The sequence below is a fragment of the Mytilus galloprovincialis genome, chromosome 10 (genome assembly GCF_965363235.1).
Source record: "Mytilus galloprovincialis chromosome 10, xbMytGall1.hap1.1, whole genome shotgun sequence".
Taxonomy (NCBI): Eukaryota; Metazoa; Mollusca; class Bivalvia; order Mytilida; family Mytilidae; genus Mytilus; species Mytilus galloprovincialis.
The window spans coordinates 77,112,606-77,233,721 of record NC_134847.1 but is presented as its reverse complement, the minus strand read 5'-3'; the positions used below and the strand labels follow the sequence as shown (position 1 = coordinate 77,233,721).

General features: G+C 31.3%; 3 protein-coding genes and 1 long non-coding RNA gene across 5 annotated transcripts; 3 read left to right on the top strand and 1 right to left on the bottom strand.

Annotated features, from left to right (window-relative positions):
- Positions 1–44,131: 44,131 nt before the first annotated feature.
- Positions 44,132–66,122, bottom strand: LOC143048434 (translocation protein SEC63 homolog). Its single transcript, XM_076222112.1, has 19 exons — positions 65,908–66,122; positions 59,979–60,084; positions 59,018–59,132; positions 58,227–58,342; positions 57,719–57,780; positions 57,166–57,224; positions 56,716–56,766; positions 56,144–56,252; positions 54,760–54,854; positions 54,102–54,237; positions 53,188–53,277; positions 50,395–50,543; positions 49,197–49,344; positions 47,349–47,506; positions 46,889–47,098; positions 46,036–46,317; positions 45,710–45,808; positions 45,167–45,271; positions 44,132–44,559 (listed from the first exon to the last, which is right to left on the bottom strand). Exons 1-19 carry the CDS (start codon positions 66,026–66,028, stop codon positions 44,434–44,436), a joined length of 2,337 nt encoding a protein of 778 aa, XP_076078227.1. The 5' UTR covers positions 66,029–66,122; the 3' UTR covers positions 44,132–44,433.
- A 4,398-nt stretch (positions 66,123–70,520) lies between these two features.
- On the top strand, positions 70,521–88,652 carry LOC143048428 (uncharacterized). Of its 2 annotated transcripts, XM_076222109.1 has the most exons (6): positions 70,521–70,664; positions 80,941–81,132; positions 81,533–81,692; positions 82,331–82,401; positions 82,824–82,954; positions 86,797–88,652. In XM_076222109.1, the coding sequence occupies exons 1-6, from the start codon at positions 70,599–70,601 to the stop codon at positions 87,029–87,031; spliced, it is 855 nt and encodes a 284-aa protein (XP_076078224.1). In that variant the 5' UTR covers positions 70,521–70,598; the 3' UTR covers positions 87,032–88,652. The 2 variants fall into 2 exon arrangements, with proteins under 2 accessions (XP_076078224.1, XP_076078225.1); XM_076222110.1 differs by lacking the exon at positions 70,521–70,664.
- Positions 88,653–91,375: 2,723 nt separating this feature from the next.
- LOC143049355 (uncharacterized) lies at positions 91,376–99,820 on the top strand. Its single transcript, XM_076223025.1, has 5 exons — positions 91,376–91,470; positions 95,615–95,900; positions 96,296–96,525; positions 96,714–97,029; positions 98,764–99,820. The coding sequence occupies exons 2-5, from the start codon at positions 95,684–95,686 to the stop codon at positions 99,705–99,707; spliced, it is 1,707 nt and encodes a 568-aa protein (XP_076079140.1). The 5' UTR covers positions 91,376–91,470; positions 95,615–95,683; the 3' UTR covers positions 99,708–99,820.
- Positions 99,821–112,869: 13,049 nt separating this feature from the next.
- Positions 112,870–120,796, top strand: LOC143048427 (uncharacterized). Its single transcript, XR_012969825.1, has 3 exons — positions 112,870–113,081; positions 115,195–115,510; positions 116,943–120,796. It is a non-coding gene; the product is annotated as an uncharacterized LOC143048427 (long non-coding RNA).
- The last annotated feature ends 320 nt before the right edge of the window (positions 120,797–121,116 follow it).

Below are 121,116 nucleotides of genomic sequence, written 5' to 3'. Positions count from 1 at the left end.
TAAACTTATTACTCGTTTAATAGAATTTTGTGAATTCTATTCTTAGGCTAAATTGTTTTCGTAGTCTATTCTAACGAAACACATCTATATTTTCTCAATATTTTTGTGCAAGGCAAGGCGCTTACAAGTACAAATGTCGATCAGGAGAAACTATCGAAGTAAATAGAGGCAACAGTTATATACCGCTGTTCAATAATCATTAAATCTATAAAAGGAAAAAAGATCCTGGTCACAAACCAAAACATGTACCTGGGGCTTTGATTATCTATCAAAACGATATTTCCGATGCTTTTCAAGTAATACAATGAAAAAAAGGCATGATAACTAATATGACTATTTACCGGGTTTGTAATAACATGAGCAACACAACAGGTGTGACATGTGGAGCAGGATTTGTTCACCTTGCGGATTACCTGCGATCACCGACAGTTTTTGGTGGGGTTCATGTTGCTTAGCTTTAGTTTTCTATGATGTGTGTTGTGAATTATTATTTGTCTGTGTATCTTTTTCTTTTTTAACCATGGCGTTGTTTATTATATATCTTTCGCCTCTCTTTAACAAAAGATACAATATTTTGCCTTTTTCTAAAACAAAAAGAACACCAACAGCACTATATGGACCTAGCAAAGAGTTAATTTAATGTAAAAAATATTCTGACGTTAAAAGAGTTTACTACACTCCCGACGTACAAGAAGCTTTCTTTTGTACATCCCAATTGACTAATCTGTGCGCGATCAGTGCTCTGTTATACATTGGATTACGTCATATTGTCGATTATCTTACCTTCTATACATTTCATGGAATATGATTGGTTAAAAGCATCCGCGTGGAGGCCGTGTATGTTCCATATTAGGTCATTAGGTGGTACTTATTTCAATACACGATTAGAAGTGGTGTTACGTCTCTTTATCAAAATAACACGATGCTAAGGTAAAACTTGAAGGTTTCAACAGACGATGCAACTGATGATGAAAGATTGAAATAAATTCATAAAATACTTAAAGTAAACAAGTTGGTATGTTTCCATTTGTTTTTGTATAGACCAATGGTATTGGATCCTTAATAGTAACGGTATTGAAGAGTTGGTCACTTCCTTTAATGACAGCAGCACTATAATATCATAAAGACAACAGCAGAAGATGTTCATTACTTGGAAAAGGCGCATTAACATGTGACGGGTCAGCACTCTAAAATATCTCCTCAAAGTATCGATCAATTATATATTTTCCTATGAATATGTTTTGCTTAGTCATATGGACATACTAATTACACAATTTGGATCAATATAGGACAAATAAAGTGACTATAGAAAGAAACTATGACCCAAATCAGAAAAAAATCACACCTTGAAATGTATACACTCACTAACGAATACAAAAATAAATGCCAAGAAGCTTTTACTTTTGGCATTCTGCTGTACATATACTTCAAACAATAAGGGTGAAGTAGGTCATGGTCAGTGTATTTATGAATATAAGTATACTGTCAAAACAAATCATAACTGACAACAGACAATTTGCCAAATAACCAATATGTATGAGCAGTTTTACAATTAAATTTTACTTGTTAAAAATTTAGAATCAAGACGAAATTGAGATTCTGACGAGCTCTATTTTCCTGTTCCATGAAGACATTAAATTAAGGCTCCATAGAGCGTATATGATATAACTTCAAATTGCTATTATTTTAAACAAACGTTTTTTCCCTCATTTATCGCTAGAACGATTTTGATGAAGCAGAAGGCAGTGCAAAATCATTGTATTCTTAAATAGGTAGAGAATAACAGAAGACGACAGTGCAAAGTCGTCGTATTACTAAATGATAAGATAATAAAAATCAAAATTACAAAAATACCGAAATTGGAGGAAAATTCAAAAATTAGAGTACCTAATTAAATAGGAAAATTAAAAACTCAAACACATCAAATAAATGGATAACAACAGTTACATTCCTCACTTGATACAGGCATTTTCTTATGTAGAAAATGGTCGATTACAGCTGGTTTTAAAGCTAGCTCAACCTCTCACTTGTGTAACAGTTGTATCAAATAGGTAATCTGCCATTGGATCATATTTCATTGTGCCTAGCATGTAGTACTAGGACGAAATGGTTTGCTGATCTTACTTTTGATCTCGAGCGCACGTGTAGCGCATTGAAACTGTTTTCGTACGTATATTTTTCTAATTCATATATAAAGGGCAAAATAAGTTTAAAGTTTTCCATGGAAGGAGAATGAAGTACAACATTATATGCCTCATTTATGGGCATTATATTTTCTGGTCTGTGCGTCCGTCAATCCGTTCGTTCGTCCGTCCGTTTGTCCGTCTGTCCCGCTTCAGATTAAAGTTTTTGGTCGAGGTAGGTTAAAGAGTTTGGTCGAGGTAGGTTACAGTTTTTGGTCAAGGTAGTTTTTGATGAAGTTGAAGTCTATTCAATTGATATGATTTTTCTAATTTTAATGCCAAATTAGACATTTTACCCCATTTTCACGGTACACTGAACATAGGAAATGATAGTGCAGATGGGGCACGGTGTACGTAGGACACATTCTTGTTTTTATCTAATTCTGCACAAATTGTTTTATTTTGTTGATGTACAGGGATACGTTTTTTTTCAAAATGAAATTCTGTAATGATTAAAAGATTGATTTATACAATTCATATCTATGTTCTTTGAAGAAATAATCGTGCATGCCTATATTTTCATATGAAAATATTTATAAAAAGTACAAAGAGAGTTTTTACATGCATAAATGAAATATGATCTATATAGAATTGTATGCACTACAAACAGTCAATTAATGTTCATTGATTATAAAAAAAAAACACGTTTATTCATATCTTATCGCTTCAATCTGTACATGGACAGTATAAGAACGCTTTATTAAAATTTAAACCTCTAATTAAGTGTTGATATGGTCTATAGCCATACATAATTGAACGAAACACGATAAATTTGATTTGAAAATTTTCGAACTAAGTCAATTTAGATATAGCGCTAACTAAGACAATGTGTATACACTAAACCAATTGAACTCAGGTTTGAGCTCAGGTCATTGCGGTTTTTTTTTTATCATAAGAAAAAACATGTCTTGTTATTTACACAATTAACGCTCCACAAGAATTCTGTCAGTTTAATTTTTACGTCGTGCTATTTAATTTGTAAACATAGGGGTAAAAGTCCCATTAAAAGAGAAACTTCCGGGTATGCAACAAGAAATAAGTACTGGTAATATTCTGTATTCGTAAAATAAAATAGGATTGTTCAATAAGTGAAGCCATCAATACATGCGATACGTTAAACACATAGACTACGTTTTCGTTCAGTTGCGTATGTCCCATCTAAGAGAATAGGTAGGGACATTGTGTCGGTTTAATCGTCCGTCCGAATGTTTGTCACGTACCGTCAAATAATGTTCAAATAAAATTGAAACCTAGTACACAGGTGATTATGATGTGAACGTTAGATAATATATGCGAACTAAGGATTCTGTTCTAATCTTCATTTCGCTTTTTATTAAAATTGAAATGTGTTTGAGTGAACTCTGTTCATTCTGGGGTTAAATAATTATTTTTGGTTGAAGAAAAAATAATTACTATGAAGAAATGGTTTCTTTTATTTTAGTGTTACTTTAAACTATGTTTTCAGTTATAACTATATTCCTTATGAAAATGTTAGTCAGATGCAATATTATTTTTCATTTCAATTTTAGTTGGACTATCTATTTTCTGAATGTACATTGAGTACGGGTTTAATGCCGTCCAAAACATAAAAAAGTCATTTATGAGCTGGAATTCTATGTATTACCTTGTTGGGATATTCTGTCGAAATACACCTTAGCATGATGATTGGAAACTAATCTTTTAAAAAAAATCTATATTTAAGGGGTGTGTGAATAATACAAAGGTATAATATACGTTTTAAATGCCCATTTATATATGAATGTATGTAATACATGTATCCTAAAATTATATATATAGTAAAGATATAACAGCCAAAACTTTTCGTATCCACATACGATATTTGTTTCACATGCGTAGATGTAATGTGATCTAAATCATTCAATCAGACCGTTATATTACATTGAAATTAAGAAAAAAAACTTTTATTCATTTCTAATCGCTTGAATCTGTCCAGGGACAGCATATGAAAAGTTTTATAAAAATCTTTTAAAACCTCCGTCCTTAATTACGTGTTACAGTAAAAAAAAACGATTAATTTTATTTGAAAATTTTCCTACTACGAAGAGATAAATATAGAGCTAGTTAATACAACAAGTATACAATAAACTAACTGAACGCATGTCATTATGTTTTATTTTTATTCAAATGCTACTGGTGAAGCAATTGGCGTTAAAAAATACAGCGTTACAGGGCCCTTGATAAGGGTTTGTGGTTCTACTCCTTTGTATCCTTGAATCGTTTTTTCTTGATCTTCACCATAGCCGATCAAAGCGAAAACGTAACATATAAATACACGTTTTGATTTAGATAAAGTCAAAACAATTAACATGCAACTTCGACTGAAATTCCTGAAATATGTTCTGCTTGTAATTAGTTACAAGTTGAGAGGAAAACATTATGTAGCCAGTTTTTTTCTGTCTCTCAAGCAATTATTAAAGAGCAAGACATATAATTCTATCAAAAATTCATTCTTTATATGTTTTAGGACGTCGTCTGTCGGTTGACTACTCGAATATTTCTATTTGACGTATTTGATCTAAGACTTTGCACCAAGACTTAGAGCAAATGCATTCATGAGCATATGATACATGCCATATTTTGCTGTTTACTAACATTGTAATGTGATTGCGTGAAATCTGTTTATTCTCGGGAAAAAAATATTTAGGTTTAGTCTAAGAAAATTGATTACCGTGACGTGATGGCCATATTCTTAGTTGTGCGTCATTTTATTTCATTTCACACGTAATAATTATAATCCTTAAAGTATGCCAGACGCAATATTATACAGTGATGACTGTTTCAGTCCCATATTATATTTCCTGAGATTGCATTCACTATGGGTTTATTGTCATCCTAACATAAAAAAGGTACTAGTTGGAACGGATAGTCTTTTTATCACATTGTTGAGATATTTTTAAAAAGTAAAATCACAAAAATACTGAGCAAAACACTAAGAGAAAAAATTAAAAAAAGAAAGTTCGTAATCAAATGGCAAAATCAAAAGTTCAAACACATCAAACGAATGGATAACAACTGTCATATTCTAACATACACCTTAGTCTGATGTTTGTAAAATACACTTTTATGAAACAGATACACCTTAATTTTAGGAGGGAGTGGACTGAAAATATAATATACAAAACACTTACGTTTCATATGACATTTTGAAAATTTAAATTTAAATTTATCAAACTATATACCCTTATATGCATGTCTATAAAAGCAGGTGTCATATAATTATACATACTAGTATAATAAAGACATAAAAAAGGTAAAAAATGTTTGTATCCAGCTGTGCGCGATAATGGTTTGGCTTGTTGATAAACTGAAAAAAGTTTAGTGTCCAGGAAAAGTACAGGAAATTTGTATTAACATCTAAACCTCAAATCTAATAAGTGTTGTTGGCTTGTAGCCATACATACATTAACAAAATAATTAATTTCATATGAAAAGTTTCTAACTACGAAGGGATAAATATAGAGCTAACTAATACAATGATTATACAATGAACTAATTCAACGCATGTTTTGGTTTGTTATTATTTAAAAGTTCTTGATTTTCTAGTACACGTCAGGCAATGATTTTGAGTAGTAGGATAAGTGGAAATTCCGTACTTGGGGAAACTTCCGTGTATGTAACAGCAGAATAAGGACTGGTCATATTCCATATTCGCCAACTGGCTTTATTTTAAAAACCATAATGTACTTTTTCCTATTTCAAGCTGTTGTATTAAAAAATATGAAATATATATACAATTTGTCTTTAAAACAAAGTTATCAAAAAAATACAATTAGCAATGCATACACATTCTTATAAAAATGTCAGACGCAATATTATACAGCGAAGACCGGCATGAAATTCCCTTGCTACAGTTCATGAGAGTGCATACATGGGTTCATTGTCATCCAAACATATAAAAAAGTATTTGTTAGTACGGAAAGTCCATTTACTACATTGTTGAGACATTCTGTAAACAAACATCTTAGCTAGCTGTTTGTAAAATGATCTTTTAGAAAAACAGATACATCTGTTTTGAAGGGGGAGTGGATCAAATAATACAAAGGTAAAATACACGTTTCAGATGACATTTTTCAAAATAATTTTGAAAGAAACTAAAAACTAATGTATGCATATCTTTAAAATGTCATGAAATTAGGACTAAGATTGATCGTAAGTCTTCTATAGGTCTTTCTTTATTTGTGTCGTGTTCTTAAATTTCTATTTCTTTGTCCTATATCATATTTATTTTGATCAATTTCAGCAAAATATTTTTTTTCTCTATAAAATTATAAGTTTGATATTCCACTATGGTCTATTACTTTTTATTTCTTTTTGTCTAACGCTAAATAGATGAGTTTCGCGCATAATCCTACAAATCAGTTCGAGAACAATTCATATACAATACACAGATTACGCAAGACTAATCGACAAGGTTTGAGGTAGGGAATGCTGAGCCACAATCTACCTAGGAACTTACAAAAAGTTGCTGCACTTTGTTATTACTGACAGAGCGTGGAACTCACTTCTCACAGACTCCGGATTCAACATCTCATTTCCTACCTGAGTTTGATGCGTATTTGAACAGTCTGCACAGTCTAACATGTGCCCACCAGAGCAAAGATGGTATTGCAAAAAATATATACACAGCGGTAACTTAATTTGTATTAAAATATTATGTGGACCGTGTTTGTAATTTCAATTTGTTGTGTTTTCTTTATCCACTCGATTTGTAATTGCTCTTGAATCTTTTATCGTTTTATTTCAGGTGACCACGGCCACTAAGGTGCTTAATTGTAAATTCAAAAGGCGTCTTAAAGTTATCACTTGTCATAGTCGAGCTCCTATCATACCATTTCGCCAAAATTATGTTACTTAATTTTTTTGTAAACATAACATAATCGAGCTATTGATTTAATTTGTACTTCGGCTGTTGATTAATTTTCATCAATGAACAATTATAATTTGATGTAACTGATTTAATTTCACACACTTTTTCCATTTTACCAGTAAGCGCAAAATCAAGAGCTACTATGAAGGAATTTACATATTTATAGATTTAATGTTGTATAATTTTTCCCCGTGAATATTTATGACAAATCAAACCTAAAATTAGTCATAAAAATGTATCAGACTTCATAAAAAGTTGGGTAGTCTGGGTCATTTCCTTTTACATTTTACTTTTTAATTCATGGGTTTTCCATTATATCGGTTAAGATAACACAAATGCGTGCTGAAGTTGGGATTTTAGATAGAAATCAAATTTGTTACATGAGAAAAAGGGCAAATAGTTAGATTAAGCAGTTGAAGATCATTGAATAAGGTAAACACAAAACATCTCCATGAAAAATAAAATAAAACAGATATTATCAAACAACAATTATAGCTTGCATAATATCTGAATAAAACTGAATACAAATAAGCAATTAAAACAATCTTATGGTCCAAATTTATACATATATTACACAGTTTTACAGTTAAAATATAAAAGACTAGATAACATTTAACAAAACTTATGACTTTTGTACCCTTTATGTCTGTTTGTTTTCTTCACGCATCGTTGTCAATATAATTGAATTTGATGCAACTGTCTTACAAGTGAGAGGTTTAGCGCTATAAAACCAGGTACAATACACCATTTCTACAAGAAAATTCCTGTACAAAGTGAGGAATATGACAGTTGTTATCCGTTCGTTCGATGTGTTTGAGCTTTTGATTTGGCAATTTGATTAGGGACTTTCCGTTTTGAATTTTCCTCTGAGTTCAGCATTTTTGTGATTTTACTATTTATGTCGAAAGCACAAAAACAGTTCAGGAACATCAGAATAAGCCTAATCTTAAAAACAACTAATGATGAAGATAATGACTTTGGAACACAGTCTGGAACAAATCTATCCCATCAGCTCATTCAAATGAATGCGTCTCTAGCTATACTTGTTTCGGAAACCAGATATAGCAGTCTTATTATACATTTACTTTTAGTATTTTGATTTTGTAACCGATAAGTATTATTTTTTTTGTCATTTAAAACTTGTATTATACCTTTGCATTATTCGTTTCTTTTAAATTTAATACAAATGACAGCAAGGCAACAATCAGAACTTGTTGCCACAAACGATGCACTCATTTTGATTCTTCAAAATTTCTTGCTGCAATTTAAAAGCAGGTAAAGCCAGTGAAACCAATTACCAATGTTCAAGACGGTAATGCCACAGAAATCAGTCGAGGAAAGAAATTATGAGACAAAAAATGGTTTACTTGGCTGACTTCAACAATTTACAATGTTGTCGGCTCTATGGTCGGGTTATTGTCTCAATTTTAGCTCTTTTAAAATTGCCACTAGTCACATAAAGATGTTAATAGAATTAACGGTGGAAATTTAAGATTTGCCTTCAACTTAAAAATTTCCGAATAACAAAAACACAAAAGGTATGACATCAACAAACGATGTTCCTGCTTTTGAACCTGCACAAACGGTATTGGAACTGTTCTTGTATTTAAATATTTTCTAATAGTGTATTGAACCTTTTAGATTGTTTAGTGAGTTGTATAAAGTAACGTATATGTTAAGCTGTTGGTATTACCATATTTTTGTATAAGGGGCACTTCCATCAGAGAAATGTGGTAATCAATATCTATAGAAATAATAATAATGTGATATGAGTGCAAATGAGACAACTCTCCATCCAAGTCACAATGTTTAAAACATTAAATGATATAGATTACAGAAGGAGTCTTACAACCAATTGCAAGCTATAAAGCTTGACTTAGGCCAGATTTAAAACGAATGTATCAGTTTAAAGCATTTGAACAGGCGGCACACTTCACAATAACCTGAACCAGAAGTGTACAATTAACATGTCTTACATTCAATCAATGCAGACAAGTACATCTACTACTTACATATGTTTGTTGTAAGAAAACCAGATGACCTTCATTTGGTAGTTTTGGTAAATGGTTTCCTAACTAGTCATTTTTGCATTATTTGGTTTTATCAAAAACATACATCTATCGTATCATGGCAAGCTGTTTTAAATATATTCAAAAATATATAAAAGATGCACGGATTTTAAGACATATCTATATTGGTTAACATCCAATTTAAATGCATGTAATTTTTTAATATTGTGATTATGTCTTTTGTTTATTGTATTTGTTTAATCAAATATCTAATTAGATAAGACCCACGCAAGTTCATTGAGGCCATGCATAACATATATTGACCAATATGCACTAAGTACTAAAGGTATAGATAAACAAGATCGATTTCCATGAAATGAATTTTTAGATACCGTGGTGCACATTTTTATTCATGCAGTGCTTTGACTTATGTGACAAGGGCGGGGGTGCAATTTTTAATTTCGTTTGCAAAGTCATTAAAAGTTATTAACATTTGTAATGCCATTGATTGATGATAAGAGAAGGACTTAAAACAAACGAATGGATTATAACTGTTATTTCCTGAATTGATACAGAATACAAGACAGTGTTTCGAAAAAATTAACATTTTATCAATAGTAGTTTTACGGAAAATAAACTATCAATGATTATGCATTTTTAATACAAAAGCGTTTAATCCGTAGCAGAAGATACCCCCCTGAGACTAAATTAAATGCGTTGATATTTTTTTTTATATAATTGTTAGTTTCGTTTTGAATAACATCTAATTATATTGTATGAAAAGTGAAAATGTTCGGTTCATGGTAAACATATTCTTCCACGAAAAATTACCCTTATAATTTGATTTCAAATTTAAATAGATTTTAAATGGTCATATATATGTTAACATTGAAATGATCAAAGTCGAATTGTAAAATTATATTTAAAGGACAAGGGACCCCTCGATCGAAACCATAATCTAAACAAATTACAAAAAACTAAGTATAACTTCTTACATATAACCCGGATAAATATGAAAATGAAAGAGGAAGAGGAAGTCCGAAAACGGGGTTTGTGCCATAAACAGTATTGCATCAAAATATATTTGGATAAGCCGGGACACATCATGTTAGGCTTCATAGCACATAAGTTATTTTAAAATAATTCAAAATGTATTTTTTAATTTAACAATTGTATCGTTTTATTTATTGATTTATGTAAACAAAAAGTTATAAGTTTAAAGAAAATTATCACAGTTACCAAAAGCTTACAGAGAACTCACATATGCATTGTAATTAATACGGTCGGGCTTAAAATTTTCTAAATCTTACTTTGTAGAAATGAGGTCACATGTAATTATAAACCATAATATCAAACTGAAGAAGGTTGACTTGACATAATTATAATCTACCAATAGTAAAATCATTAAGAATTTTAAGAATTTAGCTTGTTTAACAACGATAACACAGCAAGAAATGTTCCATCCATCATATCACATGAAACAAAAATAACTTGTTCAATCTAAACAACAAATAGATATGTCTAAAGAAATAAATAGGCATTATTAAAGTAAAGACAAAAAAAAATACGCAATTGGTACGGTTGGTGAAATGTATCAGAAAATCAAATACAAATTATTTATGTATCCTTTTTAATTTTCAGAGATACAACAATAAATGATAGATCTAATTGGTATAATATTTTATAGTATGAGTGTGAAACTAGCGAAAAATATGCTATTTTACTTTAAAAAAAAAATTAAAACAACATATTGAAAAATGCCTTGCGTCCTTCGCACTTTTGCTGCTTTACTTTCTTCAAGAACGCCTAAAACCAAATATTGGAAGCCAATGATGTATAATAACCGAAACATTTTAAGAGCCATATAACCAAAAACAAGATACTAAAATAATTGTCAAATCCATCCAGCTTGATGAGGGGGTTGAAACTATACATTGTTTGATAATTTATAAATTTATAAAAGCACAATTAAGGAAAGGTTTTTTTATGAATCATGTCAATACTGATATATTGTTTCCTGAGCTGGTGATGCAATTAGGAACTGATAATCTGCAAGCATTTGTATTGACCAAGTTCTGTTTGAAATGAAAACAAAACTTTATCAAATATTAGTCTTACATGCATGATTTTTTATTAGTTGTTAGTGGCTTTGAACTAGCTGTCAGATAACTGCGAGTTCATGCGTCTTTTTGTATCGGGATGTATAAGTACCCGGCCACGTCCACTTGTATTTTTGTCCATCTGATGAGTTAAGTCTTTTTCGACTGATTTTCATTGTTCGTTCTTATGTTAAAATTGAGAAATGAAATGGGGAATGTGCCAAAGAGACAACAACCCGACCATAAAAAAAAGCAACAGCAGAAGGTCACCAACAGGTCTTCAAAATAGCGAGAAATTCCCGCACCCGGAGGCGTCCTTCAGCTGGCCCCTTAACAAATATATACTAGTTCAGTGATAATGAACGCCATACTAATTTCCAAATTGTACACAAGAAACTAAAATTAAAATAATACAAGACTAACAAAGGCCAGAGGCTCCTGACTTGGGACAGTCGCAAAAATGCGGCGGGGTTAAACATGTTTGTGAGATCTCAACCCTCCCCCTATACCTCTAGCTAATGTAGAAAAGTAAAAGTACTGTTATACTACTGTCCCAGGTTAGGAGGAGGGTTGGGATCCCGCTAACATGTTTAACCCCGCCACATTATTTATGTATGTGCCTGTCCCAAGTCAGGAGCCTGTAATTCAGTGGTTGTCGTTTGTTTATGTGTTACATATTTGTTTTTCGTTCATTTTTTTGCATAAATAAGGCCGTTAGTTTTCTCGTTTGAATCGTTTTACATTGTCTTATCGGGGCCTATTATAGCTGACTATGCGGTATGGGCTTTGCTCATTGTTGAAGGCCGTACGGTGACCTATAGTTGTTAATGTCTGTGTCATTTTGGTCTCTTGTGGACAGTTGTCGCATTGGCAATCATACCACATCTTCTTTTTTATATTTATAAATGTCATGCGTCCTAAACGCTTTTCTGGATTACTCTTCGCCAGAAACGCCAAGAGCCGGATAGTGGAAATCTAATAATGTACAAGACTGAAACAGTTGAAGATATAAAACACTAAAAGGCATGCAAGTAATAGCCTTTTCCATCTAAGGTCAACTTCACCTGAGAGAGTTGAAACATTAGATGTTTAATCATTCCTACATCTATTGATGGACAGTTTAAGAATGATTTGCATATGATCTCTTGAAAATCAAACAACAGATATTTGTTTCAAAAAAACATTTGTTTTCTATCAACATTTCTATTTTAACACATTCGATTTCTTTTCGTGAAATAACTATTATGCAGCATGACACAGCTTCTGTCGTGTACACCCCTTTAAAATCTACATACGAAAAACACAATGAACTCCTAACATCGATATCATTTTGACAAAGTAATGTTTAGCTGAGTTGGATTATTCATTTAATGTCCAACATGGTCTGCTCAGGTTTTCAGTATCTAAGAATATAAGATGTGATATGATATCTACAAAGAGACAACTATATAATGTATACGAAATGAAGCTCACATAATTAATAATAAGTAATAATTTATAAATATATATAAAAATTCAAACACAATAGACACAAACCATAGAAAACATCCCAAACATCGGCCCTAAAAACAAATATAATGCATATGCATAAAACTCTTAATTAGATTAAAAAAAAAATGTCAATCAATAAATAAATTTACTAATGGAAATGGAGAATCTATAAGAAAGACAACAACTCGGCAAAAGAGTAGATAACAGCCCAAGGCCACAAATGGGTCGTTAACACAGTGAACAAGTCTGCACCCGGACGTTTTCTTACAAATGTTTTTATAAACTTCATCATGTAAATGGATTTGTACTTTACGTCGTTTAATGTAAAAATCGAATTACAATATTTCCATAACTTGAAAGTCTAAATAGACATTGAAGTTTGTATAAAAATATCACATGGCGTACATTAAGCTTGTACACAATTATTGTTTATTTTAAGATTTATATCTTGACTTTTAAAACATTTGTTACATCACTCCAATTTTTATTGTGATATAGTTCATTATATTCATCAGAAAGGTTTCAAATAAGAGGACGAATCGTATTAACAAACTCTTTAATAGACTAAGACGGTCGTATTGTCAATATTTAGATTAAATCAAAATAAAATGATTCTATCTTGTTGACTTACGATGTAATAAGACTTGTTTCTTAAATTAAAGCATACACTATTAACTTCTGACAATAAAGTACTTCATCAACAGTATTCATACTTTTGGGTTATCGAAAGGACACAAACACTCCATAAATAATATTCAGGAAGGATCTATGAGTTTCAATGACTGCGAAGAGTTAATATAAGCACTTATTAACAGTTTAACTTACAAACATGCAAACATTATGAATTAATTTTGTATCCAGGATATAAAGTAAACTATGCATACTGTAAACTGTGAATTTATGCTGAGTCATCATATTTAAGGCCCAGGATTCTATTGATCTTCATTAAATATTCATAAAACTTCTTATTTGAGTTCATTTCTTTAAAATTTGTGAAATAAAGCAAATTTGGTTAAATTCTGAATGTTCCACTTTTTCGCCCTTTATAATGTTAATAAACGTTTTCAATATATAACAATGAGTTATTGATAATTGAATCATTCAATCGAATGATTAACCTTTGTTTTATTTTCAATGTTGACATTCTTTTCCTTTTAATAACTACATGTATTCACACTAATTTATGGGTAATCAATCTCTAGTTAAATTGAAGGTAACAGATTCAGTGAGGTCGAACTATTCACTTACTTATTTCGAAAAATTTGAGCCATACTGGCTGCTTAAAGCGAATTAGTATTTTACTTTTGCACTTTTATTAATAACTGAAAATAAATTATATCTTAATTCTTTTTTTTATATATCTCGTAATAAATACCTCTTTAACAAAGTTAGACAAGTAATACGTTTTCTTTAGTATGGCGTTTGTCAATATTTCCTATGTTTGTTCTTTTCATTAATGACATACACGGTGCCAATTTAAATGCACTGTCTATTTGTAAGATGTTGTGTTATTATGATATTTTCAGTCACTCTTTGAATTGAATGGTTGGTTCATTGGCACTGATACCACATCTTCTTATTTATGTGTAAAATTTAATAATGAAAAAGTAATACAAAAAACATTTAAACAATGCATTTGATGTTTTCACTTTTCACTTTTTTTATATGCAGCCATTGTCCGTGCATACTGATTAGATGTGATGTAATATGATGTGTAAAGAAGCCTTACGAGACTATGGTATATGAATATGGCTTTGCAAAGTGAGGATGATTTTTTTACGGGTTGCTTTTCATAAAAAATAAAATAAATTATATGATTTTTTATAATGAATTAAGTTTAACGAAAACGTAAATACTAGCTATTTTTATCAATGACAACTGACCTATATTAGTGAAACTTTTCATCATTTTTTATGTGTCAGGGAATCACCTATCCTTTTAGAATGATATCCTAGGTCATGTGTCACTTTTATGAATTTAATAGGATGTATTTAAAGTTTAATAGCAGAACTTATTCATTTACAATTACGCCTAAATAAGTTCAAGTGTTCTCTTTTTTCTAATGTGTATTTGGTAATTATTTTTTGTGGTTAATATTCATTACAGAAAGTACCGTGTTTTTTTTCAGTTAAACTAGAAATTAAATGTCAATGTTACATTAATATTAAAGACACGATAATAAAACGTTTTAGAGAAGAATTGTGCATTCTGTTGATATTGTAGAAAAGCTTTCTAAAATCATTAAATCTAGAAACGGCAATATATTGACACTGGTTATTAGAATTCCGACTGACTATCTGTTGAAAAAAAGTCCACCAAACGTATGAAAAATAGTGTCAATTTAGAAATAAAGCATTTGTAGTATTAGACTAACAGGTGGATTTTTGAAGACATAAAGTAATTGCATTAATTAAAAACTACAATACGATTGTTGTGACATTCCTTAAATTGAGATTTTTCTCGCGTAAAGCAGATAAGTTAAATGTGTTAATACCATGACTATTGTATGTTGAAAAGGACCTTGAAATAAAATAAAATTTTGTAAAAAAAATATTAAAATCTACATTATCTTCAAGCTGGGTAGTTTCACAGATACATTTTGCTCAAGGAATTGTTACAAGCTATGATGACTTTTTCCGAGCAACACGCAAACTCAAAATTACAATACTGTTTCAATGATTAGATGTCATTGAAATAATTCGATTTATTTATGGTTAGGAAAGATTAAGCTTCATTCATAAGATGACCTAAGATCATATTTTAAAAAGATATAAAGTTTACTTTGAGTTTTAAGATAATATTTTTGGTTGGTGTATCCATTTTTGAAATGGATTATTAATTATCATCAGGTTGTAAATATATGAAATGTGATTTTTATAGAAAGTTAATATTGATGGGGACCTTAACCACAGGGACAGGAAATAGTAAGTATAGTTTTCCACAGAATTCATTAGAACTTTTACCTCATAAGTAAATGGTTATTCCCAAATGTATTATAAGCAGATACGCTAGTAAATGTAGACAGGCGTATGATATATATGAATGAATAGTTTGTAACAGTGTACTGAATGCTGAAATCAGGCTTTCTGAATATTATGCGCACAGATTTTCATAAAGATCGTTTTCGCACAAGCTTAATTATTTATTTACGCATACGTTTTACAAAAATATCTGCAAAAGATAACAATTATACTCAAAGAAATTAACTGATAGTGCACATTTTGGTATCCTTGTCATGTATAATATCTTACTCTACGGGAATTTCGTATGGTGTCAGTAAGAAATTGACCTTTGAAGAAATTTGAACAATGCAATAAAACTAAGAAAATTCATACATCAAAACGACAAACAAATTGAGATAAGATCAAACAGACAAAAATTTATTCAGTTATCTCATCTAGCAAACATCCCAGCACGCTATTTCCTGCTATTTATTACTACCTGTTTCAGTTATTTGTAGAAAAAGTTACATTAATAAGCGAATTTCGGTTCTAGTTAACTTATATGAGTTCAAATATAATATGACGACCAAACGCTCAAAACTTTATTGACACATCATGGTGTCTATTTAAGCAAATGGCACACAAAAAGCAAAATAAAATCATTCCTTTGTCACACAAGTCACATTTTGCATGACATCAATTGATACCAGTGTCCAAAAACACAATGTGCCAGGACAGGCAGCTGAATGAGAAAGAGTGAATCTTGAACTAGCTACTTATCAAACATAATGTTACTAGTGATCTTTCCTTGAAAACCCACTAAAACTTAATAATGAATTATGTTTAATATATTACAGATGTTTTAACTTGTAAATCAATTAGAATATATGAAGAAACAATCTTGACTGAATCGAATGAGATGCAAAAAGGATCAAGATCAGATTAGCCAAATAAGGTTAAGCATGACATGCTATCCATATTTCACCCAGAAATAATCTAGTCACACCCGATTCAGGGAGAAATGAGATTTACAAACCTAAAAGTCGGTTCTCATGAGCCTCTGCAGACAGTCATGTGGCATATATGGAATAATCAAAATATCTTTCTTTCGTTATTCCTATTCACAGTCTTTTTAAAATCTTAAATATAGTAAATACACAAGCCTTCTTCTTTTTAAATAACAGAATACATCAGTAAATATTTCGTTGTGACATGCCTTAGCTTCAATCATTTATACAAAAAGATAAATACTATGTATTCATTTATTGTTTGCAACTCCATATTGTCATTATATAAAAAAAAATCTAATTTCTAGTACACATACTGACGGCAATTCACAAAGTATAGGTAGACTAGCATCTGAAATAATAACTGTCAAACTTATTTCATTCATAGTTGCATGTATTTCCATAGTCATATAAAAACATGAAGCATTACCACTGAGGGAAACGTTTCGGTTGTTGCTGGATTACTTTTCGTTGCACGATTTATTTTTTTATATCTAAATATATTGTTTCGACTAATTTGGTTTCAACCTCATTTGCCATTTGTGTTTTTAAAATAAAAGTGAAAGTTTCCAAATAATGCATACTAGTTGGTTGACCAATATGTTTTGTTTAAATGACAATGTATTAATCAGTTTATTGTTTAAGTAGTATTTGGCGGCTTTAGAGGCCAACCGCAACTGATGAATCATAGAATGACTATATTTACAATCAGAATGTATTGTTAAACTTACGCGTTCGCAAAGCTCCTGGGCACAAAAACAATTGGTAATGGGATGAAAGTGTTCATTAGCTAAAATGAAAGGGCATATTTGTAAAAAAGAAAAAGAAAAGGAAAATCACAAAAATGCTGAACCCCGGGATAATATTGATAATCTGCCAGCAGCGATATTGACCAAGTTCTGTTTAAAATGAAAACAAAAATTAAGAAATGTCATGCGTCCTAAACGCTTTTCTTGATAAGACTTAGCCAGACATGCAAAATGCCGGACAACTGTAAGCCAATAATGTGCACGACGGAAGAAGATGGAGAGATACACAACATGAAATTAATAGCCTTTGCCATCTGAAGTCAACTTCGCCTGGGGGAGTTAAAACATTAGATTCTTAATATTTTCTATATCTATTAATGAACAGTTGAAGAAAGATTTGGGTCGGTTGAAAACAAAACTTTACGACAGAAGAGATAATTTCAGCTTTCCAATTGTGAAATTTCCATATTTATTAAGCAACATTCCAGCAGCAACTGTATAAGGGGTATATATCTCCCAATTGATACGATATTCTCGTGCTTGTATTTCCTATCATGATTTTCTTGACAAAAGGATGCTGCTCACAATATAAAAAAGAAGATGTGGTATGATTGCCAATGTGACAGCTGTCCATAAGAGATCAAAATGACTCAGACAATAACAAGGAAGCTATTAAACCGAGAGTTCCAAATGGTGAAGCTGAAATCATCCCTTCGTAAATTTTAAGGACGCGATCACGAGTTGGTTGACCGTTATGAAATAACCGTTTCACATATGATATCGGATATGTTCCTTACGTCGTAACTACAATCCTCTTCCCTTTTATGAATGTGGCATACCACATTAGACTATTTACCGGATTTGTTATAGCATGAGCAACACGACGGGTGCCACATGTGGAGCAGGATCTGCTTACCCCTCCGGAGCACATGAGATCACCCCAAGATTTTGGTGTGGTTCGTGTTGCTTATTCTTCAGTTTTCTGAGTTGTGTCATGTGTACTATTGTTTGTCTGTCAGTCTTTTTTCATTTTTAGCCAAGGGCGTTGTCAGTTTATTTCGATTTATGAGTTTGAACGCTCTCTGGTATATTTGCCCCCTTTGCATATGATCTCTTGAAAAACCGACAACAGATGTTTGTTTCTATCAACATTTCTGTTTTAACACTTCCGATTTCTTTGTCTTGTGTCTTAAAAGCATGAGTGAATAATATAAACAAACTATTATGCAGCATGACACAGCTTATATCGTGTACATCCCTCTTAAATCTACATACGAAAACACAATGACCTACTAACATCGATATCATTCTGAAATTAGGACTAAGATTGATCGTAAGTCTTCTATAGGTCTTTCTTTATTTGTGTCGTGTTCTTAAATTTCTATTTCTTTGTCCTATATCATATTTATTTTGATCAATTTCAGCAAAATATTTTTTTTATATACAATTTGTCTTTAAAACAAAGTTATCAAAAAAATACAATTAGCAATGCATACACATTCTTATAAAAATGTCAGACGCAATATTATACAGCGAAGACCGGCATGAAATTCCCTTGCTACAGTTCATGAGAGTGCATACATGGGTTCATTGTCATCCAAACATATAAAAAAGTATTTGTTAGTACGGAAAGTCCATTTACTACATTGTTGAGACATTCTGTAAACAAACATCTTAGCTAGCTGTTTGTAAAATGATCTTTTAGAAAAACAGATACATCTGTTTTGAAGGGGGAGTGGATCAAATAATACAAAGGTAAAATACACGTTTCAGATGACATTTTTCAAAATAATTTTGAAAGAAACTAAAAACTAATGTATGCATATCTTTAAAATGTCATGAAATTAGGACTAAGATTGATCGTAAGTCTTCTATAGGTCTTTCTTTATTTGTGTCGTGTTCTTAAATTTCTATTTCTTTGTCCTATATCATATTTATTTTGATCAATTTCAGCAAAATATTTTTTTTCTCTATAAAATTATAAGTTTGATATTCCACTATGGTCTATTACTTTTTATTTCTTTTTGTCTAACGCTAAATAGATGAGTTTCGCGCATAATCCTACAAATCAGTTCGAGAACAATTCATATACAATACACAGATTACGCAAGACTAATCGACAAGGTTTGAGGTAGGGAATGCTGAGCCACAATCTACCTAGGAACTTACAAAAAGTTGCTGCACTTTGTTATTACTGACAGAGCGTGGAACTCACTTCTCACAGACTCCGGATTCAACATCTCATTTCCTACCTGAGTTTGATGCGTATTTGAACAGTCTGCACAGTCTAACATGTGCCCACCAGAGCAAAGATGGTATTGCAAAAAATATATACACAGCGGTAACTTAATTTGTATTAAAATATTATGTGGACCGTGTTTGTAATTTCAATTTGTTGTGTTTTCTTTATCCACTCGATTTGTAATTGCTCTTGAATCTTTTATCGTTTTATTTCAGGTGACCACGGCCACTAAGGTGCTTAATTGTAAATTCAAAAGGCGTCTTAAAGTTATCACTTGTCATAGTCGAGCTCCTATCATACCATTTCGCCAAAATTATGTTACTTAATTTTTTTGTAAACATAACATAATCGAGCTATTGATTTAATTTGTACTTCGGCTGTTGATTAATTTTCATCAATGAACAATTATAATTTGATGTAACTGATTTAATTTCACACACTTTTTCCATTTTACCAGTAAGCGCAAAATCAAGAGCTACTATGAAGGAATTTACATATTTATAGATTTAATGTTGTATAATTTTTCCCCGTGAATATTTATGACAAATCAAACCTAAAATTAGTCATAAAAATGTATCAGACTTCATAAAAAGTTGGGTAGTCTGGGTCATTTCCTTTTACATTTTACTTTTTAATTCATGGGTTTTCCATTATATCGGTTAAGATAACACAAATGCGTGCTGAAGTTGGGATTTTAGATAGAAATCAAATTTGTTACATGAGAAAAAGGGCAAATAGTTAGATTAAGCAGTTGAAGATCATTGAAGAAGGTAAACACAAAACATCTCCATGAAAAATAAAATAAAACAGATATTATCAAACAACAATTATAGCTTGCATAATATCTGAATAAAACTGAATACAAATAAGCAATTAAAACAATCTTATGGTCCAAATTTATACATATATTACACAGTTTTACAGTTAAAATATAAAAGACTAGATAACATTTAACAAAACTTATGACTTTTGTACCCTTTATGTCTGTTTGTTTTCTTCACGCATCGTTGTCAATATAATTGAATTTGATGCAACTGTCTTACAAGTGAGAGGTTTAGCGCTATAAAACCAGGTACAATACACCATTTCTACAAGAAAATGCCTGTACAAAGTGAGGAATATGACAGTTGTTATCCGTTCGTTCGATGTGTTTGAGCTTTTGATTTGGCAATTTGATTAGGGACTTTCCGTTTTGAATTTTCCTCTGAGTTCAGCATTTTTGTGATTTTACTATTTATGTCGAAAGCACAGAAACAGTTCAGGAACATCAGAATAAGCCTAATCTTAAAAACAACTAATGATGAAGATAATGACTTTGGAACACAGTCTGGAACAAATCTATCCCATCAGCTCATTCAAATGAATGCGTCTCTAGCTATACTTGTTTCGGAAACCAGATATAGCAGTCTTATTATACATTTACTTTTAGTATTTTGATTTTGTAACCGATAAGTATTATTTTTTTTGTCATTTAAAACTTGTATTATACCTTTGCATTATTCGTTTCTTTTAAATTTAATACAAATGACAGCAAGGCAACAATCAGAACTTGTTGCCACAAACGATGCACTCATTTTGATTCTTCAAAATTTCTTGCTGCAATTTAAAAGCAGGTAAAGCCAGTGAAACCAATTACCAATGTTCAAGACGGTAATGCCACAGAAATCAGTCGAGGAAAGAAATTATGAGACAAAAAATGGTTTACTTGGCTGACTTCAACAATTTACAATGTTGTCGGCTCTATGGTCGGGTTATTGTCTCAATTTTAGCTCTTTTAAAATTGCCACTAGTCACATAAAGATGTTAATAGAATTAACGGTGGAAATTTAAGATTTGCCTTCAACTTAAAAATTTCCGAATAACAAAAACACAAAAGGTATGACATCAACAAACGATGTTCCTGCTTTTGAACCTGCACAAACGGTATTGGAACTGTTCTTGTATTTAAATATTTTCTAATAGTGTATTGAACCTTTTAGATTGTTTAGTGAGTTGTATAAAGTAACGTATATGTTAAGCTGTTGGTATTACCATATTTTTGTATAAGGGGCACTTCCATCAGAGAAATGTGGTAATCAATATCTATAGAAATAATAATAATGTGATATGAGTGCAAATGAGACAACTCTCCATCCAAGTCACAATGTTTAAAACATTAAATGATATAGATTACAGAAGGAGTCTTACAACCAATTGCAAGCTATAAAGCTTGACTTAGGCCAGATTTAAAACGAATGTATCAGTTTAAAGCATTTGAACAGGCGGCACACTTCACAATAACCTGAACCAGAAGTGTACAATTAACATGTCTTACATTCAATCAATGCAGACAAGTACATCTACTACCCACATATGTTTGTTGTAAGAAAACCAGATGACCTTCATTTGGTAGTTTTGGTAAATGGTTTCCTAACTAGTCATTTTTGCATTATTTGGTTTTATCAAAAACATACATCTATCGTATCATGACAAGCTGTTTTAAATATATTCAAAAATATATAAAAGATGCACGGATTTTAAGACATATCTATATTGGTTAACATCCAATTTAAATGCATGTAATTTTTTAATATTGTGATTATGTCTTTTGTTTATTGTATTTGTTTAATCAAATATCTAATTAGATAAGACCCACGCAAGTTCATTGAGGCCATGCATAACATATATTGACCAATATGCACTAAGTACTAAAGTTATAGATAAACAAGATCGATTTCCACGAAATGAATTTTTAGATACCGTGGTGCACATTTTTATTCATGCAGTGCTTTGACTTATGTGACAAGGGCGGGGGTGCAATTTTTAATTTCGTTTGCAAAGTCATTAAAAGTTATTAACATTTGTAATGCCATTGATTGATGATAAGAGAAGGACTTAAAACAAACGAATGGATTATAACTGTTATTTCCTGAATTGATACAGAATACAAGACAGTGTTTCGAAAAAATTAACATTTTATCAATAGTAGTTTTACGGAAAATAAACTATCAATGATTATGCATTTTTAATACAAAAGCGTTTAATCCGTAGCAGAAGATACCCCCCTGAGACTAAATTAAATGCGTTGATATTTTTTTTTTATATAATTGTTAGTTTCGTTTTGAATAACATCTAATTATATTGTATGAAAAGTGAAAATGTTCGGTTCATGGTAAACATATTCTTCCACGAAAAATTACCCTTATAATTTGATTTCAAATTTAAATAGATTTTAAATGGTCATATATATGTTAACATTGAAATGATCAAAGTCGAATTGTAAAATTATATTTAAAGGACAAGGGACCCCTCGATCGAAACCATAATCTAAACAAATTACAAAAAACTAAGTATAACTTCTTACATATAACCCGGATAAATATGAAAATGAAAGAGGAAGAGGAAGTCCGAAAACGGGGTTTGTGCCATAAACAGTATTGCATCAAAATATATTTGGATAAGCCGGGACACATCATGTTAGGCTTCATAGCACATAAGTTATTTTAAAATAATTCAAAATGTATTTTTTAATTTAACAATTGTATCGTTTTATTTATTGATTTATGTAAACAAAAAGTTATAAGTTTAAAGAAAATTATCACAGTTACCAAAAGCTTACAGAGAACTCACATATGCATTGTAATTAATACGGTCGGGCTTAAAATTTTCTAAATCTTACTTTGTAGAAATGAGGTCACATGTAATTATAAACCATAATATCAAACTGAAGAAGGTTGACTTGACATAATTATAATCTACCAATAGTAAAATCATTAAGAATTTTAAGAATTTAGCTTGTTTAACAACGATAACACAGCAAGAAATGTTCCATCCATCATATCACATGAAACAAAAATAACTTGTTCAATCTAAACAACAAATAGATATGTCTAAAGAAATAAATAGGCATTATTAAAGTAAAGACAAAAAAAAATACGCAATTGGTACGGTTGGTGAAATGTATCAGAAAATCAAATACAAATTATTTATGTATCCTTTTTAATTTTCAGAGATACAACAATAAATGATAGATCTAATTGGTATAATATTTTATAGTATGAGTGTGAAACTAGCGAAAAATATGCTATTTTACTTTAAAAAAAAAATTAAAACAACATATTGAAAAATGCCTTGCGTCCTTCGCACTTTTGCTGCTTTACTTTCTTCAAGAACGCCTAAAACCAAATATTGGAAGCCAATGATGTATAATAACCGAAACATTTTAAGAGCCATATAACCAAAAACAAGATACTAAAATAATTGTCAAATCCATCCAGCTTGATGAGGGGGTTGAAACTATACATTGTTTGATAATTTATAAATTTATAAAAGCACAATTAAGGAAAGGTTTTTTTATGAATCATGTCAATACTGATATATTGTTTCCTGAGCTGGTGATGCAATTAGGAACTGATAATCTGCAAGCATTTGTATTGACCAAGTTCTGTTTGAAATGAAAACAAAACTTTATCAAATATTAGTCTTACATGCATGATTTTTTATTAGTTGTTAGTGGCTTTGAACTAGCTGTCAGATAACTGCGAGTTCATGCGTCTTTTTGTATCGGGATGTATAAGTACCCGGCCACGTCCACTTGTATTTTTGTCCATCTGATGAGTTAAGTCTTTTTCGACTGATTTTCATTGTTCGTTCTTATGTTAAAATTGAGAAATGAAATGGGGAATGTGCCAAAGAGACAACAACCCGACCATAAAAAAAAGCAACAGCAGAAGGTCACCAACAGGTCTTCAATATAGCGAGAAATTCCCGCACCCGGAGGCGTCCTTCAGCTGGCCCCTTAACAAATATATACTAGTTCAGTGATAATGAACGCCATACTAATTTCCAAATTGTACACAAGAAACTAAAATTAAAATAATACAAGACTAACAAAGGCCAGAGGCTCCTGACTTGGGACAGTCGCAAAAATGCGGCGGGGTTAAACATGTTTGTGAGATCTCAACCCTCCCCCTATACCTCTAGCTAATGTAGAAAAGTAAAAGTACTGTTATACTACTGTCCCAGGTTAGGAGGAGGGTTGGGATCCCGCTAACATGTTTAACCCCGCCACATTATTTATGTATGTGCCTGTCCCAAGTCAGGAGCCTGTAATTCAGTGGTTGTCGTTTGTTTATGTGTTACATATTTGTTTTTCGTTCATTTTTTGCATAAATAAGGCCGTTAGTTTTCTCGTTTGAATCGTTTTACATTGTCTTATCGGGGCCTATTATAGCTGACTATGCGGTATGGGCTTTGCTCATTGTTGAAGGCCGTACGGTGACCTATAGTTGTTAATGTCTGTGTCATTTTGGTCTCTTGTGGACAGTTGTCGCATTGGCAATCATACCACATCTTCTTTTTTATATTTATAAATGTCATGCGTCCTAAACGCTTTTCTGGATTACTCTTCGCCAGAAACGCCAAGAGCCGGATAGTGGAAATCTAATAATGTACAAGACTGAAACAGTTGAAGATATAAAACACTAAAAGGCATGCAAGTAATAGCCTTTTCCATCTAAGGTCAACTTCACCTGAGAGAGTTGAAACATTAGATGTTTAATCATTCCTACATCTATTGATGGACAGTTTAAGAATGATTTGCATATGATCTCTTGAAAATCAAACAACAGATATTTGTTTCAAAAAAACATTTGTTTTCTATCAACATTTCTATTTTAACACATTCGATTTCTTTTCGTGAAATAACTATTATGCAGCATGACACAGCTTCTGTCGTGTACACCCCTTTAAAATCTACATACGAAAAACACAATGAACTCCTAACATCGATATCATTTTGACAAAGTAATGTTTAGCTGAGTTGGATTATTCATTTAATGTCCAACATGGTCTGCTCAGGTTTTCAGTATCTAAGAATATAAGATGTGATATGATATCTACAAAGAGACAACTATATAATGTATACGAAATGAAGCTCACATAATTAATAATAAGTAATAATTTATAAATATATATAAAAATTCAAACACAATAGACACAAACCATAGAAAACATCCCAAACATCGGCCCTAAAAACAAATATAATGCATATGCATAAAACTCTTAATTAGATTAAAAAAAAAATGTCAATCAATAAATAAATTTACTAATGGAAATGGAGAATCTATAAGAAAGACAACAACTCGGCAAAAGAGTAGATAACAGCCCAAGGCCACAAATGGGTCGTTAACACAGTGAACAAGTCTGCACCCGGACGTTTTCTTACAAATGTTTTTATAAACTTCATCATGTAAATGGATTTGTACTTTACGTCGTTTAATGTAAAAATCGAATTACAATATTTCCATAACTTGAAAGTCTAAATAGACATTGAAGTTTGTATAAAAATATCACATGGCGTACATTAAGCTTGTACACAATTATTGTTTATTTTAAGATTTATATCTTGACTTTTAAAACATTTGTTACATCACTCCAATTTTTATTGTGATATAGTTCATTATATTCATCAGAAAGGTTTCAAATAAGAGGACGAATCGTATTAACAAACTCTTTAATAGACTAAGACGGTCGTATTGTCAATATTTAGATTAAATCAAAATAAAATGATTCTATCTTGTTGACTTACGATGTAATAAAACTTGTTTCTTAAATTAAAGCATACACTATTAACTTCTGACAATAAAGTACTTCATCAACAGTATTCATACTTTTGGGTTATCGAAAGGACACAAACACTCCATAAATAATATTCAGGAAGGATCTATGAGTTTCAATGACTGCGAAGAGTTAATATAAGCACTTATTAACAGTTTAACTTACAAACATGCAAACATTATGAATTAATTTTGTATCCAGGATATAAAGTAAACTATGCATACTGTAAACTGTGAATTTATGCTGAGTCATCATATTTAAGGCCCAGGATTCTATTGATCTTCATTAAATATTCATAAAACTTCTTATTTGAGTTCATTTCTTTAAAATTTGTGAAATAAAGCAAATTTGGTTAAATTCTGAATGTTCCACTTTTTCGCCCTTTATAATGTTAATAAACGTTTTCAATATATAACAATGAGTTATTGATAATTGAATCATTCAATCGAATGATTAACCTTTGTTTTATTTTCAATGTTGACATTCTTTTCCTTTTAATAACTACATGTATTCACACTAATTTATGGGTAATCAATCTCTAGTTAAATTGAAGGTAACAGATTCAGTGAGGTCGAACTATTCACTTACTTATTTCGAAAAATTTGAGCCATACTGGCTGCTTAAAGCGAATTAGTATTTTACTTTTGCACTTTTATTAATAACTGAAAATAAATTATATCTTAATTCTTTTTTTTATATATCTCGTAATAAATACCTCTTTAACAAAGTTAGACAAGTAATACGTTTTCTTTAGTATGGCGTTTGTCAATATTTCCTATGTTTGTTCTTTTCATTAATGACATACACGGTGCCAATTTAAATGCACTGTCTATTTGTAAGATGTTGTGTTATTATGATATTTTCAGTCACTCTTTGAATTGAATGGTTGGTTCATTGGCACTGATACCACATCTTCTTATTTATGTGTAAAATTTAATAATGAAAAAGTAATACAAAAAACATTTAAACAATGCATTTGATGTTTTCACTTTTCACTTTTTTTATATGCAGCCATTGTCCGTGCATACTGATTAGATGTGATGTAATATGATGTGTAAAGAAGCCTTACGAGACTATGGTATATGAATATGGCTTTGCAAAGTGAGGATGATTTTTTTACGGGTTGCTTTTCATAAAAAATAAAATAAATTATATGATTTTTTATAATGAATTAAGTTTAACGAAAACGTAAATACTAGCTATTTTTATCAATGACAACTGACCTATATTAGTGAAACTTTTCATCATTTTTTATGTGTCAGGGAATCACCTATCCTTTTAGAATGATATCCTAGGTCATGTGTCACTTTTATGAATTTAATAGGATGTATTTAAAGTTTAATAGCAGAACTTATTCATTTACAATTACGCCTAAATAAGTTCAAGTGTTCTCTTTTTTCTAATGTGTATTTGGTAATTATTTTTTGTGGTTAATATTCATTACAGAAAGTACCGTGTTTTTTTTCAGTTAAACTAGAAATTAAATGTCAATGTTACATTAATATTAAAGACACGATAATAAAACGTTTTAGAGAAGAATTGTGCATTCTGTTGATATTGTAGAAAAGCTTTCTAAAATCATTAAATCTAGAAACGGCAATATATTGACACTGGTTATTAGAATTCCGACTGACTATCTGTTGAAAAAAAGTCCACCAAACGTATGAAAAATAGTGTCAATTTAGAAATAAAGCATTTGTAGTATTAGACTAACAGGTGGATTTTTGAAGACATAAAGTAATTGCATTAATTAAAAACTACAATACGATTGTTGTGACATTCCTTAAATTGAGATTTTTCTCGCGTAAAGCAGATAAGTTAAATGTGTTAATACCATGACTATTGTATGTTGAAAAGGACCTTGAAATAAAATAAAATTTTGTAAAAAAAATATTAAAATCTACATTATCTTCAAGCTGGGTAGTTTCACAGATACATTTTGCTCAAGGAATTGTTACAAGCTATGATGACTTTTTCCGAGCAACACGCAAACTCAAAATTACAATACTGTTTCAATGATTAGATGTCATTGAAATAATTCGATTTATTTATGGTTAGGAAAGATTAAGCTTCATTCATAAGATGACCTAAGATCATATTTTAAAAAGATATAAAGTTTACTTTGATTTTTAAGATAATATTTTTGGTTGGTGTATCCATTTTTGAAATGGATTATTAATTATCATCAGGTTGTAAATATATGAAATGTGATTTTTATAGAAAGTTAATATTGATGGGGACCTTAACCACAGGGACAGGAAATAGTAAGTATAGTTTTCCACAGAATTCATTAGAACTTTTACCTCATAAGTAAATGGTTATTCCCAAATGTATTATAAGCAGATACGCTAGTAAATGTAGACAGGCGTATGATATATATGAATGAATAGTTTGTAACAGTGTACTGAATGCTGAAATCAGGCTTTCTGAATATTATGCGCACAGATTTTCATAAAGATCGTTTTCGCACAAGCTTAATTATTTATTTACGCATACGTTTTACAAAAATATCTGCAAAAGATAACAATTATACTCAAAGAAATTAACTGATAGTGCACATTTTGGTATCCTTGTCATGTATAATATCTTACTCTACGGGAATTTCGTATGGTGTCAGTAAGAAATTGACCTTTGAAGAAATTTGAACAATGCAATAAAACTAAGAAAATTCATACATCAAAACGACAAACAAATTGAGATAAGATCAAACAGACAAAAATTTATTCAGTTATCTCATCTAGCAAACATCCCAGCACGCTATTTCCTGCTATTTATTACTACCTGTTTCAGTTATTTGTAGAAAAAGTTACATTAATAAGCGAATTTCGGTTCTAGTTAACTTATATGAGTTCAAATATAATATGACGACCAAACGCTCAAAACTTTATTGACACATCATGGTGTCTATTTAAGCAAATGGCACACAAAAAGCAAAATAAAATCATTCCTTTGTCACACAAGTCACATTTTGCATGACATCAATTGATACCAGTGTCCAAAAACACAATGTGCCATGACAGGCAGCTGAATGAGAAAGAGTGAATCTTGAACTAGCTACTTATCAAACATAATGTTACTAGTGATCTTTCCTTGAAAACCCACTAAAACTTAATAATGAATTATGTTTAATATATTACAGATGTTTTAACTTGTAAATCAATTAGAATATATGAAGAAACAATCTTGACTGAATCGAATGAGATGCAAAAAGGATCAAGATCAGATTAGCCAAATAAGGTTAAGCATGACATGCTATCCATATTTCACCCAGAAATAATCTAGTCACACCCGATTCAGGGAGAAATGAGATTTACAAACCTAAAAGTCGGTTCTCATGAGCCTCTGCAGACAGTCATGTGGCATATATGGAATAATCAAAATATCTTTCTTTCGTTATTCCTATTCACAGTCTTTTTAAAATCTTAAATATAGTAAATACACAAGCCTTCTTCTTTTTAAATAACAGAATACATCAGTAAATATTTCTTTGTGACATGCCTTAGCTTCAATCATTTATACAAAAAGATAAATACTATGTATTCATTTATTGTTTGCAACTCCATATTGTCATTATATAAAAAAAAATCTAATTTCTAGTACACATACTGACGGCAATTCACAAAGTATAGGTAGACTAGCATCTGAAATAATAACTGTCAAACTTATTTCATTCATAGTTGCATGTATTTCCATAGTCATATAAAAACATGAAGCATTACCACTGAGGGAAACGTTTCGGTTGTTGCTGGATTACTTTTCGTTGCACGATTTATTTTTTTATATCTAAATATATTGTTTCGACTAATTTGGTTTCAACCTCATTTGCCATGCACTTATTTGTGTTTTTAAAATAAAAGTGAAAGTTTCCAAATAATGCATACTAGTTGGTTGACCAATATGTTTTGTTTAAATGACAATGTATTAATCAGTTTATTGTTTAAGTAGTATTTGGCGGCTTTAGAGGCCAACCGCAACTGATGAATCATAGAATGACTATATTTACAATCAGAATGTATTGTTAAACTTACGCGTTCGCAAAGCTCCTGGGCACAAAAACAATTGGTAATGGGATGAAAGTGTTCATTAGCTAAAATGAAAGGGCATATTTGTAAAAAAGAAAAAGAAAAGGAAAATCACAAAAATGCTGAACCCCGGGATAATATTGATAATCTGCCAGCAGCGATATTGACCAAGTTCTGTTTAAAATGAAAACAAAAATTAAGAAATATCATGCGTCCTAAACGCTTTTCTTGATTAGACTTAGCCAGACATGCAAAATGCCGGACAACTGTAAGCCAATAATGTGCACGACGGAAGAAGATGGAGAGATACACAACATGAAATTAATAGCCTTTGCCATCTGAAGTCAACTTCGCCTGGGGGAGTTAAAACATTAGATTCTTAATATTTTCTATATCTATTAATGAACAGTTGAAGAAAGATTTGGGTCGGTTGAAAACAAAACTTTACGACAGAAGAGATAATTTCAGCTTTCCAATTGTGAAATTTCCATATTTAATAAGCAACATTCCAGCAGCAACTGTATAAGGGGTATATATCTCCCAATTGATACGATATTCTCGTGCTTGTATTTCCTATCATGATTTTCTTGACAAAAGGATGCTGCTCACAATATAAAAAAGAAGATGTGGTATGATTGCCAATGTGACAGCTGTCCATAAGAGATCAAAATGACTCAGACAATAACAAGGAAGCTATTAAACCGAGAGTTCCAAATGGTGAAGCTGAAATCATCCCTTCGTAAATTTTAAGGACGCGATCACGAGTTGGTTGACCGTTATGAAATAACCGTTTCACATATGATATCGGATATGTTCCTTACGTCGTAACTACAATCCTCTTCCCTTTTATGAATGTGGCATACCACATTAGACTATTTACCGGATTTGTTATAGCATGAGCAACACGACGGGTGCCACATGTGGAGCAGGATCTGCTTACCCCTCCGGAGCACATGAGATCACCCCAAGATTTTGGTGTGGTTCGTGTTGCTTATTCTTCAGTTTTCTGAGTTGTGTCATGTGTACTATTGTTTGTCTGTCAGTCTTTTTTCATTTTTAGCCAAGGGCGTTGTCAGTTTATTTCGATTTATGAGTTTGAACGCTCTCTGGTATATTTGCCCCCTTTGCATATGATCTCTTGAAAAACCGACAACAGATGTTTGTTTCTATCAACATTTCTGTTTTAACACTTCCGATTTCTTTGTCTTGTTTCTTAAAAGCATGAGTGAATAATATAAACAAACTATTATGCAGCATGACACAGCTTATATCGTGTACATCCCTCTTAAATCTACATACGAAAACACAATGACCTACTAACATCGATATCATTCTGACAAAAGTTAGGTTTAGCTGAATTGGATTATTCACTGTAAGGTCCACCTTGGTCTTATGTCTGCTCAGGTTTTCAATATCTAACAAAATAAGATAAGATATGATGCCAACGAGACAAATATCATCCGTATACGAAATGAAGCTCACATATATAATTAATCATAAGTAATAATTTATAAATATATATAAAAATTTAAACACAATAGACACCAACCATGGACAACATTCCAAACATCGGCCCTAAAAACCAATATCATGCATATGCATACAATTCCTAATTAGATTAAACACAAAATGTCAATCAATAAATAAATTTACGAATTGAAATGGAGACTCTATCAAAAAGACAACAACTCGGCAAAAGAGTAGAAAACAGCCAAAGGCCACAAATGGGTCTTTAACACAGTGAACAAGTCTGCACCCGGACGTTTTCTTACAAATGTTTTATAAAGTTCATTATGTAAATGATATTGTACTTTACGTCTTTTAATCGAATTACAATATTTCCATAACTTGAAAGTCTAAATAGTCATTGAAATTTTTATAAGAATATCGCATGGCGTACATAAAGCTTGTACACAATTATTGTTTATTTTAAGATTTAGGTCTTGACATTGAAAAAGTTAAAACAGTTGTTACATCACTCCAATTTTTATTGTGATATTGTTCATTATATTCATCAGAAATATTTCAAATAAGAGGACGAATGTTACTAACAAACTCTTTAATAGACTAAGTCGGTCACATTGTCAATTTTTAAATTAAATCAAAATAAAATGGTTTAATCTTGTTTACTTACGATGCAATAAGACTTGTTTTTTTTCACTATTGACTTCTGACACTGAAGTACTTCATCAATATTCATATGTAATTACCAGAACCAACCATGAAACAAATTATATAATATATATTACTCAAAAACATCATTTATATACGAATGCCATTCAGGATATGAAAATAAGAATAGGAAAGACGTTATATTAGATATATTGAGTCAATAATTGATAAAGTTTACGTCAATATCTAATGTGACCACCATTTTGTCATTGACCCTGAATTATTTCCAAGATACAGATTGGAATTGGCCTTTGATGAGCGCGTCTACCTAGTTCATCCAAAGATTTTTAAATATTATATGATGGAATTTGATGCGGCTGGCCTATATGTGACAGATTTAGCTAGAAATAAAACCAGGTTTAATCCACCGTTCTCTGCGTATGAAAATGCCTGTATCAAGTCAAGAATATAACAGTTGTTATCCATTTGTTTGATGTGTTTGAGCTTTTGATATTGCCATTTCATTAGGGACTTTTCATTTTGAATTTCCTGCGGATGTGGGTGATTAGGGGATTTTAATTTTTTTTAACAAAGTTCAGATCCTTTTTATTTCAGGGCCATAGCATTACAATAATGTTTGTTTGAGTAAAGATATCCATAGTAGTCATTTGTTGTATAGAGTACTAAATAGTTCCTTTAGTCTGTTAATAATACTGAGAATAAGTTTCTGTTAAATATCATCTCTATAACGTGTATCCTTTTAGTAGCCTTAAACATGTACAAGGATTGTGATGCGTTGATAGGATCTCACATCATCATTCTTCAAACACCAAATATGTGAACCTGCTGTCTACAGAAAATGATAGAGTGCAATTGACGTCAACAAACACGTTCATATGGGTCAAAATTAATCCAACATAAGGTCTTTTTGATAAAAACAGTACTGGAGTAGCACGTCTTAATCGTCTAATGATAATTTGAGCTGATTCAGTTTGATTTAATGTCATATTATAGGTCAAACATATAATGTTAATAAACGTTTTCAATTGGATAAGAATGAGTTTTTGATAATTATATCATTCAATCGAATAATTTATCTTTGTTTCACTTTCAATGTTGACATTCTTTTCCTTTTAATAGCTACATGTATACACACTAATTCATGAGTAACCAATCTCTAGTTGAATTGAAACTAACATGAATACAGATTCAGCGAGGTCGAATTATTCACTTACTTATTTTGACAAAATTGAACCATACTGGCTGCTAAAGGGAATTATCATTTACCTATTGCACTTCTATTAATGATTCAAAAAAAAAATCATATTTTGATTTTTTTTTTCATATATCTCGGAACTAGCGTCCCTTTAAGTTTGACAACTTGTATTTTTTTTCGCGTAACTTTGACATGGCGTTTGTTAATATTTCCTATGTTTGTTCTTTTCATTACTAAAATACACGGTGCCAATTTCAATTCACTGTCCATTTGTAAGATTTTGTGTTATCATAATATTTTCAGTCTTTGAATTGAAGAGATGGATCATTGGCACTCATACCACATCTTATTGTTTATGTCCGAAACTTAATAATGAAAAAGCAGTACAAACATTATTTAAACACGGCATTTGATGTTGTAATTTTTCAAATTTTGATATGCAGTCATTGTCCGCGCATACTAATAAGATGTGATGTATTATGCGATGTATCGATGTGTAAAGAAGCCTTAAGGGACTATGATATATGACTATGGCTTTGTAAGGTTTTTTAAGGTGTGCTTTTCGTTAAAAGTAAGATAAATTATATGATTTATTCAATGATTTGAGTTTTACGAAAACGTAAATAGTAGTTATTTTTATCAATGACAACTGACCTATATTAGTGAAAATTTTCACCTGTTTTTATATGTCAGGGAATCACCTATCCTTTTAAATTGATAGAGTCAACGATGGGTAGCCAACCGTCCTAGGTCATGTGCCACTTTAATGACCTTTCTAATAGGATGTGTTTAAAGTTAACAGTACTTATTCATTTACAATTACGTCTGAAAAAGTTCAAGAGTTCCCTTTTGTGTAATGTGTATTTGGTAATTATTTTTTGTTAATATGACAATAACAATCAAAACCAAGGAGTAAACAAAGACTCACAAAACCAAAGGACATTTACATCAACAGTTATAAATAAGAATTAAGAAAAAACACGAACTCCACTAAAAACCGGGAGTGAAATTTATTACAAAAAGTATCGTATTTTGTTTTGTTAAACTAGAAATTAAACGTCATTTGTAACAGTTATATTTCAGACACGATAATAAATCTTTGTACATTCGATTGATAAAAATGTACAAAGACAATCTAAAATCATTCATTTAATAAACACCAAATACAGAATGACTATCTGTTGCAAAAACGTCCACTAACTAAATCAAACATAAAATGGGGGAAAATTATAAATAATGTAGTATGAGAGGTACAGAAAGATGTTTGAACGAAACAAAGTAATTGCATTAAATAATTGCAAACTACAATACTAGTGGTGTGACATTTCTCAGATTGAAACATTATTGCGTAAAGAGCAGATAAGTCAAATGTGTTAATATCATGGCTATTGTATGTTCAAAAGGACCTTGAAATAAAATAAAATTTTGTAAAAAAATATATTTAAATCTACATTATCTTTAAGCTATGTAGTTTCACAGATGCACACGAGCTTAAATTTGCTCAATGCTCAAAGAATTATTACAAGAAGCTATGGTGGTTTTTTTTGGAGCAACTCACAAACTTAAAAATACAATATTGCTTCAATTATTAAAGTTACTGATATAATCCGATTACTTTTGAGTTAGAAAAGATTAAGTTTTTTTTTATCCATAAGATGAAATTCTTAAAAGACATAAATAAAATTGAGAATGGAAATGGGGAATGTGTCAAAGAGACAACAAACCGACCATAGAGAAGACAACAGCAGAAGGTCAGCAACAGGTCACCAACAGGTCTTCAATGCAGCGAGAAAATCCCGCACCCGGAGGCATCCTTCGGCTGGACCCCAAACAAATATATGTACTAGTTTACTTTGATTTTCAAGATATTATATTTGTTGGTGTATTCATTTTATAAATGGATTGTTTATTATCATCAGGTTGTAAATATATGAAATGTGATTTTTATAGAAAATTAATATTGATGGGGACCTTAACCACAGGGACAGAAAATAGTATAGTTTCCCACAGAATTCATTAGAACTTTACATTATCTCATAAGTGGAACTAAATGGTTATTGCCAAATGTATTATAAGGAGATACGCTAGTAAATGTAGACAGGCGTGTCATATATATGAATGAATAGTTTATATGAGTTTGACTGTCCCTTTGGTATCTTTCGTCCCTCTTTTGTAACAGTGTACTGAATCAGGCTTTCTGAATATTAAGCGCACAGATTTGCATAAAGATCGTTTTCACGCAAACTTAATTATTTATTTACATAAACATTTTACAAAACTATCTGCAAAAGATAACATGTATACTCAAAGAAATTAACTGATAGTGCACATTTGGTATCCTTGTCATGTCATGTATATAATCTTACTCTACGGGAATTTCGTATGGTGTCAGTAGGAAATTCACCTTTGAATAAATTTGAACAATGCAATAAAACTAAGTAAATTCATACATCAAAACGACAAACAAATTGACACAAGATCAAACTGACAAAAATTTATTCAGTTATCTCATCTAGCAAACATCCCAGCACGCTATTTTCTGCTATTTATTACTACCTGTAACCTGTTTCAGTTATTTGTAGAAACAGTTACATTAATAAGCGAATTTCGGTTCTAGCTAACTTATATGAGTTCAAATATAATATGACGACCAAACGCTCAAAACTTTAGTGACACATCATGGTGTCTATTTAAAAAAAATGGCACACAAAAAGCAAAATAAAATCATTCCTTTGTCACATAAGTCACATTTTGCATGACATCAATTGATACCAGTGTCCAAAAACACAATGTGCCAGGACAGGCAGCTGAATGAGAAAGAGTGAATCTTGAACTAGCTACTTATCAAACATTATGTTACTAGTGATCTTTCCTTGAAAACCCACCAAAACTTAATAATGAATTATGTTTAATGTATTACAGATGTTTTAACTTGTAAATCAATTAGAATATATGAAGAAACAATCTTGACTGAATCGAATGAGATGCAAAAAGGATCAAGATCAGATTAGCCAAATTAGGTTAAGCATGACATGCTATCCATATTTCACCCAGAAATAATCTAGTCACACCCGATTCAGGGAGAAATGAGATTTACAAACCTAAAAGTCGGTTCTCATGAGCCTCTGCAGACAGTCATGTGGCATATATGGAATAATCAAAATATCTTTCTTTCGTTATTCCTATTCACAGTCTTTTTAAAATCTTATATATAGTAAATACACAAGCCTTCTTCTTTTTAAATAACAGAATACATCAGTAAATCTTTCTTTGTGCCTTAGCTTCAATCATTTATACAAAAGATAAATACTATGGATTCATTTATTGTTTGAAATTCCATATTGTCCTTTATATATCATTATATAAAAAAAAATCTAATTTCTAGTACACATACTGACGGCAATTTACAAAGTATAGGTAGACTAGCATCTGAAATAATAACTGTCAAACTTATTTCATTCATAGTTGAATGTATTTCCAGAAAAGTCGTAGGTCCACATCAAGACAATTGTAACAAAGAAATGAGGAAAAATGTATTTCTTTTAATAACATGAAGCATTACCACTGAGGGAAACGCTTCGGTTGTTGCTGGATTACTTTACGTTGCACGATTTATTTTTTTTATATCTAAATATATTGTTTCGACTAATTTCTTTTCAACCTCATTTGCCATGGCAGTTATTCGTGTTTTTAAAATAAAAGTGAAAGTTTCCAAATAATGCATACTAGTTAGTTGATCAATATGTTTTGTTTAAATGACAATGTTTTAATCAGTTTATTGTTTAAGTAGTATTTGGCGGTTTTAGAGGCCAACCGCAACTGATGTATTATAAAATACAATAGTTCATGAATCATAGAATGACTATATTTACAATCAGAATGTATTGTTAAAATTCAAAACAGAAAGTCCCTAATCAAATGGCAAAATCAAAAGCTCAAACGCATCAAACGAGTGGATAACAACTGTTAATTATTTTATTGTATGCAAGGTAATGCAAGTATGACAATACTATTTCGTACAAAATTGTAAGAATGGTATACGTGTTGAGAATATGGTCTTGTTTATCTTAACAAATAATTTATAAGCATGTCAATATAAATAGGTTATCTCATTCAACGAAATGACATAAGAAAAGATTGCTTCAACAAAAATATCAACCTATCGCCTATCTATAACTTCACAAATAAAGGATGACTTAATATGGTGTTCCTCCGTATTATAACTGTATAGAATTTCGTGACAAAATATTTAAACAATTATTGATCATTTTCGTGGAAAACTATCTTGTGTTATCCTATATCTAACATTAAGTATATGTTATTAACAGATTGAATACAATGACATAATTTACTTGCAGGGTACGTTTGTATTCAGTTGTATTAATTAGCCGAATACATTAAATAAAAATCCAATATCGGAGTTTCCAAAGGTTCTTTACATCCAAACAATGACACATGTTATAATGTTTTAAACAGATTGTCACGTTTTTACAGATGCACGTATTTTCTTATATATTAAATGAACTTATTGTCTAAAGTTTGAATAATGTGCCAAAGATTATTTCATTGTTTGGAAAATATTACAAAGATATGTGTTTATGTATTGACATACTTTGAAGATCACCTTTCGTAGATAAAAAGTTGTTCCGATTTATATATTCAATAACTAATATCCTATAATAGTGAATGTTTAATCGTTTTATACATAAGCAACATTTTGTACAAAACTTTTATTGACAAAAAGATTTAGAGCTGTACATATTCTATAGACAATATGACTGTTGAATTGCTGAAGTCATCCCCGATTGTAGGAGTTGGTCTTTTTAGAAATTGACTGAAATGTTCTGTCCATCTTTTACCTTGTTCACTATATGATATTTTACATACCCCTTAACTTATCGTTTATCAGAGCATTAAATGGTACTCAGGTTTTGCTACAGACACGTTTTATGATTGTATTGCTCTTTTGTCGGTGCATACCATTTATTGAAGGCATACCTTTATTCAAATTTCAGTGTATTTGGTAGTATTCGTTTTGGTCTAAACATGCGTAAGACATTGTGATTTTGCATTATTTAATTTTTTGATGCTTTTTCTTATAATAATAATATTTTCCCAGATTTAAATGGTTAATCCAATTTGTATGTGTCTTTTTTGTTTCATTTCAATACTTTCTTCTTGGAATATTTCTGAGATTTCTTAACCCCATTTATACTTTTTGTTCTTCCTCATTCAAGTTTACCAACAGACGTTATCTATTTCAAATCGAGGTTGTGTATCTTAAATGTTTTTGTCAAACTGTTTCAACGATACATACTATTAGTAGTAGTGTGTTCTTACCATTAGGTTTACGTTCGAGATTAATGTCAGCTGTAACCAAATGATGATCACTTCCATCATCAGCTCATCTCTTGACTTACATCCAGAAGGGATCGTCTCCATATTCCGTTATTATGATTTGATTGATTTGATTCTTGTCCTTTGGGTAGGAGAGCACCATGTAAATTTACGAATGTTACGTTGTTGAAAAATGGTCCCTGCTTTATGTTTTTGTTATGATAAATAATTCTGCTATTCTTATACCACCATTTTCATTCAAACGTCTGTATCCACGATTTCAATATAGTCAGGGACCAGCTTTGCAAGCATCATGACGTGTCCATATACCACGCATCTGTGTGCCTATGCTATAGTCAAGTCTAAGACCGTGTGATACTCAGTGTACATCTGACATCTAGAGAAGGATTCCATATTTGGTCACATAGGTCTTACTGCATGAGAGGCTATTGCTGGAGGCAAAGGCTTCAACTAAGAACTTTCTTTTCATAGGAATGTAATATCCAGTGGTGAAGCATAAAGCGAGTTGGTCAACCAAAACAAACTTGATTGGTAACTTCCTATTTAGTACCCTGGTAAAATAAGTAAGAAAGGCCATATCTTTAATCATATCTGAATGTTTAAAATACTATTCTTTCAGAAACCTGTTTTAGAGTTACCTCCAGCACACACGGTAACCACATTTTACAATATTTATATATATACCATTTACCACAAATATCACCGTTCATTCCGATGATATCGGTGTCTGTTTTATAATTATTTGTTTTAAATTGGCAGTTTTTCCATGCTAAGCGACCTATTCTTGATTGTGACATTTTACAAGTGTGGTTTTGCATGGCGGTTGATGATTACATTGCTAGAGAACCACCAACCCTGTCGATACGCTTAGATTGGAACATTTAATTGATGAGATAGATTCACTCCGGTTTTGTTTAGTAACCTTGTTAATCGATTTTTTTTTTTAGATTTGAACATCGTTAAAAAACTGTTGCTCAAATTTAAAGGAGGGATATATACCGTATATAATGAACTTTTTAATAACACATGTATATCATATTGATTTGATATGCTTAATAACTGTTTACACAGAGAATTGTTTGTATGTAATTTGTATATCACTTTTTGGTGTAAGGGGAATAATTCTACTTTATATCACACTATTTACCATTGACAGACAACTCCTGATTGCTAAGCTTTCCTCGATTCAGTACTTGTTGTTTTATTATTGAGGTCATTTAGAATGGATTTTAAACTGTAATGAAGGCCGTAAAGTGACCTATAGTTGTTAATTTCTGTTTCATTTTGGTCTTTTGTGGATAGTTGTCTCATTGGCAATCATACCACATCTTCTTTTTTATATATTATAAAATGGAAAGAGTGAGGTTTAAAGTCAATGATAGTGTATTATTAATGTTCATCTTGTTGTCACAAATTTACTCGACATTCTTTAGTTCTTTTCATTTTTTATGCACATAGTAACCTGCTTAATCAGTTTGGAAAATATATACGAAACAAGAATGTGTCCTAAGTACAAGGATGACCCATCCGCACTATCATTTTCTATGTTCAGTGGACCGTAAAAATGGGGTAAAATCTCTTATTTGGCATTAAAATTAGAAAGATCATATCATTAGGAACATGTGTACTAAGTATCAAGTTGATTGGACTTCAACTTCATCAACAACTACCTCAACCAAAAAATTTAACCTACCTCGACCAAGAACTTTAACCTGAAGTGGGACCAATGGACAGATGGACCAATAAACGAACAAACAGACAGACAGACGCACAAACCAGAAAAAATAATGCCCATAAATGGGACATAAAAATGATAGCTTCTTTAAATTATTCCTGTGTGCAGTCATGTGTGCCAGTTATATTCTTCGTGACAATTAACATATAAACTATACAAAATTTTCAGTAAATGGACCAGGACTGCAGAGGCATGGTCAAAACATTTCCATAGCAATGAGATGTGCTACTGCATATCAAATACCAAAAGTTCTTTTCTTCAAACTGGTCAAATGACAAGTAAAAAGTTTCACAAATTCAATTTACTATTTTAAAATTAGAAACAAGGTCCTAAAAATCTCAAAGGAAAGAAGATATGTCAGTGCAACAATACTGGCATACAAATATCATGGACTTACCATATGTTGATTTCCATAAACTGATTTAGACACAAATTTTGTAGATTGAAGAAGACACCAACAAAACCTTGCCTGAAAAAACACACTTTAGAGTCATGACAGGGGAGACAAGAATCAGTTATTTGTAAATTAATACAATTCGTATTATGTTTGATAATGCCAATGTCAAATGTTCCCTACATTTGAATAAAACACAAATAACAACATATTTACATTCATTTTTATTATTTTAAAAGTTTTATACCAAAATCTTTATCAACTACATTTTTCAAATAACTGGCAGACTTGAGAATTGTGAATGGTATTATTCCACATAAACATGATAAGCACAAAATATTCATTCAGCATAATTTTCACTAAAAAATCATTCTTATATTGAAACATTAATCATCAGAAACTATTTATGCCATTTTTGTTGTAGCTTTATAATGTATAACATGTTCTGATGTTCAAACTAACATTTATTTGTATAGTTTCACTCCTTATAGTTCAACTTTAATGTAAAGTTCCTGGTTTTTACTTTCTATTTTTTGATATTGAACCTCTGGAAAAATATTGAATATTTACTACAAAAGTTCAGAAAAATATGGCTTTTTATAATTACAAATTGAAAGTTACAATGGATGAATACTTGTTGCATATCAATATATTTTCAAATTTGAAAACGAGAGAATTTTGTTATTGCATATTTAATATAAAACAACTTTTTTTTACATCCAGTCTTTTTTTCACTATCATTACTCATCATTCTCAACATTTTTTCAATCTCATCACTCCATTTAAAAAAATAAATTATGTTCATAGTACTAAACCAATAAATAATTTATTGTCAACGATGACCAATAAATTACTAGGAATTAAATTATATATACAATCAATATGATTTTATATAACTTCTATATACAAATATGACAAAACAAAAAAGTATTGCAATTAAAATGAACCTCATGGTGGGGCAGAGGAATAGACAATGACAATACCTCCTTCATCTATGAAAATAGCTAACATAAACATAACTAAAAAGATCTGATTATAATAAAATTTTATAGCAGCATAGAAATTTATTAAACAAATTTATTTTATTAATTGGCCCCTTATATTCTGCATTTTGTTTATATGCACAGTAATACATCTCTTAAGAATTTAACATTAGATGAGACTGACAATTTTCAAATGATGCAAACTATGAACAAAGGTTTGACTTGATGATATTCATGGTAAGCATGGTCTTATAGTTTGGAATCCAAACTATTAATATTCCAAACTATTAATTAGTACATTCTGTGGTTAACTTTAGTATCAATAACAATTAGAACTCCTTGATAAAAGTCAAGTGTAAAATTCATATAATACTACGATACGGTACTATTGCCAAGGAGACAACTTTCAAACAGAGACTCAATGATGTGGATGTTAGCAACTATAGGTTACTGTACAGCGTTTAGTGATATGATTAAATAGGAATCATTTCAAATGAGAACAACAACATACACAATCTGGTGCATCTTTAAGATCTAGATAATGCCCATAACATCATTTGATATGTTTTCTTATAATATGGTTTCTTATAATATTCCTTGGCTTGTTGTGTCCTAACTTATAGTTTGAATATCCATGACTGAAACATTATTTTATTCTAACTAGCCTAATCAAGTCATATACATTGTCTGTTAACAGTGACATTACATAGTTCAAGTCTTAAGAACCAAATTCTGGTTTCCTGCTGTAACTACTTTCAATATGTTTAAAATGACAGATGATTTTTAATAAGTTTGATGTTGATATTTAGTATACAATAATCTCAACACAATTCACTTAGATCATTTAAACAAAAGATTTATTTTCATGCAAGAACAATTTAATAATGTACATATGTGTATTGATGGTAGTGGAAGTTTGCTTAAAAATCTAACAAATGATTAAATTTCTACTTAGAAAAGAATAAAGCAAATGAAGGTTGATGGAATAGACAAAATGAAGCATACTTTTGATAAATAACCACCAGCACACCATTATTCTTAACAATTTATCTGTATTCTATACAAATGCCTGTCAGGTCAGACTCATTTATAAATAAACACACATTTAAACTGCAATATTATACTCTATACAACAAAGCACCAATATTTATATACACTTTAGAGAACATGTTATACATATTCAAAATATGATTAATGTGTAACACACTGATATGAATAAAATCTATGTTAATGAATCTATGATTTCAATGTTTCCCTAAACTACCAAAACGTGAGCAGAGTACAAAAATTCATTTACTTCAATATTGCTACAGCTATAGCAAAGACATGGTTTGTTGTTATAAACTTCAAAGATAACCATGACTTAAAGATGAGACAAGAGGTATACAATGACTTAAGAATTTCTGGATACTGGTTTGTGACATGTTGGCGGATTTGCAAATAAAAAGTGTAGATAAATGAACAGACAAAAATGACCAATATATCTTCCCATTTTTTTAATTTGCACTAATATGAAAATTAATAAATGCTTTGCTATAATTTAATCTAAATGCCATGAAAATGTCATAAAAAAATAATTGATTTAATCAATATTTATAATAAATTGGCAGCTATTTTTAAATAATTCCCATTTTCTTTGACTAGAGAGGCAAAAGATTTCCTTTATAAATAACATCATACTATGATATAACTTTCTTCCCCTTATTGTCTATATCTAAACCTAATGATAAATTACATTTCTTTATTGTACCTCTGTTATACCACATACAAACAAAAAGGTAACTTATGCCTCGTTCACATGTACATTTAATTCAAATTGAATTTGAATCGAATCTGAATCGAAATCCGCTAATCATGTTAACACCTTCTTCTTTTTTAATTTGAATTGATTCCAATTACCTAATTCTAATTATTCAATTCGCATTAGAAATACGCTTTTGTTAATTCATATTGAAAGTCAACGTCGTTTGGACAGTTTAGCGAATTTGACGCACATTGCAATTTGAATTAGAATTGACATTAGGACGTAAAACGTTTCGAATGGGAATTAAACTAATTCGAATTAGTTAATGCGAATCGAATTCGAATTACGTGTGAACTCAGCATTATAAATTTATATAAGCACAAACTTTTCATTTTCTGTATTTTCAATCTTTCAATATTTAATGTTACTGAAATTTTAAATTTCCCATGGCTTTGTAAATTTTTAAAATGCCCTTACATCATAATGCTCTTTAGTAACATTTTCCCCGACACAATGTACAAGTTGGTTTATGATGATAAAAACAATGTCCAATAAACCAAGCGGCATCATAACTGTGCCACTTGGATCATCATGATAAGGTCCACATCCTGTGAAATTATCTGATTCAATCCGAGTCATCCCCTTCCGTTGAGTAGTATGAATCAATCCGAGTCATCCCCTTCCGTTGAGTAATCTGAATCACTATCGTCATCTTTGTCTGCATCTTCATCTTCAGATATATCCCATTGTGGATGATCTTCTATAATCTTAGCATCCTTAACATCAAGCTAAAAAAGAAAATAATTATACTATTACCGTATATGTCAGGAATGTGTAATTATCAATGTGAAAATGATTCCACTAGAACCCATGTTATCTACCAGTAGTATATAAAGGTATAAATAGTGTAAACATTGCTTAATTTTCATTAAATCCTGTATATAGTGTCAGTCAGGTGTAAACATTTATAGAATAATTAATTGAAGAATTCATATATAAAAAAATATTCAATGAGTCACATAAACAATACATTAATTCTCAAATGTGCATAGCCCATGAGACATTTATCTGTATTGTCACATGTTGAATATTTTTCTATATTTTAATTCTTTAATTAGTTTTTCTATTTATTACATTGACCACAGGCTATTTTATAAAATCAAAATAAGAAAATTTAAAGAATAATATGTTTTTCTACACATTCACAATTTGCTTGAATTGACCATACTTATTATTGTGTGACGTCAAAGGAGGGAAATAACCAAGTTTATTTCACATGTGAAATTGTTAGTTTATATTTCACAGGAAAATCATGATCAATTCAAAACAATGTAATAATATTGTAAGTTTTGGACCTTATGTACTGCAGCTATTAATTACAAATATCAAACTTACCTTTATATTTTGTGCCTGGTCAAAATCAAAGAAGGAATCCGATTTCAGGTTGACTGTATATGTATAAGCACCTGGTTTCGCTGGGGCTAAAAATTTCAGTGTAATCTGAAAAAGTTGAAGAAAATAAATAAAAAATAAGAAATGAAGTTCAAATTGCTGAAAATAGTAATGGACGACAGAGTGAACATATATAAATTGGTGAGAGTAACAGATCATAAGAATAAATATTCTGTGAATTCAGAAATTATTGCAAAAAATGTGACAGGGTTATAATCGCAATAATTGAAGCTCACATTTTCATTTTTTTTATATGAATTAAACAGGACTTTCTTAATATCACATTAAAGTCGCATTTTAATCTAAAATAACAAAATCGCATAATAAATGCAATAATTTCTGAATTTACAGTAGACAAGAGTGTAAGCCAATTGATAACATCTTCAATCTTGTTTGGTGGCTTAGTAATATCAACACATGCAGTTTTATGTTGGATTGTTTCCCCTTTCATTCAAGTTTCAAAATGATAAAGATAATAATAATTACCTCTTCTTTTTCTTTCAGTGTTAATATCTGTACAGGTGCTGTAATTAACATATGTTGTTTCTTATCAGAAACATATAACCACCATCCTTCTTGTTTAGCCTAGAAATAAAACAAATATTACATATTATATAGACAAAAGATGTAAACAATATGCTGTAATCAAACTAAGTAGGATTTTTTTTTAAACACAGAAAAATTAATATATGATTATTATCTGGCAAATACTGTAGTTTAAATGAAAAATTGCTTGAAAAAAGATAGATTTTTTTTTTAAATCTTAAGAACTATCATACTTATTCTGCCTACATCTTAGTTTGTGACCTTACCTCTGGGAAATATGGACAATGTACAGCAGGACTTTCCTTTGCTTTAGTTTCTATTGAGAATTCTTTTTTAGCTTCTTCTTGATATATTTTCCATTGTTCTTCATCATCTAAGGCGTGTTCATCATCTTTATCTTTGTCTTTTTTCGTTTCAAATCCTGACCCAGAGGATCGTCTTTTTGACAGAGCTGAGCTACTTGCAGAGTTTTCTGCCTCAGAATCATGTTCCTCTTGTTCAGATTCTACTTCAGATTCATCATTATCGGGATTTGTAGCTACAACTGCCTGTAAAACGACAGGATAACATATTTTTCATGTTGTTATAAATGTAGACTTACATTAAGATACAAAACAATTCTAAAATACACCAATAACATTTAATTTTCAGTGACCATTTTAAAATTTATCAAAATATTACAAAGTGAAGGAAAAAAGGGCGTTTTGATATGCATATTGCATTTTTTTAATCAAATACTGTGGACTAATAATTTGCAATTCATAGGATTGTCATTTTCATACATTTTTTTGGTCGGGAATAGCCAGGAATTCAAACGATCAACAAATTCATTTTTTTGTATAGGCTTGTATGCATACTCTGGTCAAACAAAAAAAACAAAACAATATCCATCAAAATTCAATTTTTTCTCATCCATAAAAAAATTGATATCCCAGAAATAAATGAATCTACAATAATCTTGCCATTCAAAAACACATAAATGACCCATTTTTCCAATCATCATAATTCCTGGATATTCTTTACCCTTTCAATAAATATATTTATTCTTGTGTGTGAATATCTTTATATTCATGTCTTTTTATTCCTCACAAAATTATATCTTATAAAATTTCTTCTTACCTTTCCTTCGTCGTCAGTATCCCCTTTTTCCTCCTTCTCCTCAGATTTTTCTTCTGTTTTGTCACTTGCAGCACCAGCGGCAGATGTTGATGCTGCTTTCCAGTTAAATGCTTGTTTTGCTTTCTTTTTTGGCTTGGCTGGCTTTTTCTTTCCTTTCTTTGGTTTTTCCCAAGCTTTCTGTGCTACTTTCTTTTGTGTATTGTCATCCTTCTGTGTGCAAAAATGAAAATTGCAAAAACATTACAGTAAATCTATTCTGAACTCCTCTGTTTGACAAATTGACAAAATTTATATTTTTCATCTTTGATTTTATTTCCTTATAACAGTATTTGAGGAGAAAAAAAAAGTAACACAAGCAAAATTTTAAATTTTGAAAATTGAAGTTAGAAATTTTCCTGAAACACTGGTATAATTTACAAGTACAATGCCAGTCTCTATATATTCTGATAAGTAAACATACATTAGCTTCAGTTTCTTCTGTTTCTTCCACATTCTCAATTTCCGGAGCATTGTCTTCTTGTTCTTGTTCAAACAAAACTTCTAAATCTTGTCTAGTAAGAGTGACAGTGACGGTCACTATGGAACCAGCTGTTATAGTGGAATCTTCATCATCCAGAACTGAAAATAAGATATTTACTTAAATAATACCATAAAAATTTGAGCATAGACAGGTTAAGATTGTTTTAGCTTGCAATTGTGAACTGTATGACATTAAAAAATGGAACAATATTAGAATTCCTTTCTACATTATTGAAGTTATTGACTGATTTATTGTTAGTGCTGAAAGGGAACTCAGTGGCCAAGTGGTCTTAGTAATCGACCTTTTATATCACTAGCCAGACAACACTGGAACTCAGTGGCCAAGTGGTCTTTGTAATCAACCTATTATATCACTAGCCAGACAACACTGGAACTCAGTGGGTGAGTGGTCTTAGTAATCGACATTTTATATCACTAGCCAGACAACACTGGAACTCAGTGGCCAATTGGTCTTAGTAATCGACCTTTTATATCACTAGCCAGACAATACTGGAACTCAGTGGGCGAGTGGTCTTTGTAATCGACCTATTATATCACTAGTGAGATAACACTGGAACTCAGTGGGTGAGCGGTCTTAGTAATCGACATTTTATATCACTAGCCAGACAACACTGGAACTCAGTGGGCGAGTGGTCTTTGTAATCGACCTATTATATCACTAGTCAGATAACACTGGCGTTGTGAGTTTTCAAAACCAATAAATGGTAGATGCAATGGACTCCAATCTTAATTGATTAGAATTGTCAGTTTGTGTACCTACGGTTGTGGTTCTCCAGGGACTCTGGCTTTTACACCAATATATACTGACTGCCACCAATCTTAATTGATTAGAATTGTCAGTTTGTGTACCTACAGTTGTGGTTCTCCAGGGACTCTGGCTTTTACACCAATATATACTGACTGCCACCAATCTTAATTGATTAGAATTGTCAGTTTGTGTACCTACGGTTGTGGTTCTCCAGGGACTCTGGCTTTTACACCAATATATACTGACTGCCACCAATCTTAATTGATTAGAATTGTCAGTTTGTGTACCTACGGTTGTGGTTCTCCAGGGACTCTGGCTTTTACACCAATATATACTGACTGCCACCAATCTTAATTGATTAGAATTGTCAGTTTGTGTACCTACGGTTGTGGTTCTCCAGGGACTCTGGCTTTTACACCAATATATACTGACTGCCACCAATCTTAATTGATTAGAATTGTCAGTTTGTGTACCTACGGTTGTGGTTCTCCAGGGACTCTGGCTTTTACACCAATATATACTGACTGCCACCAATCTTAATTGATTAGAATTGTCAGTTTGTGTACCTACGGTTGTGGTTCTCCAGGGACTCTGGCTTTTACACCAATATATACACTGACTGCCACCAAATAGCACTATAGTTTGAAAACAGCATAAAACTTAACATTCAATATTTTAGCTCAATAAAAATACCAATCAAAATAAGATTTGCTGCAAATGTTTGCACCTGTCCTAAGTCAGGAATCTGATGTTCAGGGTTGTTGTCCTTTTATGTGGTTCCTTAGTGTTTCTCATTTCTTGTTTTTTATAAAGACTAGACAGTTAGGTTTCCTGTTTGAATGGTTTTACACAAGTAATTTTTGGGGCCCTTTATAGCTGGCTGTTCTGTGTGAGCCTGGGGTCCGTGTTGAAGACCGTACTTTGACCTATAATGGTTTACTTTTGTCATTGTTACTTAGATGGAGAGTTGTCTCAATGGCATTTACTTATACAGCATCTTCCTATATCTACTAAACCTACCTTCAGACCTTATTGTCATAATGACATATGGCATGGTGGCACAAACACTCATCACATCACGATATTCATCAGGTGACAATTGTCTACACAAAGATTTCCGCTCACTATCCTTCATTCCTATAAAATCTTTAATTCTTGTGATGTGTCTCTGCAAACAATAAAAAACATATGAATTTACTTTTATGTTCATTGTAAAATTAAATAAAATAGAATAACTAATCGAAGAATTCAAATAGAGAAAATTATTCATTAGTTCACGAATGCATGTAGCTCACATGTAGTTAATTATCAGAGTTTAACTGTCACAAGTTGAATATTTGTCTAATTGGCAAATGGCTTTTTATATGAAATGAATGTAGAAAATGTAAGGAACTATATTTTTTATTACGCATTCATATCTTGTTTTGATCTGATGTATTGGCAACATCTACAGTGGAGTGAAATAACCAGGTTTATTTCACATGTGAAATTAATTGTTTTTATTTCACTGGGAAATCAATGTAATTCATTGCAATCAATGTTATAATGAAGCATATTTATACAAAAACCTGTGTTTTGCTTATTTCTCTGAAAATTTCTAACAAAACTACTATAGTTATAGTATAATGTATTTACTTTTAACTTTTATTTCTTAACATGTATACAATCAATTGCAGTCAGATGAGAAGTACCAAAATCTGTTTATATCTGGCATTAAGAAACAAGTGAAGTTGCTACATAAAGTTGCTGTAGCAACTGGCAAGACATTTCAAGTTTATATTACATGTCAAATTTGTGTTACTTAGATATCTTTACATTTTATTTTGATACTATATATTGAGCACAATCATGTACTAGAACTATGACTATATCAAATGAACTTTTCTTTTATTGCAGGTCATATGGTTTCCTACTTTCTTAAATCCACTTCATTTTAATTCCAGTAGATATTAGTCCCATTAGCCATCAAACAATATCTCTTTATTTTTAAATATGCTTTACACTGTTGGTGTTCCTATTTGAATTGTTTTACACTACTTTTTAGGGGCCCTTTATCACTTGCTGTTCAGTGTGAGCCGAGGCTCCCTATTAAAGGCTGTACTTTATAACGGTTTATTTTTTATACATTGTGACTTGGAGGGAGATTAGTCTCATATGCAGTGATATCACATCTTTTATATATGATATGTAATCTGTTTTCCAAACGTATATTTCTAACCTTTTTGGTACTGAAATGTTTTAACATTTCTGGTTTGATGTGTGGTAGCTGTAACAGTGGACTAGATTTCTGGTCCAGGCCCTGTATAATCATCTGTGATACCTTCATACAATTCTCAACAGTCTCCAGTCTTGGCATATATTGTACAGCTAAAAGTAGAAAATAATTAAATCAAAACTTAAGTTCTTGTTGTTGCTGTCAATAATATAATAACCCTTTGGTGTATCTTTATCTTTATGTTCCATTGTTATAATTGCTACATGTCAATTGATCAACCATTAATTACTGTGTCCCCTCCCCTTAAAACAAACCTTAACTCATCTAGTTTAATTTGGTTTCCCCAATGTTGTTAACTTTAGGATAGCTATATTTAATAGTTATTTAACATATTTCATATTTCAGTTCTGTTCTTCAAATTTTTTATGTAGTTTTAGCCAAACATAACCATGACATGAATCAGTTTTATAAAATGTCCAAGATTGTATCTATACCATGAAATTATTTTTGAAACACTGCAAACAATGATTTTTTTTATGATTAAGTATATTTCATGTGAATTTATGATGTTAACTCAAAGATGTTAAATGACACTGTGCTATAAGTATAACCTAAACCACAAACTTATGTACTCTTTGAGTCCTTCCATAGCATTAGTGCTACTGTGTACAAAGTTAACCTCAAAATCAATGAGATAATAATATGATGTGATTCAAGTTATTCATTTTGTTAAACATAATATTAAGCCTCACTTGCTATAACATTAGAGTGATCTCAAAACTGCCCCAAATCTATAACTATGATATAACCAAGCCAAAATCAAATGTTAAAATCAGTATACATTCTTACGAAATACTTTTTCTTTCGAAAGTGCTACATTGTAAGAAATATATTTTATTAAAAACTAGAGGCTCTAAAGAGCCTGTGTCGCTCACCTTGGTCTATGTGAATATTAAACAAAGGACACAGATGGATTCATGACAAAATTGTGTTTTGGTGATGGTGATGTGTTTGTAAATCTTACTTTACTGAACATTCTTGCTGCTTACAATTATCTCTATCTATAATGAACTTGGCCCAGTAGTTTCAGAGGAGAAGATTTTTGTAAAAGATTACTAAGATTTACGAAAAATGGTTAAAAATTGACTATAAAGAGCAATAACTCCTAAAGGGTTCAACTGGCAATTTCAGTCATGTTCACTTATTTGTAAATCTTACTTTGCTGAACATTATTGCTGTTTACAGTTTATCTCTATCTATAATAATATTCAAGATAAATAACCAAAAACATCAAAATTTCCTTAAAATTACCAATTCAGGGGCAGCAACCCAACAACAAGTTGTCCGATTCATCTGTAAATTTCAGGGCAGATAGATCTTGACCTGATAATCAAGTTAACTTAAGTCAGATTTGCTCTAAATGCTTTGGTTCTTGAGTTATAAGCCAAAAACTGAATTTTACCCCTATGTTCTATTTTTAGCTGTGGCGGCCATCTTGGTTGGTTGGCCGGGTCACGCCACACATTTTTTAAACCAGGTACCCCAATTGTGATTGTGGCCAAGTTTGGTTTAATTTGGCCCAGTAGTTTCAGAGGAGAAGATTTTTGTAAAAGATAACTAAGATTTACGAAAAATGGTTAAAAATTGACTATAAAAGGCAATAACTCCTAAAGGGGTCAACTGACCATTTCGGTCATGTTGACTTATTTGTAAATCTTACTTTGCTGAACATTATTGCTGTTTACAGTTTATCTCTATCTATAATAATATTCAAGATAATAACCAAAAACAGCAAAATTTCCTTAAAATTACCAATTCAAGGGCAGCAACCCAACAAAGGGTTGTCCGATTCATCTGAAAATTGCAGGGCAAATAGATCTTGACCTGATAAACAATTTTACCCCCATGTCAGATTTGCTCTAAATGCTTTGGTTTTTGAGTTATAAGCCAAAAACTGCATTTTACCCCTATGTTCTATTTTTAGCCATGGCGGCCATCTTGGTTGGTTGGCCGGGTCACGCCACACATTTTTTAAACTAGATACCCCAATGATGATTGTGGCCAAGTGTGGTTTAATTTGGCCCAGTAGTTTCAGAGGAGAAGATTTTTGTAAAAGTTAACGACGACGGACGACGACGACGACGGACGACGACGACGACGGACGACGGACGCCAAGTGATGGGAAAGGCTCACTTGGCCCTTCGGGCCAGGTGAGCTAACAAATAAGACAAATAATTATTTACTGGTAATTTTGACAAAAAAGATTTAATGTTATAATAATTTGATAAAGAAAGGTAATATATGATATGTTCTTTGAAATCTTCCAGTTGATTAATAATTGACATTTCTACTGATGCAGGTTGGGATGAACAACATCATTAACAATACTAAATTCATTGTTTTTATAGAATTTTGTTTAGATATAATGTTACTTATTATATATCATTAAACCGACATCAATCAATCAATCAAACATTGTCGCCTCTGGGTGCGAGAATTTCTCGTTGCATTTGAAGACCTGTTGGTGACCTTCTGCTGTTGTCTGCTCTATGGTCGGGTTGTAGTCTCTTTGACACATTCCCCATTTCCATTCTCAATTTTATTACTATGTTCGTAAATTTCATTTGTAATTGTGTAATGCAAAGGTTTTTTTTTTTAATAGTTTATTCTTAATAAAACTTGTAATTAAGCCTATTCATTAAGATGAGATTGCTGATTGTAATGGTATTAAGTCTATTGACTATTGTATAAAGACTTAGATTGCACATATGTGGACTGTATAGTAAGTGTACATACCATTTCTAGCAGCTCCTGACACTAACTGTGCTACAATGGTCACCATCTCATTGACCAGGAATGGAGTCTTCTTCAGGACATACATCTTATCTAAATATTAATATTGATTTATATGAGAGTATTCAAATTAAATGATATATCTAGTTAACTGTTATAGAATTGTAAATGGAGGGCTAAGTTCTTTTGATGGAAGATCAAAGTTTTCACATGTTAAAAATCCTTGGAACAAATTAATGATATACATGTACCTGTAACACACCTGTTTCTTTGAATATTTTCTTAATCTTAACCGAAAGATCCATTATTTTTCCAAAAGCTTAAGGCAGCTAACATTTGCTGCCCTTTATCTTGTTGACCCATGCCCAATCTAATTAAAATCCGATCTCTCATCGCTCCCGTTTTCTAATATGTCGCGTGGGAGATCTAACGAAACCTGCTTTGAGGTCACATGTGAGTGAACTAAAAGTAATGAATTTATAATGATATGCAAATGAGTTGACGACCTATTAATAAGCCAATCAAAAAAGTTTATGAATTATTTTGACTGACGATTTCGTCGTAAATAAAATGAGTTACATCCCTTTACCTTACGTTAAACTTTCAAGATCGTGGAAGACTTAATTTCATTGGTCGAAAAAGACACACCTACGAGGTCACTCACATGTGACCTCAAAGCGGGTTTCGTTAGATCTCCCACGCGACATATCAGAAACAGGAGCGATGAGAGATTGGATTTTAATTAGATTGACCCATGCCATATCACAGACAACTAAACTGTTTATTTGTTCTGAATATACATGACATTTTTTACACCAAACTTTAGTAAAACAGTAAAGGGTATTTTCATTCAACATTTTGCATTCTTCCATGCAGATACCCCCCCCCCCCTTTACGCCCCTCTTCAAGGAACTTACCTATTTCTAGTGTATTCTGTGATAACTCTAATCTGTTGAAGTGTGCATGAAGTAAAGCTCTGGCTTTTACACTGTATGGGTAACACAATGGCTTCTCTTTATGTTTCTCCTCCAAATTTGGCAACATTTTTATCAGCTGTAAAAATATCATATACATTATTAGTAATAGGATAAAATTTATATTTTTCTTTATATATTTATAATCTTGGTACAATTTCTATATTTCATGTTTTTTTGTAATTCATTTCAAATTGATTTAAATATCTAAGATAAACTGTTTACATGGTATATGACCCATAAAAAGCCTTGTTTGCAGTTGCCCATTTTCTCAAAATAGATTGAAAATGCAATACTGAAAACATTTCATTTTCATATATATTGTATTAAGAAAATTTCAGTCAGGTTAATTCTTTTCAATGTCATAGATCTGAAATACTGTAAAATTACTTCTATTTCTTATTTTCCATGATTGTGAAATATGTTTTGTTTATGAGTTATTGAATTACCAATTATTTCAATGAAATTTCACCACAAAGAATGATGCATTTTGTGGTAACAAAATGTATGAATAAATCTGTTTTGTATTGACAAAATAACCAATTAATTTTTCAAGTTACAATACATTCAGAGAAATACAATGATGATTTGTATATGTCACCTGTGGAACTTCTTCATTGTCACTAGGTCTCTCAACTATCTCTTGGTTGTGAAATTTGTCAAACTCAAAGGATCCAGCTAGAACCATTACAACTTCTGCAATACATAAAAATGAACAAATATGTAAGAATTTCTATAACAAAAGCAAATCTATTTAATTTATAATAAGAGTCAAGTATAACATCCAAATAAAAGAATACATAGCTCTTTCCATCTTATAATATTTTTTCCTAAATCAACCTCTAATTCTCTGTATCATATTTCCACTTTTTTGGTGTACTTTGTCAACAGGGTATATATGCTAGACTTAAACAGTCAGGGGACTTACTTAAACAAGTGATTTTCTAAATCACTGATTCAAGTAACATTATTTCCATAAAGGTTGGAAGTTAGAGTTGTCTTTCTTTAATAATCACCTATTTAAGTAGTACAAATTAATCACTAAAAGAAGTGATTTAATATTAGTGTAGCTTTAAATATAGAATACTAATGATCCAGGGACTAATTATGTTTCTAAACTTATCAGAACCAACATCTGTGTTGTCTAGGATGACCAGGTCATTTCAGGTGATGACCTTGTACTGAATCTAGGATAATGACATAAAAATCACTTGTTTAAGTATCAGACCTCAATTTCCTTCCCAAAAATCACTTCTTTAAGTATCATTCTTTTAATAACCCCAACTAATTTCAACACCCCCGAACAGTGAAATTTTTATCGCGAACAGTAGAATTTTATTACATAATCTGAAAGATGAAACCTTGAACTTCACAGGAAAAATACTCCCACTGCTGTGAAAAATCTTTTAAGAAAGTATCAGTTCATTATTTAAAGCCATTATTATAGCATTTTTTCAACTAAAATAGAATTTTCAGGTAAATGATAGCATCAAAGTCATAAACCTTGCTACTTAAAAGAAGAAAAAAGTTCATATTTTTTTTAATTTACTAATTAAAAGATGTTATTTAAACCTATGTGTTTAAAATTTTGAAAAAACTACAAAATCCCAATTTGTGACAAAACCTCGAATTTGCTACTTAAATAAGTGATTTAAAAATCACTTATTTCAGTAAGTCACTTGACTGTTAAATCAGGATTATGTTGTAAGAAATGAATCCAACTTCTTAATAAATCACTTTAAGAACACCACGTTATGTAATAGAAGTATAAATGTGTAGTGCAATGCAAAAGAACCACCTGATTCACAAAATACCACATCAGCAAAAATTTGATGCTGGCTTAATTGCTGTAAAACTCATCCTTTATTATGCCATTAAACAAACTGTACAAAGGGGAATAACTCTAAATAATTTAGAATCTTCAGGTTTTACATCTGATTGTTATTCAGTTTAAACCTGTAGTATTCATAATGGCTGATACTTACTTTTTAACATCATGTTAGGAATTTTCTGGAAGAAGTAGTAATATAATCGTGTTGTGTCAAGTAGAACCTGATCTTTACTAAACTTAATAGATCTGTACCACCATGCTCCCTGAGAAAAGAATTATCATATTATCAAGAAAACTATGCAGGTATTGACAAACCAAAATTGAAGAACACATTAATACATGTTTTGTTCATTTTTTCATACTATGAGCAAATAACCAAACCACAATTTCAATTTCTTTAAAAGCACATTATCTTATGCAATGAACAGCTGCCACTGATAAATTATAGCTTTTCACAATTTAATTCTGATCTCCCTTGGCATTCATTTTTGAAACAGCTGTTATGCCATTTCATCACAATGAAGTTGAATTAATAAAGGTTTATTTATTCACAACATTCCTCTATTGTTGAAATGCTAATGAAGTCTGTAAATATTGTTATTACAATCCTTGGTTTCATATACTGTTTTATTTTCAAGAAAAGGGTCATGAAGGAAGGACAGATTTTTATTCTACATAGAAATATACAAGAGAAATAAGTAAAACTGCATCTTTAAGTAATCTTACCACAACAACTGGTAGAAGTACCATGAACAATAATCCATACACTGCCAGTACCTGAAGAATATCATAATTATTGTCAAATGATTTTACATGAAATAGCAAATTCTTACATGCTTGAATAAAAGGTCATAGGAATTCAATTTAAAACTCTAGTCCACATCTGAATTTTTACTGGTAAAAAGTTTAACTATTGACTGAATAGTAAAACAACTATTTTTACTGAAAATTCTAGTAATAATCTGTTTCAAAAATGAAATTCAGAAATCATCTTGACTAAATCAGAGATGTAAAAGAAGTAGGAGTTTAACGTTACTTAAATTTCTATATTGTCTTTTCATGCTGTATCATTGTTTCATTTGATTCTGTCTGTAAATTTTACATATTCTTATAAAGTGCTACTTTTGGATATAGACAGTTCTAGGAAATAGGTACATATTTGGTTATCTAACTTACCCATATTGAATTCTCCTTTTCTATAATCCATTTTGGTAAAGCAATGCCAAACTTTGTAACTGTAAAAGTGAAAAAAGATAAACAATTATTAGCTAAAGTTATGAAGATCAAATCTAAATAAATATTTTCAATTTGGAGAATTTTATATGTTTATCATACAAGAAATCTAATCAGTGAATGAACTGAAAAAACATACATGTATCACCACTTATAATGCATTATTCATACAAATTATGTATAATAAGTCTGTTATATATTGTTTCTTGTTAAAGACACTACAATGTTAATGTCTTCCTTATTGAAGGCTATATGTTGACTGGAATGTGTTTTATATGTTCTATTTTTAGATATTTGTATCCCCCTTGCTAAAGTCACATCTTCTCAACATATGTGATCTGAACACAAAATACTTTTTAAACTTGTCTCATTGCTGTATATATTCTAATATCTATGATAAGTTTCCCTCAGCATTCCATATGTAATATGGCTCTGGATTTCCTAAAGAACAACATGATAGAACTTAACATTGATTTATCAGTAGTTCTATACCAACCTCCTGGTCCATCAGGATTTCCATATTCTTCCCAATTCTTCATTGTTTCCTCATCTGTCAGTCTGTAAAAATAAAGGAAAAAGTAAAACATCATTCTTGGCTTGTAGAGACTAATCATGAATTCCAAAGTGATTTGAATTTATTTTAATTCATCAACCACAAATTGCATTGGTAATTGGGAAACTTGTCATTTTAGTAAGTTAAAGAGTTGTCTACCCTTTTTACTGGAAACTCTTGAAATCCATGACTGCACTGCTGAACGTGTAAGTTAAGGAATAAATACCAGTACACAGTTATTACTGTAAAAATGCCTGTTCCTATAACTTGATTTAATGGGAGCTAATTACACAGCAACATTCTCACCAATTTGTGTACATTTTCTGTTTTATGATTTTGAAAACCTGCATTTCTTTTATGGTAGTTCGGGTTTAATGAAAATAATAAGGTTTGAAACTAAATCATCACTTTTTTAGCATGTTGAGTTTTTAATAATACACTTGGAACTTACGCAGCATAGGCCTTGGCTATTCTCATAAACTTCTTATGGTCTCCTGTTTCCTTGTCTGGATGGAAAATTAAACTAAGCTTTCTGTAGGCTTTCTTTATTTCCTTCTGACTTGCTCCCTGTCATGGAAAAATATGTAACATTTAAAGTTGTGTGGCAATCTTAATACCAATTTATTTTTTTAAGTAGTTATGACATGTGTGAATATTGTGAATAAGAAAAAAAACAAATATTATTATACATCTTATTCATGTTGTTTGTAGCATCAAAAATTTACAAAATTTTAAGCACAGGATTTTCTTCAATATTCAGAAAATTAATGCAAAGTAATTTGAAACACGAAAAGCTGTAAATAAGCGACGTGGTTTTTTCAAAAATACTTTAAACTTTAATTTGCAACAATATCTTGTCATATTCCTTTTTGTAACTTATCAAAGTGTTCTTGTAATTGACTTTTTAATGACGTAACAAGATTTTTATATGGTACATTTCTAAACAAATGCATTTTCCCAGTGATGACAGGTTCACAGTTTTTATCTGCTTCTGCATTTAAAATCCAAATCAAAGTCATATTTTCAGTTTCATATGTTGTAGCATTCAGAACAACTAGTTACCGGTACATCTTTCTCCTTTTTAGTTGCAATTTTTAATTTTCTCATAAATAATCCTGGTCTTCTTAATTAAAAATGTACATTAATTCCATAAATACTGCAATATTAAATTCTAGAAAAATATATAGAAGGAATTCAAAGAGATCTGAATTCAATGACTATCAATATGACAATAAAACCTACCCTATCAACATCTAGTTCCATATAAGGATCATATTCTACATATTCCATCTGTATCTTTGATACTTTGTATGCCAATAACAGAAATATTATCCATCCTATCACCAATGCTATTTTCCTGTAAATGAATAAGAATGCTATGAAAAATTGATAATTTAAATTGACGATTTTCACAAATATGATAAACTATCAAAGCTTTGTTAAATCAATAATATACATGAAATATAAAGTCATTCTATGAGATATTAAGGTGGTACCCAACACCTGAACTAAAATTAATTTAGCTTGTTTAATTCTCTAAAAATTTTGACAAAGTACTTACTTTGACCCTTTGACAAAAATATAAAAATTTGAAAAAATTTGAGCCTACCGTTTAATCAGAAAAATTACACTGGTTATATAGCAGATTGACAAACACTTATTTTGATCACTGAGAAGCTTAGTTTTCCCTTAACAACACAATGTCATTAAAACGTTCTGCTGATTTTACAGAGTTATCTCTCTGTTGTGTTAGGTACCACCTTAAATAGATTGATTGATTGTAGTGTTTAATGTTATTTTCAGCACACTCGACTATAAAACCATCGTAAATTTTGATTGGGAGGAGGCCAGATTACCAAGAGAGAAACAAAAAGACATTTGTTATGGAAACAGACAATCCTAATCAGTTAAGATTTGGGTCAAGCATTTTGCCACTAGTAGGATTGGAAATCTTAATCCAAATGTAGCCACTGAGGTTCTGTGATATTTAATGTCAACAAAAAAAAGGGCTGATGATATAACAATAAACATTTAGTTCACATAATAATTTAAATGATTTTTTTTTCATTATTGTACTGTAATGACAAAAAAAGTATAAAATAGATATAGGAAGATGTGGTTTGAGTGCCAATGAGACAACTCTCCATCAAAGTAACAATTTATAAAAGTAAACCACTGTTTTTATTTTGAATATAAAACTTACACTCCTTTCTCTGTAGTATGTTTCCATTTTCCTTGTACATTTAATCTTTGTCTTTTTAATTGACATGGTTCACAGTTGCACTCTCTCTTCTTCAAGTCAGGACCAGCTTAAATAGACAAAAACAGATATTATATACATGTGTCAATAAATCATTTCAAAAGGCTGATTGATAATCATATTTTCTGCAGCACAAAAAACTGAAAAAAAATATGCAAGAGTCCTCTCAAACATTCTTTGGATATTGGGGTTTCTACAATATCAACATACATGTAAGCTTCAAAAAAAAAATTAAATCAATATTGTTTTTGTCTTTAAGTTTTACTGTAACACTATAGTATATTAAATATGATGATCAATAAATATTTTGGATAAGATATAGCCTTCTTCAGCTTGTTCAGTATCAACTGTATGACAAAAATCAATGTGATAAAAGCAAAAGTCAATAATCCTAAAAAAATAAAATGTCATACATATTGAATATAAACAAAAATGATTTAAAATTGGAACACAGAAAATTATCTTTGTAATCTGAAAACTTAGAATTCAATAGCCTCACAAATAATAAAATGTTTGTGTGAAATCTAAAATCTTAAAAAGGAATAACAATTCAACATGTTCTACAGTGGAACTTAGAAAGACGAAATTATTAACAGCCATAGTAGCTTACAAGACTTGCACCTAGTATTCTATTTGCGAATTACCTTTTCAAACTATCCCCATTCAAAGCCTATTGTTTTATTTTCCTGAAACACAACTTTCCCCTGATTTTTTCAAACATATGATAATCTCATGTTATGGTCAACTGGTGGAAACTTGTCTGAATGAGTTAGAAGATATTGATTGAAGTCTCAGGACAGACATACTTGGTTGAAGTCATAATTACAAACAAAGATGGCCCGATTCAAATGTTTATAAAATAGCTGTTCTGACTTACAAATATACACTTTACGAGATACATGTATTTGTTGTTTTGTTAGTTACAGTACAAATAATGATGTAAGTAATCCAAGTGGTATATTGATGTTTAAAGTGGTAGATATATCATGTTTATAACCCAAAGCTTATATCAAGATAACATAGCATTGCAATGTTTTACTTGTACTTGTATAAAGTCAGATATTCCCAGAATTTGATTTTTTTCAAAACATACATCTCATGATCAAATACCCTTTTACCACATATGTTATTCAATTAAACATTAATTTTTCCACACATAATCATAAATGCATAGGAAAAAGTCAACAGTCTTGTGAAGAGCTGTCTCATTGTGAATTGGTAATCATACCACATCTTCTTATTTAGAAATCTTTTTCAAAAGCAAGGACAGTGACAATTAATATATACCTTGACCTGTAATTGTTAACTTTTATAAATTGTTATTTGGATATAGAGAGTTGTCTAATTGCCACTTATACCACATCTTCCTATATCTATGTATATCCATGATTCAGCATCTGGACATCGATAGAGATGTATTGGCCCATCTTTTATTTCAAATAGATGCCACAGGCAAAATATCAGTGGAGATAAATTTGTTTTAAATAAAAAATCCTCTGTGCTATGTCAATACATCATACATCATAGGAGCAAGGTTCAGTTTTAAAGTTTATATATTTAAAGAAAAGAAATTAATAATTCAATTATTATGACCGTATCTGCATTTTTCACTTATTGAACATGTTGAAAGCAATTATATTTTTTATTAAAGAGTTTCCAGGAATTTCCATGAAATTGACACAGATCTAATTCAATCATTGTGGTGATCATAAATAAAAGATGTATTTGTATAAACATGACACATGTACATGAACTTTCAATTAAAAACAAAGAAGAAAAAAGTGACATGATGTAACTGAATCATTGTGAATACTGCACATGGTTAATATCAGAGACAAATAAATAACAGGATAAAATAAAAAACAAAATAGAGTTCCATTGTAGACAAATCATGAAAATAATTCTAAAAATGGCATATGGAAATTTTAAAATATATTTCATTACATATTGATCAATATCTGATAGCCAGATAGCAGGTGCAAAGTATATCATTTAGTATAAGATGAACATGTGGTAAAAGACATTTAATCAATTCACTGGAATTCTAACTCTACTTCCTGGAACAGACATTATCTACATGTATATAAGCATGACCTTCAGGCATTACCTGTTGACAAACTCTATTTTTAGTAACAATCTTTATCCCATCATCTGATATGACAATCTTTGTATTTACATTTCCTTGTAATTGTGTGTTTGATTTACATTATACTACTTTAATATTGATAGGATGTTGTCATACTCAAAATATATATATTTTCATATTTGTTTTATTGTTTATTTAACAAGTTCGATTTATAATGCAATTGTTTCAAAGTAAAATAGACTCTTTTATTTATTTTCGGGTATATCATGGTATATCATCATTGTATATAAATCATATGAAATTCCAAATTTACTTCAAATTGATCTAGGTTTTTTTCATTCAATATTTGAAGAATTTAGATCTTGAAAAAGAAAAAAAAATCTATTTGAAAAGCCAATAATAAAATGCCTCTTTTAATGCAAAGATACACATCAAATCAATCTACATTTGGACAATGTCAAACTCAATTTATATTTCAATCTTATTAGACGCAAAAATTTCAACATCCATCTAAAAAACAACTATTTTATGGTAGAGGACTGTAAAAAAGAATAATCTTAATTCCACCAAATACAAAATTTAATTTCCAAAAAATGTGTAAAATCGCAGCCTTTCAAGAAATGTATATGTACAATGATTTATATAGCTTGTTTAAATATTCCAGTTACACAATTTCAAAATTCAACCTTTTTCAACAAAAAGGAGAACATTAACAAAATCCCCTGGTGCATGTGGTGCCAGGACCTAGTTGTTCATCTAGTTGTTAAATATACAAATGTAACCTCAAAGTGGTTAAATCCTTAAACTGAGGATTACATAACCAAGTTTTGAAATTCTGTCGTTCAACTTCTTTTACCCTTGATAACATAAACTGTTAAAACAATGGTAAAATTTTCTGTAAATGGGGATACAGAATGAGATTATGCCCCCACTTGCATATAATGTTAAAAAGAGACGTAACATAATTCAAAAATTGAAAAAGTGACTCTACCATGTCTACCCAAATATGTACTTGATCTGAGTTCTGTGCACAGGCACTCGTCTCAGAATATTTTTTTTCCCTATATATCTTTATATAACACAAGGTACTTAGCTCGCAATTTAGAAAAATGTCAGGTGATGACGAAATAACGTTATATGCCGATTTCTCTGCTGTCAACCCCACTAAAACTTTTTATGTCGGAAATCTAAATTGATTTATCTTCACAATGGTGTATAACACTCCTACTTTTGTTGTCGTAATCATCCGTAGCAATCCTACCCAAGTACATTTTTGTATGTCAATCATAATTATTTCATTTACCACATTTTTATGACAATACAGTACAAGTTTTAGTGGGGTTGACAGCCGAGAAATCACAAGTGTAACGGATATTTTGTCATCACCTGACATTTTTTTAAATCGCGAGTAAAGTACCTTGTGTTATATAAAGGTATATAGGAAATTTATTTTTCTGAGACGAGTGCCTGTGGTTCTGTGGTAATAAGTTAAGCATAGTTTAAAAGTTTCATTACATTTATTAGAAGCAAACTACAGTACACAAAATGTAAGGGGAGGGAAAAGAAAGTTTTAGATGCTTTTCCATTTGCAAAGGGGCATAACTCAAAGAATGGTAAAAGTGACACCACAAAAATTCAAATGTGATCTGTGTTTTGTGGAAATAAGCATTGTTTTTCGTTCATTTTTTTTATATAAATAAGGCTGTTAGTTGTTTTCTCGTTGTCTTTACATTGTCTTATCGGGGCCTTTTAAAGCTGACTATTCGGTATGGGCTTTGCTCATTGTTGAAGGCCGTACTGTGACCTATAGTTGTTAATGTCTCTGTCATTTTGGTCTCTTGTGGACAGTTGTCTCATTGGCAATCATACCACATCTTCTTTTTTATATTATGTACAAGTTTCATAACATTTGTTGAAGCAAACTAAAGTATGTACAGATGGACAAGGGTAAAACTTTATGCCCCCTCCACTACAGTGGCTCCTCTACAGTGGGGGCATAATAAGAGTTATTAACACTTTTCTCCATACCTAGACAAACTGATTGGTCATCCTACATGCAGAAAGATTGTGACTCTCCTTTAATTATGATTTTCCTTTCAATAAAAAATATGCCTTTCAGCTGACTGTGTCTAAGTGTTTAAGTCAATTTAGGTACAACCACCAAGGATGTCGCATACAGCAGCTTTTGTTTGAACAAAAGTGTTGATCATAGAACTCTTGGAATAAGTTGGAATTGTATTTCTTAAAAGATGATCTACATAATCTTACTTTAGAATGTTTAATTTTGCTACCTGCATCAATTTGTTTTAAAGAATAAGATTTGCAACACCTTCTCCTTAGTATAATAGTCATGATAGTAAGGGTTAAAAACATGAACAAGTAGACATGGTAGAAGTTCAAAATAAATATTTAGAATATAAACCCTCCTATATACTGGACAAGAAACCCTGAGTTTGATTTTTATTATCATGAATATGCTCAATCACCATGTAACATTCTGGCTAAATTTCTGCAGGTAGACATGACACTCTACCCAGACACATTATTCTGATTGCCAGCTGACCAAGTCTTTAGTTCGAACTGGTTGGCAAGTCAAACTAAAGACATAATTTCTGTAATTTATATCCAGGTGTAATGATAAGTCGTTATCCTAAGGCTATTTTTTTCTTATTTTTTCTGTACACTTAGCTTTCATTTTTTATCACCATGCATTGTCAAGCTTGGTAACTCATAATTATTTGTCAGTAACTAAATGTACGATGCTGTCCCATACTGAACCTTCTGACCTTGTTTGTTTACATTTAAATTTCAATGGCGTCAAAATCACGTGATGTCATTTCGTTCTATCCAATCAAATTGCTCTACTGTCAATTAGGGGATTTTCCAGTCTACGGCAATTACGCTATTTCTTTGTGGGATATTGCTTCAAAATAGTTTGCAATAATTTTGGGTTTTATTCAACAGGAACTCTTTTTTTGCCATCCCTTTTTGACATCAATGGAATTCTGTATGAATATTTATCTACAGTCATGATGGTCAGAATATCGATCTTTTTATAATGAATAAAAAGAAAATTCTATGAAAAATAAATGTAAATTATTTTTCATTAACCTACTCTATATTCCTGTACAAAATTATGGCATGGGCATAGTTTTTTCAATTAGTTTTCCTTTCATTTTGGTTGGGCTTTTTTCGCGGGAAAATCGCGAAAGACGTAAGGAGCATGTCATTTTAAAATTCCTAAAAATACGATTTGCTTGACCTGTATTGCCTGCCACAAGATTGATGACGCTGAATGGAATGTACACAAAGCAATGGAGGCCGGAAGTGGGATTTTGTGAAGTTCTAGAATGTTTTTAGACATTCGGAGGTCGGGATTGAAACGGGCATTAGAAATTTGGCATTTTTTAGCAATAATTGAGAACAACAATGAAAACTTACCTTCAGATATGTTTTTTTATTCAAAAGTGCAGAAAAAACGTATTTTACATTGTTTTTCTACGCCGGAAGAAGCGTAGTGACGTCAATGCGGAGTTTCCCCGTGTGTTAAGTTCAAACACAAATATCTAACGAACTGACAAGATGAACGATTTTAGACTACGGTAGGATAGAAGATTGCTTCCCGTCTGTTGCTTCCACCGAGGACGAGGTGGTTATTCGAATAATAGTATATTATAATTTATTATATTATCACATATGATAGTAAAAAGCAATTTATCATACACTTGTAATGGTTATCTTTACATAAGATGTGAATTAGGTACATACATAATGTCAACAACTTACCATCTGTTTTGGTTCTTGGCCAAAAATAGTATGTTGCTGGAATAATGACAAGGCCCCAGAATGACAATAGAAAGTAGAAGAACGTCCCTCCTTCCTCGTCATATTCAAATTCCATAGCCATGGTTTACAGTAAATTAAAATGCAATAAATGCAGATTCCAAAAACACGTCAGCAATCTGCATTAGAGAACACCTGGTACCTAAGAAGTAAACACGGAACCAGACTACAAAGCTTCCGGGTATGTGATAATTTCGTCCTCTAAATATCTCGTACCAAGGTTGCATGCAGCCTCGCCGTAATGAAATATTTTCCCGTATACTGATTGTTTTTTAGAAGTATTCCCTGGATTTTTTCTCCTTGTAGGAATTAAAATAAACTATGCAGTTGGTCAATTTTCACATAATAAACTTTGCGGCAAAATACACGTGCTTGTTTCTAACGTTAGAATTGGCCTCTTTATAGGAATTGGAAAAAAGGGATACTGAATTATTCATATATTAAACATAGAAGATATGACTAATATATTAATATATGAGCCCAATAAAAAATAGTAAGTACGATTCTAGATCGTAATGGATTTTTTTCCCAACTTCGAAACCCTCTAGACTTCCCATTCGGCAATATTTTTTTAAAACAGTTTTGGCTTTACAACAGTTAATGACAGAGGCAGTCACAACAAGTTAACTTTGGCGTAAATTAACATGGTCAAGGATTTGTATATGTAGTCTTACTATACAAATCCTTGACATGATCATTTTCTAACCAGTTTTCAAGTTAACATTCATTTCAGAAAATTGCAAGGAACACCATAACTATATATAATTTCCTTCAGTTCAGTGTTTGTACAGGGTTTATTCTTCTCTATATATTTTAGCATAAATCTGTTATCATTTAAGTTTTGAACCATCTAAAATTTGATTCAGAATTTAATGTCTGCAGGGCCGTAAATTGCCTTCCCTATAAGGGGAGGCAGTTGAGGTTCGTCGAGCGGAGCGAGGCGAAAACGTTTGTGGACCTTTTTAATTATCAAATTCAAATTATTATAGCGTAACACAGTTTGTTAACACTGAAAGTTTTATTCGGTTAGGCTTTGTCAAATGCTAAAGGGATTTTTCTGTGCCTGGTCGAATCTCAGCACTTATATGCATTCAATATTGCAACATTGCGACTTCTTTGTAGATGTATGTGTTGCATAGAGAGACTACACAATCTGCTTTCCGTCATTGTTAACCTGTTCCATGTTTTAATTGCATGACATTGCGTTTGAATGCTTGCTCTATCGAATATTTTTACTCAACCTCCTTAATAGGCGTAAGAGTAACAACCAGTACTATTAAAATAAAACATGATTTTAACCATTTGTTTGTTTTTTTTCAGTATTTTTTTCTTCATTTTTTGTCTTTAAATCGTATTTATCGAAATAAATTCAGTCGGGAAATTGGCCCGACTCGAACAAGATTTAATAATAAGTTTATTTCATAATGAAGTAGCTAAATCAGAGTACTAACATTATTGTGCATTTCCAAGTAACCACCAAGTACAGTCCAAGATCAATCCTCCTAGTACAAATCTGGATATCTCAATTTCTACTGAAGTTGATATCGAAATTCTTATGTGGACTACATGGATATCGATCTTGGTTTCTTTGTAATGCAAGAAAAAAAAATACCCTGAAAAGTTACACATCATAGCGCTAAACGGTATAAGTTGAAAATTGTATCTAAATGATAACAGGGAGTGTTCATGAGGGGATTCCATTTTACTTCTTTACTGATTATTTGGATTCAAAGTTGATACCACAGGTTTATTTTTTAAACTTTGTCAAATTATCGTCGGTTATTTACCATTTTATTAGCTCATAATAAGCCATGTTTTCTTCGAAAGACACAAAATTGATTTACTATTCTGAAGATGCTAGCGATTCCATCACAATATATATGAAAATTTATTCCGCCGAAATTTCAAAGCAGTTTATCAGTACTAGTGTGTTCTCCATCGTAGTGCGTTAATTTGAAGAAAAAAAAGTAACGAATGATTAGGAATTCTAATATGACGTGCTTCTTTTCGCTTTATAAATAAACCCATGCTAATTATCCAATAATTATTTTTTGCACATGCGTATACTGACTACTGCAGAATAATAAATTTTATCAAATTGGCATGAATTTAATATATTTCATTAACTTGAAACACTTCCAAACTCTTAAATGCATTATGCACATGATGTTACTAATTCATTTATTATGACTGTAATGTGTTGCATTCCGAAATTGACATATTTGACCTAGATACGACATCCGTTCATGCTGGCTGTTCAAAAACTCCTTCTCTGAAAAATCACAGTGCCAGCTATTTGTTTCTTTACAAACAAAAAAGAGAGGTTCATGGAAGAGCCTACTCAATCGCTTTATCCTAGCTTATACACATCGAACATAGAAGTTACCTTAATTGTCCTAATCAGAATCGAAATAATTGATGCAAAAATAGTAAAGAACTTTGAAATCATATTAAAGAGTTAAATCCAAAAGAGGATAATATTTTTCCACCTAAAATGCAGTATGAAAATCAAACTGTTTATAACAACCAGGATATTGTAAATACTCTTGATGTTCATTTTTCATCCGTAGCTGAAAAACTTATTGGAAATAATACTTCAGATATGGATTTTTCTATGCTACAAAATTTTACTAGTAATAAATTAAAGAAAACTGAAAATTTTAATTTAAAACTCATTTCTGTTGGAGAGGTGTGTTCTCAACTAAAACATCTTAATATTAATAAATCCGCAGGTTTAGATGGAATTGGTCCCAAATTTTTAAAGCTAAGTGCAGAAATAATATCGCCATCATTAACTTTTTTAATAAACAAAAGTATAACTTCAAATCGTTTCCCGCAAAAATTAAAATTTGCAAGAGTAACTGCTATACATAAAGGAGGACCAAGAGATATTCCCTCAAATTATCGTCCAATTAATATTTCTATTTTAAATACCATATCTAAAATTTTCGAGAGACATGCATGTATGTACACAGTTATATGAATTCCTAAACAATAAAAAAATGTTACATATGATATCGCCTAGTCAGGTTTCAGACATGGTCATTCGTGCCAAACAGCGCTAACTAAACTAATTGACGAATGGTTAAAATATTTAGATAATGGAGAAATAGTTGGTACAGTGTTTTTAGATTTCAGTAAGGCTTTTGACCTTATTAACCATGCCAGACTTTTAGAAAAGTTAATATTTTATCATATCGGAGAACATAGATAGATTGGATAAAATCATCTTTGTCTGAAAGACAACAAGAAATTTTAGGTCCGCTGTTGTTTTTAATATATATAAATGATTTACCACTTCATGTTAAACAATCCAACATGGATTTATATGCTGATGATTCAACATTGCATTTTCATGATAAAAACATTGAAAAAATAAACAACATATTGCAAAATGATTTAAATGCTATACAATCTCGGTGTAACAATAACAGTATGAAAATCAATGCACAAAAAACTAAGTGTATGAAATTGGGTTCAAAACAAAAACTTACCGTGACAACTATCAAAATTATGTATTACCGTCAACGAAACATGTATTGAGAATGTCCATTCTTTCAAATTACTTGGAACAGACATTGATGAAAATTTAAGCTGGGAAGATCATGTTGATCGTATATGTAAAATTATCATAGTCTCATCTAAAATATCACTTTTATATAAAATTAAAGTATATGACATACACACAAGGCAACTATTTCATAATGCATATATTCTACCATACATAGACTATTGTAGTTCAGTTTGAGGATATTTATTACAAAAAGATTCAGCAGATAGAATCATAAAACTTCAAAAAAGAGTAACAAGAATTATACTGGAATGCGATATTTCTCTTCCATCTGATTTCATGTTTTCATCTTTAAAATGGCTATCTTTTACCAAAAGAATAAAATACCAACAATCAATTCTAATGTATAAAATTGTCAATGGACTAACACCTGATTACTTAGCAATGCTAAATATTGATGATGAGCAACACCACAACTTACGATCTGTCTCTAATAATGATCTTTTTGTTCCAAGACCAAATACAAATTTTTATAAAAAATATTTTCATTATTCTGCAACCAAAGTATGGAATAATTTACCGCTCGAAATAAAAAATGTCGTAATGTGGAATTATTTAAGAAACATTGTTATAATCATTCTTGAAAATTATATGCAAGTCAAATAATTTGTTTTCCTTTAATAACAAAACTTTATCAAATATTGCCATTTATTACCATTTGTATATTTTAATGATTGAATTATGTATATACTAGTAATATATATTGTAATATATATTGTATTATAATGTATGAATGTATGAATGTCAACTGTGTATGCATGTATTTTGTTTGAGGGCCTCAATGAAAATTAGATAATTATTACTATTTTCAAAGTGGGGGCGTGTTTGTTTGGCGAGTTTTTGGGGACGAATTTTCCTACTTCCGGGTCCAAACTGTTTTTGGGACGAAAAAAACATTTTAGATATCATCATATAATTCTCGTAAAAAAATACAAAATACAAAACAGACCTTTAAAACTAAATGCTCTCATCCCGATGTTAATATTTCAAGTTACATGTTTTAAAAGTATTTATTTACTTTACTATTTTTAATGATGTATGCGGTGTTGTTTACATCCGGCACATGTTTGGTTACGCAACCTCTCCCGCTTACAGAAGCTTACCTTATTTTAAAAAGAATTTAACCAGGGTAAACATAAATATTTATATGAATTGCAACTGAACCTTTTATATTTTATTTCAGACATCTATAGTGCACGCTTTATGGTTCTTGAAAGCTGTGACATTTCTTAAAAAATAATTTTCGATTTTCAATATTTTTTTTTTGTTCAATGAAAAGACAGGCATTTGTTCTGTCAAGGGGAGGGGGAGTGGTACTAGACACACTTGTACGAACACAAATAATACATGTAGGAATGGCCATGCCAATTTGTTTTCTTTTTTTTATGTCGCCGTAGTGGGGGAAAAAGGGGGGGGGGGTTGGTAGTTATATAGAAGGGTTGGTAGTTATATAGAATGTAGGACAGAAAGTCACAGGACAAAAAGTTAAAACACTTAATAGATTTTGATGAACATTTTCTTGCCGCAGAAGATGGTGAAGTAAACAAACACTTGAGTTTTCTTTGATACAGTCCACTCGGATCTCCTGTAGTTGGTGATCGCAATACTAGTATAAAATTTTTGTACCAGTATTGTACCAGTATTGTGTTTTTTTAAATAAACAATACATATATACACAGGTACATGTAGTTAATCTTAAACTTTAAAGGTGTCACATATATATTCATAATGATATTAACATATGACATGACAATTTTATATGGAATGATTGTATGTTTAACTTATGATGCCATAGATGGAATACTGTGATTGTAATCAAAGAAAGTTTTAAATCTTCTGATTTTTATGCAGTTAAGCTGCATTATGTGAGCACCCTAGATTTGTGTTCTACCCAATAAATCCTGAAATACTTGCCATTGTTATTATCTAGCTTGCTACTATGTTATATATAACTAATTGAACACTTTTTTAATACTTTTTATTCTGGATTACAAAAAAAATGACCAGAGAAACCTTAAATGATCGTCCATTTATCCAAAAGTTTTAAAGTTACACATAGGAAGTAGTGCTTATTAAGAATCCTTGTGTAGTTCATTATGACTTGTGCTTTTAGCTAAGATGTCAAAGAACAATTGTATGAAATATTTAATCGCCGAAAATCTCTTAAGACAAGAGGTTTAGATTTCCCAAATGACAAAAGTCGTAGGAATATTGTTTGTTATCAATACGTAGTACAACTACGTCAGTAGTCTATTATATAATAAGTTCAACTGTTCATGCTGTTGGCGGCAATTTCAAATTAGAAAAAGAAATTTTCGTAGCTTTTCAATTTGGAGGCAGGTGTGCAAATTAGCGGTGGTCCGAGGTCCGCGACCTTCCACTTTTGCAAGCGGAATTTCGACTAGGATAGTTGGTTTCTAGCTACGCCCGACGTAGTCACCTTACATTTGAAAGAAAATAAGAAATTACTTTGCAAACCTTTTCACCATGTTCACCAAAGTCTTTAACTAAACGAGCTAAAAACTTATTTTTATCATTATTATTCATGACGGCGATGTTCATTTTGTTCAACCGCTAGCTTTATACAGAAAATCGCCGACAAATATTGTATAAATTCGAGTAAAATCGTATCTGATTGACAAAAACAACATTGTAAACACATAACTGGCGGTCGTGAAGACAAAATTTTACAAAAGCGGATCCGATTCCGGAAGCGGATAAGGGTAATTCCGGGTTTGGCGATCATTAACAAAATAAATCCAAGCAGGTGAAAAAATACATCTATGCATGGTAAATGAATATAAACACTAGTATTGTAAACCAAAAGATATATGTAAAAGAAAGAAAAAGCAGAAAAATATTTTATTCGGAAACTCAAAATTACTTTTTGACAAATTTTAATTAAAAAATCCAATACAACGTGACAGCTGGGAACAGTATAATATCTAACAATATACATGTTCATGGTCACAGTCTAAATTTTCTTTATAAATGATAAATGATGATAATGCATGTGAGATGCTTTTAAAGTGTAAACATATTACTGCAATTTCGAGGGGTTATTTGTTTTTTCTCAATTTTGAAGGGTCAATTAAAGTAGCTGAAAGTTTCATTCTTTATTTTCACAAATAATGCAACTTATATATATACCTTAATGTAAGTAAATCATATGATATATAGGTGGCATTCTTTGGGCCACTCTACCCCCTTCTGTTTGATAACTTGGAAACGGTCGAGCTCCCCACCCCTAAACCATACGAGGGGCAGATCCAGGATTTTAGGTTAGGAGGGGCGCAAACTTAAATTTTCGCCGAGCAGAGCGAGGCTAAAAAAAAATTGAGGTAAAATTATCGGAATATTCTTTATTAAGCTGAGAACAACCCATGCTTTGCAAATTTAAGGGGGTGCAAGCCCGTAACCGTCCCCCGTCTGAATCCGCCCCTGCATATATTCATGTATAGGACAATATAATAAATAAAAAATGAAATATAGGGGGAGTCCCTGGAGTTACCCCACCCCCTCCTGTTTGAGAAATTGGAAACGGTCGAGATCCACACCCCTTAACCATATATATTCATGTTTGTGACAATATGAAAAATCAAATGAAATATAGGAAGAGTCGCTAGGGGTCACCCCACCCCTCCTGTTTTAGAATTTAAAAATGGTCGAGATCCCTATCCCTAAACCATATATATTCATGTATGGGACAATATAACAAATCAGATGAAAGATAGGGGAAGTCCCTGAGGTCACTGTTCACACTCTTGTTTGAGAACTTGGAAATGGTCAAGATACTTACCCCTAAACCATATATACTCATGTATGGGACAATATAACAAATCAAATGAAATATAGGGGAAGTCCCTGTGGTCATCCCAACCCTCCTGTTTGAGAACTTGGAAACGGTCGAGATCCCCACACCAAAACAATATATATCATGTATGGATCAATATAACTAATTAAATGAAATATAGGGGGAGTCCCTTGGGTCACCCTACCCCTCCTGTTTGAGAACTTGGAAACCAATGAGATCCCCACCCCTAAACCATATATATTCATGTATGGGACAATATAACAAATAAAATGAAATGTAGGGGAAGTCCCTAGGGTCACCCTACCCCCAGTGGCGGATCCAGAAATTTTCATAAGTGGGGCCCACTGACTGACCTAAGAGGGGCCCGCTCCAGTCACGCTTCAGTGATTCCCTATATAAGCAACCAAATTTTTTCCCAAAAAGGGGGGGCTGGGCCCCCTGCCCCCCTAAATCCTCTGCCTACCCCTACCTGTTTGAGAACTTGAAAACCGTTGAGATCCCCCACCTAAATTATATATATTTATATGTATGGGACAAAATAACAAATCATTTACATTTACTATGGGCAGGTCAGTCAGACCTCACCTTTGATCCCTGTTGTAGTGAACATTTGTCTGATTCGTGTCTCATAACTTTTGTACTATAGAACACAAACTCAGTTTTCTTTCCAGGGAAACCAGTCCATTCATACTATTACATGTTCATACTAAGTCAAATTGAACTACTAGCAGTCAAATAAAACCAAGGTTAACTACCAAGTAGAACAACTGCAATCATTGGGAACTTGTACCACTGCAGACTCACCATAAAAAATATACATTGATATATGCATTGCTTTTGAAACCTTGATAACATATAAATTATTTGCCTTAATAAATAAATCATTAGATAAACACGAATGTACTATATATGAATGTTTAATGTTGAGGCAACATTGCCACAGTTTTCATAATTACGGTTGCCTTGGTTTTTGGTTAACTGCCTTCAGCGCTTACAGCGCTTTGATTTTATTTTTAAAAGGGAACCGTACTGTCTCAGCATTTTAACAAACTCTTTACTCTTTTCTATGTTTTCTTCCAGCTCTCTCTTTCCAAGACTCAATAGTACTATATTTCAGTGAATTTTATATTGACATTAATGCTGTAATAGCTTCTGTATCATCAGCATTAGTATTGTCTATTTCTTCTTCAGATGGCATTTCTGCATCCCCCACTTCCTATATTGATAGTTAGGTATTCAGTCTATTGACTTTCTCTTACGCTTACTAGATAGAAGGCACCTGTACGGCTCTTACTGTAGGAGTGCTTGTCTAATACATGTAATACATGTATTAGTATTTGAGTATTTTTACCAGTAGATATATCTGCTACAAATTGTATTACTCATGGTTCTGAATCAACTGCTTAAACTACCCTTAACTATGTTAACATTTTTGTAGACAAACTAGTTAATTTGATTATAATCAGGTTTCCCCATTAAGCAACTGTTTATGTTTAATGGATATTGATGTCTTTTATCATGTTTATTGAGAAAGATTAATAAGAAAATAAAGTCCAACAAATGCATATGATCTTAGTATACATGTATTAAAATATCTGTAAAACATATACCATGGCATACATGTAAATGCTGAATTTACAGTGTTATAGTGTAATAATTTGCTTGAATTTCTTAAAATCAATAATAACTCAGATAATTAAATTAAACTTTTATTTCATTTTATTTTATCTCAATTGAAATAAATAAAATATAGAAATATGATCACGATGATAAAATTATTAGCAATTATGTATAAGATTAACAATTGTTTGAATAATATAAGTTCATTACAATAATCTTTTGTTTATTTGTACAAGTATAGACTATTGTAATTATTTTTAACCTGGTTAATTGATTTTGACAATTATCCTCTACATGCTATGTAATCTTTTTGAGTTCATTTACAGTGACTTGACTGTTAGTGTTGCTATTCACCAATTGCAACTCATTCAAAATTTTGACCCAATTGCAATTTGTTTTATCAAATTGTTCAACTGGTCAAAAATTTGAACAAACTGTTCAGCCAAAATGTGAAAGTGCAAAGTGATAAAATAAATCATACTTACAATCCTATAAGTCTGTAACTCCACTGTATTGATGTAATTCCTAAATCAGTCTATCAATCTGTATAGTTATATTACAGCCATTACCATACTAAAGGTGAACTGTTTTATTTTGAATTGCTATAAAAATGTCAAAACTAAGCTTTTATAGAGTTTTTCTTTCGAAAAGTATTCTATATTTATAAGTATCACACATTATGTGAATAAAAACATTTCATATTCAGGAAAATATGTATGAAATAACAATATGCTTCCTTGGGGAGATAACCTAAAATACTATTCTTTTGAATAAAGACTTTTTGAAACCAAAAAGCGATTATCTCCCCTTCCTACAAACATATTGCAATTTCAAATATTTTACTGAATATGAAATGTTTTTATTCACATAGTGTGTGATTCTTATAAATATAGAATACTTTTCGAAAGAAAAACTCTATAAAAGCTTAGTTTTGACATTTTTATAGCAATTCAAAATAAAACAGTTCACCTTTAGTATGGTAATGGCAATAATATAACTATACAGATTGATAGACTGATTTAGGAAATACATCAATACAGTGGAGTTACAGACTTATAGGATTGTAAGTATGATTTATTTTATCACTTTGCACTTTCACATTTTGGCTGAACAGTTTGTTCAAATTTTTGACCAGTTGAACAATTTGATTTAATAAAACAAATTGCAATTGGGTCAAAATTTTGAATGAGTTGCAATTGGTGAATAGCAACACTAACAGTCAAGTCACTGTAATATAATCTCCCTTTGAATTTCAATATCTAATTTTGCTTAAAATTCATTTTTCATTATACCATTTGTTATACACCTTTTAAAAAGTATAGTCAACAATACAACTACAATACTGGTATATCAGTAATGTACCAGTATTGTTGTTTTTAAAAAAAAAGTTACAATACTGGTACAAAATTTTTATACCAGTATTGTGAACAATACTGGTATACCAGTATTGCGATCACCAACTACACATCTACAGGAGATCCGTCCACTCATTTACACTATTTAAATCACCTTTGTTGTGAGTAGATTTCTATTGTCCATTTCAATTAATATGATACAATACAATCATTACCTGAGGGGACTATCTCAAAGATTTCACATGACTTTGTTTATTTTTACACTACATGTACCTGTGGAAAGGAAAGAAAATGTTTAGCAAAATCCACAAAAGTTTTTTTCATTTTAAAATAGAAAATGAATACAACTTCTATGTATCTAGGTGCTGCCAGGCTTTAAATCCTTGTCCGCTGTATGCCCTTTTCCACTTGCATCTAAAAATTGGTTTGCCTCAACCAAATGTTATGAAAATAATACACATGGTTTATTACCACAAACATGGATAAAGTTTCAATTTTAGTGGCATCACTTAACATGCTTAAGGTTCTTGGCTGCATTTTCACCCCAAAATTTACTCTGAGTACAGACAGACCTGTGACCTGGAACAGTTTTAAGGCATAGCAAGCCCTAGATAAATATAATTCAAATGCATTGTATGATTTAGAAAATCCATAATTTAAATGGATTTTGCAGTGCACTTTGTTTCGTCCCTGCAGAAGATGATAAAATTATCAAACAGTTGAGTTTCCCAGTGATCTGGAAGGTTTTTTTCACTATGGGCCAAGGGCCTATCAAAAATAAATTCAATGGGCCATTTTAAAAAATAATGGGCCATGTTGTCGAATGAGTGGGCCATTTTAATTGACTTCTGTGAAAAAAATTTATCAGTATATTTTGGCAAAGAGGTGTTGATACTTACCTTTATGATTTTAAATAAAATTATAGATATTGTTCCTGTGATTTTATAATTTCAATTTCAATGAATATGTAATAACTTCTTCCAACCCCAATAATATTTATGTCAACATTTATTTACAATGTTTAAACTGGTACTGTTGCTGTTCATGTTTTTTTTTTTGTACATTAAATTTGGGTCTTCGTCGATACCATACTTATTCTAGACGTTCCGTATCAGAGGCCATTTCAGGCATTTCCTCTGCACTTCTTATATTATTATAACTTCATCACGGTGACAAGAATAACAGTATAGAGTACCATTAATTCATAGAACATAACAACAAATCGCTGAAGTCATGTTTACAAAATGTGAAAACGAGCCAAAGACCAAAAAATGACAAGGACAGTTAGGCGTCTTTTATGGAGACAAAAACTATATTCCTAAAAATTCTTGGGGTTCTTCAATCGAAATAATAGCAAGCTAAACTAAATGAGATTATTATAAGAGTTAGATCTCGTCTGTGCTAGCCAAATTTCACAAATTTAAAGTTGTTTATAAACAAATATATCATGAATGATGGTTAATTATGTTTTTCGGATTATCAGTTAGACCGCAAGGTTCTATTATTACAATAGGAAAACACAGAGACGTTAAATCGCATGGTTCTATTATGATACTAGGGAAACACCCGAGACGTCCCAAAAATATATAGGTGCTCCTATTATTGGAGAAACATTACACAGTTGAGTACACACAAATGGCGGCACGGAACACGATCGGAAATTCATTTGACGATATCTAAACATTTCGAAACGAAGTGAAAAATATCGTGCGCCACGTGGGCGCTAACATTTGTCACTGTATGCGCCATTTCTTGTCAATATGCGATATAGGCGCAGGGCGCACGTCCTTCCCGATCACTGGTTTCCCTTGATATGGTCCACTCAGGTACACAGTTTAAATGACCAATTATTGTTAGGTATCTATTGTCCATCTATTGTCCATGTCAATCAATACAGCTCACTTCAATTATTACCTGTGGGGAAGTTCTCAAACCTCTTTCCCGAATCCCAACTTAGTTTATTTTGGCACCTTCTCGAAAAAAATTGCACTGCAAAATCCAGTTAAGTTTTTATTTTTCTAAACCATAATACATATTTGAAATTTATTTATCTAGGGCATGCTATGCCTTAAAACTTTTACAGATGCACAGGTTTGTCTGTAATAATTTATTTCTGTTCTACAACTTTTATAATTTGCCTTAATTAAATGCTAACATGAGGCAGGCATTACCTGTAAAGGGGATGAAGTCTGAATTATTTTTTTAATTCAAACATGTTAAAAAAAAAAAGAAATGGAAGTACAGTGACGTTTCCGATTTTGGTTTTGTTATTAGGGATTTTAGTTGTGAAGTTGTTTAAGTTATGACGTCATATTCAATGTAAACAATGAAACGCTAGGGTAACCTTTTTTCAAGACAAACAATTTTTAAAAGTGAATTACAATGTAGTATCAAGTTCTTTTCTATATATATTTTACTAGACTGATAAATATATATTTTATTCAAAGTCTCAGGCAAACAAGATGGGAAAAGGAAGTAGATTTCTGTGCAGATGCAGGGATTTAAAAAACTGAAAGAAAGTTAACGATTTTGAGTTCATTAGTAAACATGGTAAAATGAAAAATTCGAGAAATTTTCCTGATTTTTTTTTTTTTTGATTTTTCTACTGTAACATGTGTAATACAAATGTAATAGGGGGACGAAGTCCCTGTATTAAACTTATAGATACGATACTTGTTACCTCATATTACAGATCAAGTTTGCATTTTGGTGGTGTAAACCTTCCTAGAGTTATGCCCCTTAACAAATGTAAAAAATGCTGATTTTTTTGATTCCATTCTCTAGCATTAATAAGCCTAAACTAAATTTGATGAAACTTAAACACAATACTTATAACCACAAAATACAGATCAAGTTTGAATATTCAGGGTTGTCACTCTTATTGTTCTGTAGTTATGTTCCTTTACAAAATTATAAAAAAAATGCTGAATTTTTCGTTTCCATTCTCCAACTTAAGTTTGCCGTAACCAAATTTTATGAAGTTTATACATCATTCTTGTTACCACAAAACTCAGATCAAGCACACATTTGGGGAGTGTCACTTTTATAGTCTATCAGTTATGTCCCTTTATAACTTTTTAAAGATATATATACATTGTATATCTGAGAAAGGTCCTGATTTAAACAGTACTGGTTAAGAAGGAAATCCAAATTTCTTAGCGACAGTTGCCAAAATCGGCAGGAATTCAGCCAAATTTAACATCAGGAAACATAGAGCGCAGCTTTCGACAACATAAATATTCAAGTTAGACATGTAAAATGTCATTACAAACATTATTGTCAAAGATCTTTTTTGTCGATGTACAAATGTATGGGCTTTATGCATGATATGTTTCCTGTCCAAATATCCAACAGAAATTTACCCATTTCATTGTTTTTTCGTGGAAAATGAAAATGAGTACTATCATTTGACTATTTTTGACGTCATTAATAATACGCAGGAATGTAAATCTGCGACTACAGTCAAGGGTCAAATAAATAAGTTATCAGAGAAAAATAATATGCCTACATGTGTACATTTTGTATGTCATTGTATGTTATTAAGTAAATTGAGTAAATGAGACACTTCGAATCTTAAGCAGTGCCTCATTACAAGCTCTGATCATCATTTCTTACAATGAATTGAAAAACATTGTTATGCATGTCAGAGCAAAGCCTTTAAAGAGATATAGAGAAGCTGTAATAACACCCCTTGGTTATTGCAGGAATATATTTTCAGTAATAACATAGGTGTACTATGCATGATTGGTAAACTATGAGCTGTTATATCTTTGCAAAGTTTAGTTAACATAAAGAAAATTATAATATCAATAGAACTTGAGAAAAAATTAACAAAATATTAAGGTTGTATACATTGTATTTTCCCTTTGAAACATGTAACATACATATGTTATCACAGGTTTTTGATAATTTAGCCCACAATACATGTAACAACATGTATGTTATTCTCTCTAATAACTTATCTAAGTTAGACCCTTGACTGGACTAAAAGACATATTTTTTATCTAGTAAAATTGAGAATGGAAATGGGAATGTGTCAAAGAGACAACAACCCGACCATAGAACAGACAACAGCAGAAGGTCACCAACAGGTCTTCAATGCAGCGAGAAATTCCTGCACCCAGAGGTGTCCTTCTGCTGGCCTCTAAACAAATATATATACTATATATACTAATTCAGTGATAATGAACGCCATACTCCAAATTGTACACAAGAAACTAAAATACAGTCACTGTATTATCTATTAATCATTGTAATATTGGTCAATAAATCCCAATTTGATATTTAGACTTAAAAAGGGGGCCATTTTAAGGCCTTATCGACCTACTCCTTTGCTCAGGTAATTTAAAACAAACAATTAGCATTATTATTTATGAGACAAAGTAGTTATTTTCAGTTTGTCTGCATTTAAATTTCAATAATCTTGATAATCTAACTGGATTATAGTCATATAGTGGGAAAGTAGAGAAGCACTAAACATGACTAAAAGGAAAAAATATTTCAGGAATAAATACTCCACAATTGTAAAAATAAGAGAACATATATAGTACAAGTCCACCTCAAACATGGAGAAGAATGCATGTCTAGTATTTGTTTATTTCTGTAATCCATTTTAGTTTATAAACTGCTTAACAAAGATGCCAAAAAGGAAACTTGGAGAAGAAGTTGAAACTGAATCAGCTTCAAAGAGTAAATCAAAGAAAACAACTCCCAAAAGCAGTAAAGAAAAGCCTTTAAACAAACAAGAATCTTCATCTAAAAAGAAGAACTATCCCAAAAATATTGACGAAGCTACAAATGTAGAAAAGGTAATTATCATTATATGTCTCTTCTTATCTATTTTTATGTGCAATTTTTTTCCCATCTGAAACTTTTTTAATATTTATTCTCTTGTTGAAGTAGAGTGAGGATGTGATGACAGTTATTATAGGCCTTGCATCGTATTATAAACTTTGTATAGGCTTGTCATGCAGAGATTAGCAAAACCGCGAAATCAGATATCCATAAAAATGCAATTTTCTTTAATCCACCAAAATTAATACCCACGAAAATAAATGATCCATATTAGTCACTTAATGACATTTAAGTTTGTTTGTATTACTTTTTTTATTAGCTGATAAATTTCTTTACCCCAATTTTTTTTTGCTGATGTCTACTCTCACACACCAAAATGTAGTAAATAAATCTTCAACAATGAATGTTTTTCAGAACTTTGAATTCACTGCAAAGTTACCAACTCGTAACAAAAAGGGGGAGCTAGTGTTTGAAGATGTTCCAGAACTACGACCGAATATGACTCCCAAAGAAGTTCTTCAAGCTGGAAGTTTTGGTGGCACATATTTCAGACCAATAAAGTCATCAGCTACAGGTTATTTTAACATGTTTAATGCACTTATTGAATATTTTAGCACACTAAAGTCTTTTGATGATCATCATTTCAAAGACATCACTGTAATTTAACTGTACAATTTCAAGCTACATGTACAGTAAGTCAACCGAACCAACATCAAAAACGAAATAAAACATTTCCCCACCAGTCACCTGTGTTTTTACAAAATTCCTTAATCCTGATCTTTTCATTGATTGATCATAAATTAAAACAGTTGGGGAAACAAATGTTTGACTGGCTAAACACATTTTAGAAGCCACAATCAGAACTACTAGAAGGAAATTAAAAGCCAGATGGAAATTTGTCGCCTCATCAAATTGCAAGCAGTTAATGTAATATATAAAAATTAATAATAACTGAAACAGATTTAAGGTAAGAAAAACAAAATACCATTAAGGAGCAATTTGTGTCAATAATTGATATGAAATCCCATCTAAATGCTCCATGCAAGTAAGTGGCCATAGTGTGCTGTTTTACCTTGTATTTCATATAAACAAAGCAAATAACTATATTAGCAGATCCATTGTTTAGATGATTTGATAGATTTAATTTTAATTTATTAATTTTTAAATCAAACAGAATATTTATAATTATCATTTTATATTCCTTGTTTACAGGAAATAGTTACTCAGGAGAATGGAAAGAGCTACCAAAAGACTGGCTGGAAGGATTAAATATACCTAGACAGGTAATACAGGATAAAGTCATTAAACATGATAAATATCTCTGTCCTTAATTAGTTTGAAACCACTTTGAACCATTTTTAACCAAACTCCATACAATAATCTATAATTGGTTTATTTGAGCTCTAAATGATGGTTGTTTCATTGGCAATTTACCACATCTCCTTTATTTTTATATTGTCTTGAATGATACTATAGGGTATGATCTATGAAGTTTGTGTTTTTCTCCCTGCCAGGTTAGGGGATGATCTATGAAGTTTGTGTTTTCTCCCTGCCAGGTTAGGGGATGATCTATGAAGTTTGTGTTTTTCTCCCTGCCAGGTTAGGGGATGATCTATGAAGTTTGTGTTTTCTCCCTGCCAGGTTAGGGGATGTTTTTGCACCAGCAAACTCGTTCATATTTGAATACATGTACTATTCATTTAAGGTGGCATCAGGTCCCTACCATGAAAATGTTAACACCTATAAAGTGAAATGTGGAGGCAGCTTAGAAATGTGGGAAGAGAGTGGTTGGATACATAAACAAGATCCTTATGGCTGGTTCCAGTGGTATTGTAGGTATGTGGGTTAAAGTAGTTAAAACTGATCTGATTTATTTTCCTGTCTATAACCAATTTCTGATTTATCATTGCTTGTTGCTTAGCTGCTGGAATTTGAATAAGATTTTCCTGAAAAAAAGTGTCTATTCAATAGATGTATAATACGTCAATAAAATAATTTGAAAAAAAAGGAAAATATGCTTGATTGTGAGAAGTAAACATTGAAAAATTCAAAATATTGGTAGGAAAAGGATAATTTCTCATAATTATGCTGTAATGAAGATACCTGTATTTATAACAATATGTAAATGCATGCAAAGTCACCTTACAAATTGGAAATACCTGCAATTTTTATGCAGTTAAGCTGCATTATGCGAGCACCCTAGATTTGTGTTCTACCCAATAAATCCTGAAATACTTGCCATTGTTATTATCTAGCCTGCTACTATGTTATATATAACTAATTGAACACTTTTTTAATACTTTTTATTCTGGATTACAAAAAAAAATACCAGAAAAACCTTAAATGATCGTCGATTTATCCAAAAGTTTTAAAGTTACACATAGGAAGTAGTGCTTATTAAGAATCCTTGTGTAGTTCATTATGACTTGTGCTTTTAGCTAAGATGTCAAAGAACAATTGTATGAAATATTTAATCGCCGAAAATCTCTTAAGACAAGTAGTTTAGATTTCCCAAATGACAAAAGTCGTAGGAATATTGTTTGTCATCAATACGTAGTACAACTACGTCAGTAGTCTATTATATAATAAGTTCAACTGTTCATGCTGTTGGCGGCAATTTCAAATTAGAAAAAGAAATTTTCGTAGCTTTCCAATTTGGAGGCAGGTGTGCAATTAGCGGTGGTCCGAGACCTTCCACTTTTGAAAGCGGAATTTCAACTAGGATAGTTGGTTTCTAGCTACGCCCGACGTAGTCACCTTACATTTGAAAGAAAATAAGAAATTACTTTGTCAACCTTTTCACCATGTTCACCAAAGTCTCCAATTAAACGAGCTAAAAACTTATTTTTATCATTATTATTCATGACGGCGATGTTCATTTTGTTCAACCGCTAGCTTTATACAGAAAATCGCCGACAAATATTGTATAAATTCGAGTAAAATCGTATCTGATTGACAAAAACAACATTGTAAACACATAACAATGGCGGCCGTGAAGACAAAATTTTACAAAATCGGATCCGATTCCGGAAGCGGATAAGGGTAATATCATTTAAAAAATAAATCCAAGCAGGTGAAAAAATACATCTGTGCATGGTAAATGAATATAAACACTATTATTGTACACCGAAAGATATATGTACAAGAAAGAAAAAGCAGAAAAATATTTTATTCAGAAACTCAAAATTACTTTTTGACAAATTTTAATTTAAAAATCCAATACAACGTGACAGCTGGGAACAGTATATCTAACAATATACATGTTCATGGTCACAGTCTAAATTTTCTTTATAAATGATAAATGATGATAATGCATGTGAGATGCTTTTAAAGTGTAAACATATTACTGCAATTTCGAGGGGTTATTTGTTTTTTTCTCAATTTTGAAGGGTCAATTAAAGTAGCTGAAAGTTTCATTCTTTATTTTCACAAATAATGCAACTATATTATATATACCTTAATGTAAGTAAATCATATGATATATAGGTGGCATTCTTTGGGTCACTTTACCCCCTCCTGTTTGATAACTTGGAAACGGTCGAGCTCCCCACCCCTAAACCATATGAGGGAAATATCCAGGATTTTAGGTTAGGAGGGGCGCAGAGCGAGGCTAAAAAACAAATTGAGGTAAAATTATCGGAATATTCTTTATTAAGCTGAGAATAACCCATACTTTGCAAATTTAAGGGGGGTGCAAGCCCGCAACCCTCCCCCGTCTGAATCAGCCCCTGCATATATTCAAGTATAGGACAATATGATAAATAAAAAATGAAATATAGGGGGAGTCCCTGGAGTTACCCCACCCCCTCCTGTTTGAGAACTTGGAAACAGTCGAGATCCACACCCCTTAACCATATATATTCATGTTTGTGACAATATGAAAAATCAAATGAAGTATACATGTAGGAAGAGTCGCTAGGTCACCCACCCCTCCTGTTTTAGAATTTAAAAATGGTCGAGATCCCCATTCCTAAACCATATATATTCATGTATGGGACAATATAACAAATCAGATGAAAGATAGGGGGAGTCCCTGAGGTCACTGTTCACCCTTCTGTTTGAGAACTTGGAAATGGTCAAGATCCTTACCCCTAAACCATATATACTCATGTATGGGACAATATAACAAATGAAATGAAATATAGGGAAGTCCCTGTGGTCATCCCAACCCTCCTGTTTGAGAACTTGGAAACGGTCGAGATCCCCACACCAAAACAATATATATTCATGTATGGATCAATATAACTAATTAAATGAAATATAGGGGGAGTCCCTTGGGTCACCCTACCCCTCCTGTTTGAGAACTTGGAAACCAATGAGGTCCCCACCCCTAAACCATATATATTCATGTATGGGACAATATAACAAATAAAATGAAATGTAGGGGAAGTCCCTAGGGTCACCTACCCCCAGTGGCGGATCCAGAAATTTTCATAAGTGGGGCCCACTGACTGACCTAAGAGGGGCCTGCTCCAGTCACGCTTCAGTGATTCCCTATATAAACAACCAATTTTTTTCCCAAAAAGGGGGGGCTGGGCCCCTGCCCCCTAAATCCTCTGCCTACCTCTACCTGTTTGAGAACTTGAAAACCGTTGAGATCCCCACCCCTAAATTATATATATTCATATGTATGGGACAAAATAACAAATCATTTACATTTACTATGGGCAAGTCAGTCAGACCTCACCTTTGATCCCTGTTGTAGTGAACATTTGTCTGATTCGTGTCTCATAACTTTTGTACTATAGAACACAAACTCAGTTTTCTTTCCAGGGAAACCAGTCCATTCATACTATTACATGTTCATACTAAGTCAAATTGAACCTCTACTAGCAGTCAAATAAAACCAAGGTTAACTACCAAGTAGAACAACTGCAATCATTGGGAACTTGTACCACTGCAGACTCACCATAAAAAATATACATTGATATATGCATTGCTTTTGAAACCTTGATAACATATAAATTATTTGCCTTAATAAATAAATCATTAGATAAACATGAATGTACTATATATGAATGTTTAATGTTGAGGCAACATTGCAACAGTTTTCATAATTACGGTTGCCTTGGTTTTTGGTTAACTGCCTTCAGCGCTTACAGCGCTTTGATTTATACTTCACCTTGATTAAAATTATTTTCATTGTAAATGTATGTACTGCAGGGTACCACAAAATACAACAAAACAAAGTACAAAATGAACCAATCTCTCAACGATTATTACAAGCAATTATAAAGAGCCATGGGTGCATGGTGAAACTTTTTGTTTTCAGTATTACACTCTCATGAGTATATATACGGACACTGTACAGAATTACACTCTCGTGAGTATATGTACGGACACTGTACAGAATTACACTCTCATGAGTATATATACGGACACTGTACAGAATTACACTCTCATGAGTATATATACGGACACTGTACAGAATCACACTCTCATGAGTATATATACGGACACTGTACAGAATTACACTCTCATGAGTATATATACGGACACTGTACAGAATTACACTCTCATGAGTATATATACGGACACTGTACAGAACCAAAGAAGTCACACTTTTATTGTTGTTCTTCATCTGCAAGTCACAATGTGGCCTTCAACATGAAGTACCTTACTGTAAATTCAAGATTTTGTAAAGATAAAAATGAATGTTGTGTAAATTGTACTTGTAGATTTTACCAGGGTAGGAGAACTGCTGATGACGAGAGACAGATTGGGAGATGGCTGAGGTGTGCAGGAACAACAGGACGTTGGAGAAACAATCTGATCTCTAAATGTGTCAGAAGTGGGTGTGGCTACGATAACCATGGGGTGTCACCAGTTGTCAGACAGACATTACAACATTGGGGTTATAAACTTAATGAAGAAGACTTTAATTTTTATGCCAAAAAAATGAAGAACAAATAAGTCTGAATATTGTAAAAATAAAATGTAAATTATTGATGTCAATACTTATCATTCTGGCAGCTATTCTTTTGTGAAAATTTTAGATTGAGCTGATGTTTTTAAATTTTGTATTTGTTTTATTCTACTTGCTACTTTTACTGTAATCAAAAAGAAGTTTTAAAACCTTGAGTAATACATATGTGGATAAGGTTCCTGTTATAATAAATACCCAGAGATTAAAACAAATACCACTATTCTTCTTTTCCCAATAGGTTTCATTGGTGCTGTGTTTACTTATACTATGGTATAAATGATTCATTTAGGATTTATATTATATGAAGATTTAAATATTTGAATATAAACGTAAATGGTTAAATGATGAATGCTTTAAAAGTTCAGGTTTGCTTTTCCCATATATGTCAAGGTTTGAAATTTTTTTTAAAGAAATTATCAATTTCCTGTCAAATAAGGATGTTCGAAAAATCCCTTAATACAAAAGTGAGTGAAAATATTTTATAAAGCATTGTATTCAAAACTGAATAAAAATATGTTTAAATCATTTTTGGGACCATTGTATATATAGAAAATATTGGAGGAAGAACACTCAACTTGTAAGATTGTACAAGTAGCTGGAAATAATTTTATAACTGATTTGATCATGTCTTAAAGTGTATAAATGTAGATAAATCTATTTTAATGTTTTTGTGATGTTTTAGCTATTCTGTCATTTTGTGTATGTGTAGAAATTAGTTTTCAACTACCTCATAAATTAATACTCCAATCAGATTGTAATATTAATGTAAGTTATGGCCAGTATTATTGTTATGCATATAATGCTATGATGTTGTATTAAACAGCGTAGTCTTCAGCTTGTAGTCTGAAGACACATTTAATTTCATTGAAAAAAACAAATTGTTAAATTTGTATGGATGACTATGAAATTTTGCAAGACGTTTTTTTGGGGGGTTGTTCATATGTTTTTTTTTTCATTTTTTCATATTGAAATTTTTGAAAAGTTTATAGAAGAAATCTATATTAGCATTGTATTGCACAGAAATATCTTTGACCACATTTATTTTGTGCCAAAAACCTACATTGTATCAAAAGTTTGAGCACAATCCAAATTTAGACAGTATCAAGCTTGAATATTGTGTCCAAACTTGCCCAAACTTTTCAGGGTTCATTCTGTTGTCATATCAGGATGTGCTCAGCTAAGCATTTTACTATATTTGTATCTTTATATGTTTTCAAAAGTTACATTTTTACAGCCATCTTTTCTCATTTTAAACCATAAACAACAAGCCAAAAAAGAATGTGTTCTCTGTTTTTAATTTAAATATGTAATTTGTTGAGTACTGATGGAAGACATTTTCAATAGAATTGTAGAATTTAAGATGAAACAAGATATTCTCATCAGCTGAAATTGTTGTATTTAAGAAAATAAGATGATTGTTTAAAATTGTCTTGTCAAAGGTTGTCCCAAATGGTAAGTTTTTTGTTGTTAAATAGCATCTTCAAACTGTCTTCATAATGAAAATCAACTGTAATCATTATTTTTAACAAAGGTATAATTGTATTTCAATTTACTATGAATTTCTATGTAACAATTTTAATTATGAGATTAAAATGTAATTATTTGTAATGATGTATTCACTTTTATGAACATTTACCATTAAATAGCAGGTAAAAACAAACAAAAGTCTATCAAATAACACAAGAAAAGACAGTGGACTGTGCATGCATTTTATTTTTGTGTTTGATTTTGAGGCATATGTAGACAAAAGAAGATAGGGTATAAGTGCCAATGAGACAACTCTCCATCCAAGTCACAATTCGTAAAAGGACATAATTATTGGTCTTCAATATCGAGCCTTGGCTCACACAAAGCAGCAAGCTATAAAGGCCAGAAAAATTACAAGTGTTAAATAAAGGCAACAGTAGTATGCCGCTGTTCAAAACTCATAAATCCATGGACAAAAAACAAAATCGGGGTAACAAATCAAAACCAAAACCGAGGGAAAACCATTCAAACAGGAAAACCATATAGTTAAATGCTTAGCTGAGCACATCCTGATATGACAAAAAACGAGAAATGAGAAATACTTATGAACCACATCAACAAAAGACAACTCCTTAATAACTTCAGACTCCTGACTTAAGACAGGTGCAAACAATTGCAGCGGATTTAAACATTTAAGTAGGTACCAACCTTCACCCTTATCGGAAACAAGAGTGTAACATCACAGCATAGAAAGACATATGGCCAAGATAAGATATAGGAGCATTTTTTGCACAGATTAAATTTGTTTAACACGATTTTGTAGGAAAAGTCAAAAATACAATTTTTGCCAGATATTTATAAAAGCATTGACCTGTAGATGTTTGGAAATCACTGCCTATGATTTTTTTTTTGATCAGCCATGCTGGACATATGTGATCACTCTGGATTTTGAGAGGGTGCAGCATTCTAAGTTGAAGACCTGTCATGAAAATAATATGTTATTTGTACTTAAATTAAGGAAAGGTTGGGCTAACAACTTCTTCATTTCAGATATGCACTTGCATAAAATTCTCAATCTTTTGGCAATGTAATAGACATTTTAAAGTGAGATCATTATGGAAATTAGGTAACAATTTAGTTATTGATTACGAATTATAGAGAGTTATGCCTCTTGGAATGTAACTGAAATAAAAAAAAAATTGCATTGTTAGCCAAAGGGCTCTCATGTGTTCAATACTAATTAGATATTTATGAAACTTGAATCATAGGTTTAAATCATCAATGGCACCGACAAGATAATAAAAACCCGTGCTAATCAGTTATATTTTCAGAGAGTGATGCCCTATGAAAATATAAAGTATATTAAAAACAGCATTGAAAGCATTCTAAAGTGTACAATTTTTGCCATACTATTATCAAACTTATATGAAAGGTTTATTTCATTATCGTCTTAGAAAATTTTAAAAGCAGTGCTGATTAAATACTTGAAAAGTTATGCCCCTTGGAAATAAGAAATACTTGTTTAGATAATTTTAATGTTTTCAATTCCTGTAGATTATTCTTTGACATGGACACAAGAAGGAGTTTTGCTTAGCATTTGTTGCTATAATACATATTTATTCGTTCATCATTTTGTCCACTAATAAGGTCATTAGTTTTCTCGTTTGAATTGTTTAAGATTTGTCATTTCCGAGCCTTTCATAGCTGACTGTGCTTTAGACTTTGTTCAATGCTGATTGTCAAACTGTGACCTATATGTGTTAGTTTATGTGTCATTTAGTATCTTGTGTAGAGTTGTATCACTGGCAATACATCGCATTTCCTTATTTTTATATCAGAACACAATCGTATAAAAACAAAAAAAGGAAAAATCAAGCACAAGAAATTCTGGCTTTGTTTGTACATCTGGTGATCTAACAAACATTGCCGCCATAGCTTAAAAACATGGGATAAATGCAGTTTTTGGCTAATATTTCAAAACCCTACTGCAGTAAAATCAAAACTGACATGGGTGAATAAAGGCAACATTAGTATACCGCTCTTCAAAATTCATAAATCGATAGAGAATTAACAAATCCAGGTTACAAACTTAAACTGTGGTAAACGTATCAAATATAAGAGAACTACGACACAATAGAAATACAACATTAAAATGTAACACACACAAAAACGAACTTTAATAAAACAATGGCTATTTTCCTGAATTGGTACAGGGCATTTTATGAAAAAATGGTGGATTGACCCTGGTTTTGTGGCATGTCAAACCTCCTGCTTTAATGGCAATGTTATTTAAAACATTAAAATTACAACATTACATGACAGGAATATAATACAAATAAATGGGAGAAAATATAGGACAGAGAAACAAAAGAATTATAGCCAACAAAAGTTACCAGGTTAAAAAATCAATACGCCAGATGCGCGCCACATCCACACAAGAAGAACCAGCTACGCTCGGATGAAAAAAGTTTGAAAACTAAAAACAAGTACAAAGTTGAAGTTTACCGAGGACCAAAAGTTCAATAAGTTTTATTTCGAAGTAAATATTTAATGCATTAGTAACATTGATAACATGTACATACATGTACAAAAATCGAGACGACTTATGTTTGAAATAATAAAAAGTACAAATTTTTTAACGAATATTTCAACAGCGGTATATTACTGTTGCCTTTATATATAACATACTTTGTAAACATTTTTTTTTTATCAGAACACATATAACTTTTAAATTGGCAATATTTTAATACCTGTGTAACAAAAACTAAGTTGTAGAAAATGTGTATTTTATTTTTTGAATTGAAGTACATGCGTATGACTAACAATGTAACGCATCCCTTACATTGCTTATCAATTGATAGATCGCGTCATCGGTTTTACCAGAACATCAATCGTATCATAAATGTATACGAACATTGACGAAATATAACCAGCCAGAATTTTCAAATATTTTAGCCAAGTAAGTTTATTTATTTTACTAAAAAGCATATAAATTTATATTGTAAACTTTACTACTAAGTTAAATGTTAATACAAAACATTTTGAGATATAGGCGTTGAGACATTTTTATCAGACATAATTATGTCGGAGGCTATTTATAACCTGCAGTTATATAACCTAATACACTGTACATTATCAACTTACACCAACCACTATTCTATTTTAATGTTATATAAACATGATAAATTGCCATTTATGTATACTGATTTACAACCCAATCGCAGTATATACCAGTGTTATATCTTGCCGAACACACAGAATGTCTAGCCAATTCCAAAGACAATGCATGTTCTACGTGCGTTTCATCTATCATGTCCATCATTTTGTGGGCATGACAAGCCGTTTTTAAAAATTATTTAATTTCAAGAAATCTTAGATACAAAATAAGATATCTAATAAAGAAAATAAGACATTTTGTTTTCAAGATTGGATACATTATTTAATTGAAGATGATGATATATCTTATTAACCTTACAAGATATCTTATTCTTATTCACTCAAATATATAAATATTTTTAAAACTTTATAAGATATCTTCTACAGTTTATTAGATATCTTTGATTTTTAAAGATATCTTTTAAAGTATATAAGATATCTTATTTACAATATTAGATATCTGATAAGCTTTTTGGCATTTTCCATATGGCCCTGGTATTAGCCCTAGACTCCCATATCAAGCCAGAGGGCTTTAGCCCGAGGGCTTGATATGGGTCGTGGGCTGATACCATGGACCATATGAAAAATGACATGTAATAATCTATTTATCATATATTTTTAAGCAAAAGAAAATAAATAGCTTACATCAAATTATGTTTGATATTTCTTCAAAAATCAAAAAGATGTTTAACGAAAAAAAAAGTAAAGTGTTACATTACAAATGTTAAAAAATGCTTAAGAAGAATCCTATATCGCTACTCATTCCAGTGTGGCTTCATATATTTTCTAAATTCTCTATGACGTCAAAATTTTACGAACACTTTTGTGATTTCCTCTTTGATTTCTACCTTTTTCTTCTACAACAGATTCGTAACTTTCTCAATTTCTTTTCATTGTGTTCAACTTGTTTACAAATAGTCTTTGATTAACAGGTTACCGGAAGTTAAACTCGGGGGCTTGATATGGATTTCGAGGGCTGATATCGATATCGGCTCCGAGGGCTGATAACCAACATTGACTTCCGGCTATTATTGGCCATGCAAAAACGTACATATCAGTACAAAATACGTCGGGTTTTGCATATGTAATAACCTCAAAATTGCCCGGGGCAAACAGCAGGTTATTGGTTATTGTGTCCTGATTCCAAATGACGTGACGTCATTGCATCCTCAATGACACGTTTGTGATATAATGTTTAAGATTTTATCTTTTACGTTTCAGTAAATTGTTTAAGTTGACTCTTTTTTCTTTTTTCTTCAGAACTTAAGTATGTGATAAAAAGATTATCACATGTCTTTTCCATATTAGCCCGGGTATCATCCCTCAACCCATATCGACCCTCGGCTTAAGCCTCGAGGCCGATATGGGTCTCGGGATGATACCAGGGCAAAGATGGTAAAGGGAATGTTATAAACTATACTTATTTGATTTATAGACATCTTATAAAGTTTGAAAGATAGTTCTTTAAGATTACTTATTTGATTTAAAAAAAAAATCCCAAACAGATATCTTATTTACTATATAAACTATCTGAATAATGATATAATTTATATGTAAGTTTCTTTTTTTTTTTAAATATATAGTTATCTTATAAAACAAGATATATATCTTATTTAGTATATTTGATATCTTTTTCAATAAGATATCGTTAAAAAGATATTAGGTTTAGTTTATAAAAAACACACCAGAATATCTGTTTTACTAAAATAAATATATAACTTATTTAAGGAAGCACAATACAAAGATTTGTTTTACTTACAATCACTAACCTTTGTTATTTATGAATGTCGAACAGCGGTATACTACAGTTGCCTTTATTTACAACTTTAGTTTTGAGTATACTTTGCAATGTTTTGCAAACGTGTTTGTAACAGTTATTCTTCTATAGCTAGAAAAAGTAAAATCACAAAAATACTGATCTTAGGAATATTTTAACATTCAAATATGTTTAAATTATAGTATGCACATGTACAACATGTACAATAAAGGAAGTAAACTCGTCCATCCTATACATTTAAGTGTTCAGTTGACATTCCATTTCCATCTGGTGCCTTTTCTGCTTTATGTTTTTATATGTTTGTAATGCTCTAACACAATCAATACAACCTTCTTAACCAACGTTAACAATGACTCTACAGATGATAATATTCATTTAATTAAGGACAAACTGGGCAAAATAAAACGTCTTGTACTTTTACTCACTAACGAAAATAGAGTTTCAGGAATAGACATAGAAACGACGTAGACGCAAAATCTCAGTACAATTTGATACCAGCAGTCGCATGTAGATAAAATGGTGACCATCGCATTCACGAAAACGAGTTAAAAAGATAAAAAGGTTTAGAAATTGCAAAACAGTAGTGAACATAGATAACATTCACCCCAGAGTGCTGGATAGAATGGCAATTAAATAATTATATTCTACTTACTGTTGTCAACGGTTAACCGTTCGAACGACCGAATACCGAATATCAAAAACGCTAACCGGTTGACCAGATTTGTTTTCCCAATTCTAATAGATTTTATATTAATTTGTATTGAAATCTTTAAGTAGTTGTGTTTTCTTTAAAAATTGTCGTCGTGGTAATTAATTTGACAGATCAATTGTCCAGTATATTGATTGGCATATATTGTTAATGATCCAAAATATGAAATTAATTAGAACTTGTCTCTCAGATCGGGACAAGATCTTAAGGAAACATAATTAGTTTCATGTTTTTTAACAGTAATTTTTAATCAGTTATACGATTAAATTTTACGATTTACTTCATTATCTCATTATTTCATTTTTGATTTTATATTGTATAGACCTACATCCGAATGTGCAATCTCCGTCGTGCAAGTCTTTGTCAGTAATACTTTAAGCTAAATGCTAACTCAAAAACTGTAAAAAGCAAACCAACGTGGATGTAATCAATGTAGACTTGATGGTGCGAATATCAGGGTTAATCAATTTTAATTGAAACACCTCACATTATTTTTGGAGACAACAAGACAAAGAATCATCGGTTTCAGACATATCCAATTCTACGAGATCAAGAGTTTTTTTTAATTTTTCAATGTGAAGCTAGTACAAACGCCATAGTTGTTACCGTGTAATTGATTATTAAAAGTCAAACTTCGACATGAATCTTCACAGACAAGCCTTGTAAAACCAAAGGTCAAACTTCAATTCATCGTATTATAAAAAACGTAATTGTATGACTTATATGGAATGTAGTCACATTGACACTCATACCAGATCTTCTTATATCGATGTGTAGGGTACTAATGATAAGGCCTTCAAACTTTAATTTAAACTATCGGCTAACCGGTTAATCGGTCCAACGATTATACGAGTAACCGGTCAGGCAAACGTGTACGATTTGACAACACTAGTTCTACTGAAAAGAGAAAGATAATTAACATCGCTTTTCGCTCGAGATTCCAAGTGTTGATTTGGGAATAGAAATATGGTCACCCCTTGACTTCTCCAGTTTGTACAGTAAAACTCTATTCAATTCTACATTCCATATTCTGCACGGAACTTATTAATACATAACTCTGTCCATTCAGAATAGACAAGTTAACGCTGATGTCCCGATGAAGGAAGGGTGTCATGCACGCTACACGTAAAAGAACTCTTTTACCGGTTCGTTGGTGGCATGATTTAATTCAGCATTTCTGCCCCAACCCAATATACTCTCATTTTTTCAAAAGTTATCTCCCTGAATATATTGGCACGCTCGTTTATTTAAGTTAAGCAACACATTAAAACAAAACATTAATCAATCTATTAATCAAATGATCACTCAAGACCTTCATTAAAACAGTTGTCATGATTTTTTATTTTTTTTTGTTTTTGATTGTCCGATTATCTAATATAGTATGAGTATACTGATTATGACTGTCATTGAAAGATCAATATGAGTCTTCATGTTACTAAAAATTATTTTTTTTAATTTGAGGTGGCACATGCTGCAAAAAATCGAAAAACGAGCATCTGCTTACTTCTTACATGTTTATCAAGTATACTAATGGCAATGTTTTCACAAGAAGAGGAAAACTATGTACGAATAAATTGTTTGCTGACGGGAATTTCACCAAATGCAGTGCGTACATATTTTGACAAAGAATTTCACCCTTCCTGCCTTTACGCTTCAATTAAACAGGAATACACCAAGCTGAATGATCTGAAAAAGCAAAGAGTTATAAATGTAGCTCAGTGGAATCTTCTTTATCCCAGAGGAGGCAGTAAGTTTTTTTTTTTAAAATATCTATGATAAAACCAAGAAGTAGTTTATATTTGACTCTATATATCTATACGGAGCTTATTATTTGTCGAAACGATAGTTCTTTTCTTTTGAGGAAGGTACCCTGGCGAAAGCAAGTTTCACTTATCTAAAAATCATTTAAGCTTACTTTTGAAAGTTTGCTGTTTTCTTGACATATTTCCACATATTTGATTAACATTGCAAAAATGCTTTTTATTGGAATACACAATTTAAAAACATCATTCAAACGAAATAACAAAATGTAGTTGTAACATTGTGTATTTCAGGTAGCATCATTTACCAATTTATTCCGATTTATTTTTTCCTACGATCAAACTAGATTTGATTTCTTTTCTATCACATTTTTTTTCAAAGATACTCCAAGTTCCAAACAGTTTGATGTAACATTAATGATAACCTTAATCAGACATCTTACCAAAATTGGTCATCCAGGACGTGGATATGAAGTGCTTCCTCAACCAACGGATACAACAACTGGTGATGATTTGGCAAGAATTAAATATTACAGAAATCATATAGCACACTTAGACAATGCTACATTGGACAGCTCATTTTTTAACCAGGCATGGGAGGACATTTCTAACGTATGTGTATCTATTAAACAAACTATAAAGGAAACAAAAACTATAACAAATCTTAAAAGAAGTTTATTCAATTAAAATATTTATGTACATCCAAATGTTGATTATGTACTTTTTTACCCTTCATGTGTCTGTACCATTACTGCTACAATACTATTAGAACGTTATTACTATCCTATATTGTTTTACAGGCTGTAGGCAGATTGGGAGGTAAAGTATTGCTTGATGAGTGCAAAAGTTTAAGAACTAAAACTCTTGATCATTCGAACCACGAGATAATTAAGGAAATCAACCAGGCAAGAAAGGAGATGCAAGAAACAAAACGTGACGTTGTAACTTTGAAAATGTCCTTCGATTCGCTGAAGATAAACTATACCGATCTCAATCATGACCATAATGAACTAATTGAGGACTATGGTACTTTACGAAACGACCACGAGAGAACGAATAATACAGTTGTTGAATTAAGACAGACATATGCTGATACACTGCCACGGGGTTTAAGAGGTAAGTCTGTTTGCAAATCTTGCACACTGATACCATATATTTTTCTAAAAATATGAAAGCTATCCAATGCACACAACACATGCTTCGATTACAACTCTAATTATGTAAAACCAAAGACTTTAAATTGATACAAATCATTTATAGAAATTGAAACTCATTAAACATGACCATGATGACGTAGCTATTACTTTCGAAATGTAAACAGATATATTGTATAAGCAACTATATGCCTTCATGGTAATGTTATGTTCTTAGATACTATACTCAATAGGTCAGTTAAATTTTGTGTAAGGAATGATTGTAAGATGTCCATGTCTATGTCGCATGATTGTTATTGTCTGGACCTTAGATTTGTATGATTTATTTTTCAAATCAATTTTTCGCATTCTAATATACATTGAATAACAAGTCACATGTATTTGGTAAAAGGATCAAAGAAAGATGTACCATAATTTAAAAAAAAATAATAAACCACCAAATGTTCTTACGAATTTCATCGTTCTTAGAAATGGCATAGGAGCAGATATTATTGTTTACAATTATAGGCCTGGTACCTTTGATAACTATTATTAGTTCTATACATTAACGTTCAGAAATTGTATAGCCGACTATTCTATATAAATCAGTTATACAGGTACTAAAATGGGTAGATTGACAAATCAGTGGTCGGGTACTTCTTTTTATTTTACAAGTGGTTATGAACCTTTTTGAAGCATATCTTCTGTAAATTCGAAGACTCACCACGATATTTTATATGTTGTTTTAGCGCTGTCCGTTCGGACCAAAAATTTTGTTGAATCTTCCAAGAACTTATATACTATAGTTTTGTATGTTAAGTGCATATGATATAGTTACAGGGGAGTTAATAACGTTGCAAACATAAAATGTTATTTTCGCGACGTCAAACTGTGACATATCGGGAAAAGATGAATTTTTCGACTGATTTTTATCATTCAAACTGATTTAATTTGAAAACGAGTGCATGGACCCCTTTTTTAAAACGACATTTTGTTGCATTTTGCAGGGAGATTATGTGGACCAAATTTTATTAAACTGTAAATAGTGCAATTTTTAAAATTTTGATAAATGTGCAGCAAAAAATGACGGTTGTTTTTCTCAATTCATGACCACTGATAAATATGATTTATTTCTGAATAAAAAATGCATACAGTTTTAAGTTACTTATAAAATACAGAAATTACAAATTATTTAAGGAATAATAATTTATTTTTATCTTTTAAAACAAAAAAAGTCCTAATTTTTTTTCGAAAGGGAAAATACGGCCACAAATCAGAATTTTGAGCAAATATACAAAATTTCGACCTTATTTAAATCAAAAAGTAGCACATGCAGGTATATTATTTTTATTACATATTTGATTTAATCAGGTAAAACATAGCCTGCATGCAAATTTTCATCCAACTTTAAATACGTGACTAACTCTGTATCGCATGCCCTTAAAATAACAGTTATGCAGACGTCTCTCTAAACGACTTCATATAATGTGCTCAATTTTAGTAGGATAGTCCACCATGGTAATATACAGAATTGTTTACGTTTGGTTCTGCTCCTCTGATTTTTGCAGAAATTACTAGCTTTGAAAATGTCATGTTATAATAGTTAAACGGACTATCATTCTCAAATTTACCCACTTCTAAAACACTTTTAAAATGGCTTTCATCATTATTTGCGAGTGCGGTCATTCGTTGTGTACTAACTTTATTTTTTTTTCAGCAAAAACAAAGCGTACGTTAGAAAATTGGGTGGAAGATGCTAAGATGCACGTAGAAACGCAGAAGGACAAACACATTTTCGAATGTATAACAAGACACCAGTGTGTTCTAGTAACGGGTAGTTTTGGTATAGGAAAGACTTCAACTATGAAAAACGTAGCTCTTCGAATGAATGAAAGTGGTTACGACGTTATTCCGGTCATAGATGATCCGAGAGATATCTTGAATTTTTACAATCCAAATCAAGGAACATTATTTGTAATTGACGATTTTTGTGGTAAATATACATTGAAATCTAGTCAGTTCGAAAGATGGAAAAATTTAACAGATGATATATTATCCATAATAGAGGGCGGAAATTGCAAGATTATTGTATCATGCAGATTACAAGTGTACAATGATTCAAAGTTCACAACATTATCTCTTTTTAAAAATTGTATATGTAACCTCATGTCGGACAATCTGTCTTTGACACACACGGAGAAAAGTGAAATTACTTTCTTATTTTTGAGATCTGATTCGTCTAAGATTTGTAAATTGCAGAACATTTTCAATTGTTTCCCACTTTTGTGTAAACAATTTCATGATAATCCAACATCGGACATCACACAGGTCTTCACGAATCATTCGCCGATCCTTGAAACCGAAATTAATCAATTACAGAAAGGACGAATATATGGCAAATATTGTGCTTTAGCTCTCTGTGTCAAATTTGAGAATAGTTTACACGAGAATGTATTGACAGGCGATATAGATAAGAAGACCAGAAGCCTTTTTAAGAACATTTGCGAGAAATGCAATTTAGATAGAGGAACATCCAGGCTATTACTGAAAGATGAGTTGGATTCATTAATTGATACATTCTTAATAAATGATCATGGATGTTATCGTTTCAAGCATGAACAATATTTTGAATTTTTTCGGTGTTATTTTAGTCAGATATAAGTAAGATTATTACAATGACAACAGTTCAGACAGCTATCCCAACGATATGTATTTATTTGAATGGTTTTTGTAAGACTTAAAGTCATAATAAACGAATGACCCGTGAAAAATAATGTTATTGTAATTCTTGAACCAATGCATACAAACAACACAGTCTTCTGTGCATGATTTTATCAATCTTTTTGCCTAAATTTCGTATAATCGTCAATTTTTTTAATCGGTCACAAGCCGAAGTTTAACGATTGTTACCTGTTTGTCAACAATAAACAAAAAAGGTATGGATATTGAGCACGTGTTTAACATTTACAATCAGATAATAGTTTATTTTAAGGACATCCATGCGTATTGCGATCACCGGATTTTTACGAGATGTGTCACACTGAGGAAGCAATTAAAATAAAGTAAACTTCTTCTAAACATGAACATATCAAATAATTTTCTGCAGGAAGAAGTATATGTACATAAGTTTTATAACGAAAACTATCCATTGAGTTATAAAAAAACATATGCATATTTTTTTTTAATTTGAGGTTTCTTATGACTTTAACTGATTTTAAAAACTCGACTATTTATAGGCAAGACAATACTTGGTCATGTTTTATGAAGATTTAAGCCCAAGGCGTAGAAAAAACCCGAATATAAGAATTTGACAGCAGGTAAATTGAAACAATCAACATAGTAATCACCATGCAAATTCGAATACATATATATGTATAGTAGGCGTTCGATTCATACAAATCCCGAATTTTGGCTGAATTTTGAATCGCATCATTCAGTCATACGGATTCAATTCCATATGAATGCAACCCATTTTATTTGAACCCAAGAATTATCTCTGCCCCATAATTAAACAACACTATATTTACGCATTGTTCGTGTTCTTAGTGCAAACTGTTGTTTTAACGAATCAAAAACGATGTTTACCTTAAATATGTGACAGTGCATTATCATCCTAACATTATAATCTGTACTAAAATGATAATTTATGAGGTTTGGTAAATGTTGTAATTGTTTTCAATTTTTGAAATTGATAGTTTCATTGTGCAAATTGCATCATTTTGAGGCATTATCGAATTCACGTGGAGTTATATTTCTTTTATTTCGCTAGACAATTTCTCTCGAAGTATTTAAACAGAATTGAGAATGGAAACGGGGAACCCGATCAAAGAGCTGATGAATTGGCTCTTATTGTTATATGAAAAAGAAAATGGGACATGATTGCCAATGAAAATATTCTCTACAAGAGAACAAAATGGCACAGAAATTAACAAATATAGGTCACAGTACGACCTCCAACAATGAGCAAAGAACATACCGCATAGTCAGCCATAAAAGGCCCCGAAATGACAATGTAAAACAATTCAAACGAGAAAACTAACGGCCTTATATATATATAATATATTGTTACACGTTTTGGTTTAGATTTCCTTATAAAAAAACCCATAGTAAAATGTAACGGATGCAAAATAAACTCAGACTTGATCTATACGACCTTCTATTTAGGATGTTAAGTATTACCCGAAACCAGACACATACTTTTACTTGACCGACATTTTGTAACCGGTATTTAAAATCTAAATATATATCGAACATGAAAAATAATTTTAAAGAGAATCGGGTTACAATGCACTCAAATCAATATATTGTATCCTTATTCTGTTATCATTGTTATAAATGACACGCAGACAGCAAGTGTCTTTTTTGACCAAGAGGACGATAATGTTCTTTTGAAAACACATGGAATTTCGTCTTTAGTCATATAAATCTAAATAAATGTATTGACAAAAATACCAAACTTAAAGGTGAAGTCATAAACGGAGGCAGTCCATATAACCGGACAAAACTAAACGTTTGTGCATATCAACAAATGAAACATCTGGAAATCTGCTGTCATATTCCAAACATTTGCCGACCACAATAACGGTTGTTTATTGTTTCGTTATATTGACAAAACTTAGAGTCCAACCAAAAATAGATATTTTTATACAACCGCAAAAATTGAAAATGTTTTGGTCGTATATTGGTATCAAATTGGCGTCATCGTTTGCGTCGTCGTCGTCGATCGTTGTCGTCGTCGTCCGAATACTTTTAGTTTTCGAACTCTAACTTTAGTAAAAGTGAATAGAAATCTATGAAATTTTGACACAAGGTTTATGACCACAAAAGGAAGGTTGGGATTGATTTTGGGAGTTTTGGTTCCAACAGTTTAGGAATAATCGGCAAAAAAGGGCCCAAAATAAGCATTATTCTTGGTGTTTGCACAATAACTTTAGTATAAGTAAATAGAAATCAATGATTTAAAGACAAAGTCTATAACCACAAAAGGAAGATTGGGATTGATTTTCGGAGTTGAGGTCCGAACAGTTTAGGAATTAGGGACTTAAAAGGGGCCCAAATAAGCATTTTATATTCATAAACGGAAGGTTGGGATTGCTTATGGGTGTTTTGGTCCCAACAGTTTAGGAATAAGGGGCCCAAAGGGTCCCTAATTAAACTTTGTTTGATTTCATCAAAAAATGAATAATTCGGGTTCTTTGATATGCAGAATCTAATTGTGTATGTAGATTCCTAATTTTTGGTCCCGTTTTCAAATTGGTCTACATTAAGGTCCAAAGGCTCCAAAATTAAACTTAGTTTGATTTTAACAAAAATTGAATTCTTTGGATTCTTTGATATGCTGAATCTAAAAATGTACTTAGACATTTGATTATGGTCCCAGTTTTTTAGTTGGTCCAAATCGGTATTCAAAATTAAACTTTGTTTGATTTCATCAAAAATTGAATAATTGGGGTTCTTTGATATGCCTAATCTAAATGTGTATGTAGATTCTTAATTTTTGGTCCCGTTTTCAAATTGGTCTACATTAAAGTCCAAAGGGTCCAAAATTAAACTAAGTTTGATTTTAACAAAAATTGAATTCTTGGTCTTCTTTGATATGCTGAATCTAAATATGTACTTAGATTTTTGATTAAGGGGGTTCGTGGGTCTAAATCATTTATATAGGATTTCTCTATATTTTTCTATAAATGAACTTTATATTATAGTTAATAGAAAAATAAAATAAAAAAGTGGGGTCACCGTTCATTTGCGCTCATAATCAGCCTTCGAAAGAAGCATACATTTATGTAAAAGTGTTTTTTTTCTGTTGAAGTAATAGGAGAAATAAAGTTAATGTCGAAATAAAAAAAAGAATTTAATTACAGAAATCGCTCAAATTTTAATATAATTTAGTTTAAGTACAGCTTATATGGAAATGATATTAAAAAATATAGGTCACCGATGAGTTGAAAAAGATTTTTCATATTTAAAGCCAAAAAATGGCATTTTTCCACCAAAGGGAGATAATTTGGAACTTTTTCAATGATGAATACATTCTAAAAGTCATCTGGGCCAACACAAATTTATTGTTTTGAATGATTTTTGTACCATATGATAAAGTAACAACTACAAAAGGTAACAAATAAAACTTGTAATGAAAAACAAATGTTTATTTTTTTTCTGAAAATTTTATACCCTCGAGCCTCCTTAATTAAGGGCCCAGTTTTCAAGTTGGTCAAAATCAGGATCCAAAATTATTATATATTAAGTATTGTGCAATAGCAAGAAATTTTCAATTGCACAGTATTCAGCAATAGCAAAAAATCTTCAATTGTACAGTATTGTGCAATAGTAAGAAATCTTCAGTTGTGACTGTTTATTTAACGCATCATGTAAATATAACGGAATTTGATGAGACTGTTATTAAAGTGAGAGGGTTAGCGCTATAGAACCAGGTTTAATCCCCCATTTTCTACATTTGAAAATGCCTGTACCAAGTCAGGAATATGACAGTTCTTGTCCATTCGTTTTTGATGCGTTTTGCTATATGATTTTGCCATGTGATTATGGACTTTCCTAATTGATTTTCCTCTGAGTTCAGTATTTTTGTGATTTTACTTTTTTTTTGCACAGTATTGTGCAATAGCAAAATTTTTTCGGTTGCACAGTATTGCGCAATAGCAAGAAATATCTAATTGCACAATATTGTGCAATAGCAAGAACTGTTCAATTGGAGTTATCTTTCTTTGTCCAGAATAGTAGTTGAATCAACTTAAATCATTGTTTAATACAATATACAATGTATATTCACTTTTATTTCCAACGGATGAATTAAAACACTTTTTACCATTCAGTGATAACAAGCACTTTTTTTTTACATTTTAATATTTTATTATTAGTTATTGTTGCAAACTCTATTAGAAATTCGATTTGAGGTCAGTTTTGGAATAAAGGAAAGAAATTAAGGGGGGGGGGTGGGTTCAATTTTTCTCATTTCAGATTTTATAAATAAAAAGCAAATTTCATTTCTTTGAGAGGATTAATATTCAACAGCATAGCGAATTGCTCAAATGCAAAACAAAAATTTTAAGTTTATTAGACCACATTCATTCTATGTCAGAAACCAATGCTGTGTCAACTATTTAATCACAATCAAAATTTAGAGCTGAATCCAGCTTGTATGTTGTGTCCATACTTGCCCTAACCGTTCAGGGTTCAACCTATGCAGTCGTATAAAGTTGTGCCCTGCGGGAGCATCTGGTTTATAATGAGAACAGGAACATAATCTACACATATTTAAAGAATATGTTACATTTAATTTTGATTAATATAAAATAAAAAAAATAATTGTAAAATGTCATCTGCAACTTTAAACAAAAGCTTTTTAAGGTAGCACAATACAAAGATTTTATAACTCCAACTCCCAAGTTTTAAAATACTGTAACTTTCTTAATATTGCTTGAAAATTTAAAAAAGTGGTAGTTTTGGATAGCTAACAGATTACTCTTTCAAATTAATGCAATATTAGTATTATGCAACAATTATGCAACCAATTATGATGTTAACTGTGTCTAAAATAACCAAATTTCCACTTACAAATGAAATAATCTGCTGCATAGGTATCCCTAGAGAATTGATTTGATTATATGTTGTTCCTATGGCCATTATCTACAAAAGGGTGTCTCAGATTTGAGATAGAATGTATAGAACAAATTTTACACCTAATTTAACATTATCTTCTTTTATGTGGTTGGGATGTTTACACTAATTAGAGATTTATAAGAGAAGGGAATACCATAGAGACAATCTGAGACACCGTTTTGAAGCCCAGGATGTGCTGATTAAAATTTTCTATATAGTTAAAGAGATGATAGAGCTAAATTCATTCAAGTGAACTTACCCAGATTTTGCCACTAATTACAAAATAATTGATTACATAATGATTGCATAATAAAAATATTGCATTCATTTAAAAGATTAATCTTTTATCTATCTTTATATACCTCTTTTATTATTTTCTATTCTTTCATAAGAAAGTTACAGCATTTCAAAGGTTAGTGATGGGAAGTAAACGAATCTTTGTATTGTGCTACCTTAATGAAGATATTTGTTAAAGCCAAGAATAAACACGTTTTAGAGTATTTTGACCATTGTGCAAATATTTCATGTTTACCCCTTACATAGACCTTATCTGTGTATCATCCTATTCTACTGAAATTAGGATGAATCATCAGTAAACATTGTTAGGTAGATCACAGCACACTATTATTTTATATTTCATTGATCATGTTTTGGAGGATTATACGATTAACAAAAAAGGTAAACAAGTTTCTTATCACTATCTGACGGTATTCAAATATAATCCTAGTGAATTAAATCAACAATGAAATGAAATGAAAATATAACTATTTTTTTTTATAAATTGACGGCATGCAAATAATTAAGTTAAATTCAAGTGTGATCATTACTTATCATAAACAAATCGAATATATATTGACAACTTATTATATATCAATGCGTTTCAGACGTTTTATAAAATGTCATACAAACAATCATTTATTCCTTGGTAGAACAAATGCTCTCTTTTAAATCTATAACATATCCATGAGACATTTGTATGTAGTTAAAACGATACTACACATTTATTTCACTTTATTTTAAGTGCTTTTTTTTATATAAAGAGCTGGTCAACATTGTTTATTTAATGGACTATATGAGAATATGTATGGAATATGTATGGAGGTTGAAAATGATATTGAAAGCAATGCATGCATTTATGATGTCATTTTGTTTAAGCATTTTTTTAATCATGTGAACAAAAAGGAAACGGAAGTTCAAAGATCGTTTACAAATAATTGTTCATCGATTTTAGTTAGAAGTCAATGTAGGAATGATAGAATCTGCATTTTAAAGACAAAAGAGGTAAATTAAGGTAATAACAAACGTTGTTAGCTATATCTTGACTGTTTATAATTTTGGGTCCTCAATCTTCTTCCATTTGTACTGGTTTGGCTTTATAACTATTTTGATTCTTATATAGGCGAAACGAGCGTCTCGTGTATTAAATTTAAATCCTGGTACCTTTGATAACTATCGATAATAATATTATCTTTATAATCACGACAAGAGCAATTTATAAGATATATCATGAAGGGTATTTTCACCTGTTCACAGATAGACTGTAGTTTGTTTTAAAATATGATTAACTTGAAAATGGTACAAACATTACACTTAAATTGGTGCTGAAAATTATCTCATGATTTAAAAACAAAATGTATAAGCTACAAAAAAGAAAACAAAAAAAAAAAAAATGCTAATAAAAGCAATTGAACTCTAAACCTAAATAGTGAAACAAATGTTTGACCTTTAATTTTTTTATCAGGAGAATAACAAGAAATGACAGAGAGAACATGACCCTTTTATATCCACCTTTACAATAGAATTGGAGATAAAGGATACTACAGATACAGTTAAGTCGGCTTCATATCTTGACTTACATCTAGAAATTGACAATGAGGGTCGGTTGAAGACAAAACTTTACGACAAAAGAGATGATTTCAGCTTTCCAATTGTGAACTTTCCATTTCTAAGTAGCAGCATTTCAGCAGCACCTGCATACGGGGTATATATCTCCCAATTGATACGATATTCCCTTGCTTGCATTTCCTATCATGATTTTCTTGATAGAGGGTTACTGCTCACAAGGAAACTATTAAACCAAGAGTTCCAAATGGTGAAGTTGAAATCATCCCTTCGTAAATTTTACCGACGCCATCACGAGTTGGTTGACCGTTATGGAATAACCGTTTCACAAATGATATCGGATATGTTTCTTACGTCGTAACTACAATCCCCTTCCCTTTCATGAATTTGACCTACCGAATTAGACTTTTTACCGGATTTGTAATCACATAAGCAACACGACGGGTGCCGCATGTGGAGCAGGATCTGCTTACCCTTCCGGAGCACCTGAGATCACCCCTCGTTTTTGGTGGGGTTCGTGTTGTTTATTCTTTAGTTTTCTATGTTGTGTCATGTGTACTATTGTTTTTCTGTTTGTCTTTTTCATTTTTAGCCATGGCGTTGTCAGTTTGTTTTAGATTTACGAGTTTGACTGTCCCTTTAGTATCTTTCTCTCTTTTACAACCGAAGTTATTGTTCTGCTTATTGTGATCAAGCAATCAGTTTTGATAAAATGGCATGAGAAAACTAGATGAATCCCGTCACATAAGGTATGTGCCTGTCCCAAGTCAGGAGCCTGTCATTTAATGATCGTATTTTGTTGGGGTATTTCATATTTGTTCTTCGTTGATAGTTTTCCCGTTTGAATTTTTTTTTCACAAAGAGGCACCCCTAAATTCTCTAGTACTTGATGAACTTCATATAGATAATTCAAAACCCTTATTTTCGCCTTCATCCATCCGTATAACTAAACTTACTGCCTTTCCACACATTAAGTAATTAAGTAATTATCTCGTTCAGTGTACCAAAATTGTACCATCAGAGCAAATACTTTCATTATCAGGACTGTTAGTTATGTAATAAAGTCGAGAAGTCGACTCGTCCCAAAAAAGTTGAATAGATATTTTTTTTTAGATAAAAAAAATACTTCTTTGCACTCTCTGTCGACCCTCAAAATTGGTTAAAAGGCATGAGTAAGTGGCAATCTTCACACCTCTGTTGTTCATTAGATATGTTTGTTCGATTCACAAATACACAGTGTAGATACTATTCTGTACGCTATTCGGAAGTCTCGATTTTTGAAGCGAGGATTTCCAACTGGCAAACAAAACGGTTTTGTTTCGGTGCTTTTTCTCATCATTTGTTTACTCATTTATCTTTAAAGTGCTTTGCACATCTTCAATGAATGTATAGCATCATAAATATGAGTAACTGTAACAAAAACATGCAGTAGAATATAAAATATACGTGTGCATCACACAAACGTCATAGAAAAAAGTGAAATCGATGGACAATTTTGCTCTCGTAGTACAAAGCAAATTATCTGTTATGGCAAATATTTGCATCACTTTACAGCTAAATATATACTGTTTCAATATTCTTACCGTATTTAAGTAGAATGTTCGTATTTCAAATGAAAAATATATTTTCCTTCAGGATCCCAAAATAAATTACTGTACGATTAGTCTAAAACTGACTGTATTCTAGAAGCGATTTCAGATTTTTTGTCTGTATGACGAGTCGTGATTTTGAAGAAAAAAATACAACGGTAATTTGAAGGTATATACGTGTCTATGTGATCTCATGAACTGTCCATGGACCTATAACATGTAATTTCTTTCATCAGACAATACAAAAATATTTCTGATGATTTTTATAGACGGCAAAATAATTAGATTTTTGTTCCGTCAGTCTTATTTAAAATCAAATGCCTAAAAAGCAATACATGATTCGCTTGTGGACTTTGTATTAGTGTGTCGTTACAGTTATCTGTTTAGCTATTATATTTTTTTACACCGTCTGTCGTTGATCAATTGGTGATAACATACTTCAAGCTTGTCTCTTTTAAAATTACAAAAAAAAAGATAGAGAAAGCTTTGTTTAAAAACTTTAGGTATTGAGGAAAGAATTAACGAAATTATCCCCCGCCACTTCTATAGTCCATGTTTTGGAAAAAATAAACCACAAAAAAAATAATATTTTAGGTCCACAGGGGCATCATTCAATAAAGAATATGAGGAAGTTTTATCAATATATGGTAAGTTTTTGAAAGTTACGTATAGTAAATGGGTACCACCCAATACGATAGTTGAAAAGTCCTTATCATGGAAATAGAAAACTGCTGAATTTTCGAAAAATCAAAATAAGAGGTGCACAATTGAATGAAATGATAAGGAATCTGAAAAAAAGATTCATTAAGTAAAGACAAGTGTCTGAAGGAAGTTGTGGATATAAAATAGGTACGCCCAATATAATGCTATGACAAAGTCCGTATTTTAGATATAGGAACATCAAAAATATTTTTACCAAAAATTCGAAATAGAAGATCCATAATACATTAATGGATTAAAAATGGAGCAATTTTAGAAAAATTTAACAATTGGTTTTGGATATCACGGCTGGAAATACCTGATGGGTGCCCCAATATAATGCAATGTTCAAGTCCGTATCTTATATAGAGAAACCCAATAAAAGATTTTTAATAAAATTCAAAATACATTCCTTTTTTTATATAAACAAGGCCGTTAATTTTCTCGTTTGAATTGTTTAACATTGTCATTTCGGGGCCTTTTAAAGCTGACTTTGTGGTATTGGCTTTGCTCATTGTTGAAGGCCGTACGGTGACCTATGTCTTCGTCATTTTGGTCTCTTGTGGACGGTTGTCTCATTTGCAATCATACCGGATCTTTTTTTTTATACTATCATTTCTGATACGGAATCAGAATAAAAATAATTAATAACCTTCCTCTTATTTTAGCAACATTCAAACATCCTTATACTAAATGTAGTAAGTCGATTACACCCTATCAAGCTAAAACATGTTTGATAAGTTTTCAGGATGTGAATTTATTAAAATACATTTGTGTTATTTAGAAAAATTCCATCTTCGAATGTATCGTAAATAACTTTGGAATCACCACTAGAATACAGTGAAATAAAGACTGATCATACAGTTTCAAAATATACAAGCGAGACTGATCGTACAGTGAGAAATTCAAACAAGTGTAATTTTCTTATTTCTGGCTTCAAAAATCTGGCTGAAACTTTTACCACCACTTAAAATATACTTTATTTAGTTAATTAAGTCTGGTTTTTATGTTGATTTGTACAGTAAGGGTGCAAAAAGATTATTTGTAGGTTCACCAACTGATTTTCCTTAGTGATGCACTTGAAAATATCGTGATTAAGGCAAAGATACGAATAGTGAATGTGCTAAATTTAATTATAAACCATTTGTGAATATTGATGTCAGCTGAATTAATCATTAAGCAATGTACAGATGAACATCTTACCGTTTAATACAGTATATCCAACTAATTTAAAATGTGATCCAAAAAGTTTTTGCTTCGAAAATCGCGACTTCCGGATAGCGTACAGAATAGTATCTACACTGTGAAATACATTTGTTTGAGTAAACAGTTTTCCATAGATGATTATCAGTTAATTAATTAGTTTATTTTCAGTTAATATAATTAGTGCATGCAGTAATAAGCTATTTATTATGGGATGAAATGTCTAAAACTACTATTTATTCCTATGTTATTCTTTTTAGGGTTTTACATCTATAAGACAACGACCCATCATCGTAAAATTATTATAATTTCATGTTTCCAATCTGAAGTACTCGAGTATAGCACATTATTTGAAATCACAATTGATAGCAGATGCGTACACTAATCAAGCAGCTGATGTTAATGTACAGTTCATGCAACACAGTTTTTGACCAGCTTGTCTGTTCCATTGTCAGTCTTGGTCTTGTCACAATAATTTCGTAAAACTTTGTAGTTTTTCATTGTAACTTCTTTGAAGCAACGGAACAACTGTATGTCACTGAACGACTGAACGGCTTTCGACAATAAGCATAACTAAAACCGAATTGTCAGCTGTAACCCGAAATAATAAATCTTAAACAATTTAAACAAGACAGTAAGCGGCCTGATTTATGTACAAAACATATAATATACAGCAACAAATGACAAACACTGAATTACAGGCTCTTTACCTAGGACAGACACATACAGAATATTGTGGCCTGGTTTAAACATATTTTCTTGGTCCGTTTCATTATTTTCTTTCTGTGTTATAATCCTGGTGAAGCCTTTAGACTGCCTGTAGTTTCCTTTTGTTGATAAAATCATAACATAATGCATGATATCAATTTAAAAAGTATGTATATCCTCTGTAGAATAGACGCACCGAATTGTAGTTCATGTACTTGTGTAAAAATTAATATGTCTGAAGTGTTATCCGGATAGACATTATCTGCTGACACTCAAAACGTATCAAATTAATGAATATTTTTATACGATAATCTACTTTACATAAAAACCCTGACCTGGTAGTAAAATGTACATTATGTACGCATAACTTTTAAAATAATATTACTTTGCGCTTGTCCCAACTCTGTAACCTCTAAACTTTGTTAGTCTTGTGTGTGTGTTTTGTCTTAAATTGTGGTTTCTTTTATATGTTTTGAAGTTTACAGTGACGTTCATTTCGCTGAACACGTATACACTATTGTTCAGGGCCCTGAAAAGCCCCCTTTCGGGTGTTGGAGTTTTCCGCTGCGTTGAAGACTAAGTAATGGCATTAAATTGTGTTGTTGTCTTTTTGACACATTTCTCGTTTCCATTCTATTTATAAAAAGTTTAGTGTTATAATCTATTATAATATAAGCGCAAGCAGAAAATGGTCAAACACGTAACGTTCATTGGTTTCTGGTAGCCGACAAATGACAAATTGATGTTAACAAAACGACAAAAAAGGTGTTCTGAAGTCCCAAATGAGCTATTTTATAAAACAATATTTTTTATATCGGTTTGAAAACTATAAAGACTCAATTGAAACACTTTGTCGATTAGCAGTTACTTAGTTTGTACCATTTCTACATTTAATGGCTTTAATAGTTTTTGGAGAAGAGAATAGTATTTTTTATTTCTTACAGGAATTTCAGGACTGACGGAACACACACACATTGTATATACCATTTAATCTCTACTCTGAAGTGCTGTTGACGAATGATCATTGTTTAAAAATGATAAATATGTCTGAAGAAGAAGAAAACTACGTCAGAATGGGTTTGTTGCTGACGGGAGTCTCACCAAGAGCTGTTCGTACACTATTTGATGAACAATTCCATCCTCCTGATTTGAATTTAATTTTAAAGAGAGGATATAATAAACTGTTAGAACTTAGATCAAAGAAGAAAATTAATGAGTCTCATTGGAGTCTTCTCTTTCCTGAATGTGGCAAAAATAGTAAGTTCCTTTATAAAGAAATGTTGCATATAAAAAAACAAGCCCTAGTCTTGATCTATCTTAGAAAGACAGAGAACCGAAGCCTTGTTTCTCTATGTGATGAATGCTAACTCAATGAACATTATTTATTACTTAACAAATTTGCTGATTTTCCAATTTTCTATTACTTGTATATACTTTAACTGAGTTGTTTAAACATATCGAGTTTAAATGGCCGAAACTGTCACTGGAATACTGGAAGTGAGTGTCAGAAAGCGACAAAAAAATCCTTATAATCCACACAAAAAATGACAAATGAATTTACCGTTATACCGGACAACAGAGAAATACATTAAACCACAAATCAAATTCGGTACACGCTTAAATAACCCGTGATTCTGTTTTTATCCCCAACATCTATCAGATAGTTACAATATATAAATATAAAGTTCATATTCAAAGTTATAATTGTAAAATTATAGAGAATTAATGTATTTAATGATAAACAATGTATAATGACAAATAATATATAAACTAACAAAATTATAAAAATACTACCTGAAGATACCCTGGTCTTAAGGTACTAACAAACAGGGATCTTAACTGAAATAGCTGTACCAGTGAAGAAATCTGTTAACAGCATGTGATATATTGTTGTTGAATAAAAAAAAAAAAAAAAAGACAAAAAAATCCAGGAATTTTCTTGTTCCCGGACAAGTACTTCAGTATTAGTCAATGGATCCTAATGGAAATGTACCACAAGGTGTCATACCAATAACGGAAGGTAGCGATTATTTTAGTGGTTAGAATAAAAGGGACCAGTAACCAAACTTTTCTACAACTTTGTATAAATTGCTTATTTCTTGACCAAATTTAGTTGTAGTTTTGCCATGACTTATATTCTTTTTTAATATGAATAGGTGAATCACGAAACTTTGACATATCATTGATGATAACTCTATTAGGACATCTTACTTCTATTGAAATATCGACTGATGGAAAATTACCTTCAGAAACGGACAAAACACATGGTGCAGACATAGCAAGGATAAAATATTACAGGAATTATTTTGCCTATTTAGAAGATGTTAAGATGAACAACACTGTCTTTAAAGATGTTTGGGAGGATACATGTAATGTAAGTTTGGACTTATGCCATGAAAGTCAAAACAAACACCGAAAAACTGAAAGTAAAGAAAAAAAAAACACTGTCATTTTAGGGAGCTCCTCCAAAAAACCTGTTTAACTCAAATAAAAAAATACCAAACTCCACGGTTGAATTAAAATGGAAGATAGTCCATTACAGGCCCTAAATGTTAACATCATTTTCAAAATTTTACCTGAGGCGCGTTTCTGGATTTACGTTTATCCGGAACACTCAAAGTCAAATATGTGAAAGCCACGGAAGAAAAGAAAAAAAATCAACCCGTGCATTTTTTTTTACGGGCAATTAGTCTTAAAGGGACATAAAATAATAGCCAAATGTTTTCAACTGACACTGTATTTCAAGGATAATTTTGTATCTTTTCAACGTCCAGGTTTTACTTTATTTTCACAATATTCTATATAGTTATTTTAATTCCTGGCTTGTTACAATACCATTCAGAAATCCAAGCTTCTCCGGGTGTTTGCTTTAAACATTCCACCAATTACCCTTCTCTGACGTATTGTTTTATTTTAAGCCAACAAGTTTTTGTCCTGAAAAACAAATGTCTTGTTATTGTCGGAAATCCAGCAACTACTTCTATAGATCTTTGACCTAGCGTGGGTCGAATTTTAAACCTTCCGAACTCGTGGCGATCACGCTATGAAGTACTATATTATAGATGCAATGATTGTAATATATCCCATTGCAATATGTAACGCTATCGACAGGAGTGTAATGCATAAATTGATGTTAGACGAATAAATCTTTTTATTACGTTCTATGCTGAATGAATGCTATTGATAAGCTTGAAAAGTATATTGTTCTAGAACTATTCGATCAACCCTCTTATAAAGATATAATACGTCCTTGGTAAATCATTAGAATTATCTAATACAAAATTTTGAACCTTATCAATGTACTTGAAATGAATTTTAGTCACACTTTTGAAAGCAAGTTGGAAATGTGAACAATGTTTTGTTTTTGCATAAAGGGTAAAATCGTTTTTAATAACGTTTGATGTTATACCTATGACATGATTTCCATATTTGATACATGTCTCTAGGTCTTCTGTTATTCGAGTTTGTTGGTTATCTGTCCCTCTGGTATCTTTCGCCCCTCTTTTGGTACTGTATCATATATATTTGCTATTCATTGTGCTCTGAAAAATCCCCTTACATTTTTAGACAGTATTGCCCTTCATATGCAGACCATCTTAACTGTCGTTTTAGAGATATTGCAGTTAGAATATTTTTAGCGGGGGCCTATATTTCTGAATCGATTAGGTACACCACCTGCAATTTTCAGAAATTTGAAGTTTGATATGGTTATATGTTTGACTTAATACCAAAAATATTTCAAGTATCAAATACCATTAATGGAAAACAAAGATAAAAGCAGCTTGAATTTTTTATGTTTTATCGTGACCTTGTAAGTTTTATAATATCTATTTATGCAATTGATATTCATAATAATTTGGACTTAGCAAAATGGGGTCATATGACATATCAAAATGAACGCCTGAATGAGCTCTATCACAAATGACAATTTAAAATCCAATTTCTAACCCTAAAGAGAACGTGGGTTATTAAGTATAAGAAACTAAAACTTTTAAGATGACAAAGTTATATCATATCAACTAGTTGTTCATAAAGCTTATATTTCAAATATCAAATGTTTGACCCAATATATCGGTTGGGTGGGGTTATTAAGTCCAAACAATAAAATGTCTTAGAAGTAAAGCTTGGTGCATATCAAATGAAAGGTGGTAGTGTATATATTTCAAATATCAGATTCTGGTATCTCTTAAATGAGTTCGATGGGGTTATTAAAGGTAAATAAATCAAACTTTCCAGAAGAAGGTGTTGCCGCATATCAAATGAAATTTGTCCACATAACAAATATCATACTTCCGATCTGATCTCTAAGTTGTAGCTGGACAGGATCATTAAGTGCAAAAAGCGTATGACATGAAAGATCACAAAGAGTACATAACAAATACATTCAAAAACAACCGAGATACTAGTTTCTCGATGTCTTATTTCCGTTAAGACGAGGAGGATAGAATGAGTTCAAAGATATCGTAAATTATCTATATTTATTGTAGGCAGTTTATAGATTAGGAGGTGACTCGCTTTACAGAGAATGTGAATTTTTAAAAAGTAAAATCCTTGATCAAGATAATCAACAAATTATAGTGGACATGAAGCAGACGATTAATGAAGTACAAGAAATAAGACTAAAAGCGGACAACTTACGACTAGCAAAGGACTTCTTGAAAACACAGACAGATTCCCTACATGATAAACATGAATCTTTGATACAAATCCATGGAAACTTAAGGAAAGAACATGAAACTGTGAGTCAGGACGTTCTACGTTTAAATAAGGCTTTTGAAGATGCAGTGCCGTGGAATAGGAGAGGTAGGTTTATATTAGGGGTTAGATATTCTTCTATTTGTTTAATGTTAACAAAATCAAGATAATGTTAAGCATTATTTAAAATTCATATGGACGTATTGCTGTGTCCTTGTTTGCTCCATATATTAGTTTACTCTTTTGAAACGAATTCAGATCAAACATAAAAATAAGGAGATGTGGTACGATTGCAAGTGAAGAGAATGTAAGCAGTTTATGCCTCCATATGGTATAAATTTGCTTTTACATGGAATAATTGTCAACATATACAAAAAACAACACCCAAAGATCCAGTAGAAATATCAGGCATGTAAGCTTGTTTGTCAAATGGGTGTTACGTCTAAATCATCGGTTACGCACGAATTAAAAAAGATTAAGGGCAAAATCAATATCGATTGATCATTGATGACCAAAAATTCAAAAAAGATATGAAATAAGTGTATTTGGCATAAAGGCTTAGTGAGTTGAGGCGGTAAATTGTAGAATAGAAATTGTTTTGTATAAGAAGAATGCCCTAAATAGATATACAAATGAAGTATCTTACTATTGACGAATGCATGTGGTTTTTTTTCATAATTCGATAAACGTTCTAGTTTTCACAACTAACCGCCCGTTGCACTTAAGTATATCATTTATGTGTTCTGTTCTTTTCGGTCAGGTTAATAATTTGAATTGACAAAATCTTTCAAAGAGTGTTATTAGGGTACTGAGTCTAGTTATACATTCGTCTCGAAGTAGAAGTGCACTGTTTAACCATATCTGACCGTCAGTATTTCCGTCTGTACAATAAAATGTCTGTCAAATTGATCTCAAAAGCAACAGATCACAGGTTAAACAATCTTTATCTTCCTATTTTCAAATCACTTATATATTCGAACTCAATATGGACATGTATGAAATATTTGTAGGTTTTTTTCCCCTCATGAACTGCATATCATAGACCTTAAATTTGTTATCAGACTTCAATTGGACATGCTATAACATATCATGTGGTTGAAGCTCTATCAGTCCTTGACTTCTTATTTACCGAATATTTGTATAAGTACTGTAATTAACAAATTAGTCGTGTATGCAATTTTTGACACATTGAGGGACCTTCAAATAACATCTTCAATAATAAATCTGTCATCAGGCATCCAGTTCACCGAATTATTTACAGTATCATAAGTAAGCAGTAACAGAATATATTTATACCAGATACATGTACCAAAAGGTTTTTTAATATTTCATTTGATACGCCATTCTTAACCCAAACGAACAGTTCGATAACACCAAGTCCTCTTTGTAAATTTGTATATTTTTATTACCAATTTGAAACATTTGTAAAAAAATGAAAAAAATACGACATGCACACGACTTCTAACTTAACTCTTTATCAATTGTAAAGATTTGATTTGTTTTAAAGAGTGTATACATCATCATTGTTATTTTTTTTTAGTACAAATTGAAAATAAAATAAAAGCGTGGAAGAAAGGTGATGAGATGCATATTGAAACTCGTGCTGATAAACATATTTTTGAACTTCTTTCCAACGAAAGCTGTGTTACAGTTATTGCAAGTTCTGGTGTTGGAAAGACATCTGCTATCAGACATATAGCGTTGCTTATGGCAGAAAAAGATTATGATGTTCTACCTGTCTCAGATCCGTATGAAATAATAAACTTCTACAACAAAAGTAGAAAGTCACTATTTGTGATTGACGATATTTGTGGCACATTTTCCTTAGACAATGAACGGTTGGAAAGATGGAGTGTGATATTAAAAGATATTAAAATACTTTTAGATGAGGGCAACTGTAAGATAATCGCAGCATGTAGACTCCAGATTTTTAATGACGCCAAATTCGAAAGAATGTCTGTGTTTAAGTTAAGTGTTTGCAACTTGATGTCCGATGAAACCATGTTGACAGGAAGGGAAAAACAAGATATAGCCGAACTATATTTGAAAGCAGATGCATCAAAAATATGCAAATTGCATGACGCATTTGATTTTTTCCCTCTTCTTTGTCGCTTATATCACGAGAATAAATCAACAAACATTAATGATTTTTTCGAGAATCCATTTCAGGTATACGAATCGGAATTAGACAGAATGTTCTTAAATGGTAATTACACAAAATATTGTGCTCTGGCTCTTTGTGTTTTGTTTAATAACAAATTACCTCAATTGTATTTAAGTACTGATGTGGATAAAAAAGTAAAACATATTTTCAAGAATACATTCGAGGAATGCAAGCTTAGTAGGGGCACACCAATATTGTTTGTCAAAGACGAGTTAGATTCACTTATAGATACATTTGTTAAAAAGGACGAAACATTTTATCGTATTTTGCATGATAAGTTATTTGATTTCCTTGCATGCTATTTTGGAAAAAAAATGATAAAATGTTTAATTAGAAATGCAAACAAGTATTTAATTGCAGAAAGATTTTCATTTGAAGATCAAGAAGAATTAGATGAATTTCTTATTGCAATTCCGCCGGATTGCGAAATGATGTATTTAGAAAGACTATTTGAGGACTGGACAAATGGTGAGGTATCATGTGTACTACATAACAAAAACATGAAATCACTGGACTTTAGACATACATTTTTAACCTATCTTCAGGGTTTAAATCCAACGTTACAGAACAAATTAGCACATACATATAATACAGGCTATTTCGATACTGTATTGATAAACTGTTGCTGGACCGGGGACATTAACTTTGTGAAATGGTGCATTAGTCAAAACACAGATGTAAATGAGTGTAATAATGATGGCGTATTTCCTTCAATTGTAGCTTGTTATATTGGTAGTACTGAAATATTAAGATTATTGCTAAATTTAAACGCAGATATTAATAATTGTACAACAAAATTCGGTACATCAGCTTTATATACTGCATGTATGCACGGTCATACAGAAATAGTAAAAATGCTAGTAGATAATAACGTAGACGTCAATAAATGCGACAAAACCGGAACGTCCCCTCTGTACAGAGCCTGTCATGATGGGCATATCGAAATTGTCAACATTTTAATGGAACAAAATATAGATATAAATAAATGTAGAGAAAATGGCACTTCAGCCTTGTTTACAGCCTGTGAAATTGGACATGTTGAAATTGTTAAGATGTTGCTTGACAAAAATGCTGATATTAACAATTATTGTAATATTGACAATCAAACTGTGTTAGGCATGGCTATTCAAAAAGGTCATGTTGAAATCGTGGAATTGTTAGTAAATAATAATGCAGACGTTAATACATGTTACAACGATAACACTTCCCTTTTTCTCGCTGCGTGTCAGTATGGGTGTGACAAAATCATAAAGATTTTGATAGATCATCAGGTAGATATAAACAAATGCAATGATGCGCATATATCACCTCTATATTTATCATGTCAGAATGGGTTTGCAAACATCGTATCGATTTTGATAGAACATCAAGTAGATATAAACAAATGCATTGATGGAAATATATCACCTCTATTCATAGCATGTCAGAACGGATACGACAACATAGTCAATAAACTTCTTACAAGCAAATCGGATGTTAACATATGCAAACCGAGTGGTGAATCGCCTTTGCTAGTCGCCATCGAAATGGGCCATTCCAAGATTGTAGATATGCTGCTGAAAAACAATGCGAAAGTAAACAAATGTATGAATACTGGTACTTCGCCACTTTTATTGGCTTGCCAAGAAGGACAGTTTGCGGTCGTAAAACTACTATTGGACAACGAAGCCAATATTCACAAACAAAACAATATCGGATCGTCTCCTCTTGTTGTAGCTTGTGAAAAAGGACACACAGATATAGTTAATTTATTGCTAAAAAACAATTCAGATATAGACCTGTGTATGCATGATGGCACGTCTCCTCTATTTATGGCTTCCCAGCAAGGACATATTGAAATTGTTCAACTTTTACTTGAGAAGAGAGTAAATCTTCATAAATGCAGAGATGATGGACAATCTCCACTTTTTATAGCATGCCAGCATGGGAACACGGAAATAGTGAATATCCTATTAGATAAAACGGCAGACGTTAACAAATGTCAGAGCGATGGTGATTCACCACTTTATACAGCTTGCAAATTTTGCCATGACGACATTGTGGTTTCTTTACTTCAGCATAATGCTGATATAAATCTAACAAACAATATAGGCGGCTCACCTCTTTTTATAGCCTGCCAAAAAGGATACACAAGTGTCGTTACCATATTGCTTCTGTACAATGCAGACCCTGAAGTGTGCACAAATGCGGGGGCATCGCCACTTTTAATTGCTAGTTCAAAAGGACATACAAATATTGTTAAAATGTTACTTGAAGTCAAGGCAGATACAAATAAATGCGCAGGCGAAGGAATTTCTCCTCTATTCATAGCATGTAAAGAAGGTCATGAGGACACAGTGAAAATCTTAGCAGAAAGTAATGCAGACATAAATATGTGTTCTCAAAACGATATGACGCCTTTATATCTATCCTGTCAAAAGGGGTATTTTAATATAGTTAAATTATTATTGAATAAACATGCTAACGTTAACATCGCCATGGCTAACGGCTCAACACCACTATTTGCGTCGTGTAGAGAAGGTAACGTAAAAGTTGTGGAAGAATTGTTAAAAAATGGAGCGGCGATGAACAGTAACATGTATGGAATTTCGCCCTTAGATATCGCTCTTTATAAAGGACATTCGAATATATTGCACTTGCTTAACAAATACGTGACCGTTTTTAATAGTTTGGATATCAATAACATTACCAATACTGGATATTTTCCTCTTTATTTAGCGTGTGCATACAACGATATAGAAAGTGTAAAAATAATACTCAACAAAAAGGCAGATGTTAACCTATGCATCTGTGATGGCACAACGGCTTTGCATGCAGCATGTTTTAATGGTAACATTGAAATGGTTGAGGAATTATTGAAGAAAGGGGCTGATTTGAAAAGAAATTTTGATGGTGTCTCCCCATTAGATATTGTGCGAAGTAAAGGTTATAATGATATGCTGCATTTAATCAATATGTACATTACTATCCTTTATGAAAGAATTGTGTAATACATTGTGATATGATATATACAAACACTGTTTATCGGGTTCCGATGTGAAGCTAAGAAACTGATCGATTTATCAGTATAAACCACAGACTGAAACGATGATATTATATGTAGGCCTGATTATGTTTTATCATGTTATACATGTTATATACAATCCTTCTTTCATAGAATTCAGCAGTAAAAATAAAACAGTTTTTTTTTATGAAATGTATGAATATGACATAAATTTATCTGGTATGCTGGGTTAACTTGTTAATTTATAAACAATAAAAATCGTGCTACCTTTTCTAGAGGTGGTGTGAATACGGTGTGAATAAATTCTGAAAAAAAAACCCTCATTGTACACATGTCTTTTTTCCGTGCACATTCTTAGAACTCTGTTAACTTTAACATATTGTCTCTAAGAGTACATAAAATTTTCGAAACCGAACATAATAAAGGATGCCACAAACAGTATAAAGTATGCTTTTAAATTGATAACATTTATATGTAGTAACATTCCAGCAGCGCCTACATTCAGACTATATATCTCCCAATTGATGCGATATTTCCGGTCTTGTA

What these genes read in the sequence shown, in the direction of transcription:
- LOC143048434 (XM_076222112.1), bottom strand. Translation starts at nt 66,028, where the DNA reads ATGGCTATGGAATTTGAATATGACGAGGAAGGAGGGACGTTCTTCTAC. An exon ending in TGGAACTAGATGTTGATAGG is followed by an intron (nt 58,343 to 59,017) that starts GTAGGTTTTATT and finishes TTTCCATGACAG; the next exon opens with GGAGCAAGTCAGAAGGAAAT. An exon ending in ATACTGACGACGAAGGAAAG is followed by an intron (nt 46,318 to 46,888) that starts GTAAGAAGAAAT and finishes GTCGTTTTACAG; the next exon opens with GCAGTTGTAGCTACAAATCC.
- LOC143048428 (XM_076222109.1), top strand. Translation starts at nt 70,599, where the DNA reads ATGTTTGGTTACGCAACCTCTCCCGCTTACAGAAGCTTACCTTATTTT. An exon ending in AAGCTACAAATGTAGAAAAG is followed by an intron (nt 81,133 to 81,532) that starts GTAATTATCATT and finishes AATGTTTTTCAG; the next exon opens with AACTTTGAATTCACTGCAAA. An exon ending in TGGTTCCAGTGGTATTGTAG is followed by an intron (nt 82,955 to 86,796) that starts GTATGTGGGTTA and finishes TTGTACTTGTAG; the next exon opens with ATTTTACCAGGGTAGGAGAA.
- LOC143049355 (XM_076223025.1), top strand. Translation starts at nt 95,684, where the DNA reads ATGGCAATGTTTTCACAAGAAGAGGAAAACTATGTACGAATAAATTGT. An exon ending in CATGGGAGGACATTTCTAAC is followed by an intron (nt 96,526 to 96,713) that starts GTATGTGTATCT and finishes ATTGTTTTACAG; the next exon opens with GCTGTAGGCAGATTGGGAGG. An exon ending in ACTGCCACGGGGTTTAAGAG is followed by an intron (nt 97,030 to 98,763) that starts GTAAGTCTGTTT and finishes TTTTTTTTTCAG; the next exon opens with CAAAAACAAAGCGTACGTTA.